Below are 144179 nucleotides of genomic sequence, written 5' to 3'. Positions count from 1 at the left end.
TTCAACTTCGTGAGAAGGGTATATATAAATTTGTCATTCCGTTTGTAATTTCTACATTTTTCATTTCCAACCCTATAAAGTATATACATATATTCTGGATCCTTATAGATAGCGGAGTCGATTAAGCCATGTCCGTCTGTCTGTCTGTTGAAATCAATTTTCTGAAGACCCCAGATATCTTCGGGATCCAAATCTTCAATAATTCTATCAGACATGCTTTCGAGAAGTTTGCTATTTAAAATCAGCAAAATCCGTCCATAAATAACGGAGATATGAGCAAAAAACCGGGACAACCTCGATTTTTTACCTATTTTTTATCTATATCTGGATTACTAAGTCATTAATATAGACAATATGGATATCTAATGATAGATATTTCAAAGTCCATTGCAACGATGTAGATAAGGATATAGTAAGTTGGACCTACAATGGGTCAAATGTTGCGTGTCGCCTGGGTACTAAACAATTCTAAGGCATTCACTGTTGGCTCTGAAATAACCATCGTTTGCCTTGTTTACTTTTTGTTGTTTCTGTTGTATTATTTTTGGTAGCTTTTCTTTCTGTGATGTCTTGTAATTTGTTTTTGTAGTCGGCGTTTCCAATTGTTGTATGAGTGGTTCTCCGTTGTATGTATCTATTGCCTGTAAGGTAAAATGATTAAATAATGTTTAATTCTAAATAAATGAAATACTTACCAGAATTAATAACAATTTTTATTCATTGTAGTTTTTGTGTTTGTCTATTGTTTGTATTTTCTAGTGCTGTGTGGATTGTATAGTTGTCAAAGTAGTAAGTGTCAAATTGTATACAAAAAAATACTACAACATAGCAAGGTTGCCAGAGAAACAATTTTTATGAATGAAAAGCAGAGTTGCATTTTTAGAATTAATTCATTCATAAAACGAGCAAAATAATAGCACCGTAACATATCTGTTATTATCAAGTTTTCTTATACTTTAAGAAGAAAAAAAGATTTGACAAATGGAATTTAATGTTTTCTAGCAGTTTTTTTTTTGGATTATTGGAATCGAAAACAAGTTATTTTAGGTATAGAGACAAAATTAGAGGCCATTATACAAGAATAAGTGAATTCGTCAGCATCAAATTTAAATAAGAAAAGTGATCATCTTTGGAGAAGAATATATATATAAAATAACTCACCAAATTTTGTCTTGGAAAATTAAAAAAATAGTTCGCAGAAAATAAGACAAGTAAGCTTTTATCTTAAGATCACAAAAAAAAATATTAATATAACGAAATATAATTGCCAGGATAGTGTGATAATAAGCTGTGTAGTTAAAATCCCCCACACAGTAACAGTTCCGCTGAGGGTATATGTGGAGCCGTTATTTTTCATATACATGAAGCTGTTTTTTTTATTATATACGCACTTGTTTGGTGAAATTAACGGATAATCAGCCATTTGCTTTATTTTACCGGTACAAATATTTGAAGTAAATAAGCTTGTTGTTCACCTAATATATTTAGAAGCTGTTGTCCGAGCATAAAATTACAAACATAAGAGAGTAAGGAAATTTTAAACCTGACATTAAATTATAAATTGTTTTTCTTTTGTGGTTTTATGTGTTATATGTTGACCAAAAATCTATGTTTTTTTTTTGTTTATTTTTTTCACTATAATCATTTTTTTTTGATAAGCTTATTATTAAGAATTAGAATAATATTATTTATAGAATTGAATTAATAGATTTGTTAGTGCCTAGATACGAAGAAAGAAACCTCTGTTTTTGTTTAAATTATTTATATTAGATTGTCCCCCAAACGGAATTAGGAAGAAATTTGTTAGAATAGATACTTATCAAGACCATTGTGCATGTTTAGCAAAAATAAAAACCACCTAAGTGAGCTCCTTTAGGTAGGCTATACAAAGAACCCAAAACCAGTGATGGGTAATCCTCAGTATCTATATACTTAACAGGTTTGTTTTTAGTTTTGCGGAAATTGGGATTTTTTGTGTGGACTCTATTCTTTTTATTTCCTTTTGTTTATTTTATAAACAAGAAGAGAAGTACCCCTTTTTTCATTATTTATGGCACATATATAAAATTACCAAATCTTGTAAAAAAATCATAAGAACAATAGTAATAGTTTATTTTTTTTATTAATTATAATTGTTAGGACTTAAAACTAAAATATAGATCTAGCTATTAATTGTGTTATAAGTCCTAAATTTTCATATACAATAGGATTTTAAAAATCCATTCGTTTTTATAAAAAAGGTTTTGAAAACTATTTGACCCGTTTAGCTCAAAAGTGAGCGATATTATCACATTTTAAGGAAACAAAAGAAGAGATATAGTACTTAATTTTTATTTTAGATTTTTTTTATTTAATACAAAAAAAAGGATAATAGTAATTATATAATTTTAATAATTTATAATTAGTTTTAAATTTAGTTCGTAAATTTTGTTTTTAATAAATATGTAAATTATGTCTTAAGTGTAAATCAAATAATGTTTGAGTGCTAATTTTGTTTCCAAGGGTTAGGTGAGATGTAAGTATTGTGAAATGAGTGTGTGCTGACAGTGGGGATACCAAAAGGCAATCGTTTGGAGATTGGTGTCCTAGGTTGGGTGGGCAAGTGAGGGACATTAACAGCTGTTCCTTCGTCTCTAATGTTTCCTGTTGTTTTCTTTTTGTAAGTTTGTTCTTTTTGTGATATCATATATTATTTTTTTGTGCTTGTCTCTGGGCTATGGTTGTGGGTTGGAACCTGCCCTCTGTACTCGCTTGAGCTAGCTGGCGACACAACTATAGCGCCTTGTAGGGACACGTAACAATATGGCGCCCAACAGAATGTAATTAATTTGGTATATCTGTCACCTATATATATACAGTACAATAGAATTCTAAATGTAAACAATAGCCCTACACCAAAATTTGGTTCAGAAGCTCATAGGATTCATTTAACCTATATCGTGGGATTTGGTTTGCAAACTTCTCATTTAGCTAGGTTTTGGGATCCAAAGTTTTATTTTCATTATTGTAGTTTCAGAGTATGTCATGTCTGAGACTAAGTACATAATAGCCGCTTTGAAAATTAGTCAAGGGTCTGTAGTATTATGGTATTTTAACTCAATTGTATTGGAATCCTTAACGAGTCTTATGATATCCGCTCAAAACATAAGGTTAGAGGTCTGTTGTATCAGGGACGAGTTAGATGATCCAGTGCTTGTATTCAAGACTTAGGTTGTTGGTGTAGTAGCCGCTCTAGTTATCAATGCAGAGGTCCGATGTACTGCTAACAGTTTTTAAGTTTTGGTTACAAGTACACATTCGCCGTAGAGTAGTAATTACGATTGAAGGAACACCAAAAGAGATTTTTATAACGAAATATTTTGTTTGTCACGCACATACCACTCAGTATTTCACATCTATCAAACCTAACCCATATTTATAATAAATATTTGTGTTGTTGTGATTTTGTCATTATTTTTATTAGTAAATCGTTTAAATAATTTTATGTTTGTTTTAAGGATAAGTGTTATTATTATTAGTCTTTTATGTTATAAGGAAGTTGATTATTGGTGTGTTTGTTTAATTACATCTGAAAAGAAAGTAGATATTATATCAAATTTAGATTTTTATTTATTTTAATTATTATTTTTATTGATTTAGTATAACTATATGTTTTATGTTTTTTTTTTGTTGTTTAAGTCTATATGTTGTCACTGTGTTAGAATAAGTTGATTTGAGTTAGTAATATTTTAAATACAAGTCGATAGGTCAATAATTGAATATTTTTGGTTTAAAACCTGAATCGTCAGTAATTTTTTTTTATGGCTGAACTAACTATTACTGCAGAAAAGGAAATTAGTAGAAAATCAGATAAATTAAAAAGGCATAGGGAAAGGAATTTATCATTTGATCTGAATCGCTCATCGCCTCAAATAAAGGAAAAATATAGAAAAGTTAATCGATCTACCAGAATGGCTACCAGACCACCTCAGATAGATGATATATCTGGGACTATTAATGTCCAGACAGGTAATCAGGGTGCAATACCAAAAGATAGAAATAGGCACAATAATAACCGAAATGTCAACCCTGAGTTCGAAGATATATCTCCGGCTGTAAGAACTATGGTCACTCAGAGTGTTGAGGGAATGAAAGCGAGTTTGGATCGGTCGATTAACAAAATAATCAACGATAAAATGAAAAGTGAACTACTTAAAGTCCATGAAAGTATAGCCCAGCTAACAGATGCTATTAGGAACTTGTCTGTCAATAATAATCGCCCCAATGTGTCATCTATGTTTAGAAATAGGCAGGAAAATGTCAATATTCCAATTAGACTGGATTTTCCCCAACCAGGCTCTAATATGAATACCCCAAGGCCTGGGATCCCAAATATGGATCAATGGAAAATTAGGGTAGATAAATTTGGTATAGAATTTAATGGCAACAAAGACGGAAAAGACCAGTTATCTGTAGAGGAATTTGTTTTTAGATTAGAGCATATGCAGCAACAATATCAAATACCATGGGAAGAAATATTACGGGATTTTCATTTGCTTGTGTCGGGGACTGTTAAGCAGTGGTATTGGGCTCTCTTACAGACCACAAGAATTACAGATTGGAGTACCTTGCGATTAGCGTTGTTAAATCGATATAGGACCATAAGATCAAACTGGGAATTAATGCATGAATTAGTGGAAAGAAAGCAAGTACCAGGAGAGTCGATTGATGAGTATTTTCATAGCCTAAATTTATTAAGAGCCAAATTAGAAGTACCAGTAGCCGAAGGGGAAATGATTAGAATCGCCAAAAGGAATCTCAAGGAGAATCTAGCCCGAATTGTATATCCTATGGCAATTAATTCGGTGGAGCAATTGCGAATGGAATGCCTCGAAGTGGAGAGAACATTTCCACGAAAAGATGCTCGTAATATGCAACCGCCGCCAATCAGAACACAAAGGTATGTAAATGAGGCAATAGTGAATGTTGTAGAGGACGATCAGGCAGAGATTGTAAGCGAAATTATTAATATAAACAATCAACCTGTGTGTTGGAATTGTCAACAGAAAGGACACACGTTTAAAGAATGCTTGTCACAACAAAGAACTCTCTTTTGCTACAAATGCGGAAGGCCTAATATTATTACACCCAACTGTCCGAAGTGTTTACAAGCTCGGGAAAACTTCAAAAGGAGCGTGGCAGCAACGGGGGAGCCACGATCCAAAGAAACGGCCCCGAATTAACTCCAAACAAACCAACTATATTACCAACCAACTATTTATATCATGATATTTCTAAATTAAGACACTATCTTCCAATAGAAGTGAGACAACAAAATTATGAGAAAGTAAGGGAGAGAATTTTTCGTAATAAATCCCCCAAATCAGATTTTGTGTCAAGAAAAGGACAACTAAACTATAAAAATAAAGAACGAGCTTATGATAGTAGAAACAATACAAGTCAGCCATCATCCAGCGAAAGGAATTACATGTACAACTTAAAACTTAGAAAAGATTTCATAGCCAGAAAAAATCAGCGTAAATTAATAGCGGAAACCATAAATAGGTGCAATTCTAGGACTGACCCCAGACCTTATGCAGATATTTTACTTGAGGGTAAACCATTTAAAGGGCTCTTGGACTCAGGGGCTACAGTTTGTCTTTTAGGTAAAAATTGTCGAGAAAATATTGAGAAATTAAACGCGCAAATTATAGGGATATTTAGCAATGTTCGTACGGCTACAGGTCAATCCCATATGGTATTAGGTAAAAGTGAATTAAAAGTAGAATATAATGGATACGAACATAGGGTGACTTTTTATCTATGTCCCGAACTAGAGCAGCAAATTTATCTGGGGGTAGACTTTTGGAGGCTTTTTAAAGTAGCCCCAGAAGTTATTTCATCAGCGGAAATGAATTTAGAAATGGTACGCGAAATACATGAAACGTGCAGTTCTCACAAAAAGAAGATGCACGAACTGTCTCCAGATCAACAACGATTATTAGACAATGTAACTAGAAAATTTCCTTCCTTTGAAGAGAGAGGCCTAGGCCGTACAAAGCTGGAGAAACATGAAATAAAGCTGATAGAAGGCACCAACCCCATAAAAGATAAACATTACCCCATTTCTCCGGCAGTGCAGGAAATTGTATATGCCGAGTTAGACAACATGCTAAAACTCAATGTTATCGAAGAAAGCGACAGTCCCTGGTCAAACAGAACCACCATCGTCAGAAAACCTGGCAAAAACAGATTTTGTCTAGACGCCAGGAAACTTAACGCGGTCACCATCAAAGACGCCTATCCGCTTCAAAATATTGACGGGATTTTGAGTCGTATAGATCAAACGCATTACATAAGCAGCGTCGACCTGAAGTATGCGTTCTGGCAAATTGAATTGGATGAAGCAGCCAAGCCATACACTGCTTTCACGGTACCAGGTCGACCGCTGTACCAGTTTCGAGTAATGCCGTTTGGTCTATGCAACGCGGCCCAACGTCTTTGTCGCCTGATGGATAAGGTGATCCCCGCAAGGTTAAGAACCAATGTTTTTATATATTTAGATGACCTCCTCATAATTTCCGATAATTTTTTGTCACATTTGAATATTTTAGAGCAGGTAGCGAAGTGCTTAGAAGAGGCCAATTTGACCATAGGGCTTAAAAAGTCTATGTTCTGTTTTAAAGAACTCAGGTATTTAGGTTTCATAATAGGGGGAGGTATGCTAAAAACGGACCCGGAAAAAGTAGTAGCAATTCAACAGATATCAGTGCCAAAATCACCTAGAGAAGTGCGCAGCTTTTTAGGGACTGCCGGATGGTACAGGCGCTTCATAAAAGATTTCGCTTCCATTTCAGCAGCCCTTTCTGATACTTTAAAAAAAGGAAAAAAGTTTTCAATGACACCTGAAGCTATTAAATCTCTTGAAGACTTAAAGTCTTCATTAACTACCGCACCAGTACTACGACATCCAGATTTTTCCAGGCCATTCTATATACAGTGTGACGCTTCAGAGTTTGGAATAGGTGCTGTATTGTTTCAGAGAAACGAGCAAGAAGAGGAAAATCCCATCGCCTTTTATTCCCAAAAACTCACAGCGTGCCAGAAGAATTACTCAGTGACTGAGAAGGAATGTCTGGCAGCTGTGATGGCAGTAAAACGTTTTAGACCATACGTGGAAATGATGGAATTTACAGTTATCACCGACCACGCTAGCCTTAAATGGTTGATGTCTCTTAAAGACCTCAGCGGACGATTGGCTAGATGGTCTCTACAATTACAGTCATATAATTTCAAGATAGAACATCGAAAAGGTTCTGAAAATGTAGTGGCAGATATGCTTTCACGAATGCCGATTGAAGTGTCTGAGGTTGACGAGGAAGAATTTTTAGATTTTCAAACAACCGCGTTCGAATCCGAAGAATACGTACATTTAGTTAAGAATGTTCAAGAAAACCAAGATAAATTGCCAGATTTAAAGACAGAAAATGGAAAAATTTATAAAAAGACTATACATGACAGGATTGAAAACTTAGGTGAATCGATTTGGAAGTTATGGATTCCCCGAGACATAACCCACATATTAATAGAAAAGGCCCACAACGATGTCACTTCTGCCCACGGAGGAATGCGAAAAACTTTAGACAGGCTTAAACGTTTATATTATTGGCCTAAAATGGCTATTCAGGTCCAACAATTCATTAGAAATTGCCAAACATGTAAGGAGACAAAGTCGTATAATCAACGTACAATGCCAACTATAGGGGATGAAGTGTGTACTGAAAGGCCATTTCAGAAAATATATATTGATTTTTTAGGCAAATACCCAAGATCAAAAAACGGCAACGCTTACCTTTTTATTGTTGTAGATCATTTTTCGAAGTTTGTTTTCTTAAAAGCGATGAGGGATGCCACAGCTAAAAATGTTATACAGTTTTTAATTCAGGAGGTCTTTCAGAAATTCGGGGTTCCCGAAGTGTTACATAGTGACAATGGCCAGCAATTCGTGTCAAACATATTTAAAGAAATGATAGAAACATATAATATCACCCATATGAAAACTGCGTTTTATTCACCTCAATCGAACGCAGCGGAAAGGGTAAATCAGTCAGTATTGGCGGCGATAAGGGCATATTTAGATAATGACCACCGGGACTGGGACCTATATCTACCTGAGATAGAATACGCACTTAGAACATCCGTACATGCAGCCACTGGATTTACACCATTCTTTGCCCTATTTGGTTATCACGTTTACACCAATGGATCAGACTATAGATTAGCCAGAAAATTACAATCTATGACTGATCATGAAATAACAAATTTAGAAAAGAAGGATCGAATAGATTTAATTAGGGAGAAGATAAAAACTAATCTAACTAATGCTTATGAAAATAGTGCTAGAAGATATAATGAGAGGTCACGTACTATAAAATATACACCAGGGCAGGAAGTATACAGAAAAAATTTTGTATTATCAGATTTTAAAAATAATATTAATGCAAAATTTTGTCGCAAATACTTGAAATGTCGAATTGTCAAACCAATTGGCAACAATATGTATGAATTGGAATCGCTTCAAGGAAAATCCATTGGCATTTTTCATACGAAAGACATAAAAATCTGATGAGTGCAATATAGATTCTGTGATATCTGGGAAGTCATGCAATATAGGGTTAGGATTTTTATATAGAGTGCAATATAGATGTAATTATTATATTTGTTATTGTCCTCTATATGTTAAATTATATTTGAAATTATAAAAATTAAAAGAAAAAAAGATAAAAATCCGAAATAACCATATATTAATAACTTCAAATGGTATTAGTTTTCAGTAATTCTATTATGTCCACTATAAATCAATTAAAGTAAAGGTTGAAGTGACTAATGTGAAGGATACTTACTTTTATTGCCCGGCCTGAGACTTATCAGGGTGTGGGAGTTCCCCACGTGTGGTAAAATCAAATATCGGGCAGAAACAAGCACAACGACAAAGTCCACCCGCACACCGGTCCTACTGTGGAGTACTGTGTAGCTCCGGAGTTTTGTTGCGTGTCGCCTGGGTACTAAACAATTCTAAGGCATTCACTGTTGGCTCTGAAATAACCATCGTTTGCCTTGTTTACTTTTTGTTGTTTCTGTTGTATTATTTTTGGTAGCTTTTCTTTCTGTGATGTCTTGTAATTTGTTTTTGTAGTCGGCGTTTCCAATTGTTGTATGAGTGGTTCTCCGTTGTATGTATCTATTGCCTGTAAGGTAAAATGATTAAATAATGTTTAATTCTAAATAAATGAAATACTTACCAGAATTAATAACAATTTTTATTCATTGTAGTTTTTGTGTTTGTCTATTGTTTGTATTTTCTAGTGCTGTGTGGATTGTATAGTTGTCAAAGTAGTAAGTGTCAAATTGTATACAAAAAAATACTACAACATAGCAAGGTTGCCAGAGAAACAATTTTTATGAATGAAAAGCAGAGTTGCATTTTTAGAATTAATTCATTCATAAAACGAGCAAAATAATAGCACCGTAACATATCTGTTATTATCAAGTTTTCTTATACTTTAAGAAGAAAAAAAGATTTGACAAATGGAATTTAATGTTTTCTAGCAGTTTTTTTTTTGGATTATTGGAATCGAAAACAAGTTATTTTAGGTATAGAGACAAAATTAGAGGCCATTATACAAGAATAAGTGAATTCGTCAGCATCAAATTTAAATAAGAAAAGTGATCATCTTTGGAGAAGAATATATATATAAAATAACTCACCAAATTTTGTCTTGGAAAATTAAAAAAATAGTTCGCAGAAAATAAGACAAGTAAGCTTTTATCTTAAGATCACAAAAAAAAATATTAATATAACGAAATATAATTGCCAGGATAGTGTGATAATAAGCTGTGTAGTTAAAATCCCCCACACAGTAACAGTTCCGCTGAGGGTATATGTGGAGCCGTTATTTTTCATATACATGAAGCTGTTTTTTTTATTATATACGCACTTGTTTGGTGAAATTAACGGATAATCAGCCATTTGCTTTATTTTACCGGTACAAATATTTGAAGTAAATAAGCTTGTTGTTCACCTAATATATTTAGAAGCTGTTGTCCGAGCATAAAATTACAAACATAAGAGAGTAAGGAAATTTTAAACCTGACATTAAATTATAAATTGTTTTTCTTTTGTGGTTTTATGTGTTATATGTTGACCAAAAATCTATGTTTTTTTTTTGTTTATTTTTTTCACTATAATCATTTTTTTTTGATAAGCTTATTATTAAGAATTAGAATAATATTATTTATAGAATTGAATTAATAGATTTGTTAGTGCCTAGATACGAAGAAAGAAACCTCTGTTTTTGTTTAAATTATTTATATTAGATTGTCCCCCAAACGGAATTAGGAAGAAATTTGTTAGAATAGATACTTATCAAGACCATTGTGCATGTTTAGCAAAAATAAAAACCACCTAAGTGAGCTCCTTTAGGTAGGCTATACAAAGAACCCAAAACCAGTGATGGGTAATCCTCAGTATCTATATACTTAACAGGTTTGTTTTTAGTTTTGCGGAAATTGGGATTTTTTGTGTGGACTCTATTCTTTTTATTTCCTTTTGTTTATTTTATAAACAAGAAGAGAAGTACCCCTTTTTTCATTATTTATGGCACATATATAAAATTACCAAATCTTGTAAAAAAATCATAAGAACAATAGTAATAGTTTATTTTTTTTATTAATTATAATTGTTAGGACTTAAAACTAAAATATAGATCTAGCTATTAATTGTGTTATAAGTCCTAAATTTTCATATACAATAGGATTTTAAAAATCCATTCGTTTTTATAAAAAAGGTTTTGAAAACTATTTGACCCGTTTAGCTCAAAAGTGAGCGATATTATCACATTTTAAGGAAACAAAAGAAGAGATATAGTACTTAATTTTTATTTTAGATTTTTTTTATTTAATACAAAAAAAAGGATAATAGTAATTATATAATTTTAATAATTTATAATTAGTTTTAAATTTAGTTCGTAAATTTTGTTTTTAATAAATATGTAAATTATGTCTTAAGTGTAAATCAAATAATGTTTGAGTGCTAATTTTGTTTCCAAGGGTTAGGTGAGATGTAAGTATTGTGAAATGAGTGTGTGCTGACAGTGGGGATACCAAAAGGCAATCGTTTGGAGATTGGTGTCCTAGGTTGGGTGGGCAAGTGAGGGACATTAACAGCTGTTCCTTCGTCTCTAATGTTTCCTGTTGTTTTCTTTTTGTAAGTTTGTTCTTTTTGTGATATCATATATTATTTTTTTGTGCTTGTCTCTGGGCTATGGTTGTGGGTTGGAACCTGCCCTCTGTACTCGCTTGAGCTAGCTGGCGACACAACTATAGCGCCTTGTAGGGACACGTAACAATATGGCGCCCAACAGAATGTAATTAATTTGGTATATCTGTCACCTATATATATACAGTACAATAGAATTCTAAATGTAAACAATAGCCCTACACCAAAATTTGGTTCAGAAGCTCATAGGATTCATTTAACCTATATCGTGGGATTTGGTTTGCAAACTTCTCATTTAGCTAGGTTTTGGGATCCAAAGTTTTATTTTCATTATTGTAGTTTCAGAGTATGTCATGTCTGAGACTAAGTACATAATAGCCGCTTTGAAAATTAGTCAAGGGTCTGTAGTATTATGGTATTTTAACTCAATTGTATTGGAATCCTTAACGAGTCTTATGATATCCGCTCAAAACATAAGGTTAGAGGTCTGTTGTATCAGGGACGAGTTAGATGATCCAGTGCTTGTATTCAAGACTTAGGTTGTTGGTGTAGTAGCCGCTCTAGTTATCAATGCAGAGGTCCGATGTACTGCTAACAGTTTTTAAGTTTTGGTTACAAGTACACATTCGCCGTAGAGTAGTAATTACGATTGAAGGAACACCAAAAGAGATTTTTATAACGAAATATTTTGTTTGTCACGCACATACCACTCAGTATTTCACATCTATCAAACCTAACCCATATTTATAATAAATATTTGTGTTGTTGTGATTTTGTCATTATTTTTATTAGTAAATCGTTTAAATAATTTTATGTTTGTTTTAAGGATAAGTGTTATTATTATTAGTCTTTTATGTTATAAGGAAGTTGATTATTGGTGTGTTTGTTTAATTACATCTGAAAAGAAAGTAGATATTATATCAAATTTAGATTTTTATTTATTTTAATTATTATTTTTATTGATTTAGTATAACTATATGTTTTATGTTTTTTTTTTGTTGTTTAAGTCTATATGTTGTCACTGTGTTAGAATAAGTTGATTTGAGTTAGTAATATTTTAAATACAAGTCGATAGGTCAATAATTGAATATTTTTGGTTTAAAACCTGAATCGTCAGTAATTTTTTTTTATGGCTGAACTAACTATTACTGCAGAAAAGGAAATTAGTAGAAAATCAGATAAATTAAAAAGGCATAGGGAAAGGAATTTATCATTTGATCTGAATCGCTCATCGCCTCAAATAAAGGAAAAATATAGAAAAGTTAATCGATCTACCAGAATGGCTACCAGACCACCTCAGATAGATGATATATCTGGGACTATTAATGTCCAGACAGGTAATCAGGGTGCAATACCAAAAGATAGAAATAGGCACAATAATAACCGAAATGTCAACCCTGAGTTCGAAGATATATCTCCGGCTGTAAGAACTATGGTCACTCAGAGTGTTGAGGGAATGAAAGCGAGTTTGGATCGGTCGATTAACAAAATAATCAACGATAAAATGAAAAGTGAACTACTTAAAGTCCATGAAAGTATAGCCCAGCTAACAGATGCTATTAGGAACTTGTCTGTCAATAATAATCGCCCCAATGTGTCATCTATGTTTAGAAATAGGCAGGAAAATGTCAATATTCCAATTAGACTGGATTTTCCCCAACCAGGCTCTAATATGAATACCCCAAGGCCTGGGATCCCAAATATGGATCAATGGAAAATTAGGGTAGATAAATTTGGTATAGAATTTAATGGCAACAAAGACGGAAAAGACCAGTTATCTGTAGAGGAATTTGTTTTTAGATTAGAGCATATGCAGCAACAATATCAAATACCATGGGAAGAAATATTACGGGATTTTCATTTGCTTGTGTCGGGGACTGTTAAGCAGTGGTATTGGGCTCTCTTACAGACCACAAGAATTACAGATTGGAGTACCTTGCGATTAGCGTTGTTAAATCGATATAGGACCATAAGATCAAACTGGGAATTAATGCATGAATTAGTGGAAAGAAAGCAAGTACCAGGAGAGTCGATTGATGAGTATTTTCATAGCCTAAATTTATTAAGAGCCAAATTAGAAGTACCAGTAGCCGAAGGGGAAATGATTAGAATCGCCAAAAGGAATCTCAAGGAGAATCTAGCCCGAATTGTATATCCTATGGCAATTAATTCGGTGGAGCAATTGCGAATGGAATGCCTCGAAGTGGAGAGAACATTTCCACGAAAAGATGCTCGTAATATGCAACCGCCGCCAATCAGAACACAAAGGTATGTAAATGAGGCAATAGTGAATGTTGTAGAGGACGATCAGGCAGAGATTGTAAGCGAAATTATTAATATAAACAATCAACCTGTGTGTTGGAATTGTCAACAGAAAGGACACACGTTTAAAGAATGCTTGTCACAACAAAGAACTCTCTTTTGCTACAAATGCGGAAGGCCTAATATTATTACACCCAACTGTCCGAAGTGTTTACAAGCTCGGGAAAACTTCAAAAGGAGCGTGGCAGCAACGGGGGAGCCACGATCCAAAGAAACGGCCCCGAATTAACTCCAAACAAACCAACTATATTACCAACCAACTATTTATATCATGATATTTCTAAATTAAGACACTATCTTCCAATAGAAGTGAGACAACAAAATTATGAGAAAGTAAGGGAGAGAATTTTTCGTAATAAATCCCCCAAATCAGATTTTGTGTCAAGAAAAGGACAACTAAACTATAAAAATAAAGAACGAGCTTATGATAGTAGAAACAATACAAGTCAGCCATCATCCAGCGAAAGGAATTACATGTACAACTTAAAACTTAGAAAAGATTTCATAGCCAGAAAAAATCAGCGTAAATTAATAGCGGAAACCATAAATAGGTGCAATTCTAGGACTGACCCCAGACCTTATGCAGATATTTTACTTGAGGGTAAACCATTTAAAGGGCTCTTGGACTCAGGGGCTACAGTTTGTCTTTTAGGTAAAAATTGTCGAGAAAATATTGAGAAATTAAACGCGCAAATTATAGGGATATTTAGCAATGTTCGTACGGCTACAGGTCAATCCCATATGGTATTAGGTAAAAGTGAATTAAAAGTAGAATATAATGGATACGAACATAGGGTGACTTTTTATCTATGTCCCGAACTAGAGCAGCAAATTTATCTGGGGGTAGACTTTTGGAGGCTTTTTAAAGTAGCCCCAGAAGTTATTTCATCAGCGGAAATGAATTTAGAAATGGTACGCGAAATACATGAAACGTGCAGTTCTCACAAAAAGAAGATGCACGAACTGTCTCCAGATCAACAACGATTATTAGACAATGTAACTAGAAAATTTCCTTCCTTTGAAGAGAGAGGCCTAGGCCGTACAAAGCTGGAGAAACATGAAATAAAGCTGATAGAAGGCACCAACCCCATAAAAGAAAAACATTACCCCATTTCTCCGGCAGTGCAGGAAATTGTATATGCCGAGTTAGACAACATGCTAAAACTCAATGTTATCGAAGAAAGCGACAGTCCCTGGTCAAACAGAACCACCATCGTCAGAAAACCTGGCAAAAACAGATTTTGTCTAGACGCCAGGAAACTTAACGCGGTCACCATCAAAGACGCCTATCCGCTTCAAAATATTGACGGGATTTTGAGTCGTATAGATCAAACGCATTACATAAGCAGCGTCGACCTGAAGTATGCGTTCTGGCAAATTGAATTGGATGAAGCAGCCAAGCCATACACTGCTTTCACGGTACCAGGTCGACCGCTGTACCAGTTTCGAGTAATGCCGTTTGGTCTATGCAACGCGGCCCAACGTCTTTGTCGCCTGATGGATAAGGTGATCCCCGCAAGGTTAAGAACCAATGTTTTTATATATTTAGATGACCTCCTCATAATTTCCGATAATTTTTTGTCACATTTGAATATTTTAGAGCAGGTAGCGAAGTGCTTAGAAGAGGCCAATTTGACCATAGGGCTTAAAAAGTCTATGTTCTGTTTTAAAGAACTCAGGTATTTAGGTTTCATAATAGGGGGAGGTATGCTAAAAACGGACCCGGAAAAAGTAGTAGCAATTCAACAGATATCAGTGCCAAAATCACCTAGAGAAGTGCGCAGCTTTTTAGGGACTGCCGGATGGTACAGGCGCTTCATAAAAGATTTCGCTTCCATTTCAGCAGCCCTTTCTGATACTTTAAAAAAAGGAAAAAAGTTTTCAATGACACCTGAAGCTATTAAATCTCTTGAAGACTTAAAGTCTTCATTAACTACCGCACCAGTACTACGACATCCAGATTTTTCCAGGCCATTCTATATACAGTGTGACGCTTCAGAGTTTGGAATAGGTGCTGTATTGTTTCAGAGAAACGAGCAAGAAGAGGAAAATCCCATCGCCTTTTATTCCCAAAAACTCACAGCGTGCCAGAAGAATTACTCAGTGACTGAGAAGGAATGTCTGGCAGCTGTGATGGCAGTAAAACGTTTTAGACCATACGTGGAAATGATGGAATTTACAGTTATCACCGACCACGCTAGCCTTAAATGGTTGATGTCTCTTAAAGACCTCAGCGGACGATTGGCTAGATGGTCTCTACAATTACAGTCATATAATTTCAAGATAGAACATCGAAAAGGTTCTGAAAATGTAGTGGCAGATATGCTTTCACGAATGCCGATTGAAGTGTCTGAGGTTGACGAGGAAGAATTTTTAGATTTTCAAACAACCGCGTTCGAATCCGAAGAATACGTACATTTAGTTAAGAATGTTCAAGAAAACCAAGATAAATTGCCAGATTTAAAGACAGAAAATGGAAAAATTTATAAAAAGACTATACATGACAGGATTGAAAACTTAGGTGAATCGATTTGGAAGTTATGGATTCCCCGAGACATAACCCACATATTAATAGAAAAGGCCCACAACGATGTCACTTCTGCCCACGGAGGAATGCGAAAAACTTTAGACAGGCTTAAACGTTTATATTATTGGCCTAAAATGGCTATTCAGGTCCAACAATTCATTAGAAATTGCCAAACATGTAAGGAGACAAAGTCGTATAATCAACGTACAATGCCAACTATAGGGGATGAAGTGTGTACTGAAAGGCCATTTCAGAAAATATATATTGATTTTTTAGGCAAATACCCAAGATCAAAAAACGGCAACGCTTACCTTTTTATTGTTGTAGATCATTTTTCGAAGTTTGTTTTCTTAAAAGCGATGAGGGATGCCACAGCTAAAAATGTTATACAGTTTTTAATTCAGGAGGTCTTTCAGAAATTCGGGGTTCCCGAAGTGTTACATAGTGACAATGGCCAGCAATTCGTGTCAAACATATTTAAAGAAATGATAGAAACATATAATATCACCCATATGAAAACTGCGTTTTATTCACCTCAATCGAACGCAGCGGAAAGGGTAAATCAGTCAGTATTGGCGGCGATAAGGGCATATTTAGATAATGACCACCGGGACTGGGACCTATATCTACCTGAGATAGAATACGCACTTAGAACATCCGTACATGCAGCCACTGGATTTACACCATTCTTTGCCCTATTTGGTTATCACGTTTACACCAATGGATCAGACTATAGATTAGCCAGAAAATTACAATCTATGACTGATCATGAAATAACAAATTTAGAAAAGAAGGATCGAATAGATTTAATTAGGGAGAAGATAAAAACTAATCTAACTAATGCTTATGAAAATAGTGCTAGAAGATATAATGAGAGGTCACGTACTATAAAATATACACCAGGGCAGGAAGTATACAGAAAAAATTTTGTATTATCAGATTTTAAAAATAATATTAATGCAAAATTTTGTCGCAAATACTTGAAATGTCGAATTGTCAAACCAATTGGCAACAATATGTATGAATTGGAATCGCTTCAAGGAAAATCCATTGGCATTTTTCATACGAAAGACATAAAAATCTGATGAGTGCAATATAGATTCTGTGATATCTGGGAAGTCATGCAATATAGGGTTAGGATTTTTATATAGAGTGCAATATAGATGTAATTATTATATTTGTTATTGTCCTCTATATGTTAAATTATATTTGAAATTATAAAAATTAAAAGAAAAAAAGATAAAAATCCGAAATAACCATATATTAATAACTTCAAATGGTATTAGTTTTCAGTAATTCTATTATGTCCACTATAAATCAATTAAAGTAAAGGTTGAAGTGACTAATGTGAAGGATACTTACTTTTATTGCCCGGCCTGAGACTTATCAGGGTGTGGGAGTTCCCCACGTGTGGTAAAATCAAATATCGGGCAGAAACAAGCACAACGACAAAGTCCACCCGCACACCGGTCCTACTGTGGAGTACTGTGTAGCTCCGGAGTTTTGTTGCGTGTCGCCTGGGTACTAAACAATTCTAAGGCATTCACTGTTGGCTCTGAAATAACCATCGTTTGCCTTGTTTACTTTTTGTTGTTTCTGTTGTATTATTTTTGGTAGCTTTTCTTTCTGTGATGTCTTGTAATTTGTTTTTGTAGTCGGCGTTTCCAATTGTTGTATGAGTGGTTCTCCGTTGTATGTATCTATTGCCTGTAAGGTAAAATGATTAAATAATGTTTAATTCTAAATAAATGAAATACTTACCAGAATTAATAACAATTTTTATTCATTGTAGTTTTTGTGTTTGTCTATTGTTTGTATTTTCTAGTGCTGTGTGGATTGTATAGTTGTCAAAGTAGTAAGTGTCAAATTGTATACAAAAAAATACTACAACATAGCAAGGTTGCCAGAGAAACAATTTTTATGAATGAAAAGCAGAGTTGCATTTTTAGAATTAATTCATTCATAAAACGAGCAAAATAATAGCACCGTAACATATCTGTTATTATCAAGTTTTCTTATACTTTAAGAAGAAAAAAAGATTTGACAAATGGAATTTAATGTTTTCTAGCAGTTTTTTTTTTGGATTATTGGAATCGAAAACAAGTTATTTTAGGTATAGAGACAAAATTAGAGGCCATTATACAAGAATAAGTGAATTCGTCAGCATCAAATTTAAATAAGAAAAGTGATCATCTTTGGAGAAGAATATATATATAAAATAACTCACCAAATTTTGTCTTGGAAAATTAAAAAAATAGTTCGCAGAAAATAAGACAAGTAAGCTTTTATCTTAAGATCACAAAAAAAAATATTAATATAACGAAATATAATTGCCAGGATAGTGTGATAATAAGCTGTGTAGTTAAAATCCCCCACACAGTAACAGTTCCGCTGAGGGTATATGTGGAGCCGTTATTTTTCATATACATGAAGCTGTTTTTTTTATTATATACGCACTTGTTTGGTGAAATTAACGGATAATCAGCCATTTGCTTTATTTTACCGGTACAAATATTTGAAGTAAATAAGCTTGTTGTTCACCTAATATATTTAGAAGCTGTTGTCCGAGCATAAAATTACAAACATAAGAGAGTAAGGAAATTTTAAACCTGACATTAAATTATAAATTGTTTTTCTTTTGTGGTTTTATGTGTTATATGTTGACCAAAAATCTATGTTTTTTTTTTGTTTATTTTTTTCACTATAATCATTTTTTTTTGATAAGCTTATTATTAAGAATTAGAATAATATTATTTATAGAATTGAATTAATAGATTTGTTAGTGCCTAGATACGAAGAAAGAAACCTCTGTTTTTGTTTAAATTATTTATATTAGATTGTCCCCCAAACGGAATTAGGAAGAAATTTGTTAGAATAGATACTTATCAAGACCATTGTGCATGTTTAGCAAAAATAAAAACCACCTAAGTGAGCTCCTTTAGGTAGGCTATACAAAGAACCCAAAACCAGTGATGGGTAATCCTCAGTATCTATATACTTAACAGGTTTGTTTTTAGTTTTGCGGAAATTGGGATTTTTTGTGTGGACTCTATTCTTTTTATTTCCTTTTGTTTATTTTATAAACAAGAAGAGAAGTACCCCTTTTTTCATTATTTATGGCACATATATAAAATTACCAAATCTTGTAAAAAAATCATAAGAACAATAGTAATAGTTTATTTTTTTTATTAATTATAATTGTTAGGACTTAAAACTAAAATATAGATCTAGCTATTAATTGTGTTATAAGTCCTAAATTTTCATATACAATAGGATTTTAAAAATCCATTCGTTTTTATAAAAAAGGTTTTGAAAACTATTTGACCCGTTTAGCTCAAAAGTGAGCGATATTATCACATTTTAAGGAAACAAAAGAAGAGATATAGTACTTAATTTTTATTTTAGATTTTTTTTATTTAATACAAAAAAAAGGATAATAGTAATTATATAATTTTAATAATTTATAATTAGTTTTAAATTTAGTTCGTAAATTTTGTTTTTAATAAATATGTAAATTATGTCTTAAGTGTAAATCAAATAATGTTTGAGTGCTAATTTTGTTTCCAAGGGTTAGGTGAGATGTAAGTATTGTGAAATGAGTGTGTGCTGACAGTGGGGATACCAAAAGGCAATCGTTTGGAGATTGGTGTCCTAGGTTGGGTGGGCAAGTGAGGGACATTAACAGCTGTTCCTTCGTCTCTAATGTTTCCTGTTGTTTTCTTTTTGTAAGTTTGTTCTTTTTGTGATATCATATATTATTTTTTTGTGCTTGTCTCTGGGCTATGGTTGTGGGTTGGAACCTGCCCTCTGTACTCGCTTGAGCTAGCTGGCGACACAACTATAGCGCCTTGTAGGGACACGTAACACAAAATCGGGAAAGATATTTTTTAACCCGATTTTTTTTTTTCATCAAACAATTTTTTTTGTCATAAATTTTTTTTAAAAACTAGAAAAAAAATTAAAAAAAAAGAAAAAGTACCAAAAATCAGGCACTTGTTGATTCCCACTCACTCCGGTCCATATAAGCTTTACTTCATGTTTCTAGGTTCATTGGTGAAGAAATTACAAAAAGTACCATTCAAAAAGTACCAAAAAGTCTCCCCCTAGAATTCTCACTGACTTAGGACCGTGTATGATTAATTTCATGTTTCTAAGTCCATTGTAATAGAAAATTCAAAAAGTACCATTAGAAGAATGAAAAAGTACCTATAGTTCAGTTCTCACATTTTGGTACCTAAATATAATCCCTTATTTCTAACACTAACTTCACTCAGATACATATCAGCTAACTTTAATGTCGATAAGTGAAATAATTTAAAATATTAAAAAGGTACCATTAGCAGAAAAGTACCAATTTCCCTTTTCGTCCTTGAACACCCCTCAAGTCTGAAATTTTAAATTATTTCATTTTGCAAAAGTTGTTTATGCTACAGACATGTCTCAATCGATTAAAATCTGTGTTAATGTGCCCAATAATAAATATGTTTTAAAAAAAGTACCAAGCTGTTTACCCGGATTTGGCCTAAAATACACCATGGCACTCGAGTTCCAAATAACAACCTGTTAGTTAATTTTTGTATGAATCCAGGAACCAATGTTAAAAAAATTATCAAAATCGGCTTAATAATTTGCAATAAAATGTATTTTCCCGATTTTATCCCCTTTTTGGTACCTTTTTTATCCCCATTGCTTTGGTAAAATTTAATTCAAATAAATTTCTGTATCGTGGTGGGAGATCTAATGAAATATTCGTATGTCTATGTCAAATTATAGAAAAACATATTTTATGAAAAGGTACCAAAAATAAACACAATTTTTATCCCTTAAGGGTTTGAATTTCCAAAAAGTACCAAACCTATATTTTTTATTTTTTGATAAGTAAAGAATACGATTTAAATTTTGTTTCTATGTTTATTGGTTTAAAAGATACATAGGGTGCCAAAAAAGTACCAAAATACAGTTTTTACTCGTTTTCTCCCCTAAAAGGTTCGAATTTCGAAAAAGTACGAAACACCTGTCAGCTTATTTTTTAAATGGAGTAACATGCAATTTTAAGTTTTTTTGTATCTTTATTAGTTTTGAAGATATAAGGTTACCGAATTTACCCTTTTTTACCCCCTAAACGTTCGAATTTCCAAAAATCCCTTCTTATCGGATCGTTTTGAATAGGGAGGAACCCACAGTTAAAATTTCGTGATTCTAGCTTCAGCCGTTTGGGCTGTGCGATGATGAATCAGTCAGTCAGTCAGTAACGTTACTCTTTTATATACATATATAGATATTGTAGCACGAGTTGAGCTTAACAACTTTGCTGAACATCACTTTGCGATAAATGAATGAAAAAGTCACACAAAAATGACAATTTCCCCTATTTATTTATGAAAAACGGGATTTGGAAAATCCCGAAAACTTCGGGATTTAGAAAATCCGAAAACCCCGGGATTTTCGGGAACGGGATTCCCCGTTTAGCATCTCTAAGTGCGATGCATTTACTTTTAACGATCCCTCAGTCGCAACAGTAATCAACAGAAGTTGTTGTATGACAAATCGAATATACCCACAATTTTTTGATGGTATGTACACTGAATCAATTAAGTCTCCGTACAGACATACTCATAATATAAACTAGATATTTATGGTCACTTTTCAATACATATTTAAACCTTTTTTTAATTCATTTTATAAAAAATCTTATAAACTAGAAATCAACATAAAAAAACTACAAACATTTTCATTAAAAACATAAAAATTTACATAAATTCAATAATTGTACGAAAAGTATCACCAAAAAAGTCTCCGTACAGTTAACCGTTTTAAGGCAAGGAATCCCAATATTAATTTTAATTGAATTTAATATGTGGTAGGTCCTCCTTTCTGAGCAATTGCAGCATTTTAATGGCTGTGCATGGAATGGACCAGCTTTGTTGTTGTCAGGGAATCTATTTTATACCACTCTTCCATTATAACGGCTTTTAGCTGATCTTTTCTTGTTATATTGTGCTGCCGAACCTTTCTTTCCAAGTGATCCCATATATGCTCAATCGGGTTGAGATCAGGTGCTGAGCTGTGCGATTTAAGTGCTTAAGAACATTATAAATAAGACATTCCTTTACTAATCTAGATGTGTGATTAGGATCGTTGTCTTGTTGGAAGCAATACAAACGTCCCAAGCCTAATTTTCCAGAACTTTGTTTTAAGTTTTCTTTTAATATATTAAGGTATGCATATTATACCATAGTGTTTTCAACAAAAATAAGTTATCCCACCCCAGATGAAGCCATGTAACCCCAAACAATAACGTTACCTCCCCCATGCTTTACGGTTAGCGTCAAATGCTTCGGATTCATTTCAGTATTTGGCTTTCTCCATAACATTTCTCTTCCATCAGAACCAAAAACATTCAATTTACTTTCATCGCTAAAAATAACTCGATCCCAAAATAAAAAAATCTTTATCAATATGCTCGATAGCGTAATCCAATCTCTTTTTCATGTTCACTTTTCGAACAAGGGGCTTCTTACGGCTTACTCGACCATTGTATCCATTTAGTTTAAGAGCGTTTCTTACAGTTTGGGGGTTTACCGTTAATTCATCACTAGTTTTCAAGTTTCCCGCAATTAAACATGCGTTAATTTTTGGATTACCTTCTACAAATCGTACAATTCTTCTCTCTAAGTGGTGATCTATTTTTCTTGGATGGTCAGTTCTTTGTTTATTTGCCATTGTTCCGGTTTTTTTGAACTGTTGAATAACGTACTGAATGGAAGAGCGTGGTCTTTTTACAATATCCTTGATTTCGGTTAGATTTTTTCCTTCATTTTGCAAGTTAATAATAATTTTCTTTCTATCCATTAAAATTTGCTTATTTTTGGATTCCCTGACAACAACAAAGCTGGTCCATTCCATGCACAGCCATTAAAATTAAGCAATTGCTTAGAAAGGAGGACCTACCACATATTAAATGCAATTAAGTTTAATATTGGGATTCCTAGCCTTAAAACGGTTAACTGTACGGAGACTTTTTTGGTGATACTTTTCGTACAATTATTGAATTTATGTAAATTTTTATGTTTTTAAGGAAAACGTTTGTATTTTTTTTATGTTGATTTCTAGTTTATAAGATTTTTTATAAAATGAATTAAAAAAAGTTTTAAATATGTATTGAAAAGTGACCATAAATTGCTAGTTTATATTATGAGTATGTCTGTACGGAGACTTAATTGATTCAGTGTATATGTATAAATGACTAATTGCGAATGCTATAAATGTATTTAAAATTTACAATTCTGTTATCAATTACTGAGAATTCTAATGGATAATTTAATATACATAGAGCGGTATGTATCTCCTGTCAAAGACCTAACTCAGTTGTCAAAAACCTAAGTGGTGAGAATGTATTAGCAAAAAACAAACTATGTGAAAACAAAAACAACACTCGTATGTGTAACTGTTTTGAGTAATTTTTTTGTTTGAGTTTTTTTTCTAGTAAGTATATTTTCTCTATATTTAAAACATTCTGGAAACTAACACAAATTTATTCCCAAAGCATTAGTAAGTCAACAGCCACGATAACAATATCGCTTTTTTAAGTCAGTTATTAGATTTATTTTGTAAAATAATAACAAATAATTATTATATTTTATAATAAAAAATCTGTATAAAACAAGTTGAAGAAAAATACTTAAGTAAACAAAATATAAATTCTTGGTGAAAAAAATATTTATTTGGTGAAGAATTGAACAACAACTGTTGCATCTGTAAGTTGGTAAATATTATTTAAATCAATAATAGTGAAAAATGGTTTATTGTTAAATTTTGATTTCTGTAGTGCGATTAGAGATGCTAATCGGGACTGATTTTTACCAAATGCCGAACCCCGGTTCGGGATTTTGTAAAGAATCCCGAAATCGGGAAATCTAAAATCCCGAAAATTATAAGAAAGAAACGTACATAATTATGTCTTTACAATTGAAAGTAAATTTTTTATTTAGCAATTCATTTTTATTAGACACTAAAAAGCATAAAATACTTGCATGAGTCATTATATAAGAAGAAATAACAATAAAGTATGTACATTAGGCCGGGTCGATTTGTATGGACGATCAAAATGTAAAAAATCGTATAGCAGAAACGCAAGCTACGCAAAATTCTATGAAATTATCCCCAAGAAACCATAGGTCTAAAATCAAATCCTATCTTGCGCATTTCGTCTTTTATCCAATAAAAAAACTATTAAAAAAAATATATATACTGAAATATCGGCCGACTTCATAAACGCAGTAATGCAAAGCAATTACTAGGCAAAGCAATTCTTTGTGACATTCATGAACGCATAAATGTTTTGTAAAGAATCATAAATAAAAGCAGTTCATGCAATAATGAACTTGCGACATTGCCAAAACAAAATCTATTGCGTTTATGAACACTATAGCGGTATTCACTGTTAAGTGCGAATGGTCTAGCATCATTGCAAATGCAAAATTTTACCGTAATCCAATAACAAAATACACACAAAAACATTTACAATTTTGCATTTGCAATGATGCAATGATGCAATACCATTCGCACTTAATACTGAACTCCGCTTATGTATTGCAGTGTTGCTTTGCAAAATGCGTTTATGAAGTCAGCCATCATTGGATAAAAGACGAATGCGATTTTAGACCTCTGGTTTCTTCTTAGAATTTTCCGTAGAATGCGTTTCTGCTATACGATTTTTCGTGAAAAAAATCGACATACTGGTGAAAAACCGTACTTTAGTATAAAAAGTGTTTATTTTAAATAGCTTCTTAAGAATACTATTGCATCTATGGTTTCATCTGCCATTCTGGAACGAATTTTGTTTTCGACATATGCTGCTGCCGAAAAACATCTTTCACATTGGCAAACCCGTTTGCAAATACTTATAACAAATCTGCAAGTATTTTCCTCTTGTTCCTTCAGAAATAAAATGATGTATTTCTTTTGCAAGTTGAAAATCTACATTATAATTTGGTTTCGTTATTGTTATTTGGGGTTTTTACATTTATTAATAATATCTTTTAGCCTTTTAGCAATCGAAATATTTTCATTTTGTTCGAGCTCCTCATCTGAGATAAAATCAATTTCATTTGAAGAGGATTTAAATTGAGTTTTGATAGATAACTTACAAAAAATGTTGAATAATTGATTTTCTAGAGCCCCACTCAAGGAAAACCAAAAATACCGTTTTCCTTTATTAACTACATATATTGTAGCAGGAGTTGAGCTTAACAACTTTGCTGAACATCACTTTGAGATATTCGGCCATGTAGAATGTCAAAATGAATGAAAAAGTCACACAAAAATTACAATTTTCCCTATTTATTTATGAAAAACGGGATTTGGAAAATCCCGAAAATCACGGGATTCCCCGTTTAGCATCTCTAAGTGCGATGCATTTACTTTTAACGATCCCTCAGTCGCAACAGTAATCAACAATTTCTGTTGATTATGTATGACAAATCGAATATACCCGAATGCTATAAATGTATTTAAAATTTACGATTCTGTTATCAATTACTGAGAATTCTAATGGATAATTTCAAAAACCTAAGTGGTGAGAATGTATTAGCAAAAAAAAAAAAACTACGTGAAAACAAAAACATCATTCGTATGTGTAACTGTTTTGAGTAATTTTTTTGTTTGAGTTTTTTTTCTAGTAAGTATATTTTCTCTATATTTAAAACATTCTGGAAACTAACACAAATTTATTGCCAAAGCATTAGTAAGCCAACAGCCACGATAACAATATCGCTTTTCCTGTGTTATTATCAAGTGGCATTTCCGTCAAAACAGCGAAAATCACAAAGAGGAATATAAACAAAAACATCAGAGATGGAAAAGTTGATACGATCGTACTTACTTAGTACTTGCATAGTACTCTTGCGTTTCATTTGATACTTTCAAACCATTTTTTTGTATTGTATTTTATTAAAAAAGATAAATTTACACATTTTTTTTAAACGCTTTATTTATTTATTGAATCTGCCTTTTATAGACCCGACAATAAGTATTTAAATCGTATAACTAAAAATTAAAACAATTTGCTCTTCAACAAGAGAGCCTTAATGGTTAACTGGCACTCATCTTAGCGGGGTGGTAGATCTGCTCTACGGAGCCTGGATCGGGTTTGGATCTGCACAAGTTGTCTTGCAAGCGTATTGGGATGGTTTTGCAGCTTTACAATATATTTATCACGGACTTTCTTGAACTCTTCCTTTACCAATGTCACTTCTAAAGGTAGAATCACACGATTGCCGCAATGCACCAATTATTGGTATATTTTATATGTCAATCGTGTGATTTCACAACTTATTGGTTCATATGTCAAACCACAACAATATTGTGCTTATTGGGCCCAATCAAATGCAAAAGTTAAAAATACACCAATATTTATTGTGTTCTAGTGCGGAAATCAAAGAAGACAATTAGCGCCAATATTCATTTTTGTAAATTAAATATTCTATTTCTGAGCCACATATGTACATCTTTTAACATTTCTTTATTAATTTTTTTATGCGATAATTAAGGCCGACGCTATTTTCTTTTTCTAGTTAACAAATAATTTTTTCACAAATAGATTTTTGTAAACAAAACAAAATTTAACATCTAGCACAACAGCTGTTTCTCTGAGTTGCCGTAAACTAGAACAATCGTGTGACTGGAATGCGACAATTATTGCCACTAAATCGCTTTGCGCCAATTTACGACAATCAAATTTATATAAAATGAGGCTGACTGCAGAGAATTTGATTGGGACAATTTCTTTATTGGTCCCCAATTCAGCACAAAACAAATTGTATTAAATGCATTGCGGCAATCGTGTGATCCTACCTTAAGTCCCTGTGGATATTTTCATTTCTTATATACCATGGTGCTTCCGTCATGGTCCTAAGAATTTTAGATTGGGCCCTCTGTACAAGAGAAATACTGGTGTATACTAGCCATTCCCCATAATTGAATTCCATATGTCGAAATTAGTTTTAAAACGGTCTTATACAGGATGAATTTATATTCAATTAACGTTGTTGAGTGTATTTACACATTTCTTTTGCTTTTCGTTATAATCCAATCATGGCGTTTATATTACATAGAAGAGACTCATTCAAACCAAATATTCTTTGCATATTTGAGTACTTCACAGACACAATATTGTTATACCAACCAATCCAACCAAGAAAATCTAAACAAAATTTTGTGTATAACAGTTACATATTTTCTATAGAAAATTTTATGTTTTAAATTTGAGGCTGGTGGGCAGCCCCCAAAGTTGCTCGCCTCGGACTTACAAAATATCAACAAAAATTCAGTTCTTATCCGAATGTCAAGAATAATTTAGAAATTTTTGGTTTAAGAGATATTTGTTAAATTTTCGCCAACTTTTTTGATGTGATAAACCTACTTGGGTTCGGTAATTTTTAAAAATATATACGTCCCTTCAACTTCGTGAGAAGGGTATATATAAATTTGTCATTCCGTTTGTAATTTCTACATTTTTCATTTCCAACCCTATAAAGTATATACATATATTCTGGATCCTTATAGATAGCGGAGTCGATTAAGCCATGTCCGTCTGTCTGTCTGTTGAAATCAATTTTCTGAAGACCCCAGATATCTTCGGGATCCAAATCTTCAATAATTCTATCAGACATGCTTTCGAGAAGTTTGCTATTTAAAATCAGCAAAATCCGTCCATAAATAACGGAGATATGAGCAAAAAACCGGGACAACCTCGATTTTTTACCTATTTTTTATCTATATCTGGATTACTAAGTCATTAATATAGACAATATGGATATCTAATGATAGATATTTCAAAGTCCATTGCAACGATGTAGATAAGGATATAGTAAGTTGGACCTACAATGGGTCAAAATCGGGAAAGATATTTTTTAACCCGATTTTTTTTTTTCATCAAACAATTTTTTTTGTCATAAATTTTTTTTAAAAACTAGAAAAAAAATTAAAAAAAAAGAAAAAGTACCAAAAATCAGGCACTTGTTGATTCCCACTCACTCCGGTCCATATAAGCTTTACTTCATGTTTCTAGGTTCATTGGTGAAGAAATTACAAAAAGTACCATTCAAAAAGTACCAAAAAGTCTCCCCCTAGAATTCTCACTGACTTAGGACCGTGTATGATTAATTTCATGTTTCTAAGTCCATTGTAATAGAAAATTCAAAAAGTACCATTAGAAGAATGAAAAAGTACCTATAGTTCAGTTCTCACATTTTGGTACCTAAATATAATCCCTTATTTCTAACACTAACTTCACTCAGATACATATCAGCTAACTTTAATGTCGATAAGTGAAATAATTTAAAATATTAAAAAGGTACCATTAGCAGAAAAGTACCAATTTCCCTTTTCGTCCTTGAACACCCCTCAAGTCTGAAATTTTAAATTATTTCATTTTGCAAAAGTTGTTTATGCTACAGACATGTCTCAATCGATTAAAATCTGTGTTAATGTGCCCAATAATAAATATGTTTTAAAAAAAGTACCAAGCTGTTTACCCGGATTTGGCCTAAAATACACCATGGCACTCGAGTTCCAAATAACAACCTGTTAGTTAATTTTTGTATGAATCCAGGAACCAATGTTAAAAAAATTATCAAAATCGGCTTAATAATTTGCAATAAAATGTATTTTCCCGATTTTATCCCCTTTTTGGTACCTTTTTTATCCCCATTGCTTTGGTAAAATTTAATTCAAATAAATTTCTGTATCGTGGTGGGAGATCTAATGAAATATTCGTATGTCTATGTCAAATTATAGAAAAACATATTTTATGAAAAGGTACCAAAAATAAACACAATTTTTATCCCTTAAGGGTTTGAATTTCCAAAAAGTACCAAACCTATATTTTTTATTTTTTGATAAGTAAAGAATACGATTTAAATTTTGTTTCTATGTTTATTGGTTTAAAAGATACATAGGGTGCCAAAAAAGTACCAAAATACAGTTTTTACTCGTTTTCTCCCCTAAAAGGTTCGAATTTCGAAAAAGTACGAAACACCTGTCAGCTTATTTTTTAAATGGAGTAACATGCAATTTTAAGTTTTTTTGTATCTTTATTAGTTTTGAAGATATAAGGTTACCGAATTTACCCTTTTTTACCCCCTAAACGTTCGAATTTCCAAAAATCCCTTCTTATCGGATCGTTTTGAATAGGGAGGAACCCACAGTTAAAATTTCGTGATTCTAGCTTCAGCCGTTTGGGCTGTGCGATGATGAATCAGTCAGTCAGTCAGTAACGTTACTCTTTTATATACATATATAGATATTGTAGCACGAGTTGAGCTTAACAACTTTGCTGAACATCACTTTGCGATAAATGAATGAAAAAGTCACACAAAAACGGGATTTGGAAAATCCCGAAAACCCCGGGATTTAAAATTAAAAAATCCCGGGCTTCGGGATTTAGAAAATCCGAAAACCCCGGGATTTTCGGGAACGGGATTCCCCGTTTAGCATCTCTAAGTGCGATGCATTTACTTTTAACGATCCCTCAGTCGCAACAGTAATCAACAGAAGTTGTTGTATGACAAATCGAATATACCCACAATTTTTTGATGGTATGTATGTATATGTATAAATGACTAATTGCGAATGCTATAAATGTATTTAAAATTTACAATTCTGTTATCAATTACTGAGAATTCTAATGGATAATTTAATATACATAGAGCGGAAACTCTCCTGTCAAAGACCTAACTCAGTTGTCAAAAACCTAAGTGGTGAGGATGTATTAGCAAAAAACAAACTATGTGAAAACAAAAACAACACTCGTATGTGTAACTGTTTTGAGTAATTTTTTTGTTTGAGTTTTTTTTCTAGTAAGTATATTTTCTCTATATTTAAAACATTCTGGAAACTAACACAAATTTATTGCCAAAGCATTAGTAAGCCAACAGCCACGATAACAATATCGCTTTTCCTGTGTTATTATCAAGTGGCATTTCCGTCAAAACAGCGAAAATCACAAAGAGGAATATAAACAAAAACATCAGAGATGGAAAAGTTGATACGATCGTACTTACTTAGTACTTGCATAGTACTCTTGCGTTTCATTTGATACTTTCAAACCATTTTTTTGTATTGTATTTTATTAAAAAAGATAAATTTACACATTTTTTTTAAACGCTTTATTTATTTATTGAATCTGCCTTTTATAGACCCGACAATAAGTATTTAAATCGTATAACTAAAAATTAAAACAATTTGCTCTTCAACAAGAGAGCCTTAATGGTTAACTGGCACTCATCTTAGCGGGGTGGTAGATCTGCTCTACGGAGCCTGGATCGGGTTTGGATCTGCACAAGTTGTCTTGCAAGCGTATTGGGATGGTTTTGCAGCTTTACAATATATTTATCACGGACTTTCTTGAACTCTTCCTTTACCAATGTCACTTCTAAAGGTAGAATCACACGATTGCCGCAATGCACCAATTATTGGTCTATTTTATATGTCAATCGTGTGATTTCACAACTTATTGGTTCAATATTGTGCTTATTGGGCCCAATCAAATGCAAAAGTTAAAAATACACCAATATTTATTGTGTTCTAGTGCGGAAATCAAAGAAGACAATTAGCGCCAATATTCATTTTTGTAAATTAAATATTCTATTTCTGAGCCACATATGTACATCTTTTAACATTTCTTTATTCATTTTTTTATGCGATAATTAAGGCCGACGCTATTTTCTTTTTCTAGTTAACAAATAATTTTTTCACAAATAGATTTTTGTAAACAAAACAAAATTTAACATCTAGCACAACAGCTGTTTCTCTGAGTTGCCGTAAACTAGAACAATCGTGTGACTGGAATGCGACAATTATTGCCACTAAATCGCTTTGCGCCAATTTACGACAATCAAATTTATATAAAAAGAGAATTTGATTGGGACAATTTCTTTATTGGTCCCCAATTCAGCACAAAACAAATTGTATTAAATGCATTGCGGCAATCGTGTGATCCTACCTTAAGTCCCTGTGGATATTTTCATTTCTTATATACCATGGTGCTTCCGTCATGGTCCTAAGAATTTTAGATTGGGCCCTCTGTACAAGAGAAATACTGGTGTATACTAGCCATTCCCCATAATTGAATTCCATATGTCGAAATTAGTTTTAAAACGGTCTTATACAGGATGAATTTATATTCAATTAACGTTGTTGAGTGTATTTACACATTTCTTTTGCTTTTCGTTATAATCCAATCATGGCGTTTATATTACATAGAAGAGACTCATTCAAACCAAATATTCTTTGCATATTTGAGTACTTCACAGACACAATATTGTTATACCAACCAATCCAACCAAGAAAATCTAAACAAAATTTTGTGTATAACAGTTACATATTTTCTATAGAAAATTTTATGTTTTAAATTTGAGGCTGGTGGGCAGCCCCCAAAGTTGCTCGCCTCGGACTTACAAAATATCAACAAAAATTCAGTTCTTATCCGAATGTCAAGAATAATTTAGAAATTTTTGGTTTAAGAGATATTTGTTAAATTTTCGCCAACTTTTCTGATGTGATAAACCTACTTGGGTTCGGTAATTTTTAAAAATATATACGTCCCTTCAACTTCGTGAGAAGGGTATATATAAATTTGTCATTCCGTTTGTAATTTCTACATTTTTCATTTCCAACCCTATAAAGTATATACATATATTCTGGATCCTTATAGATAGCGGAGTCGATTAAGCCATGTCCGTCTGTCTGTCTGTTGAAATCAATTTTCTGAAGACCCCAGATATCTTCGGGATCCAAATCTTCAATAATTCTATCAGACATGCTTTCGAGAAGTTTGCTATTTAAAATCAGCAAAATCCGTCCATAAATAACGGAGATATGAGCAAAAAACCGGGACAACCTCGATTTTTTACCTATTTTTTATCTATATCTGGATTACTAAGTCATTAATATAGACAATATGGATATCTAATGATAGATATTTCAAAGTCCATTGCAACGATGTAGATAAGGATATAGTAAGTTGGACCTACAATGGGTCAAAATCGGGAAAGATATTTTTTAACCCGATTTTTTTTTTTCATCAAACAATTTTTTTTGTCATAAATTTTTTTTAAAAACTAGAAAAAAAATTAAAAAAAAAGAAAAAGTACCAAAAATCAGGCACTTGTTGATTCCCACTCACTCCGGTCCATATAAGCTTTACTTCATGTTTCTAGGTTCATTGGTGAAGAAATTACAAAAAGTACCATTCAAAAAGTACCAAAAAGTCTCCCCCTAGAATTCTCACTGACTTAGGACCGTGTATGATTAATTTCATGTTTCTAAGTCCATTGTAATAGAAAATTCAAAAAGTACCATTAGAAGAATGAAAAAGTACCTATAGTTCAGTTCTCACATTTTGGTACCTAAATATAATCCCTTATTTCTAACACTAACTTCACTCAGATACATATCAGCTAACTTTAATGTCGATAAGTGAAATAATTTAAAATATTAAAAAGGTACCATTAGCAGAAAAGTACCAATTTCCCTTTTCGTCCTTGAACACCCCTCAAGTCTGAAATTTTAAATTATTTCATTTTGCAAAAGTTGTTTATGCTACAGACATGTCTCAATCGATTAAAATCTGTGTTAATGTGCCCAATAATAAATATGTTTTAAAAAAAGTACCAAGCTGTTTACCCGGATTTGGCCTAAAATACACCATGGCACTCGAGTTCCAAATAACAACCTGTTAGTTAATTTTTGTATGAATCCAGGAACCAATGTTAAAAAAATTATCAAAATCGGCTTAATAATTTGCAATAAAATGTATTTTCCCGATTTTATCCCCTTTTTGGTACCTTTTTTATCCCCATTGCTTTGGTAAAATTTAATTCAAATAAATTTCTGTATCGTGGTGGGAGATCTAATGAAATATTCGTATGTCTATGTCAAATTATAGAAAAACATATTTTATGAAAAGGTACCAAAAATAAACACAATTTTTATCCCTTAAGGGTTTGAATTTCCAAAAAGTACCAAACCTATATTTTTTATTTTTTGATAAGTAAAGAATACGATTTAAATTTTGTTTCTATGTTTATTGGTTTAAAAGATACATAGGGTGCCAAAAAAGTACCAAAATACAGTTTTTACTCGTTTTCTCCCCTAAAAGGTTCGAATTTCGAAAAAGTACGAAACACCTGTCAGCTTATTTTTTAAATGGAGTAACATGCAATTTTAAGTTTTTTTGTATCTTTATTAGTTTTGAAGATATAAGGTTACCGAATTTACCCTTTTTTACCCCCTAAACGTTCGAATTTCCAAAAATCCCTTCTTATCGGATCGTTTTGAATAGGGAGGAACCCACAGTTAAAATTTCGTGATTCTAGCTTCAGCCGTTTGGGCTGTGCGATGATGAATCAGTCAGTCAGTCAGTAACGTTACTCTTTTATATACATATATAGATATTGTAGCACGAGTTGAGCTTAACAACTTTGCTGAACATCACTTTGCGATAAATGAATGAAAAAGTCACACAAAAACGGGATTTGGAAAATCCCGAAAACCCCGGGATTTAAAATTAAAAAATCCCGGGCTTCGGGATTTAGAAAATCCGAAAACCCCGGGATTTTCGGGAACGGGATTCCCCGTTTAGCATCTCTAAGTGCGATGCATTTACTTTTAACGATCCCTCAGTCGCAACAGTAATCAACAGAAGTTGTTGTATGACAAATCGAATATACCCACAATTTTTTGATGGTATGTATGTATATGTATAAATGACTAATTGCGAATGCTATAAATGTATTTAAAATTTACAATTCTGTTATCAATTACTGAGAATTCTAATGGATAATTTAATATACATAGAGCGGAAACTCTCCTGTCAAAGACCTAACTCAGTTGTCAAAAACCTAAGTGGTGAGGATGTATTAGCAAAAAACAAACTATGTGAAAACAAAAACAACACTCGTATGTGTAACTGTTTTGAGTAATTTTTTTGTTTGAGTTTTTTTTCTAGTAAGTATATTTTCTCTATATTTAAAACATTCTGGAAACTAACACAAATTTATTGCCAAAGCATTAGTAAGCCAACAGCCACGATAACAATATCGCTTTTCCTGTGTTATTATCAAGTGGCATTTCCGTCAAAACAGCGAAAATCACAAAGAGGAATATAAACAAAAACATCAGAGATGGAAAAGTTGATACGATCGTACTTACTTAGTACTTGCATAGTACTCTTGCGTTTCATTTGATACTTTCAAACCATTTTTTTGTATTGTATTTTATTAAAAAAGATAAATTTACACATTTTTTTTAAACGCTTTATTTATTTATTGAATCTGCCTTTTATAGACCCGACAATAAGTATTTAAATCGTATAACTAAAAATTAAAACAATTTGCTCTTCAACAAGAGAGCCTTAATGGTTAACTGGCACTCATCTTAGCGGGGTGGTAGATCTGCTCTACGGAGCCTGGATCGGGTTTGGATCTGCACAAGTTGTCTTGCAAGCGTATTGGGATGGTTTTGCAGCTTTACAATATATTTATCACGGACTTTCTTGAACTCTTCCTTTACCAATGTCACTTCTAAAGGTAGAATCACACGATTGCCGCAATGCACCAATTATTGGTCTATTTTATATGTCAATCGTGTGATTTCACAACTTATTGGTTCAATATTGTGCTTATTGGGCCCAATCAAATGCAAAAGTTAAAAATACACCAATATTTATTGTGTTCTAGTGCGGAAATCAAAGAAGACAATTAGCGCCAATATTCATTTTTGTAAATTAAATATTCTATTTCTGAGCCACATATGTACATCTTTTAACATTTCTTTATTCATTTTTTTATGCGATAATTAAGGCCGACGCTATTTTCTTTTTCTAGTTAACAAATAATTTTTTCACAAATAGATTTTTGTAAACAAAACAAAATTTAACATCTAGCACAACAGCTGTTTCTCTGAGTTGCCGTAAACTAGAACAATCGTGTGACTGGAATGCGACAATTATTGCCACTAAATCGCTTTGCGCCAATTTACGACAATCAAATTTATATAAAAAGAGAATTTGATTGGGACAATTTCTTTATTGGTCCCCAATTCAGCACAAAACAAATTGTATTAAATGCATTGCGGCAATCGTGTGATCCTACCTTAAGTCCCTGTGGATATTTTCATTTCTTATATACCATGGTGCTTCCGTCATGGTCCTAAGAATTTTAGATTGGGCCCTCTGTACAAGAGAAATACTGGTGTATACTAGCCATTCCCCATAATTGAATTCCATATGTCGAAATTAGTTTTAAAACGGTCTTATACAGGATGAATTTATATTCAATTAACGTTGTTGAGTGTATTTACACATTTCTTTTGCTTTTCGTTATAATCCAATCATGGCGTTTATATTACATAGAAGAGACTCATTCAAACCAAATATTCTTTGCATATTTGAGTACTTCACAGACACAATATTGTTATACCAACCAATCCAACCAAGAAAATCTAAACAAAATTTTGTGTATAACAGTTACATATTTTCTATAGAAAATTTTATGTTTTAAATTTGAGGCTGGTGGGCAGCCCCCAAAGTTGCTCGCCTCGGACTTACAAAATATCAACAAAAATTCAGTTCTTATCCGAATGTCAAGAATAATTTAGAAATTTTTGGTTTAAGAGATATTTGTTAAATTTTCGCCAACTTTTCTGATGTGATAAACCTACTTGGGTTCGGTAATTTTTAAAAATATATACGTCCCTTCAACTTCGTGAGAAGGGTATATATAAATTTGTCATTCCGTTTGTAATTTCTACATTTTTCATTTCCAACCCTATAAAGTATATACATATATTCTGGATCCTTATAGATAGCGGAGTCGATTAAGCCATGTCCGTCTGTCTGTCTGTTGAAATCAATTTTCTGAAGACCCCAGATATCTTCGGGATCCAAATCTTCAATAATTCTATCAGACATGCTTTCGAGAAGTTTGCTATTTAAAATCAGCAAAATCCGTCCATAAATAACGGAGATATGAGCAAAAAACCGGGACAACCTCGATTTTTTACCTATTTTTTATCTATATCTGGATTACTAAGTCATTAATATAGACAATATGGATATCTAATGATAGATATTTCAAAGTCCATTGCAACGATGTAGATAAGGATATAGTAAGTTGGACCTACAATGGGTCAAAATCGGGAAAGATATTTTTTAACCCGATTTTTTTTTTTCATCAAACAATTTTTTTTGTCATAAATTTTTTTTAAAAACTACAAAAAAATTTAAAAAAACAAAAAAAAATTTTTTTTTAAATTTGTAAAAAAAAAATTTTTTAAAAAATTAAAAAAACAATTTCAAAAAAAAATTTAAAAAAAAATTTTAAAACAATTAAAAAAAAAAAATTTAATTTTGTTTAAATAAAAAAATTTATTTTAAAGTATAATTTGGTGAAGGGTATATAAGATTCGGCACAGCCGAATAAAGCTCTCTTACTTGTTTTTTCATAAAAGAGACCGCTCTGCGTTATATACCTCGTGATATCTGGTGAATTTAAATAATATTTCTTTTGTAATCTGCGTTTTGTAAAATTTTTTCGATAAATCTGAAATTTTTAATAAAAATTTCACGATTTTTGATTGGGCCGGTACCTTTAAATGAGTCAATTTTTATTTTACACTTATGTATGTTAAAACTTCTTTCAGAAACATATACAAAATATATACGAGCAGGGAAATTACAGTATTGTAATTCAAAATGGTTTCGAGGAGTAATATATTAATGCTCCCTCCCATCTCACGTACAAGACTGGATGATAATATTTCAATATTAAAATACTTATCAAATCTATATGTATTTATATGTAATACTTCTTTGTTTCTTTTAGTTTCACACAATGGCCGAAAATGAAGAATGTAAAATTTGTCTCGCCTCGAAAGCGGATAATACTCCAATGCTTAACATCATAACAATCGATGAATATGAAAATTTAACTGGAATCACACTGGGACCACGGAAAGTTAAAAAAATATATGTATGCAAAAAATGTGCACGCGATATTAAAGAAGCAAGGGAAATTCATAATAAAATTATAACAAGTTTAGAGGAAAGAAAGGTAACGAATGAAAATTAATAATTTACTACAAGCAATATAATTTTCCACATATGTATCCATCTTTTTAGACTCGTGCCCAGGCTGAATGTGGTAATATTTGTGCCCTTAACAGTGAGCCTATAACTGACATTTCTCGACACGAACAGTCAGAGCTAATTGCCAATTTGCTAAGACGTGAATTGGAATCTGACGAGCAGGGCAAAGAATTTGTTTGCCAAAATTGTTTTGTTAAAATTGATAATGCCAACAAAACTTGTAAGAAAATAATTGAAAGTTTAAAGGACTTTCAATGCACTCCACAAAAATCAGCTACTAAATCTGAAGCTGCTGGAAATACTCCCTCCCCAAAAACACAGAAGCAGAAAGAACTTACAAATGAAACGAAAAACAATGATTTACCATCAACAACTGGTACTACACCAAAAACTTCCAAGCCAAAAAAAGCCACAAATGTATCGGTCAATAATAAATCATCTCCAACAACTGCTACACGGAAAATATCAACTAATGACGATGATAGTTTGGAAGAAATAGTTCAAAAAGTAAAGAAATTGAATATTAAAAAATAAGTTTCAATATTCATAATAACTTTTTAAATTTGTTTTATAAACCTTTGATAAATTAAAAAATCGATTATGAATAAGGCCTATAATAAGTATGTATGTATATAAAATAAAATTAAAAAAAAAAAAACTACTTACCAACATTAACACGACGTCTGGTTATGCCTTAACTAATAGTTATAGATACTGTCGTTTAAAATTATTTTTGTATGAAAACTGTCAGTATAACTATTAGTTGAAACATAACCAGACTTCGTGTTACTGGGGGTTAGTTGCATTTTGTTTTTGGTTTGAAATATATTGTTATTCAAATTTAGTTCCATATACATTTTGTTATGAGGCCTAATAGGGGGGGTTGGTCAGATGGCATGTATTCCATACATATGGAATTCCATGTGTATGTAAAAATTCACGTTATACATACGATTCATAATTTTCACGTTCAAACGTACATATGTAATTGCATGTGACATAACCTCCATTAGTTTATATGTTTGTTTTTTAAATTTTATAATTTTTTTTTTTAAATTTTATAAATTTTTTTTTTTTTTTGGTGAAAAAATTCGGATTGAAAAATATTTTGTCCGATTTTGACCCATTGTAGATCCAACTTACTATGGTCTTATATACGTCGCTTGAAATATCTATCATTAGATATCCATATTGTTTATATTAATGACTTAGTAATCCAGATATAGTCCTGGTTTTTTCCTCATATCTCAGCCATTTGTGGACCGATTTTGCTGATTTTAAATAGCAAAATTCTCGAAAGCATGTCTGACAGAATTATTGAATATTTGGATCCCGAAGATATCTGGGGTCTTCAGAAAATTGATTTCAACAGACAGACAGACGGCCATGGCTTAATCGACTCCGCTATCTATAAGGATCCAGAATATATATACTTCATAGGGTCGGAAATGAAAAATGTAGAAATTACAAACGGAATGACAAACTTATATATACCCTTCTCACGAAGGTGAAGGGTATAAAAACTTTGGTGAAAAAAAAAATTCGGGTTAAAATATATTTTTCCGATTTGCACAGGTCTTTGAAATATCTATCATTATATATCCATATTGTCTATATTAATGATTTAGTAATCCAGATATGGGTCGAAAATAGGTCAAAAATCGAGGTTGTCCCGGTTTTTTCCTTATATCTCAGCCATTTGTGCACCGATTTTCTCGATTTTAACCGAGCCGGAAGAATTTCGGAGATATTGATGTATCATTCGTGTATGTAAGTTATTTGGGGGCTTCAGAAAGTTGATTTCAACACACAGACGGACATGGCTATATCGACTCCTCTATCTATAACGATTCAGAATATATATACTTTGTGGGGTCGCAAATGAAAAATGTAGAAATTACAAACGGAATGACAAACTTACAGTCAGCGTCTAAAGAAAGTGTACAACTTGTTTTTACATTTAAAACGTTTTATTTACATATTAAAAAACTATTTGTTCTCCAGTTCTAGTATATTTAACAAAACATTTAATTGTTCTCTTGCAATATATAAACAAAAAACTAAACTATTTCAACTGCAACAAAAACAGTAACAACAAAACCAAAAATACTCCATTTTTAACGCGTCAAAAGAAAGTGTACAGTTTAGGGAAATTAGAAGAAAAAACGTGTTTAGTATTTTATTTGACATCTTTTGGGTTTTAAAACAGTTTCAAGCCTCCTTGGCATTGTTTCTACCAATTTTGATGTCACCGATGTTGGGATGTTGAACCACTCTCCTGCAGGATTTCGTGTAGAGAGTCATTGCTGGTAATATTTCATTTTCTGATCTGACTGTCCAAATGCTACCACAGATGTTCAATGGAATTAATGTTCGGTGACTGTGGGGGTTGTTCCAGTTGTTTCGGTGTATGATACAACAACCATTCTTTAACAAGTTAAGAAGTATGCTTCGGATAGTTGTCCTGTTGGAAGATCCAGGTTCGGTCTAGATTTAATTTTCTAATGATGGGTTCCATATTTTCTATAAGAATGTTTAGGTAATCGGTTTTGCTCATCAAACTATCAATAAATATGAGTTTTCCCATGCCACTTGCCGCCATGCACCCCCACACCATCACCTAACCACCACCATGCTTTACGGTGGATAGTACATTTTTTGGTCGAACTCTTGATTTTTGCTTCTCCAAGTTTTACTCCTTTTTTTACTTCCGAAAATCTCAAACTTGCTTTCGTCCGTAAACAGCACATTATTCCAAAACAATTTTCTTGGTTTTTATACCTGTTTGCGAATTCTCGAAGTCGCTCTTTATTTCGTTTGGAAATGTGGGGTTATTCTCTCGGAACTCCACCATATAGAGGATTTGGGTGTAGCGCTCGGCGAACCGTACTGTTACTAACTCTCAATCCAGACGAATCTGTTAATTCTTCGCATAATTTTACTGCACTTACTGTGAATACTTTCTTCACTGCTCTCACAATCGATCGTATTTCAAGGTTGTTAAGGCGTTTTGGTGTTCCGGCACGTTGCTGATCTTCTAAAATTCTAAATTTTTTTGTTTGTCTATAATTTTTTTTACAGTATTATGGCTTCTTCCTATTATAGAGGAGATTTCACGTGACGATTTGCCTTCATTTTTAAATTTTATGACTTACTTTCTTGTTTCAATTGCAGTTTGTTTTCCCATTTTGGTTTTAAAGTTCTCGCGATCAAACAAGAAAAGCTACTATCTTAAAATCCAAGATCCACAAAAAATTATAATCTAGGCAAAAATAAAGAATAACAATATATTTTTTTATGTAGCTAGAAAAATCTTATTGCAATTCTAAATGTGTACACTTTTTTTGGTTTTGTTGTTACTGTTTTTGTTGCAGTTGAAATAGTTTAGTTTTTTGTTTATATATTGCAAGAGAACAATTAAGTGTTTTGTTAAATATACTAGAACTGGAGAAAAAATTGCTTTTTAATATGTAAATAAAATGTTTTAAATGTAAAAACAATTTGTACACTTTCTTTTGACGCTGACTGTATATCAAGGGTATATATACAGTCAGCTCACTCACTCATGGTGAAGGGTATAAAAATATTTGTTTACCTAAAAAAAATTTGGATTTTGAATTATAATTTGGTGTAGGGTATATAAGATTCGGCACAGACGAATATAGCTGTCTTACTTAATAGTATTATTGCATCGTTATGACAAAGTTGTTAGTGCTTTTGCTCAGGCAACTTCATTAATTGTTATGATAATAAGTTGTCAAGTATAGACAGGGGGTAAACACACACTGATACTTATTGTAGTACAAAATATTTGCTAACTCTTTATAAGAGAGCTGCCGTAACATCTGATTTTGGTATTTTTGAAACGTCAAATTTGACACATCTGTTATACTCTGTGATTCATAGCACGATTGTGATACATATTTTGAAGGAGTCTTTCAAAATATGTTTTTATAATTTTTCTTGGTTAATTTGAAATTAATTTCATTGTTTTATAGATTTTATAGAATCCAAAAGAATTAGTACTACTCGATCATTTCAGAGTGGTATTTTTCAGTATAATAAGAAAAAAAACCTTATAGTGCATTTACACCGATGCGAAATCTAGTGGATTTTAATTGAAATCTTGTTCAAAATCTATACCGTTTACACCGCTGTTTTCTGACATTTAGCAAGATTTCATTTAATAACAAAAACAGCTGACTAACAAAACCCGCAGTAAATAAGTAAATTTTTAGTATTATAATTTATAAATTTAACTTTTATTCATATTTGCATCCATTGAAAATATTTATCAAACGCTAAAATTTTTCCGCACTTTTTATATTATTTTTTTATTTGTATCAGTCAAATTTTACTTGTACAGTGCTGTATTTTTTAGTCAGTTATGAAGAAATTCACGGTTGCATCACTTGGTACTGAGTAGATTTGAGGAGATTTCCCCAAAATCTAGTCACGAAGTAGATTTCATTTTGTATGGGAAATCTCGTCAAAATAACTAGATTTGGCTCGAAATCTCATATGTACTAGATTTCGCTTCGGTGTAAATGCACTATAAGGCCCTAATTTTATAAAACGCAACGCCTCCATTTTCTTTGCGTTGCATTAAATTACAGTTTGCAAATCACTGCGTTCAACCAAGTGACTGCTCGCGTTGTAACATCTGATTCTTACGTTATTGTGATTGCAGTTGTTTGAAATTGTCACTTTGATTGTCAAATTTAACGCTTCAATTTTCTTGGCGTTAGTTTAAAAAGTGGTCAAATATTCTTAAAAAAAAATAACAAATATTTAAACATTTTTAAATATAATTGTTTCTGAAATAAACATACTTATGTAACTACTTTAGGTTTGGACTAGCATCAAATGTCTGCCCAGTACCGCAATTCTGTAAGTTTTTTTATGGAGGCAAGCAGCGGTGGCTGCAGGGTCCGAAATGCGCAATATAGCTAATCTGATGATGATGCCTAAGCCTCTTCGGTATCCAATGACCGTCCATGCGCGGTGTAGAACCGCACCCTACACGAGGTGTCTCTGTTGTTATAGCTGAACATGGCGGATCTAGAGCGGACGCTCGATAAAAACCCGTAATTCCGGATGTTATCCGCACCGTGTCCATGGAATGAATGGCACTACGTTAGTGTGTCTTCAAACGGTGGCCTCTGGACAAGGGCATTGTCCGGTTGTATTTTATGCCCATCTGCGACAAGGGGCTCTGTTGCATGATGTTCTTTGTTCTCCCCATTAATAATATATATCTTTAATTACAGATGGACAAACAATTAAACATGTATGAAAAAGAAACCAAATCAGAACAGGTCGCTATGGACCTTACTGAATCTGTTGAAGGCTCTACCGTGCCTAACTCGAAGATCGAAGAATTGGATGATACCTTAGTGTTGGGGGACTTATGTCCCGAATCTACTGTGGTAACCATCCCAACGGATGAAGAAGATGCGTTATTGGAGTTAACGCCTAACACGCAACCCTCTACATCATCCAAGACAGTTGCCACGGTGCAACAGACAAAAGGCGTCAACGATAGACCAAAACTATGTGGGGCTGCACGCAAACGTCTAAAGCTTTATGTGGAGCAAGGCATGAACATCGAGGAGGCTAGAATATTGTGCCTAAAGCCGATGAAAGAGGTTCGTAGCGAGCTGCGTGACCTTAAAATCCCCAGGAAAAGAGGCAGGTCAGACGGGTCCACTCCTGAGAAACCTAACCCCCCTAAAAGAGTAGCTAGTGCTACTGCAGATGGTATACCTGCTACCAATAGCATAGACACGCCCAATTCTACTCTACCTTCGTACAAGGATGTAGCTCAAATTGTACGGTTAGGGGTGATTCCATCAGATTTTCCGATAACAATTTGGTCTGATGACAAGCTAAAGCTCATACAAGCAGCAGTCCTGGACAAAATTGTGGAGCTGAAAAAAGGCTCGATAAAACCACAATTTGCAGGCTGCACGTTTAAACCAGGCTGGCTTGTGTTTAACTGCAAGGGAAACGATTCAGCACAGTGGATCAAGAATCATGTTCCCACACTGAAACCTTGGAAGGAAGCGGTACTAAAGGTTGTATCAGAGGATGATGTTCCACGGACGGAGAAATTTGTTGGATATTTTCCCGAAGCTCCTGATATACCCACCAACCGAATTCTATCACTTATCGAAGGCCAGAATGATGACCTAACGGTAGAATATTGGAAGGTCTTGAATCGGGTCAGCAAGGGTAGTATTGCTGAAATCACATTTGCAATTGACCCTAAATCAGCCTCCAAACTAAAGGCTAAGGAATACAACATTGGCTATGGGTATGGTACAGTGCACTTGAGGCCTACTAATCGCCAGCACGTGGCGAAAGATTTACCCATGAAGGCAAAAGTGAGTGACAGAACAAGTCAGCTAGCGTCTAGCGTAAAGGACACTAAGTGCCCAAAAATGCAATTAGACCAACCTTCTTGTTCTGGTACAATCACCAAGCCTGCTACGCTGAAGAAGGATGTACCCTACTCAACGGGAGTGGTTCATCATGACCTAAAGGACAATATTGCCCACAAAAGGTCCTCTGATGAACCAACCAGTTCGAGGAAAGGTATAACTTCTTCTGTGACTAAGCCAAAATTCAACTCAGCGAAGAGTAGCTCTGGAAACAGACCACGAAGGGGCGCCAGTGCCTCTGCAGAGGAAGCAGCTCTTAACAGCACAAACCGCGGCAGAAAGATGGCAGCGCGGTCCAGGAAACACTAATGTTTCCGACCGCTAGCAAACAAAAAGCCAAGAGGCACTTGAAGTGCCTACAGGTGAACTTACACCACGCCAAGGCAGCGTCTAATTTGCTATGCCGTAAGTTCATCAATGAACTTCTGGATATAAGCTTTATCCAGGAACCATGGATCAACTCAGGGGTAATTAAGGGACTCCATTGTGATCATGGTAAGCTCATTTATGATTCAAATGCGACAAGGCCCAGAGCGGCAATGCTTGTCAGGAAGGATCTAACATTTTTAACTATTTCAGAATTCCTACATGGGGATCTGGTGGCGATACGGGCAAACATTCCATCGATAGCAGGCGAACACGAAGTGGTCATTGCCTCTGCCTACTTGCCAGGTGATGATACAATAGCGCCTTCATCAGAGGTCTCTAAACTGGTAGAGTATTGCCAAAATAGAAATCTGGGATGGATTATTTGCTGCGATGCCAATGCTCATCATACGGTTTGGGGAAGCAGTGATATCAACAAACGGGGTGAGTCATTATTAGAATTCATTTGCAATTACAATATATATATAGCAAACAAGGGCGATGAACCCACCTTTAGGAATAGTATTAGACAGGAGGTTTTGGATCTCACATTATCTAGTAATAACCTATCATATGCCATAAGGAACTGGCACGTTTCTGATGATGTTTCTATGTCCGATCATCAATATATAATGTTCGATATTGAAAGATCTTTGACGTACGAAGCGAAATGTCGTAATCCCAAAAATACGAACTGGGAACTATTTCGCTTTCACTTAGGTAACACTGAGAATTCTAATAGGAACTCAATGTTTAGTAAGACGGATATTGATTTTGAGGCTAGTGAATTAAGTTCGAACATTCGTATTGCTTTCGAATCTAGTTCTCAGTTAAAGTCAAGGAGGCCGAAAAGGGATGTACCCTGGTGGCACAATGGTCTTGATAAACTAAAGGCTAAGGCAAGACGTCTATTCAACAGAGCCAAACGCACAGGTGACTGGATCACCTACAAAACGGCTCAGTGAATACAATACGGAAATCAGGAGATCAAAAAGATCAACGTGGCGTAGCTACTGCGAGAAAATTGATAATCTCCCGGAAACCACTCGGCTACAAAAGACCTTATCTCGGGATCATACCAATGGTCTTTGTATGCTGAAACGTCCAGATGGTACGTACACTGAGTCTCCGGAGGAGACCTGTAAACTTCTCCTGGATACTCACTTTCCAGGATCATTGCCTTTCAGTGCAACTGCGACTTACACATGGGATCCCTCAATATCCAATAGCAATCGCAGGTTGGCAGGCAGGATCTTTAGTAAAGAGCGGGTAAAATGGGCGTTATCTAAATTTAGTCCATATAAATCCCCAGGAACAGATGGAATCTTTCCATGCTTTCTACAACAAGGAGGTGACATTATTGTTCCTCAACTATCGAGAATCTTCAAATCAAGTCTAATGGCTTGTCATGTGCCAACGACTTGGCGCGAGGTTAAAGTGGTATTTATACCTAAGGCTGGGGGAAAATCTGAACAACTGCCAAAGTCGTATAGACCAATTAGTCTCAGCTCGTTTTTCCTAAAAACGATGGAGAAACTACTCGATAGTTATATAAGAGATAGCTATCTCTTGATGAATCCAATACACCGTTTCCAGTTTGCCTATCAACCTGGTAAATCTACGGTGACTGCCATTCATCAAGTAACGACGCTAATCGAGAAGGCCATAGATGCCAATTACATATCGCTCTGTGCGTTTATTGACATTCAGGGAGCCTTCGACAATACGTCATATGGTGCTATTGATTTAGCACTGTATAGAAAAGGGGTTCCGCAAATTATAAGGAAATGGATTTTGGAGATGCTATCATCAAGGGTTATTAAGTTGGACTTAGGAGGGTCATCGAAAACCATACGGGCAACCAGGGGATGTCCACAAGGTGGTGTACTATCGCCTCTATTATGGACTCTGGTTATAGATGAACTACTGGAGGAACTTAACAACTTAGGTTTCCGTACATATGGCTACGCCGACGACTTAGTAATTTCAGTTACTGGGTGGGATGACGTAACGATATCGGATAGGATGCAGACTGCTCTAAATATTACCACCAAGTGGTGCTTGGATAGGGGGTTAACCATCAACCCATCTAAGACAATTCTTGTACCATTTACAAGACGAAGAGTTATCAGACTCATAGAGCCTACACTGAATGGCTCATCTATAGGGTTTTCTAAGGAGGTGAAATATCTTGGGGTCACACTTGATAGTTCTCTCAATTGGAATTCTCACTTATCCAACACTATCAAAAGAGCCACTAGGGCAATATATGCCTGCCAGCGACTTTTTGGTAAAACGTGGGGGTTAAGACCGAAGATGATATATTGGTCTTTTATTACAGTTATTAGACCAATAATAACATATGCTGCTTTGGCATGGTGGAAAAAAGTGGAACAGGTAACAGCAAGATCGCTACTTGATAAGGTCTATCGGCTTATCTGTATTTCTATTACTGGGTCCATGAGGACCTGTCCCACTCATGCTCTGGGTGCAATCCTACACATCCCACCCTTACATTTATCAGTAATGGAGGAGGCCTATAGGAGTGCATCCAGATTACCGGAGATATCGCGCTTAATGCCGGGTGACCTGGTAGGGCACATGAGCATACTGGGTATCTTTGGGAATGATCCCAGTATTGCAGTATCGGACTATATGCCAACGACTCTGGTGTTAAATGGGAATTTTAGGGTCCTTATACCTGAAAGGGATGAGTGGTTAAACCAAACATGGTGGCAGAATAATGCCGATCAAGTGTGGTTTACCGATGGTTCCAAACAGGCAAATGGTGACACTGGGGCTGGTATATATGGGCCAAATTTTCAAAGAGGTATCCCAATGGGTACATTCCCATCTATATTTCAGGCGGAAATTTACGCCATCCTTATATGCTCTAACGAATGCTTGAGACGGAGAGTTAGGAATAATAAGATATTTGTTATGTCCGATAGCCAAGCTGCTCTCAGAGCCTTATCTTCATATGAGGTAAGATCGGGTGTTGTTATGGACTGCTGGACATCATTGAATGAACTCGGCACACACAATGAACTTACCTTGTGCTGGGTACCGAGTCATGAAGGCCATGCTGGCAATGAACGTGCTGATTGTTTGGCCAATAGAGGTGCCCGGCGCCCATTTATAGGCCCTGAACCGTTCTTTGGCATCCCACGTGGATACACTATGGAACGAATTCGTTCTTGGGTTGAATCGGAATTTTCCCGATTTTGGAACAACCTACCAGGACTTAGACAGTCTAAAAGGTTTATTACTTTATCCAAACGTAGATCTAAATTGTTGCTATCGCTCGGAAAGGGTGAATTGAGACTACTTACTGGATTATTCACAGGACACTGTGGCTTTAGGTATCACCAATTTACCTTAGGTAATGCTGCGAATGAACAGTGTAGGTTTTGTGAACTTCAAGCTGAAACTTCTGAACACATTCTATGCGACTGCCCAATGCTGGCAATACGCAGAACAAGATGGTTCGGAAGGGCCTTTATGGCCCCAGTGGATGTAATTGATCTCTCATCTAATAGGATAATCATCTAATAGGAAAAGATCCTACGGGTCGAAGTGCTTGAGGCCTCGTTAATAATAATAATTTTTTATATATTCCTACCGATGTCGTTAAGTAACGAAAAATATCGGTTGCTCTAACGAATTTAATATTCAGTATTTGAAGTTAACTATTTCTCTCGGTAATACATATTAACGACGAATATAGTTAAAAATATAAAGTTCATTATTTTTAAAATTAAAAAAAAAATTTTTATTTATTAAAATGTACACTGTATTTTCGTAGATAAAATTGTAGTCGTGTATATAAATAATCGCATTTATATTTAAAAATCAAACACCAGCTCCCCCAAATACATATATTCGCGAAACCTACTGAAAACAGAAGAACAAGAGTTTTTTTTTCTAAATATCAAAGTAACCCAGTGTAATCCATATGTCTATGCCACCACAAGTGATCATTGATTCAGAATTTAGATATTTGTTGTTATAAGGACCGTCGAAAAATTCAGATGAAACGGTCTTAAAATCGATTTTTTAGCTTTTATATAAGTTTATACTCGTATCATATCGCTAAATAAATTGCTCAATAGGAAATTTGAATATAGGCATAAACATTATACACTCCAGAAATGTGTTAAATAAGGATATTATGCCCCATATAAAAGTTGCTCTTAAAATTCGAATACTATTTTTTAAAAGCAAATGATAATTAAGGCAAGTTAATTTGTATATTTAAAACTCAAATCAGTCTGTATCTAACGAACACAAAAAGGTTGACCAATCGTACTTTCAAAGAACGGCTTATTTCAAATATTTATGTTACAAAAATAACTTCTTAACAATTATCGTTATGGCTTAATTAGAACCTGACAAATGTCGTTATTTACCGACTATTTTTAACGAAAATAATCCGTATAATTCAATTCGGAGTATCTCTTAACGATAAGTATTGTTAAAATTAGGTTTTATATTTTTCAGTGAAAAAGTGCAACTGTGTTTATGAAATTAGAATTTTTTCGAGAACCCAAAAAAATTTATTGAGTATAATAAAGAGTAGTCAAAACAAAAAAAAAATACTCAAACTAATCACACGTACGGCTGTCATTTTATTCATCTTTTTTACAAAGTTTTTTTTTATGCTAATATAGTCTTTAACAGGAAATACATATTTGTATTTCTACAAAGAGAAGATAGTAGAGATGTGTGTATCTTGGGATTCCCCATCTTTAGTGTACATGACTAATAAATGTGTATGAATAAGCATGCTTGAGAATTAGATGATTAAATTCTATTTTTAATTTCGGAGCACTAGAAAAATTGAGTACCGTTTGTTTATTACTAATATTTTGTTATTTCTTTTTCGCTGTTGATGCTTATTAATATTATCATTGTCAAATGCATTTAAATATGGAAAAGAGAAACAAAAAAATGTTTAGTACTGATAGTCGTACACTACACCCTCTACCTTTTCAACTCCTCGCCAATAAACTTCGTCTGTCTGTCTTTCAATTTCTGCATTGTAAAACGGGTACTATCCAGTATATCACATAGTTCGGACAAATCGATCGTTCTGAATTAAATAATAAAATATAGTTGTTATAATTTAAACAATTCATATAAATAAAGTTATTTACAAACATAAACACAGCTTGGCATATTAATATATTTAAATCAGTGGTGCAAGTTCATATTGTTCCGTTAGTAAACAATAGAGAGTAAAAATACAAATATAGTATCATTCAGTTGCTTGACAGCATTTCAACGAAGCAGGTGTGTTGCGGATATTTTACAAATTCTATTTGCCAAGGAAAATTTAAAAATGCATGAACAAAATCATACATCTACTTCAAGGGCCAATGACGTAGTACAAGCACCATTTAGAGATGTCAAAATGGTGAAAAGCGCGTTTAAAAAAAGAGTGATGACACTTTCATATGAAAATATGAATGAAGAATGTCTCATACCTGAGATATTTTTAAAAGAAGCTTACACACCGTTCATGCAGAAAGTTAAAGTCTTTTTAAAAGAACACTATGCATTAAAGTACAATATTGAACTCCATGCTTTATATGCCAAACCCAATTTGGATGATTTGGAAAACACGCCATTAGAGGTGAAAACTTTTCAAACCAAGATGGAAGAAATTTTGAATATAAGTGATTTTGAATCTACATTTTCAAACAAAATTATGAACATCAGAAAAAAATCAGAAGAATTCCAGGAAAAAGATAGTGGTTGGACTTTAGTTCAATTAATAAAAGTTTATCTAAATTTAAATAAATATCAACCTCTAAAGGGTTCATCATATATAGAACTGCCAAAGAAATTACATTTAAAATATGCATGCATAAACGTTAAAAATGCTGATGAATTCTGTTTTAAATGGGCTATAATCTCAGCAATTGCTGATTTTAAAAAAGATGCTGGTCGTCCATCTAAGTATAATGTAAATATCGAAGCCGAAAATATCACTGTGAAAGGTAACAGCTTGAATTTCAAAGGGTTATGCTTCCCATTAAAAGTAAAAGATATATCAATCTTTGAAATAAATAATCCAAATATTAGCATTAATGTATTTGGATATGATGAGAGCATTAAATTGATTGTGGGACCTTATTATAAAAGCAAAGTTAAAAGGTCGAAACACATCAATCTATTGTTTCTTCAGAAAAATATTGCACATAATACCATATGTCATTATATATGGATCAAAAATATTTCAAGGTAAGTGAAATATCGAAAAAATCAAACTTTGTTTATTTCTACATACATACATTTTATTTATTATTCATATAATCGCAATGTGTTTTACAGATTGATTAGATCTCAGCAAACGAAACATGAATCAAAAATATTTGTATGTGATGATTGTCTCCAACATTTTCATCATCAAGACAAGTTGGATTTACACCAGAAGATTTGCAGTCAGCTGGTTTTCCGTGTACCCACACCAGATAAGTCCATTTTAGAATTTAAAAATTACAAAAATAAATTCGATGTACCTTTTGTTATATATGCCGACTCAGAATGCATATTTGAAAATATTCAAACTTGTATTCCAAATGGAAACAAATCGTCCACAACATTAGTTGATAGACATATTCCCTATGCATTTTCCTATTTTATAAAATCTAATATCAACAATAATGACCTAAGTCATAAGCTACGTCATTTTAAAGGCATAGATGCTGCTAAATTGTTTGTAGAAACATTAGTTGCAGATGTCAAATCTTTAAATGATCATTATTTAAAGGAAATTATACCGATGACACCCTTAACCGAACAGGAAAATTTAGATTATGCTTTGAATGATATATGTCATATTTGCTTTAAACCGATTGCAAATGAAATTAAAGTAAGAGACCACTGTCATTTAAGCGGTAAATATAGAGGACCAGCTCATAATTCTTGTAATCTTAATGCCAAAACACCTAAATTGTTTCCAGTCATTTTTCACAATTTTTCTTCATATGATTGCCATTTATTTGTGAAAGAGCTCAATAATATTGACGATGGCCCCATTAACATTATTCCCCTAAATAAGGAATTATATATATCTCTATCAAAAACTATAAAGAGTGATAAAGGGAACAATATTGAAATTAGATTTCTAGATTCATATAGGTTTATGCCATCAAGTTTGGATAGTTTAATACAAAATTTAACAAAAGATGAATTAAAAATTGTTAAAGAGTTTTATTCAGACGATGAAAATCAATTCAATTTATTAATAAGAAAGGGCGTCTTTCCCTACAATTATTTAAATTCTTTAGAAAAACTCAAAGAAACTTGTCTGCCAAGCATAGATGACTTCTATAACAAACTAACTGATTCCAAATGCTCTATAGAAGATTATACACATGCCCAAGAAGTTTGGAGTAAATTTGAATGTAAGACATTAGAAGATTATTTAATGGTATACTTAAAAAGTGATGTTTTATTATTAGCAGACGTATTTGAAAATTTCAGGTCAGTTTGTAAAAGCATTTATAAATTGGATCCATGCCACTATTATACAGCACCAGGCCTATCTTGGGATGCTATGCTAAAAATAACTGAAATTAAATTGGATTTGCTTACTGACATTGAAATGATTCGGTTTCTACAAAAAGGTATTAGAGGTGGAATAGTTCAATGTTCTCAAAGGTATTCTTCAGCCAACAACAAATATCTTTCTGATTATGATGAGAAACTTCCTTCTAAATACTTGACATATTTAGATGCAAATAACTTGTATGGTTGGGCAATGTAAGAAGCTTTGCCAGAAGGCAAGTTTGAATGGTTAACAGATATTGATAATTTTTCATTGGAAACGATTCCAACTGATTCGGATATTGGATATATATTGGAAGTTGATTTAATATATCCAAAAGAAATCCATGATTACCACAATGATTTACCATTCTGTTGTGAAAACAAAACTCCACCCAATTCGAATGAAAAAAAATTACTCATTGATTTAAATGATAAATGCGAGTATGTAATTTACTATAAAAATTTACAACAATGTTTAAAACATGGTTTAAAATTAAGTAAAATACATAGAATTTTAAAATTTAAACAATCCAATTGGCTACAGAAGTATATTTCATTGAATAATTTGCATAGGACAAATGCAAAAAACACGTTTGAAAAAAATTTCTTTAAATTATTAAATAATGCGGTTTACGGTAAAACAATGGAAAACGTGGATAAACGTAAAAACATTAAAATAGTGAATGCATGGGAAAGTGATGGTAAAAGACATGGAGCTCGGGCTATGATTGCCAAGCCAGAATTTCATTCATATAGCATATTTGATGAGAATATGATTGCAATCCAACTAAATAGAACTTTTTCATATTATAATAAACCAATTTATTTAGGATTTACAATTCTAGAGCTTTCAAAATGGAAGATGTATGATTTCCATTATGATTATATTTTGCCTAAATATAAATCCAAAGTACAACTTAATTATATGGACACAGATTCATTTATTTATACAATACAAACGGATGATTTCTATAATGATATATTAAATGATATCGATACAAGATTCGATACATCTGAATATGAAATTAATAATCAATTTGGTATCCCACAAAAGAATAAAAAGGTATTAGGGATGATGAAGGATGAAAACAATGGCATACTTATGAAGGAATTTGTGGGTTTAAGAGCAAAGATGTATTCATTTAAAACGGAAGATTTAAAAGAAACCAAAAAAGCTAAGGGTGTCAAAAGAAATGTTAGCAATAAATTGAGTCTGTCCGACTATAAAGATTGTTTATTAAATCATAAAATTTATTATGCAAATATGCATGTTTTTAAGTCAATATTACATGATTTGTACACAGAATATAAAACAAAAGTTAGTTTAAGTTTTTTAGATAATAAACGTTTCATATGCAATGATAAAGTTAATACCCTAGCTTGGGGTCATTACATGCAAACTGTTTTGGAAAATAATGATGACGAAAATTGCAAGAAAATAGATACAATGGAAATAGAATATTAATTTTTTTTTTTGAATTTTTTTTATACACATATGTAATTAAATTATTGTTATTTATTTGTTTTTTAATAAAAATAATAAATGTAAAAAAATAAAAAATATTCATAAATTTAGTAAATAAATTATAAATTTTAAGTAAATTATAAAGATTACATTTCTATGTAAATAATAAAACAATATTATATATTTTTTTTATCATTAAATGTGTTTTATCTATCTATATATATAAAAATGAAATGGTCCATGTATGTAATGTCATCACGTTTATTTTATTTTTTTTTTATTCGATTCGAAATTTTCAGGATATAGTTTGTAAAGAACAAAAATTCCGGGTAAAACTCGGAAATTTTTTTTTGTGAGTCCAGTTAACTGTTATAAAAAAGCTCCCTAAAGTATGCAGTACAAATTTAGATATTTTATTTGCAAATAAATGAGACAGGCAGGTGTATGTGGGTTGGAGAAACTTGAAGAACTAACATTAGTAAATGCCACCGGGTCAACTAGTATCGAATAAAATAAAGTAACTTAACTACATATTTATAATTTCATGAATAACAAACACTGACTATTGATATTCTAGACCATTGGTAGGCAAAAAGAGGCATTTAATTTGTGTGCTCTTTTGGGTAAAAAATAAAATATCCACAACAACATCAAGAAACTGAATGAATTGTGTGTATTTTTACGCTCTATTACGCTCTTTTGTTCACATTCGGGTTGTTTGACGAAAATCATCGTAACCTGAACAATATGAACGCCTACCATGGTTCTAGACTTTCCACCAATGCACAGTTTCGAAACGTCAATTTGAAGGGTCCATTTCTAAAAAAAAAAAATTTGATTTTGCAAAAATAGTCAAAAATGGTATGTCTTGAGTTACAAAACATTTATTTTGGTAAATATCCCAGTCGAATCCCACTTTAAGGTCCATTTCGAAAAAAAAAATTTAGATTTTGCAAAAAAAAAAGTGAAAAATTTTATGTCTTGAGTTACAAAATATTTATTTTGATAGATATCCCATTCGAATCCCACTAAGCCAACAAAAATATTTTAAATCAAAAGACCTAAGCTTTCTTTTAACCAAAAAAAATATTAAAAAGGGTTCAATTTTGAAAAAAAAAGTCAACAAAGTTTTTGATTTAGCAAAAAAAAAATCTTTTTTTTCGAAAGATTGAATAAATAGCTATCTAAACTATTTGGTACAAATTTGGCTAAGAACAATAGGTAGCAAGTTACTTTTGTTATCATTTTTTGTTTCAGTGATTTTTCAAAAGCATTACCAGTAGAGTTTTTTCTTTTCCCGGGAAATCGGGATTAATTTAGAAATTTCCCGGGATCCCAGTAATTCCCACATAGAACAAATTATTAAATTTTAAGAAGGTAGAATTCGTTAAAAAGCTAATCATTTTTTTTCTTTCGTTTTAAAATGTAATTGAATACGAATATAATCTACCTTCCTTAGATTCCAATTAATTATGTTAATTCGCAAATATATAAAAAAAATATATAGTTTTTATTAATTTTGAATTGGCTGGCAATGTTTTGCTTATTAAATCAAAAATTATTTAAAGATGTTAATTAAAACTTGAAGAAATCCTATTCCAAAAATTATAATTTTACTTTTTGTGAAAATGCTATATACTAAAATAATTCCACTTTCGATTGGAATAGCATTCTGTTACAGCCCTCAACATTCACGAGTTTTTGGAAAACTCTTGATCCTTGAAATCAGTTTTCTGAAGACCCCAGATCATAGGGTACAACTAGAGCCGCAACTGAGAGTAACAATAATTATTCTCTTCACATGTACTTGTGATGTGTGAATTCAACATCTTGTGAGAGAATTAAACACATCAAAATACTTGAAATTTTAAATTTGATTTTCCGACTAAATATAGACCGAACCACTTTATTACACTTCTACACAATATTTGGCAATTTTTTTGAATACTTTGCAGGACACTTTTATTTCCAAAACACATTAATTTTGCTCAAATGAAAAAAAATATTGTTACGAAATTGTACTTGAATTCAAATATAACGATTTTAACGGCTGATTTAAAAGTAGCATAATGCTTTCAAGTAACAGTGCTGTAAAACTGTAACATATCTGTGGGCATTGTTAAATAAAAGCTTTCAGTTGATTTGATTGTAAGTTGGCAACGCTGTATTCGAGTTCGAATAATCAGTTAAAGAACATTGTAGAAAGTACACCACAGATGGCGTATGATCTAGAATATTCGAACTTTGACAGTTAAAGAGCTTTCTAGATGGTAATGCAGTGTTATAAATAGTGGCAGAGGTTGCAGTCGTTAGTGAGTTTATCAGAGACGCTTTTCGAATAAACATCATCTAAGTGCCTTAAAGTGTGTTGTGTTTTTCAAGTAAATTCGTGTACATTATAAATTGTGTCTTTAATTCTGAGAATTTATAAACGTGTATAAAAAACATTGAGTGGCTATTTAATTCTGTTGTTGTTGTACATTTCAAAGAAATAAAGAGTTGTTACAATTTTCAAACTACTAAACGGCTTTTATTTGCAATCAAAAGTATCCGGTTTATTTAAAGGAAATAAACCAAACGTTTTGAAAAGGTTAAAACGTAACAATATTTTTTATTAATTTTTGACACTTAATTTTATTTGTGGTAGAATTTAATTTATAGAACAGAGTTTCAATTTTTGGTATTGAAAATAGAACAAAATTTAAATAAATTAAAATTTATACATTTTTATAGAACTCTGTGTGTCTGGTGAAAATTAAAAAAAGCACCAAGACAACCTCAAAACTATCTACTAATACATTCTCACGACTTAGGTTTTTGACAACAGACTTAGGTTTTTTCCCTCTCAGTAACGCTTCTATGGATATATTATTCTATGCCCCAGATATCCTCGGTATCCAAATCTTCAATAATTCTATCAGACATGCTTTCGAGAAGTTCAGCAAAATCGGTCCACAAATGGCTGAGATATGAGGAAAAAACCAGGATAACTTCTATTTTTGACCTATTTTTTACATATGTATATCTGGATTACTAAGCCATTAATATAGACAATATGGATATCTAATGATAGATATTTCAAAGACCATTGCAACGACGTATATAAGAACATAGTAAGTTGGACCTACAATCGGTCAAAATAGGAACAAATATTTTTTAACCCAATTTTTTTTCAACCTAAAAAATTTTTTAAAATTAAAAAAAAAATAAATTTATAAAAAAATAACAATTAAAAAAAAATTTCCAAAAAATGAAAAAAAAAATTTTGTTTACCTAAAAATATTTAAAATTTGTATTTTGAAGTATAATTAATGAAGGGTAGATATAGTATAAGATTCGGCACAGCCGAAATTTATATATATTTTTTTTAAATTTCAAAATTTTTTTTTGTTTTTTTTTTAATATTTAGCGGAAAAAAACTTTTTAATGTCGTTTAAAAATTTAAAATCGGTTAAATAATGACAGAGTTAAGAATGTTTAAATTTGCGGTTCCATAAAAATATACTTTTGCCTATATCTTGGAAATTTGAGGGTGTATTGGAACTTTTAAAACCGGTTTTATAATACACGGAAACTGGAGTTATCAGTCTACCATCAGGCGCGTTCCAGGTGGCGAATAGGGGGAGCCATCATCTAGACCAGTGACACATTTTATACAAATGAGTACTGGTATTGATGACGGCTCCAGCGATATCAAGACTTTGTGATTCATTTTATAACAAATGGTCTAGAATTCTTGGTATAACTAGGATGGAGACATAGACTTCCTATGTGGGATTCCGTTATCCAAATGCAGGCTTCATATTAGTAACTTTTACTATGATCCCACATATACAGATATGATCCCGACTGAATTGTGGTCGCACAACATATCTTCTTTGTTTGACTCGCTCACAATTGAGTGATGCAGTGGTGGACACCGTACTGTTGGCAATCATGCGAGGAGACTTCGATTGCCCTACAACGACTTCTGTAGAAGTTGTCAAAATGAGGAGGAGGATAAGAACATTTTTCATCTGCTTTGTCAATGTCCGGCATTAGGAGATCTACGCTTAAGGTTTCTGGAACATCGTTCCCTAAATAGTCTTTCTGGGCTCTCGCACATGAGGCTAGAGAGCATAAGGAGTAGTAATTGGCTAATCCGCCAATCCCCTGGTGCGTAGTTAATAATGTCATCTCCTCTCTTTTTGCGGACTTTCTTCCTTAAAATAATGTTTTGTTTATACATTTTCCTTTGCTTAGACAAGTCCTAGAAATCTTTAAACTAGGTGTACCATCATTAGATGTCCCTAAACATTGGAGCTCCACATTTTTAATGATACAGAAACTCTTAAGATACAAGGAACAACTATACTTGATTGTATTAAAGTGTGGGAGATCCAAATTTGCTTAATGCAGACGTTGTAAATGCAGCAATATTTTTGGATCCACGCTTTCGACGCTTTCTTCCACAAAATAAAAGGGAAGAAGCCAAAAACTCACCTAAGAATGCTGGCAAAGAAATTGTACTACTTACATCAGATTTGGATATGTCAAGGCTTATATTTACTTTATTATAAACATCGGCTATTTTGTTCTATTTCAGTCCGAAAGATATCCCCACCCCTTTAGATAGTAATTCTTCATTGGTTCGCCAGAAATTACGAAGCTTAGAAGTTGTCTCGTCGGCAGAGGATGAAACACCATACATGGAGCTTTTAAATACTTTGGCCGAAATTGAAACCTAGCGAGAAGAAAAAGTTAACGTCGATGCCAACCTTTTGGAATATTGGGAGGAAAAAATACATGCTGCTCCAACAACTGAAATTAGTGTCGAGCGCGCATTATCAGCATTAAGATTATTATCATGTGGTCTTAGATGCAAACTTGTATTAAATGCATTGCGGCAATCGTGTGATCCTACCTTAAGTCCCTGTGGATATTTTCATTTCTTATATACCATGGTGCTTCCGTCATGGTCCTAAGAATTTTAGATTGGGCCCTCTGTACAAGAGAAATACTGGTGTATACTAGCCATTCCCCATAATTGAATTCCATATGTCGAAATTAGTTTTAAAACGGTCTTATACAGGATGAATTTATATTCAATTAACGTTGTTGAGTGTATTTACACATTTCTTTTGCTTTTCGTTATAATCCAATCATGGCGTTTATATTACATAGAAGAGACTCATTCAAACCAAATATTCTTTGCATATTTGAGTACTTCACAGACACAATATTGTTATACCAACCAATCCAACCAAGAAAATCTAAACAAAATTTTGTGTATAACAGTTACATATTTTCTATAGAAAATTTTATGTTTTAAATTTGAGGCTGGTGGGCAGCCCCCAAAGTTGCTCGCCTCGGACTTACAAAATATCAACAAAAATTCAGTTCTTATCCGAATGTCAAGAATAATTTAGAAATTTTTGGTTTAAGAGATATTTGTTAAATTTTCGCCAACTTTTTTGATGTGATAAACCTACTTGGGTTCGGTAATTTTTAAAAATATATACGTCCCTTCAACTTCGTGAGAAGGGTATATATAAATTTGTCATTCCGTTTGTAATTTCTACATTTTTCATTTCCAACCCTATAAAGTATATACATATATTCTGGATCCTTATAGATAGCGGAGTCGATTAAGCCATGTCCGTCTGTCTGTCTGTTGAAATCAATTTTCTGAAGACCCCAGATATCTTCGGGATCCAAATCTTCAATAATTCTATCAGACATGCTTTCGAGAAGTTTGCTATTTAAAATCAGCAAAATCCGTCCATAAATAACGGAGATATGAGCAAAAAACCGGGACAACCTCGATTTTTTACCTATTTTTTATCTATATCTGGATTACTAAGTCATTAATATAGACAATATGGATATCTAATGATAGATATTTCAAAGTCCATTGCAACGATGTAGATAAGGATATAGTAAGTTGGACCTACAATGGGTCAAAATCGGGAAAGATATTTTTTAACCCGATTTTTTTTTTTCATCAAACAATTTTTTTGTCATAAATTTTTTTTAAAAACTAGAAAAAAAATTAAAAAAAAACAAAAAAAAAAGAAAAAGTACCAAAAATCAGGCACTTGTTGATTCCCACTCACTCCGGTCCATATAAGCTTTACTTCATGTTTCTAGGTTCATTGGTGAAGAAATTACAAAAAGTACCATTCAAAAAGTACCAAAAAGTCTCCCCCTAGAATTCTCACTGACTTAGGACCGTGTATGATTAATTTCATGTTTCTAAGTCCATTGTAATAGAAAATTCAAAAAGTACCATTAGAAGAATGAAAAAGTACCTATAGTTCAGTTCTCACATTTTGGTACCTAAATATAATCCCTTATTTCTAACACTAACTTCACTCAGATACATATCAGCTAACTTTAATGTCGATAAGTGAAATAATTTAAAATATTAAAAAGGTACCATTAGCAGAAAAGTACCAATTTCCCTTTTCGTCCTTGAACACCCCTCAAGTCTGAAATTTTAAATTATTTCATTTTGCAAAAGTTGTTTATGCGACAGACATGTCTCAATCGATTAAAATCTGTGTTAATGTGCCCAATAATAAATATGTTTTAAAAAAAGTACCAAGCTGTTTACCCGGATTTGGCCTAAAATACACCATGGCACTCGAGTTCCAAATAACAACCTGTTAGTTAATTTTTGTATGAATCCAGGAACCAATGTTAAAAAAATTATCAAAATCGGCTTAATAATTTGCAATAAAATGTATTTTCCCGATTTTATCCCCTTTTTGGTACCTTTTTTATCCCCATTGCTTTGGTAAAATTTAATTCAAATAAATTTCTGTATCGTGGTGGGAGATCATAATGAAATATTCGTATGTCTATGTCAAATTATAGAAAAACATATTTTATGAAAAGGTACCAAAAATAAACACAATTTTTATCCCTTAAGGGTTTGAATTTCCAAAAAGTACCAAACCTATATTTTTTATTTTTTGATAAGTAAAGAATACGATTTAAATTTTGTTTCTATGTTTATTGGTTTAAAAGATACATAGGGTGCCAAAAAAGTACCAAAATACAGTTTTTACTCGTTTTCTCCCCTAAAAGGTTCGAATTTCGAAAAAGTACGAAACACCTGTCAGCTTATTTTTTAAATGGAGTAACATGCAATTTTAAGTTTTTTTGTATCTTTATTAGTTTTGAAGATATAAGGTTACCGAATTTACCCTTTTTTACCCCCTAAACGTTCGAATTTCCAAAAATCCCTTCTTATCGGATCGTTTTGAATAGGGAGGAACCCACAGTTAAAATTTCGTGATTCTAGCTTCAGCCGTTTGGGCTGTGCGATGATGAATCAGTCAGTCAGTCAGTAACGTTACTCTTTTATATACATATATAGATATTGTAGCACGAGTTGAGCTTAACAACTTTGCTGAACATCACTTTGCGATAAATGAATGAAAAAGTCACACAAAAATGACAATTTCCCCTATTTATTTATGAAAAACGGGATTTGGAAAATCCCGAAAACCCCGGGATTTAAAATTAAAAAATCCCGGGCTTCGGGATTTAGAAAATCCGAAAACCCCGGGATTTTCGGGAACGGGATTCCCCGTTTAGCATCTCTAAGTGCGATGCATTTACTTTTAACGATCCCTCAGTCGCAACAGTAATCAACAGAAGTTGTTGTATGACAAATCGAATATACCCACAATTTTTTGATGGTATGTACACTGAATCAATTAAGTCTCCGTACAGACATACTCATAATATAAACTAGATATTTATGGTCACTTTTCAATACATATTTAAACCTTTTTTTAATTCATTTTATAAAAAATCTTATAAACTAGAAATCAACATAAAAAAACTACAAACATTTTCATTAAAAACATAAAAATTTACATAAATTCAATAATTGTACGAAAAGTATCACCAAAAAAGTCTCCGTACAGTTAACCGTTTTAAGGCAAGGAATCCCAATATTAATTTTAATTGAATTTAATATGTGGTAGGTCCTCCTTTCTGAGCAATTGCAGCATTTTAATGGCTGTGCATGGAATGGACCAGCTTTGTTGTTGTCAGGGAATCTATTTTATACCACTCTTCCATTATAACGGCTTTTAGCTGATCTTTTCTTGTTATATTGTGCTGCCGAACCTTTCTTTCCAAGTGATCCCATATATGCTCAATCGGGTTGAGATCAGGTGCTGAGCTGTGCGATTTAAGTGCTTAAGAACATTATAAATAAGACATTCCTTTACTAATCTAGATGTGTGATTAGGATCGTTGTCTTGTTGGAAGCAATACAAACGTCCCAAGCCTAATTTTCCAGAACTTTGTTTTAAGTTTTCTTTTAATATATTAAGGTATGCATATTATACCATAGTGTTTTCAACAAAAATAAGTTATCCCACCCCAGATGAAGCCATGTAACCCCAAACAATAACGTTACCTCCCCCATGCTTTACGGTTAGCGTCAAATGCTTCGGATTCATTTCAGTATTTGGCTTTCTCCATAACATTTCTCTTCCATCAGAACCAAAAACATTCAATTTACTTTCATCGCTAAAAATAACTCGATCCCAAAATAAAAAAATCTTTATCAATATGCTCGATAGCGTAATCCAATCTCTTTTTCATGTTCACTTTTCGAACAAGGGGCTTCTTACGGCTTACTCGACCATTGTATCCATTTAGTTTAAGAGCGTTTCTTACAGTTTGGGGGTTTACCGTTAATTCATCACTAGTTTTCAAGTTTCCCGCAATTAAACATGCGTTAATTTTTGGATTACCTTCTACAAATCGTACAATTCTTCTCTCTAAGTGGTGATCTATTTTTCTTGGATGGTCAGTTCTTTGTTTATTTGCCATTGTTCCGGTTTTTTTGAACTGTTGAATAACGTACTGAATGGAAGAGCGTGGTCTTTTTACAATATCCTTGATTTCGGTTAGATTTTTTCCTTCATTTTGCAAGTTAATAATAATTTTCTTTCTATCCATTAAAATTTGCTTATTTTTGGATTCCCTGACAACAACAAAGCTGGTCCATTCCATGCACAGCCATTAAAATTAAGCAATTGCTTAGAAAGGAGGACCTACCACATATTAAATGCAATTAAGTTTAATATTGGGATTCCTAGCCTTAAAACGGTTAACTGTACGGAGACTTTTTTGGTGATACTTTTCGTACAATTATTGAATTTATGTAAATTTTTATGTTTTTAAGGAAAACGTTTGTATTTTTTTTATGTTGATTTCTAGTTTATAAGATTTTTTATAAAATGAATTAAAAAAAGTTTTAAATATGTATTGAAAAGTGACCATAAATTGCTAGTTTATATTATGAGTATGTCTGTACGGAGACTTAATTGATTCAGTGTATATGTATAAATGACTAATTGCGAATGCTATAAATGTATTTAAAATTTACAATTCTGTTATCAATTACTGAGAATTCTAATGGATAATTTAATATACATAGAGCGGAAACTCTCCTGTCAAAGACCTAACTCAGTTGTCAAAAACCTAAGTGGTGAGAATGTATTAGCAAAAAACAAACTATGTGAAAACAAAAACAACACTCGTATGTGTAACTGTTTTGAGTAATTTTTTTGTTTGAGTTTTTTTTCTAGTAAGTATATTTTCTCTATATTTAAAACATTCTGGAAACTAACACAAATTTATTCCCAAAGCATTAGTAAGTCAACAGCCACGATAACAATATCGCTTTTTTAAGTCAGTTATTAGATTTATTTTGTAAAATAATAACAAATAATTATTATATTTTATAATAAAAAATCTGTATAAAACAAGTTGAAGAAAAATACTTAAGTAAACAAAATATAAATTCTTGGTGAAAAAAATATTTATTTGGTGAAGAATTGAACAACAACTGTTGCATCTGTAAGTTGGTAAATATTATTTAAATCAATAATAGTGAAAAATGGTTTATTGTTAAATTTTGATTTCTGTAGTGCGATTAGAGATGCTAATCGGGACTGATTTTTACCAAATGCCGAACCCCGGTTCGGGATTTTGTAAAGAATCCCGAAATCGGGAAATCTAAAATCCCGAAAATTATAAGAAAGAAACGTACATAATTATGTCTTTACAATTGAAAGTAAATTTTTTATTTAGCAATTCATTTTTATTAGACACTAAAAAGCATAAAATACTTGCATGAGTCATTATATAAGAAGAAATAACAATAAAGTATGTACATTAGGCCGGGTCGATTTGTATGGACGATCAAAATGTAAAAAATCGTATAGCAGAAACGCAAGCTACGCAAAATTCTATGAAATTATCCCCAAGAAACCATAGGTCTAAAATCAAATCCTATCTTGCGCATTTCGTCTTTTATCCAATAAAAAAACTATTAAAAAAAATATATATACTGAAATATCGGCCGACTTCATAAACGCAGTAATGCAAAGCAATTACTAGGCAAAGCAATTCTTTGTGACATTCATGAACGCATAAATGTTTTGTAAAGAATCATAAATAAAAGCAGTTCATGCAATAATGAACTTGCGACATTGCCAAAACAAAATCTATTGCGTTTATGAACACTATAGCGGTATTCACTGTTAAGTGCGAATGGTCTAGCATCATTGCAAATGCAAAATTTTACCGTAATCCAATAACAAAATACACACAAAAACATTTACAATTTTGCATTTGCAATGATGCAATGATGCAATACCATTCGCACTTAATACTGAACTCCGCTTATGTATTGCAGTGTTGCTTTGCAAAATGCGTTTATGAAGTCAGCCATCATTGGATAAAAGACGAATGCGATTTTAGACCTCTGGTTTCTTCTTAGAATTTTCCGTAGAATGCGTTTCTGCTATACGATTTTTCGTTAAAAAAATCGACATACTGGTGAAAAACCGTACTTTAGTATAAAAAGTGTTTATTTTAAATAGCTTCTTAAGAATACTATTGCATCTATGGTTTCATCTGCCATTCTGGAACGAATTTTGTTTTCGACATATACTTAATTGATTAAAACAAAAGTGTGATTTTCGAAATTATATGATATTTATTATTTAAAAATTGATGTTTACAATTCAAACGACACTTAAATTCTAAACTCTTGTTACAATATTTGGTTCTTTTATATAGTTTAAAAATAACGGTAAGACTGGTTTAAAATAATGAAAAATAACGATAATATAATTTAAAAGAAAATAGTTGATAATTTTGGATGATAGAAACTATTAACAATTAGAATTAAAGCAAAATAAGAATTATAGTAAGTAATAATAAATTAAGTAATAAGAAGAATTAAAGTTAAATTAAAGAATGTAAATATAAAGAGATAAAGAAAGTATTAGGGTAGTTCATAAACATGTAACTCCCCCACACTTTGAGTACACATTACTCCTGGAATGTGGAAATTTAGATTTACTTCTCAAGTATTTTAAATATTAACAATGGTTTTTAATTAAAAATATGCATATAAATTCTTATAAACTAATTGTACATATTGTATATTACAGTATATTATATTGTGTCTGATTAATTAAATTCATTACTTGTTATTTTTCTTTAGATTTTTTCTTTTCTTTAGATTTTTTATTTAGTTTTCGAATAATTTCTGCCAGTGATTTTTCTGTCAAACTTTATATCTGGTATTTCATTTTGGTATTTAAAAATTCTTTTAACAATTTGTCTATCTCTTTTACAATTATTTTCATCAATAAAATGCGTGTTCTTTTTTTCTTTAACTTGTTTTATTATATATTTTGGTTTTTGCTTCAAATTCTGAAACCCAAGATTCTTTACTAATTCTCTCTCTGTATATTCATGACAATCTTCTCTATTTTCATTAATTTTCCTAATTCTATCAATCTTTTGTTCATGAATTTTCTTATGCAACGTATCCCATACTGATTTATCCACTTTGTTGTGAAGTAAGTCATTTGGTTTATATCCCGTTGTGCTATGTATGGAATCATTATATATTTGTACAGATTTATATACAAGAGCTTTATCATCTAAGTCATTATCCTTTCGATCCAATTTAAACAATCTTATATGTTCATTCAATGTTAAATGGAACCGTTCTATATCCGAGTTCCCAGTATGTGTATTCGGAGATGTGAAGTGAATTTCGACATCTTCTGAATTCAAAAAATTTCTGATAAATGCTGTGTTGAATTCATTGTCAGCAATTATCTTACCTGGTTTTCCTAAAACAGAGAATCTTTCCCTTAGTTTTTCAACAATAGTTAAGGAATTTTTGTCGCTTATATAATGTACTGAAACATGTTTCGAAAGTTTATCAATACAAGTTAAAAAAGTTGTCTGCTTGTTCAAAAACCATATATCGACATGAATTATTTCATTTGATTGAATAGGTGTTTCCGTAACACAAAGCTTTGTCTTTATAGGCCTTCTATCAAATTTGCACATATTACATATAGTACAATTATTAATAAATTTATGAATTTCCCTTTTCAGATTAGGATAGTAAATTTTATCCTTCAACTCTAGATATGTTTCCTCTATCCCTCTATGATTCTTATCATTGTGATATCTATATCTTTAATAAATTTGGAGCAACGTAAAAATTTAATTTCCGATAAATTTGAAAAATAATGAACTATTGTCCGTTGGAGATTCTTGTAAAGTTCAAAATTTTCACAAAAAATTGCCACTGTTCCTTTTATAGGAAAAATTTGTCTCAAAAAATCTAGTACTTTTTCCTCAAAATACTCCTTTAATGTTATTATATGTCTAGTTTTGCTATCGTATAAAGTAAGTTCCTCATAATTATACTTTTTTCCTAACATCACTACAATCTGATTTTTAAATATATTAATTGGAGATTCCGAAATAAGAATATGGTCGTTCAAGTTTTCCTTTCCACTGTGTATTGTAGCTCTGTCAGTATTTACATTTTCCTCATTTTCCATTAAGACATTAACATCTACACGACTAAGAAAGTCTGCAACCTGATTTGTTTTTCCCTTAATGTACTCAATTTCAAAGTCATATTCATTTAATAGAATTTTCCATCTTTGTAATTTCATATTAGGCTCCTTTAAAGAACTAAGCCACATAAGTGGTCGATGATCAGTTTGTACTTTAAATTTTCGTCCAAATAAATAAGGTCTGAAATATTTAATTGACCACACAATCGCTAACAATTCTTTTTCTATTGTGCTATAATTAAGCTCATGTTGGTTTAATGTCCTTGACGAAAAAGCGATTGGGTGTCCATCCTGCGATAATACCGCACCTAAGGCCTCATTACTGGCATCTGTTGTCAAAACAAACATTTTGTCAAAGTTTGGAAAAGACAAGACTGGAGTAGTACATAAAATTTTCTTTAATTTGTTAAAGGAATCAATGTAATTCTGATTATTCACATCTATATGTGAGCCTTTCTTTAAATATGAAATCATTGGTAATGCAATTTGGCTGTAATCTTTTATAAATTTCCTGTATAAACCAGTTAAGCCTAGGAAGGATCTTATTTCCTTAATTGTTCTTGGAAGTGATATTTTCTTTATTACGGAAATCTTATCAGGATTTGGTTTAATCCCGTCAGGCGTTATAATATGGCCAAGATATTCTGACTCGTGTTTAAAGAAATTGCATTTGTCTACCTGTACTTTTAGGTTATAATCAGAGATTCTCTGAAAAATTTTCATCAATGACAACATATGCTCTTGAAGAGAAGTCGAGAATACTAAAATATCGTCTAAATAGACTACACATATATTATTAATGTAATCGTGCAAAACTTCGTTCATCATTCTCTGAAATGATGCTGGGGCATTTTTCAAGCCAAAAGGCATTCTTGTAAATTCATAGTGGCCAGTTGCAGTAGAAAATGCAGTCTTATGTCTGTCCTCTGGTAATATAGGGATCTGATGAAATCCTTTGGCCAAATCTATAGTGCTAAAATATTGAGAGTTTCCTAATTTTGAAAATAAGTCCTCCATATTAGGAATGGGAAATTTGTCCTCTATAGTTACGTCATTTAATTTTCTATAGTCTACTACTACTCTCCATTTTTCCTTTCCTGAATTATCAATTTTCTTGGGTACAACCCAAATTGGAGCATTGTATGGGCTACAAGATTTGGTTATTATACCCGATTTTAACATTTCATCTACCTGTTTTTCAACCTCATCCTTGTGTATGTGTGGGAAACGATATGTTTTCGAATACACAGGAATATCATTAATTGTCGGTATCCTATGTCCGTATTTAATTACGGCAGATAAATTATCACCTTCCATATAAAAAACATTTTTAAAATTCCTAATTAATTTTGTTAATTCCTCAATCCCTTCATTATTCAAATTGTCTGTTTTTAATTTTTCCGTTAAATATTCCATTTTAGGTTCATTAAAATTAACATCTTTTACTGTGGTCTCTAAATACGATTTATCATCTTCATTGTATTCTATAGAAGAGTTTTCATATACTAGTGGAATTTTAGCATTTGAAGTTATCAATAAATTCTCCTTTAAATCAATTTTCGCTCCTAATGGTTTTAAAATATTACATCCCAAAATACCATCGAAATCACTAAATATTTCCGTTTCTAACATTTCAATTTTTGCACTAGGAGAATTAAATTCTTTAAAAAGAGGAATTGTTATCTTTGAAGATGTCGCAGTTTTAGAGCAAATAGTGTTGAGTATAATAGGGATTTCAAGTTCTGTTCTAAAAGAACTATGAAATAAGCCTCTTCTTATCAGTGTAGTACCAGATCCTGTATCTAATAATAATTTAATTGGAATGGTTCTTGTTTGCACTATTATACAGGGTAAAGCTCTTCGGCCTGTAATTGAAAATTTGAAGCCTGAATATTGGTAACGTCCATTCTATTTGAACTATTAACACTAGATTGTTGAGACCTAACTGTGTCAAAGTTCACAGGGTTATTGCCACTATTGATATTATTATTATTATCATTAAAATTATGCGATATTCCATGATTTTGAAAATTTCCTGCGTTATTTTGTGCTTGTCGTGAACTTTGAAAATTATCATTGCAGTTAAATGTCCGATATTGATTTGAAAAATTAATTGGGTTATTGTTGCCTTGGCGAAAATTATTATCATTATTAGGAATGAATCCATTATTGTTCTGCACAAATTGATTGGAATTAGGATTATAAGATTGTGAATATGATTGAGAATTAGTAAATTTTCTATTACGATTATAATAAAAATTTCTATTTTTGTTATTGTCCGAATTATTTACATTTTGAAAATTAGATTTTTTTGTATAAAAATACTCAGTTTCTATTAGTATTTCCTTAGCTTTTAATAATGAATGTGGATTTCTGGAATTCAACACTAATTTTGGTTCATTAGACAATTTTGATATAAAAATTTTTAATACCATATTCTCATTATTTTTACAACTATACCATTGCTCGTTTTCTCTATCTATACTTGTTTTCAAATTTAATTTTGTTAATAATTTTAACATGTATTCGTAAAAATCACTGACATTATTTCTAAACTCTGCAACTTTTATTTTATTAATAATACTCTCTATACTTTCTGAAATGTTAAAATTAATTCTTAATAATACCTTAATCTCGTCCCATTTAGTTGGGTTATTGTTATTAATAAGAGCAATATTTGCCCTTGATACTATTTTGTTTCTTACTCTTAAATCAAATAAAACAAGTAGAGATGCATCAACAAATTTACGAATCTCCTCAACATGTTTCGTAAACATTTCCAAATCCTCTGTTCTCCCATCGAATTCGGGTACACCTTCCAAGAGATCAAACGCATTGAAAGCCATGATTGCAATATTGTGTTGTTGTAGTGATGAATTGTTATTGCTCTAGCTAGTTGTTGTTGTTTTTATCAATGAGATGATTGTTGTTAATTCTGGAGCAAGTGTTACTTATTCCTGCTTTCTTTTTTTCTTCGTTTTTAATGTTTTGTTGTAATTTCTTTTTAGTTTTTCTTTATGTTTATTAATTTTTTTGTTTAACCTTGAATGTTGTAAACTCGTTTGTTGCTGATTATCATTGATTTGTTGTTCTTATATTTGATTTGATGTATATAAAAAAAAATTGTTTTACTTGTTTTGACTTTTATTTTGTATTTGTCATTGTTTTACAAAAAGTTCACCAATTTATCAATTTTTTATTTAAGTCAAAATTTTTTTTTAATCTTGTGTTTTCATAATTTTATTAGTTTTTAATGTTTGATAGAATATTCTTTTAGTTTTAAGTTCACAAAACTATATAGTTCATATATTTATTGTTTTAATTTTTGTGTTTGTTAATAATTTGTTTTTAAACTTTACAAATTTAGTTCCGATTTATTTTTCTTAAATTTTCGTTTGATGAAAATATATATTTAAATTTCACAAAATCTTTCCACACTTTTATTGTTTTAAACATTTATTTTTGATGACAATTTGTTTTTTAAAATTGTCAATAGTTTTTATAAAGATCACTATATGAAGTTCTCTTTTTTAATAATATTCTTTTTTTATTTAGACAAATGGTTTAAAATTTGCCAAAGAATATTCTATAAAATAGTTTATAGTTTAATTTATTTGCAGAAAAACTTTTAATAAACTTCACTTATGGAATTTTTGATTTTCTTAATAATTAAACTTGGTTCGTATACCGACTGCGCCACTTAATTGATTAAAACAAAAGTGTGATTTTCGAAATTATATGATATTTATTATTTAAAAATTGATGTTTACAATTCAAACGACACTTAAATTCTAAACTCTTGTTACAATATTTGGTTCTTTTATATAGTTTAAAAATAACGGTAAGACTGGTTTAAAATAATGAAAAATAACGATAATATAATTTAAAAGAAAATAGTTGATAATTTTGGATGATAGAAACTATTAACAATTAGAATTAAAGCAAAATAAGAATTATAGTAAGTAATAATAAATTAAGTAATAAGAAGAATTAAAGTTAAATTAAAGAATGTAAATATAAAGAGATAAAGAAAGTATTAGGGTAGTTCATAAACATGTAACTATATGCTGCTGCCGAAAAACATCTTTCACATTGGCAAACCCGTTTGCAAATACTTATAACAAATCTGCAAGTATTTTCCTCTTGTTCCTTCAGAAATAAAATGATGTATTTCTTTTGCAAGTTGAAAATCTACATTATAATTTGGTTTCGATATTGTTATTTGGGGTTTTTACATTTATTAATAATATCTTTTAGCCTTTTAGCAATCGAAATATTTTCATTTTGTTCGAGCTCCTCATCTGAGATAAAATCAATTTCATTTGAAGAGGATTTAAATTGAGTTTTGATAGATAACTTACAAAAAATGTTGAAGAATTGATTTTCTAGAGCCCCACTCAAGGAAAACCAAAAATACCGTTTTCCTTTATTAACTACATATATTGTAGCAGGAGTTGAGCTTAACAACTTTGCTGAACATCACTTTGAGATATTCGGCCATGTAGAATGTCAAAATGAATGAAAAAGTCACACAAAAATTACAATTTTCCCTATTTATTTATGAAAAACGGGATTTGGAAAATCCCGAAAATCACGGGATTCCCCGTTTAGCATCTCTAAGTGCGATGCATTTACTTTTAACGATCCCTCAGTCGCAACAGTAATCAACAATTTCTGTTGATTATGTAACAAATATGACAAATCGAATATACTCGAATGCTATAAATGTATTTAAAATTTACGATTCTGTTATCAATTACTGAGAATTCTAATGGATAATTTCAAAAACCTAAGTGGTGAGAATGTATTAGCAAAAAAAAAAAAACTACGTGAAAACAAAAACATCATTCGTATGTGTAACTTTTTTGAGTAATTTTTTTGTTTGAGTTTTTTTCTAGTAAGTATATTTTCTCTATATTTAAAACATTCTGGAAACTAACACAAATTTATTGCCAAAGCATTAGTAAGCCAACAGCCACGATAACAATATCGCTTTTCCTGTGTTATTATCAAGTGGCATTTCCGTCAAAACAGCGAAAATCACAAAGAGGAATATAAACAAAAACATCAGAGATGGAAAAGTTGATACGATCGTACTTACTTAGTACTTGCATAGTACTCTTGCGTTTCATTTGATACTTTCAAACCATTTTTTTGTATTGTATTTTATTAAAAAAGATAAATTTACACATTTTTTTTAAACGCTTTATTTATTTATTGAATCTGCCTTTTATAGACCCGACAATAAGTATTTAAATCGTATAACTAAAAATTAAAACAATTTGCTCTTCAACAAGAGAGCCTTAATGGTTAACTGGCACTCATCTTAGCGGGGTGGTAGATCTGCTCTACGGAGCCTGGATCGGGTTTGGATCTGCACAAGTTGTCTTGCAAGCGTATTGGGATGGTTTTGCAGCTTTACAATATATTTATCACGGACTTTCTTGAACTCTTCCTTTACCAATGTCACTTCTAAAGGTAGAATCACACGATTGCCGCAATGCACCAATTATTGGTCTATTTTATATGTCAATCGTGTGATTTCACAACTTATTGGTTCATATGTCAAACCACAACAATATTGTGCTTATTGGGCCCAATCAAATGCAAAAGTTAAAAATACACCAATATTTATTGTGTTCTAGTGCGGAAATCAAAGAAGACAATTAGCGCCAATATTCATTTTTGTAAATTAAATATTCTATTTCTGAGCCACATATGTATGTACATCTTTTAACATTTCTTTATTAATTTTTTTATGCGATAATTAAGGCCGACGCTATTTTCTTTTTCTAGTTAACAAATAATTTTTTCACAAATAGATTTTTGTAAACAAAACAAAATTTAACATCTAGCACAACAGCTGTTTCTCTGAGTTGCCGTAAACTAGAACAATCGTGTGACTGGAATGCGACAATTATTGCCACTAAATCGCTTTGCGCCAATTTACGACAATCAAATTTATATAAAATGAGGCTGACTGCAGAGAATTTGATTGGGACAATTTCTTTATTGGTCCCCAATTCAGCACAAAACAAATTGTATTAAATGCATTGCGGCAATCGTGTGATCCTACCTTAAGTCCCTGTGGATATTTTCATTTCTTATATACCATGGTGCTTCCGTCATGGTCCTAAGAATTTTAGATTGGGCCCTCTGTACAAGAGAAATACTGGTGTATACTAGCCATTCCCCATAATTGAATTCCATATGTCGAAATTAGTTTTAAAACGGTCTTATACAGGATGAATTTATATTCAATTAACGTTGTTGAGTGTATTTACACATTTCTTTTGCTTTTCGTTATAATCCAATCATGGCGTTTATATTACATAGAAGAGACTCATTCAAACCAAATATTCTTTGCATATTTGAGTACTTCACAGACACAATATTGTTATACCAACCAATCCAACCAAGAAAATCTAAACAAAATTTTGTGTATAACAGTTACATATTTTCTATAGAAAATTTTATGTTTTAAATTTGAGGCTGGTGGGCAGCCCCCAAAGTTGCTCGCCTCGGACTTACAAAATATCAACAAAAATTCAGTTCTTATCCGAATGTCAAGAATAATTTAGAAATTTTTGGTTTAAGAGATATTTGTTAAATTTTCGCCAACTTTTTTGATGTGATAAACCTACTTGGGTTCGGTAATTTTTAAAAATATATACGTCCCTTCAACTTCGTGAGAAGGGTATATATAAATTTGTCATTCGGTTTGTAATTTCTACATTTTTCATTTCCAACCCTATAAAGTATATACATATATTCTGGATCCTTATAGATAGCGGAGTCGATTAAGCCATGTCCGTCTGTCTGTCTGTTGAAATCAATTTTCTGAAGACCCCAGATATCTTCGGGATCCAAATCTTCAATAATTCTATCAGACATGCTTTCGAGAAGTTTGCTATTTAAAATCAGCAAAATCCGTCCATAAATAACGGAGATATGAGCAAAAAACCGGGACAACCTCGATTTTTTACCTATTTTTTATCTATATCTGGATTACTAAGTCATTAATATAGACAATATGGATATCTAATGATAGATATTTCAAAGTCCATTGCAACGATGTAGATAAGGATATAGTAAGTTGGACCTACAATGGGTCAAAATCGGGAAAGATATTTTTTAACCCGATTTTTTTTTTTCATCAAACAATTTTTTTTGTCATAAATTTTTTTTAAAAACTAGAAAAAAAATTAAAAAATAACAAAAAAAAAAGAAAAAGTACCAAAAATCAGGCACTTGTTGATTCCCACTCACTCCGGTCCATATAAGCTTTACTTCATGTTTCTAGGTTCATTGGTGAAGAAATTACAAAAAGTACCATTCAAAAAGTACCAAAAAGTCTCCCCCTAGAATTCTCACTGACTTAGGACCGTGTATGATTAATTTCATGTTTCTAAGTCCATTGTAATAGAAAATTCAAAAAGTACCATTAGAAGAATGAAAAAGTACCTATAGTTCAGTTCTCACATTTTGGTACCTAAATATAATCCCTTATTTCTAACACTAACTTCACTCAGATACATATCAGCTAACTTTAATGTCGATAAGTGAAATAATTTAAAATATTAAAAAGGTACCATTAGCAGAAAAGTACCAATTTCCCTTTTCGTCCTTGAACACCCCTCAAGTCTGAAATTTTAAATTATTTCATTTTGCAAAAGTTGTTTATGCTACAGACATGTCTCAATCGATTAAAATCTGTGTTAATGTGCCCAATAATAAATATGTTTTAAAAAAAGTACCAAGCTGTTTACCCGGATTTGGCCTAAAATACACCATGGCACTCGAGTTCCAAATAACAACCTGTTAGTTAATTTTTGTATGAATCCAGGAACCAATGTTAAAAAAATTATCAAAATCGGCTTAATAATTTGCAATAAAATGTATTTTCCCGATTTTATCCCCTTTTTGGTACCTTTTTTATCCCCATTGCTTTGGTAAAATTTAATTCAAATAAATTTCTGTATCGTGGTGGGAGATCATAATGAAATATTCGTATGTCTATGTCAAATTATAGAAAAACATATTTTATGAAAAGGTACCAAAAATAAACACAATTTTTATCCCTTAAGGGTTTGAATTTCCAAAAAGTACCAAACCTATATTTTTTATTTTTTGATAAGTAAAGAATACGATTTAAATTTTGTTTCTATGTTTATTGGTTTAAAAGATACATAGGGTGCCAAAAAAGTACCAAAATACAGTTTTTACTCGTTTTCTCCCCTAAAAGGTTCGAATTTCGAAAAAGTACGAAACACCTGTCAGCTTATTTTTTAAATGGAGTAACATGCAATTTTAAGTTTTTTTGTATCTTTATTAGTTTTGAAGATATAAGGTTACCGAATTTACCCTTTTTTACCCCCTAAACGTTCGAATTTCCAAAAATCCCTTCTTATCGGATCGTTTTGAATAGGGAGGAACCCACAGTTAAAATTTCGTGATTCTAGCTTCAGCCGTTTGGGCTGTGCGATGATGAATCAGTCAGTCAGTCAGTAACGTTACTCTTTTATATACATATATAGATATTGTAGCACGAGTTGAGCTTAACAACTTTGCTGAACATCACTTTGCGATAAATGAATGAAAAAGTCACACAAAAATGACAATTTCCCCTATTTATTTATGAAAAACGGGATTTGGAAAATCCCGAAAACCCCGGGATTTAAAATTAAAAAATCCCGGGCTTCGGGATTTAGAAAATCCGAAAACCCCGGGATTTTCGGGAACGGGATTCCCCGTTTAGCATCTCTAAGTGCGATGCATTTACTTTTAACGATCCCTCAGTCGCAACAGTAATCAACAGAAGTTGTTGTATGACAAATCGAATATACCCACAATTTTTTGATGGTATGTACACTGAATCAATTAAGTCTCCGTACAGACATACTCATAATATAAACTAGATATTTATGGTCACTTTTCAATACATATTTAAACCTTTTTTTAATTCATTTTATAAAAAATCTTATAAACTAGAAATCAACATAAAAAAACTACAAACATTTTCATTAAAAACATAAAAATTTACATAAATTCAATAATTGTACGAAAAGTATCACCAAAAAAGTCTCCGTACAGTTAACCGTTTTAAGGCAAGGAATCCCAATATTAATTTTAATTGAATTTAATATGTAGTAGGTCCTCCTTTCTGAGCAATTGCAGCATTTTAATGGCTGTGCATGGAATGGACCAGCTTTGTTGTTGTCAGGGAATCTATTTTATACCACTCTTCCATTATAACGGCTTTTAGCTGATCTTTTCTTGTTATATTGTGCTGCCGAACCTTTCTTTCCAAGTGATCCCATATATGCTCAATCGGGTTGAGATCAGGTGCTGAGCTGTGCGATTTAAGTGCTTAAGAACATTATAAATAAGACATTCCTTTACTAATCTAGATGTGTGATTAGGATCGTTGTCTTGTTGGAAGCAATACAAACGTCCCAAGCCTAATTTTCCAGAACTTTGTTTTAAGTTTTCTTTTAATATATTAAGGTATGCATATTATACCATAGTGTTTTCAACAAAAATAAGTTATCCCACCCCAGATGAAGCCATGTAACCCCAAACAATAACGTTACCTCCTCCATGCTTTACGGTTAGCGTCAAATGCTTCGGATTCATTTCAGTATTTGGCTTTCTCCATAACATTTCTCTTCCATCAGAACCAAAAACATTCAATTTACTTTCATCGCTAAAAATAACTCGATTCCAAAATAAAAAAATCTTTATCAATATGCTCGATAGCGTAATCCAATCTCTTTTTCATGTTCACTTTTCGAACAAGGGGCTTCTTACGGCTTACTCGACCATTGTATCCATTTAGTTTAAGAGCGTTTCTTACAGTTTGGGGGTTTACCGTTAATTCATCACTAGTTTTCAAGTTTCCCGCAATTAAACATGCGTTAATTTTTGGATTACCTTCTACAAATCGTACAATTCTTCTCTCTAAGTGGTGATCTATTTTTCTTGGATGGTCAGTTCTTTGTTTATTTGCCATTGTTCCGGTTTTTTTGAACTGTTGAATAACGTACTGAATGGAAGAGCGTGGTCTTTTTACAATATCCTTGATTTCGGTTAGATTTTTTCCTTCATTTTGCAAGTTAATAATAATTTTCTTTCTATCCATTAAAATTTGCTTATTTTTGGATTCCCTGACAACAACAAAGCTGGTCCATTCCATGCACAGCCATTAAAATTAAGCAATTGCTTAGAAAGGAGGACCTACCACATATTAAATGCAATTAAGTTTAATATTGGGATTCCTAGCCTTAAAACGGTTAACTGTACGGAGACTTTTTTGGTGATACTTTTCGTACAATTATTGAATTTATGTAAATTTTTATGTTTTTAAGGAAAACGTTTGTATTTTTTTTATGTTGATTTCTAGTTTATAAGATTTTTTATAAAATGAATTAAAAAAAGTTTTAAATATGTATTGAAAAGTGACCATAAATTGCTAGTTTATATTATGAGTATGTCTGTACGGAGACTTAATTGATTCAGTGTATATGTATAAATGACTAATTGCGAATGCTATAAATGTATTTAAAATTTACAATTCTGTTATCAATTACTGAGAATTCTAATGGATAATTTAATATACATAGAGCGGAAACTCTCCTGTCAAAGACCTAACTCAGTTGTCAAAAACCTAAGTGGTGAGAATGTATTAGCAAAAAACAAACTATGTGAAAACAAAAACAACACTCGTATGTGTAACTGTTTTGAGTAATTTTTTTGTTTGAGTTTTTTTTCTAGTAAGTATATTTTCTCTATATTTAAAACATTCTGGAAACTAACACAAATTTATTCCCAAAGCATTAGTAAGTCAACAGCCACGATAACAATATCGCTTTTTTAAGTCAGTTATTAGATTTATTTTGTAAAATAATAACAAATAATTATTATATTTTATAATAAAAAATCTGTATAAAACAAGTTGAAGAAAAATACTTAAGTAAACAAAATATAAATTCTTGGTGAAAAAAATATTTATTTGGTGAAGAATTGAACAACAACTGTTGCATCTGTAAGTTGGTAAATATTATTTAAATCAATAATAGTGAAAAATGGTTTATTGTTAAATTTTGATTTCTGTAGTGCGATTAGAGATGCTAATCGGGACTGATTTTTACCAAATGCCGAACCCCGGTTCGGGATTTTGTAAAGAATCCCGAAATCGGGAAATCTAAAATCCCGAAAATTATAAGAAAGAAACGTACATAATTATGTCTTTACAATTGAAAGTAAATTTTTTATTTAGCAATTCATTTTTATTAGACACTAAAAAGCATAAAATACTTGCATGAGTCATTATATAAGAAGAAATAACAATAAAGTATGTACATTAGGCCGGGTCGATTTGTATGGACGATCAAAATGTAAAAAATCGTATAGCAGAAACGCAAGCTACGCAAAATTCTATGAAATTATCCCCAAGAAACCATAGGTCTAAAATCAAATCCTATCTTGCGCATTTCGTCTTTTATCCAATAAAAAAACTATTAAAAAAAATATATATACTGAAATATCGGCCGACTTCATAAACGCAGTAATGCAAAGCAATTACTAGGCAAAGCAATTCTTTGTGACATTCATGAACGCATAAATGTTTTGTAAAGAATCATAAATAAAAGCAGTTCATGCAATAATGAACTTGCGACATTGCCAAAACAAAATCTATTGCGTTTATGAACACTATAGCGGTATTCACTGTTAAGTGCGAATGGTCTAGCATCATTGCAAATGCAAAATTTTACCGTAATCCAATAACAAAATACACACAAAAACATTTACAATTTTGCATTTGCAATGATGCAATGATGCAATACCATTCGCACTTAATACTGAACTCCGCTTATGTATTGCAGTGTTGCTTTGCAAAATGCGTTTATGAAGTCAGCCATCATTGGATAAAAGACGAATGCGATTTTAGACCTCTGGTTTCTTCTTAGAATTTTCCGTAGAATGCGTTTCTGCTATACGATTTTTCGTTAAAAAAATCGACATACTGGTGAAAAACCGTACTTTAGTATAAAAAGTGTTTATTTTAAATAGCTTCTTAAGAATACTATTGCATCTATGGTTTCATCTGCCATTCTGGAACGAATTTTGTTTTCGACATATACTTAATTGATTAAAACAAAAGTGTGATTTTCGAAATTATATGATATTTATTATTTAAAAATTGATGTTTACAATTCAAACGACACTTAAATTCTAAACTCTTGTTACAATATTTGGTTCTTTTATATAGTTTAAAAATAACGGTAAGACTGGTTTAAAATAATGAAAAATAACGATAATATAATTTAAAAGAAAATAGTTGATAATTTTGGATGATAGAAACTATTAACAATTAGAATTAAAGCAAAATAAGAATTATAGTAAGTAATAATAAATTAAGTAATAAGAAGAATTAAAGTTAAATTAAAGAATGTAAATATAAAGAGATAAAGAAAGTATTAGGGTAGTTCATAAACATGTAACTCCCCCACACTTTGAGTACACATTACTCCTGGAATGTGGAAATTTAGATTTACTTCTCAAGTATTTTAAATATTAACAATGGTTTTTAATTAAAAATATGCATATAAATTCTTATAAACTAATTGTACATATTGTATATTACAGTATATTATATTGTGTCTGATTAATTAAATTCATTACTTGTTATTTTTCTTTAGATTTTTTCTTTTCTTTAGATTTTTTATTTAGTTTTCGAATAATTTCTGCCAGTGATTTTTCTGTCAAACTTTATATCTGGTATTTCATTTTGGTATTTAAAAATTCTTTTAACAATTTGTCTATCTCTTTTACAATTATTTTCATCAATAAAATGCGTGTTCTTTTTTTCTTTAACTTGTTTTATTATATATTTTGGTTTTTGCTTCAAATTCTGAAACCCAAGATTCTTTACTAATTCTCTCTCTGTATATTCATGACAATCTTCTCTATTTTCATTAATTTTCCTAATTCTATCAATCTTTTGTTCATGAATTTTCTTATGCAACGTATCCCATACTGATTTATCCACTTTGTTGTGAAGTAAGTCATTTGGTTTATATCCCGTTGTGCTATGTATGGAATCATTATATATTTGTACAGATTTATATACAAGAGCTTTATCATCTAAGTCATTATCCTTTCGATCCAATTTAAACAATCTTATATGTTCATTCAATGTTAAATGGAACCGTTCTATATCCGAGTTCCCAGTATGTGTATTCGGAGATGTGAAGTGAATTTCGACATCTTCTGAATTCAAAAAATTTCTGATAAATGCTGTGTTGAATTCATTGTCAGCAATTATCTTACCTGGTTTTCCTAAAACAGAGAATCTTTCCCTTAGTTTTTCAACAATAGTTAAGGAATTTTTGTCGCTTATATAATGTACTGAAACATGTTTCGAAAGTTTATCAATACAAGTTAAAAAAGTTGTCTGCTTGTTCAAAAACCATATATCGACATGAATTATTTCATTTGATTGAATAGGTGTTTCCGTAACACAAAGCTTTGTCTTTATAGGCCTTCTATCAAATTTGCACATATTACATATAGTACAATTATTAATAAATTTATGAATTTCCCTTTTCAGATTAGGATAGTAAATTTTATCCTTCAACTCTAGATATGTTTCCTCTATCCCTCTATGATTCTTATCATTGTGATATCTATATCTTTAATAAATTTGGAGCAACGTAAAAATTTAATTTCCGATAAATTTGAAAAATAATGAACTATTGTCCGTTGGAGATTCTTGTAAAGTTCAAAATTTTCACAAAAAATTGCCACTGTTCCTTTTATAGGAAAAATTTGTCTCAAAAAATCTAGTACTTTTTCCTCAAAATACTCCTTTAATGTTATTATATGTCTAGTTTTGCTATCGTATAAAGTAAGTTCCTCATAATTATACTTTTTTCCTAACATCACTACAATCTGATTTTTAAATATATTAATTGGAGATTCCGAAATAAGAATATGGTCGTTCAAGTTTTCCTTTCCACTGTGTATTGTAGCTCTGTCAGTATTTACATTTTCCTCATTTTCCATTAAGACATTAACATCTACACGACTAAGAAAGTCTGCAACCTGATTTGTTTTTCCCTTAATGTACTCAATTTCAAAGTCATATTCATTTAATAGAATTTTCCATCTTTGTAATTTCATATTAGGCTCCTTTAAAGAACTAAGCCACATAAGTGGTCGATGATCAGTTTGTACTTTAAATTTTCGTCCAAATAAATAGGGTCTGAAATATTTAATTGACCACACAATCGCTAACAATTCTTTTTCTATTGTGCTATAATTAAGCTCATGTTGGTTTAATGTCCTTGACGAAAAAGCGATTGGGTGTCCATCCTGCGATAATACCGCACCTAAGGCCTCATTACTGGCATCTGTTGTCAAAACAAACATTTTGTCAAAGTTTGGAAAAGACAAGACTGGAGTAGTACATAAAATTTTCTTTAATTTGTTAAAGGAATCAATGTAATTCTGATTATTCACATCTATATGTGAGCCTTTCTTTAAATATGAAATCATTGGTAATGCAATTTGGCTGTAATCTTTTATAAATTTCCTGTATAAACCAGTTAAGCCTAGGAAGGATCTTATTTCCTTAATTGTTCTTGGAAGTGATATTTTCTTTATTACGGAAATCTTATCAGGATTTGGTTTAATCCCGTCAGGCGTTATAATATGGCCAAGATATTCTGACTCGTGTTTAAAGAAATTGCATTTGTCTACCTGTACTTTTAGGTTATAATCAGAGATTCTCTGAAAAATTTTCATCAATGACAACATATGCTCTTGAAGAGAAGTCGAGAATACTAAAATATCGTCTAAATAGACTACACATATATTATTAATGTAATCGTGCAAAACTTCGTTCATCATTCTCTGAAATGATGCTGGGGCATTTTTCAAGCCAAAAGGCATTCTTGTAAATTCATAGTGGCCAGTTGCAGTAGAAAATGCAGTCTTATGTCTGTCCTCTGGTAATATAGGGATCTGATGAAATCCTTTGGCCAAATCTATAGTGCTAAAATATTGAGAGTTTCCTAATTTTGAAAATAAGTCCTCCATATTAGGAATGGGAAATTTGTCCTCTATAGTTACGTCATTTAATTTTCTATAGTCTACTACTACTCTCCATTTTTCCTTTCCTGAATTATCAATTTTCTTGGGTACAACCCAAATTGGAGCATTGTATGGGCTACAAGATTTGGTTATTATACCCGATTTTAACATTTCATCTACCTGTTTTTCAACCTCATCCTTGTGTATGTGTGGGAAACGATATGTTTTCGAATACACAGGAATATCATTAATTGTCGGTATCCTATGTCCGTATTTAATTACGGCAGATAAATTATCACCTTCCATATAAAAAACATTTTTAAAATTCCTAATTAATTTTGTTAATTCCTCAATCCCTTCATTATTCAAATTGTCTGTTTTTAATTTTTCCGTTAAATATTCCATTTTAGGTTCATTAAAATTAACATCTTTTACTGTGGTCTCTAAATACGATTTATCATCTTCATTGTATTCTATAGAAGAGTTTTCATATACTAGTGGAATTTTAGCATTTGAAGTTATCAATAAATTCTCCTTTAAATCAATTTTCGCTCCTAATGGTTTTAAAATATTACATCCCAAAATACCATCGAAATCACTAAATATTTCCGTTTCTAACATTTCAATTTTTGCACTAGGAGAATTAAATTCTTTAAAAAGAGGAATTGTTATCTTTGAAGATGTCGCAGTTTTAGAGCAAATAGTGTTGAGTATAATAGGGATTTCAAGTTCTGTTCTAAAAGAACTATGAAATAAGCCTCTTCTTATCAGTGTAGTACCAGATCCTGTATCTAATAATAATTTAATTGGAATGGTTCTTGTTTGCACTATTATACAGGGTAAAGCTCTTCGGCCTGTAATTGAAAATTTGAAGCCTGAATATTGGTAACGTCCATTCTATTTGAACTATTAACACTAGATTGTTGAGACCTAACTGTGTCAAAGTTCACAGGGTTATTGCCACTATTGATATTATTATTATTATCATTAAAATTATGCGATATTCCATGATTTTGAAAATTTCCTGCGTTATTTTGTGCTTGTCGTGAACTTTGAAAATTATCATTGCAGTTAAATGTCCGATATTGATTTGAAAAATTAATTGGGTTATTGTTGCCTTGGCGAAAATTATTATCATTATTAGGAATGAATCCATTATTGTTCTGCACAAATTGATTGGAATTAGGATTATAAGATTGTGAATATGATTGAGAATTAGTAAATTTTCTATTACGATTATAATAAAAATTTCTATTTTTGTTATTGTCCGAATTATTTACATTTTGAAAATTAGATTTTTTTGTATAAAAATACTCAGTTTCTATTAGTATTTCCTTAGCTTTTAATAATGAATGTGGATTTCTGGAATTCAACACTAATTTTGGTTCATTAGACAATTTTGATATAAAAATTTTTAATACCATATTCTCATTATTTTTACAACTATACCATTGCTCGTTTTCTCTATCTATACTTGTTTTCAAATTTAATTTTGTTAATAATTTTAACATGTATTCGTAAAAATCACTGACATTATTTCTAAACTCTGCAACTTTTATTTTATTAATAATACTCTCTATACTTTCTGAAATGTTAAAATTAATTCTTAATAATACCTTAATCTCGTCCCATTTAGTTGGGTTATTGTTATTAATAAGAGCAATATTTGCCCTTGATACTATTTTGTTTCTTACTCTTAAATCAAATAAAACAAGTAGAGATGCATCAACAAATTTACGAATCTCCTCAACATGTTTCGTAAACATTTCCAAATCCTCTGTTCTCCCATCGAATTCGGGTACACCTTCCAAGAGATCAAACGCATTGAAAGCCATGATTGCAATATTGTGTTGTTGTAGTGATGAATTGTTATTGCTCTAGCTAGTTGTTGTTGTTTTTATCAATGAGATGATTGTTGTTAATTCTGGAGCAAGTGTTACTTATTCCTGCTTTCTTTTTTTCTTCGTTTTTAATGTTTTGTTGTAATTTCTTTTTAGTTTTTCTTTATGTTTATTAATTTTTTTGTTTAACCTTGAATGTTGTAAACTCGTTTGTTGCTGATTATCATTGATTTGTTGTTCTTATATTTGATTTGATGTATATAAAAAAAAATTGTTTTACTTGTTTTGACTTTTATTTTGTATTTGTCATTGTTTTACAAAAAGTTCACCAATTTATCAATTTTTTATTTAAGTCAAAATTTTTTTTTAATCTTGTGTTTTCATAATTTTATTAGTTTTTAATGTTTGATAGAATATTCTTTTAGTTTTAAGTTCACAAAACTATATAGTTCATATATTTATTGTTTTAATTTTTGTGTTTGTTAATAATTTGTTTTTAAACTTTACAAATTTAGTTCCGATTTATTTTTCTTAAATTTTCGTTTGATGAAAATATATATTTAAATTTCACAAAATCTTTCCACACTTTTATTGTTTTAAACATTTATTTTTGATGACAATTTGTTTTTTAAAATTGTCAATAGTTTTTATAAAGATCACTATATGAAGTTCTCTTTTTTAATAATATTCTTTTTTTATTTAGACAAATGGTTTAAAATTTGCCAAAGAATATTCTATAAAATAGTTTATAGTTTAATTTATTTGCAGAAAAACTTTTAATAAACTTCACTTATGGAATTTTTGATTTTCTTAATAATTAAACTTGGTTCGTATACCGACTGCGCCACTTAATTGATTAAAACAAAAGTGTGATTTTCGAAATTATATGATATTTATTATTTAAAAATTGATGTTTACAATTCAAACGACACTTAAATTCTAAACTCTTGTTACAATATTTGGTTCTTTTATATAGTTTAAAAATAACGGTAAGACTGGTTTAAAATAATGAAAAATAACGATAATATAATTTAAAAGAAAATAGTTGATAATTTTGGATGATAGAAACTATTAACAATTAGAATTAAAGCAAAATAAGAATTATAGTAAGTAATAATAAATTAAGTAATAAGAAGAATTAAAGTTAAATTAAAGAATGTAAATATAAAGAGATAAAGAAAGTATTAGGGTAGTTCATAAACATGTAACTATATGCTGCTGCCGAAAAACATCTTTCACATTGGCAAACCCGTTTGCAAATACTTATAACAAATCTGCAAGTATTTTCCTCTTGTTCCTTCAGAAATAAAATGATGTATTTCTTTTGCAAGTTGAAAATCTACATTATAATTTGGTTTCGATATTGTTATTTGGGGTTTTTACATTTATTAATAATATCTTTTAGCCTTTTAGCAATCGAAATATTTTCATTTTGTTCGAGCTCCTCATCTGAGATAAAATCAATTTCATTTGAAGAGGATTTAAATTGAGTTTTGATAGATAACTTACAAAAAATGTTGAAGAATTGATTTTCTAGAGCCCCACTCAAGGAAAACCAAAAATACCGTTTTCCTTTATTAACTACATATATTGTAGCAGGAGTTGAGCTTAACAACTTTGCTGAACATCACTTTGAGATATTCGGCCATGTAGAATGTCAAAATGAATGAAAAAGTCACACAAAAATTACAATTTTCCCTATTTATTTATGAAAAACGGGATTTGGAAAATCCCGAAAATCACGGGATTCCCCGTTTAGCATCTCTAAGTGCGATGCATTTACTTTTAACGATCCCTCAGTCGCAACAGTAATCAACAATTTCTGTTGATTATGTAACAAATATGACAAATCGAATATACTCGAATGCTATAAATGTATTTAAAATTTACGATTCTGTTATCAATTACTGAGAATTCTAATGGATAATTTCAAAAACCTAAGTGGTGAGAATGTATTAGCAAAAAAAAAAAAACTACGTGAAAACAAAAACATCATTCGTATGTGTAACTTTTTTGAGTAATTTTTTTGTTTGAGTTTTTTTCTAGTAAGTATATTTTCTCTATATTTAAAACATTCTGGAAACTAACACAAATTTATTGCCAAAGCATTAGTAAGCCAACAGCCACGATAACAATATCGCTTTTCCTGTGTTATTATCAAGTGGCATTTCCGTCAAAACAGCGAAAATCACAAAGAGGAATATAAACAAAAACATCAGAGATGGAAAAGTTGATACGATCGTACTTACTTAGTACTTGCATAGTACTCTTGCGTTTCATTTGATACTTTCAAACCATTTTTTTGTATTGTATTTTATTAAAAAAGATAAATTTACACATTTTTTTTAAACGCTTTATTTATTTATTGAATCTGCCTTTTATAGACCCGACAATAAGTATTTAAATCGTATAACTAAAAATTAAAACAATTTGCTCTTCAACAAGAGAGCCTTAATGGTTAACTGGCACTCATCTTAGCGGGGTGGTAGATCTGCTCTACGGAGCCTGGATCGGGTTTGGATCTGCACAAGTTGTCTTGCAAGCGTATTGGGATGGTTTTGCAGCTTTACAATATATTTATCACGGACTTTCTTGAACTCTTCCTTTACCAATGTCACTTCTAAAGGTAGAATCACACGATTGCCGCAATGCACCAATTATTGGTCTATTTTATATGTCAATCGTGTGATTTCACAACTTATTGGTTCATATGTCAAACCACAACAATATTGTGCTTATTGGGCCCAATCAAATGCAAAAGTTAAAAATACACCAATATTTATTGTGTTCTAGTGCGGAAATCAAAGAAGACAATTAGCGCCAATATTCATTTTTGTAAATTAAATATTCTATTTCTGAGCCACATATGTATGTACATCTTTTAACATTTCTTTATTAATTTTTTTATGCGATAATTAAGGCCGACGCTATTTTCTTTTTCTAGTTAACAAATAATTTTTTCACAAATAGATTTTTGTAAACAAAACAAAATTTAACATCTAGCACAACAGCTGTTTCTCTGAGTTGCCGTAAACTAGAACAATCGTGTGACTGGAATGCGACAATTATTGCCACTAAATCGCTTTGCGCCAATTTACGACAATCAAATTTATATAAAATGAGGCTGACTGCAGAGAATTTGATTGGGACAATTTCTTTATTGGTCCCCAATTCAGCACAAAACAAATTGTATTAAATGCATTGCGGCAATCGTGTGATCCTACCTTAAGTCCCTGTGGATATTTTCATTTCTTATATACCATGGTGCTTCCGTCATGGTCCTAAGAATTTTAGATTGGGCCCTCTGTACAAGAGAAATACTGGTGTATACTAGCCATTCCCCATAATTGAATTCCATATGTCGAAATTAGTTTTAAAACGGTCTTATACAGGATGAATTTATATTCAATTAACGTTGTTGAGTGTATTTACACATTTCTTTTGCTTTTCGTTATAATCCAATCATGGCGTTTATATTACATAGAAGAGACTCATTCAAACCAAATATTCTTTGCATATTTGAGTACTTCACAGACACAATATTGTTATACCAACCAATCCAACCAAGAAAATCTAAACAAAATTTTGTGTATAACAGTTACATATTTTCTATAGAAAATTTTATGTTTTAAATTTGAGGCTGGTGGGCAGCCCCCAAAGTTGCTCGCCTCGGACTTACAAAATATCAACAAAAATTCAGTTCTTATCCGAATGTCAAGAATAATTTAGAAATTTTTGGTTTAAGAGATATTTGTTAAATTTTCGCCAACTTTTTTGATGTGATAAACCTACTTGGGTTCGGTAATTTTTAAAAATATATACGTCCCTTCAACTTCGTGAGAAGGGTATATATAAATTTGTCATTCCGTTTGTAATTTCTACATTTTTCATTTCCAACCCTATAAAGTATATACATATATTCTGGATCCTTATAGATAGCGGAGTCGATTAAGCCATGTCCGTCTGTCTGTCTGTTGAAATCAATTTTCTGAAGACCCCAGATATCTTCGGGATCCAAATCTTCAATAATTCTATCAGACATGCTTTCGAGAAGTTTGCTATTTAAAATCAGCAAAATCCGTCCATAAATAACGGAGATATGAGCAAAAAACCGGGACAACCTCGATTTTTTACCTATTTTTTATCTATATCTGGATTACTAAGTCATTAATATAGACAATATGGATATCTAATGATAGATATTTCAAAGTCCATTGCAACGATGTAGATAAGGATATAGTAAGTTGGACCTACAATGGGTCAAAATCGGGAAAGATATTTTTTAACCCGATTTTTTTTTTTCATCAAACAATTTTTTTTGTCATAAATTTTTTTTAAAAACTAGAAAAAAAATTAAAAAAAAAGAAAAAGTACCAAAAATCAAGCACTTGTTGATTCCCACTCACTCCGGTCCATATAAGCTTTACTTCATGTTTCTAGGTTCATTGGTGAAAAAATTACAAAAAGTACCATTCAAAAAGTACCAAAAAGTCTCCCCCTAGAATTCTCACTGACTTAGGACCGTGTATGATTAATTTCATGTTTCTAAGTCCTTTGTTATACAAAATTAAAAAAAAGTACCATTATAATAAAGAAAAAGTACCATGAATTATCCGCTTGAATTTTCACTCAAATAGGACCATATACGCTTAATTACATATTTCTAGGTCCATTATTATAGAAAATTCAAAAAGTACCATTATAATATAGAAAAAGTACCAAAAAGCAGTCACTTGTAGATGCCCACCCACTCTGGCCCATGTAAGCTTTATTTCATGTTTCTAGCTTCATTGGTGAAGAAATTACAAAAAGTACCATTCGAATAAAGAAAAAGTACCAAAAAGTCTTCCCATAGAATTCTCACTCACTTAGGACCATATATGCTTAATTTCATGTTTCTAAGTCCATTGTAATAGAAAATTCAAAAAGTACCATTAGAAGAATGAAAAAGTACCTATAGTTCAGTTCTCACATTTTGGTACCTAAATATAATCCCTTATTTCTAACACTAACTTCACTCAGATACATATCAGCTAACTTTAATGTCGATAAGTGAAATAATTTAAAATATTAAAAAGGTACCATTAGCAGAAAAGTACCAATTTCCCTTTTCGTCCTTGAACACCCCTCAAGTCTGAAATTTTAAATTATTTCATTTTGCAAAAGTTGTTTATGCTACAGACATGTCTCAATCGATTAAAATCTGTGTTAATGTGCCCAATAATAAATATGTTTTAAAAAAAGTACCAAGCTGTTTACCCGGATTTGGCCTAAAATACACCATGGCACTCGAGTTCCAAATAACAACCTGTTAGTTAATTTTTGTATGAATCCAGGAACCAATGTTAAAAAAATTATCAAAATCGGCTTAATAATTTGCAATAAAATGTATTTTCCCGATTTTATCCCCTTTTTGGTACCTTTTTTATCCCCATTGCTTTGGTAAAATTTAATTCAAATAAATTTCTGTATCGTGGTGGGAGATCATAATGAAATATTCGTATGTCTATGTCAAATTATAGAAAAACATATTTTATGAAAAGGTACCAAAAATAAACACAATTTTTATCCCTTAAGGGTTTGAATTTCCAAAAAGTACCAAACCTATATTTTTTATTTTTTGATAAGTAAAGAATACGATTTAAATTTTGTTTCTATGTTTATTGGTTTAAAAGATACATAGGGTGCCAAAAAAGTACCAAAATACAGTTTTTACTCGTTTTCTCCCCTAAAAGGTTCGAATTTCGAAAAAGTACGAAACACCTGTCAGCTTATTTTTTAAATGGAGTAACATGCAATTTTAAGTTTTTTTGTATCTTTATTAGTTTTGAAGATATAAGGTTACCGAATTTACCCTTTTTTACCCCCTAAACGTTCGAATTTCCAAAAATCCCTTCTTATCGGATCGTTTTGAATAGGGAGGAACCCACAGTTAAAATTTCGTGATTCTAGCTTCAGCCGTTTGGGCTGTGCGATGATGAATCAGTCAGTCAGTCAGTAACGTTACTCTTTTATATACATATATAGATATTGTAGCACGAGTTGAGCTTAACAACTTTGCTGAACATCACTTTGCGATAAATGAATGAAAAAGTCACACAAAAATGACAATTTCCCCTATTTATTTATGAAAAACGGGATTTGGAAAATCCCGAAAACCCCGGGATTTAAAATTAAAAAATCCCGGGCTTCGGGATTTAGAAAATCCGAAAACCCCGGGATTTTCGGGAACGGGATTCCCCGTTTAGCATCTCTAAGTGCGATGCATTTACTTTTAACGATCCCTCAGTCGCAACAGTAATCAACAGAAGTTGTTGTATGACAAATCGAATATACCCACAATTTTTTGATGGTATGTACACTGAATCAATTAAGTCTCCGTACAGACATACTCATAATATAAACTAGATATTTATGGTCACTTTTCAATACATATTTAAACCTTTTTTTAATTCATTTTATAAAAAATCTTATAAACTAGAAATCAACATAAAAAAACTACAAACATTTTCATTAAAAACATAAAAATTTACATAAATTCAATAATTGTACGAAAAGTATCACCAAAAAAGTCTCCGTACAGTTAACCGTTTTAAGGCAAGGAATCCCAATATTAATTTTAATTGAATTTAATATGTGGTAGGTCCTCCTTTCTGAGCAATTGCAGCATTTTAATGGCTGTGCATGGAATGGACCAGCTTTGTTGTTGTCAGGGAATCTATTTTATACCACTCTTCCATTATAACGGCTTTTAGCTGATCTTTTCTTGTTATATTGTGCTGCCGAACCTTTCTTTCCAAGTGATCCCATATATGCTCAATCGGGTTGAGATCAGGTGCTGAGCTGTGCGATTTAAGTGCTTAAGAACATTATAAATAAGACATTCCTTTACTAATCTAGATGTGTGATTAGGATCGTTGTCTTGTTGGAAGCAATACAAACGTCCCAAGCCTAATTTTCCAGAACTTTGTTTTAAGTTTTCTTTTAATATATTAAGGTATGCATATTATACCATAGTGTTTTCAACAAAAATAAGTTATCCCACCCCAGATGAAGCCATGTAACCCCAAACAATAACGTTACCTCCTCCATGCTTTACGGTTAGCGTCAAATGCTTCGGATTCATTTCAGTATTTGGCTTTCTCCATAACATTTCTCTTCCATCAGAACCAAAAACATTCAATTTACTTTCATCGCTAAAAATAACTCGATCCCAAAATAAAAAAATCTTTATCAATATGCTCGATAGCGTAATCCAATCTCTTTTTCATGTTCACTTTTCGAACAAGGGGCTTCTTACGGCTTACTCGACCATTGTATCCATTTAGTTTAAGAGCGTTTCTTACAGTTTGGGGGTTTACCGTTAATTCATCACTAGTTTTCAAGTTTCCCGCAATTAAACATGCGTTAATTTTTGGATTACCTTCTACAAATCGTACAATTCTTCTCTCTAAGTGGTGATCTATTTTTCTTGGATGGTCAGTTCTTTGTTTATTTGCCATTGTTCCGGTTTTTTTGAACTGTTGAATAACGTACTGAATGGAAGAGCGTGGTCTTTTTACAATATCCTTGATTTCGGTTAGATTTTTTCCTTCATTTTGCAAGTTAATAATAATTTTCTTTCTATCCATTAAAATTTGCTTATTTTTGGATTCCCTGACAACAACAAAGCTGGTCCATTCCATGCACAGCCATTAAAATTAAGCAATTGCTTAGAAAGGAGGACCTACCACATATTAAATGCAATTAAGTTTAATATTGGGATTCCTAGCCTTAAAACGGTTAACTGTACGGAGACTTTTTTGGTGATACTTTTCGTACAATTATTGAATTTATGTAAATTTTTATGTTTTTAAGGAAAACGTTTGTATTTTTTTTATGTTGATTTCTAGTTTATAAGATTTTTTATAAAATGAATTAAAAAAAGTTTTAAATATGTATTGAAAAGTGACCATAAATTGCTAGTTTATATTATGAGTATGTCTGTACGGAGACTTAATTGATTCAGTGTATATGTATAAATGACTAATTGCGAATGCTATAAATGTATTTAAAATTTACAATTCTGTTATCAATTACTGAGAATTCTAATGGATAATTTAATATACATAGAGCGGAAACTCTCCTGTCAAAGACCTAACTCAGTTGTCAAAAACCTAAGTGGTGAGAATGTATTAGCAAAAAACAAACTATGTGAAAACAAAAACAACACTCGTATGTGTAACTGTTTTGAGTAATTTTTTTGTTTGAGTTTTTTTTCTAGTAAGTATATTTTCTCTATATTTAAAACATTCTGGAAACTAACACAAATTTATTCCCAAAGCATTAGTAAGTCAACAGCCACGATAACAATATCGCTTTTTTAAGTCAGTTATTAGATTTATTTTGTAAAATAATAACCAATAATTATTATATTTTATAATAAAAAATCTGTATAAAACAAGTTGAAGAAAAATACTTAAGTAAACAAAATATAAATTCTTGGTGAAAAAAATATTTATTTGGTGAAGAATTGAACAACAACTGTTGCATCTGTAAGTTGGTAAATATTATTTAAATCAATAATAGTGAAAAATGGTTTATTGTTAAATTTTGATTTCTGTAGTGCGATTAGAGATGCTAATCGGGACTGATTTTTACCAAATGCCGAACCCCGGTTCGGGATTTTGTAAAGAATCCCGAAATCGGGAAATCTAAAATCCCGAAAATTATAAGAAAGAAACGTACATAATTATGTCTTTACAATTGAAAGTAAATTTTTTATTTAGCAATTCATTTTTATTAGACACTAAAAAGCATAAAATACTTGCATGAGTCATTATATAAGAAGAAATAACAATAAAGTATGTACATTAGGCCGGGTCGATTTGTATGGACGATCAAAATGTAAAAAATCGTATAGCAGAAACGCAAGCTACGCAAAATTCTATGAAATTATCCCCAAGAAACCATAGGTCTAAAATCAAATCCTATCTTGCGCATTTCGTCTTTTATCCAATAAAAAAACTATTAAAAAAAATATATATACTGAAATATCGGCCGACTTCATAAACGCAGTAATGCAAAGCAATTACTAGGCAAAGCAATTCTTTGTGACATTCATGAACGCATAAATGTTTTGTAAAGAATCATAAATAAAAGCAGTTCATGCAATAATGAACTTGCGACATTGCCAAAACAAAATCTATTGCGTTTATGAACACTATAGCGGTATTCACTGTTAAGTGCGAATGGTCTAGCATCATTGCAAATGCAAAATTTTACCGTAATCCAATAACAAAATACACACAAAAACATTTACAATTTTGCATTTGCAATGATGCAATGATGCAATACCATTCGCACTTAATACTGAACTCCGCTTATGTATTGCAGTGTTGCTTTGCAAAATGCGTTTATGAAGTCAGCCATCATTGGATAAAAGACGAATGCGATTTTAGACCTCTGGTTTCTTCTTAGAATTTTCCGTAGAATGCGTTTCTGCTATACGATTTTTCGTGAAAAAAATCGACATACTGGTGAAAAACCGTACTTTAGTATAAAAAGTGTTTATTTTAAATAGCTTCTTAAGAATACTATTGCATCTATGGTTTCATCTGCCATTCTGGAACGAATTTTGTTTTCGACATATGCTGCTGCCGAAAAACATCTTTCACATTGGCAAACCCGTTTGCAAATACTTATAACAAATCTGCAAGTATTTTCCTCTTGTTCCTTCAGAAATAAAATGATGTATTTCTTTTGCAAGTTGAAAATCTACATTATAATTTGGTTTCGTTATTGTTATTTGGGGTTTTTACATTTATTAATAATATCTTTTAGCCTTTTAGCAATCGAAATATTTTCATTTTGTTCGAGCTCCTCATCTGAGATAAAATCAATTTCATTTGAAGAGGATTTAAATTGAGTTTTGATAGATAACTTACAAAAAATGTTGAATAATTGATTTTCTAGAGCCCCACTCAAGGAAAACCAAAAATACCGTTTTCCTTTATTAACTACATATATTGTAGCAGGAGTTGAGCTTAACAACTTTGCTGAACATCACTTTGAGATATTCGGCCATGTAGAATGTCAAAATGAATGAAAAAGTCACACAAAAATTACAATTTTCCCTATTTATTTATGAAAAACGGGATTTGGAAAATCCCGAAAATCACGGGATTCCCCGTTTAGCATCTCTAAGTGCGATGCATTTACTTTTAACGATCCCTCAGTCGCAACAGTAATCAACAATTTCTGTTGATTATGTATGACAAATCGAATATACCCGAATGCTATAAATGTATTTAAAATTTACGATTCTGTTATCAATTACTGAGAATTCTAATGGATAATTTCAAAAACCTAAGTGGTGAGAATGTATTAGCAAAAAAAAAAAAACTACGTGAAAACAAAAACATCATTCGTATGTGTAACTTTTTTGAGTAATTTTTTTGTTTGAGTTTTTTTCTAGTAAGTATATTTTCTCTATATTTAAAACATTCTGGAAACTAACACAAATTTATTGCCAAAGCATTAGTAAGCCAACAGCCACGATAACAATATCGCTTTTCCTGTGTTATTATCAAGTGGCATTTCCGTCAAAACAGCGAAAATCACAAAGAGGAATATAAACAAAAACATCAGAGATGGAAAAGTTGATACGATCGTACTTACTTAGTACTTGCATAGTACTCTTGCGTTTCATTTGATACTTTCAAACCATTTTTTTGTATTGTATTTTATTAAAAAAGATAAATTTACACATTTTTTTTAAACGCTTTATTTATTTATTGAATCTGCCTTTTATAGACCCGACAATAAGTATTTAAATCGTATAACTAAAATTAAAACAATTTGCTCTTCAACAAGAGAGCCTTAATGGTTAACTGGCACTCATCTTAGCGGGGTGGTAGATCTGCTCTACGGAGCCTGGATCGGGTTTGGATCTGCACAAGTTGTCTTGCAAGCGTATTGGGATGGTTTTGCAGCTTTACAATATATTTATCACGGACTTTCTTGAACTCTTCCTTTACCAATGTCACTTCTAAAGGTAGAATCACACGATTGCCGCAATGCACCAATTATTGGTCTATTTTATATGTCAATCGTGTGATTTCACAACTTATTGGTTCATATGTCAAACCACAACAATATTGTGCTTATTGGGCCCAATCAAATGCAAAAGTTAAAAATACACCAATATTTATTGTGTTCTAGTGCGGAAATCAAAGAAGACAATTAGCGCCAATATTCATTTTTGTAAATTAAATATTCTATTTCTGAGCCACATATGTACATCTTTTAACATTTCTTTATTAATTTTTTTATGCGATAATTAAGGCCGACGCTATTTTCTTTTTCTAGTTAACAAATAATTTTTTCACAAATAGATTTTTGTAAACAAAACAAAATTTAACATCTAGCACAACAGCTGTTTCTCTGAGTTGCCGTAAACTAGAACAATCGTGTGACTGGAATGCGACAATTATTGCCACTAAATCGCTTTGCGCCAATTTACGACAATCAAATTTATATAAAATGAGGCTGACTGCAGAGAATTTGATTGGGACAATTTCTTTATTGGTCCCCAATTCAGCACAAAACAAATTGTATTAAATGCATTGCGGCAATCGTGTGATCCTACCTTAAGTCCCTGTGGATATTTTCATTTCTTATATACCATGGTGCTTCCGTCATGGTCCTAAGAATTTTAGATTGGGCCCTCTGTACAAGAGAAATACTGGTGTATACTAGCCATTCCCCATAATTGAATTCCATATGTCGAAATTAGTTTTAAAACGGTCTTATACAGGATGAATTTATATTCAATTAACGTTGTTGAGTGTATTTACACATTTCTTTTGCTTTTCGTTATAATCCAATCATGGCGTTTATATTACATAGAAGAGACTCATTCAAACCAAATATTCTTTGCATATTTGAGTACTTCACAGACACAATATTGTTATACCAACCAATCCAACCAAGAAAATCTAAACAAAATTTTGTGTATAACAGTTACATATTTTCTATAGAAAATTTTATGTTTTAAATTTGAGGCTGGTGGGCAGCCCCCAAAGTTGCTCGCCTCGGACTTACAAAATATCAACAAAAATTCAGTTCTTATCCGAATGTCAAGAATAATTTAGAAATTTTTGGTTTAAGAGATATTTGTTAAATTTTCGCCAACTTTTTTGATGTGATAAACCTACTTGGGTTCGGTAATTTTTAAAAATATATACGTCCCTTCAACTTCGTGAGAAGGGTATATATAAATTTGTCATTCCGTTTGTAATTTCTACATTTTTCATTTCCAACCCTATAAAGTATATACATATATTCTGGATCCTTATAGATAGCGGAGTCGATTAAGCCATGTCCGTCTGTCTGTCTGTTGAAATCAATTTTCTGAAGACCCCAGATATCTTCGGGATCCAAATCTTCAATAATTCTATCAGACATGCTTTCGAGAAGTTTGCTATTTAAAATCAGCAAAATCCGTCCATAAATAACGGAGATATGAGCAAAAAACCGGGACAACCTCGATTTTTTACCTATTTTTTATCTATATCTGGATTACTAAGTCATTAATATAGACAATATGGATATCTAATGATAGATATTTCAAAGTCCATTGCAACGATGTAGATAAGGATATAGTAAGTTGGACCTACAATGGGTCAAAATCGGGAAAGATATTTTTTAACCCGATTTTTTTTTTTCATCAAACAATTTTTTTTGTCATAAATTTTTTTTAAAAACTACAAAAAAATTTAAAAAAACAAAAAAAAAAATTTTTTTAAATTTGTAAAAAAAAATTTTTTTAAAAAATTAGAAAAACAATTTCAAAAAAAAAATTTAAAAAAAATTTTTAAAACAATTAAAAAAAAAAAATTTAATTTTGTTTAAATAAAAAAATTTATTTTAAAGTATAATTTGGTGAAGGGTATATAAGATTCGGCACAGCCGAATAAAGCTCTCTTACTTGTTTTTTCATAAAAGAGACCGCTCTGCGTTATATACCTCGTGATATCTGGTGAATTTAAATAATATTTCTTTTGTAATCTGCGTTTTGTAAAATTTTTTCGATAAATCTGAAATTTTTAATAAAAATTTCACGATTTTTGATTGGGCCGGTACCTTTAAATGAGTCAATTTTTATTTTACACTTATGTATGTTAAAACTTCTTTCAGAAACATATACAAAATATATACGAGCAGGGAAATTACAGTATTGTAATTCAAAATGGTTTCGAGGAGTAATATATTAATGCTCCCTCCCATCTCACGTACAAGACTGGATGATAATATTTCAATATTAAAATACTTATCAAATCTATATGTATTTATATGTAATACTTCTTTGTTTCTTTTAGTTTCACACAATGGCCGAAAATGAAGAATGTAAAATTTGTCTCGCCTTGAAAGCGGATAATACTCCAATGCTTAACATCATAACAATCGATGAATATGAAAATTTAACTGGAATCACACTGGGACCACGGAAAGTTAAAAAAATATATGTATGCAACAAATGTGCACGCGATATTATAGAAGCAAGGGAAATTCGTAATAACATTATAACAAGTTTAGAGGAAAGAAAGGTAACGAAAGAAAACTAATAATTTACTACAAGCAATGTAATTTTCCACATATGTATCTATCTGTTTAGACTCGTGCCCAGGCTGAATGTGGTAATTTTTGTGCCCTTAACAATGGGGATATAACTGACATTTCTCGACACAAACCGACAGAGCTAATTGCCAATTTGATAAGACGTGAATTGGAATCTGACGAGCAGGGCAAAGAATTTTTTTTCATCAAACAATTTTTTTTGTCATAAATTTTTTTTAAAAACTAGAAAAAAAATTAAAAAAAAAGAAAAAGTACCAAAAATCAGGCACTTGTTGATTCCCACTCACTCCGGTCCATATAAGCTTTACTTCATGTTTCTAGGTTCATTGGTGAAGAAATTACAAAAAGTACCATTCAAAAAGTACCAAAAAGTCTCCCCCTAGAATTCTCACTGACTTAGGACCGTGTATGATTAATTTCATGTTTCTAAGTCCATTGTAATAGAAAATTCAAAAAGTACCATTAGAAGAATGAAAAAGTACCTATAGTTCAGTTCTCACATTTTGGTACCTAAATATAATCCCTTATTTCTAACACTAACTTCACTCAGATACATATCAGCTAACTTTAATGTCGATAAGTGAAATAATTTAAAATATTAAAAAGGTACCATTAGCAGAAAAGTACCAATTTCCCTTTTCGTCCTTGAACACCCCTCAAGTCTGAAATTTTAAATTATTTCATTTTGCAAAAGTTGTTTATGCTACAGACATGTCTCAATCGATTAAAATCTGTGTTAATGTGCCCAATAATAAATATGTTTTAAAAAAAGTACCAAGCTGTTTACCCGGATTTGGCCTAAAATACACCATGGCACTCGAGTTCCAAATAACAACCTGTTAGTTAATTTTTGTATGAATCCAGGAACCAATGTTAAAAAAATTATCAAAATCGGCTTAATAATTTGCAATAAAATGTATTTTCCCGATTTTATCCCCTTTTTGGTACCTTTTTTATCCCCATTGCTTTGGTAAAATTTAATTCAAATAAATTTCTGTATCGTGGTGGGAGATCATAATGAAATATTCGTATGTCTATGTCAAATTATAGAAAAACATATTTTATGAAAAGGTACCAAAAATAAACACAATTTTTATCCCTTAAGGGTTTGAATTTCCAAAAAGTACCAAACCTATATTTTTTATTTTTTGATAAGTAACGAATACGATTTAAATTTTGTTTCTATGTTTATTGGTTTAAAAGATACATAGGGTGCCAAAAAAGTACCAAAATACAGTTTTTACTCGTTTTCTCCCCTAAAAGGTTCGAATTTCGAAAAAGTACGAAACACCTGTCAGCTTATTTTTTAAATGGAGTAACATGCAATTTTAAGTTTTTTTGTATCTTTATTAGTTTTGAAGATATAAGGTTACCGAATTTACCCTTTTTTACCCCCTAAACGTTCGAATTTCCAAAAATCCCTTCTTATCGGATCGTTTTGAATAGGGAGGAACCCACAGTTAAAATTTCGTGATTCTAGCTTCAGCCGTTTGGGCTGTGCGATGATGAATCAGTCAGTCAGTCAGTAACGTTACTCTTTTATATACATATATAGATATTGTAGCACGAGTTGAGCTTAACAACTTTGCTGAACATCACTTTGCGATAAATGAATGAAAAAGTCACACAAAAATGACAATTTCCCCTATTTATTTATGAAAAACGGGATTTGGAAAATCCCGAAAACTTCGGGATTTAGAAAATCCGAAAACCCCGGGATTTTCGGGAACGGGATTCCCCGTTTAGCATCTCTAAGTGCGATGCATTTACTTTTAACGATCCCTCAGTCGCAACAGTAATCAACAGAAGTTGTTGTATGACAAATCGAATATACCCACAATTTTTTGATGGTATGTACACTGAATCAATTAAGTCTCCGTACAGACATACTCATAATATAAACTAGATATTTATGGTCACTTTTCAATACATATTTAAACCTTTTTTTAATTCATTTTATAAAAAATCTTATAAACTAGAAATCAACATAAAAAAACTACAAACATTTTCATTAAAAACATAAAAATTTACATAAATTCAATAATTGTACGAAAAGTATCACCAAAAAAGTCTCCGTACAGTTAACCGTTTTAAGGCAAGGAATCCCAATATTAATTTTAATTGAATTTAATATGTGGTAGGTCCTCCTTTCTGAGCAATTGCAGCATTTTAATGGCTGTGCATGGAATGGACCAGCTTTGTTGTTGTCAGGGAATCTATTTTATACCACTCTTCCATTATAACGGCTTTTAGCTGATCTTTTCTTGTTATATTGTGCTGCCGAACCTTTCTTTCCAAGTGATCCCATATATGCTCAATCGGGTTGAGATCAGGTGCTGAGCTGTGCGATTTAAGTGCTTAAGAACATTATAAATAAGACATTCCTTTACTAATCTAGATGTGTGATTAGGATCGTTGTCTTGTTGGAAGCAATACAAACGTCCCAAGCCTAATTTTCCAGAACTTTGTTTTAAGTTTTCTTTTAATATATTAAGGTATGCATATTATACCATAGTGTTTTCAACAAAAATAAGTTATCCCACCCCAGATGAAGCCATGTAACCCCAAACAATAACGTTACCTCCTCCATGCTTTACGGTTAGCGTCAAATGCTTCGGATTCATTTCAGTATTTGGCTTTCTCCATAACATTTCTCTTCCATCAGAACCAAAAACATTCAATTTACTTTCATCGCTAAAAATAACTCGATTCCAAAATAAAAAAATCTTTATCAATATGCTCGATAGCGTAATCCAATCTCTTTTTCATGTTCACTTTTCGAACAAGGGGCTTCTTACGGCTTACTCGACCATTGTATCCATTTAGTTTAAGAGCGTTTCTTACAGTTTGGGGGTTTACCGTTAATTCATCACTAGTTTTCAAGTTTCCCGCAATTAAACATGCGTTAATTTTTGGATTACCTTCTACAAATCGTACAATTCTTCTCTCTAAGTGGTGATCTATTTTTCTTGGATGGTCAGTTCTTTGTTTATTTGCCATTGTTCCGGTTTTTTTGAACTGTTGAATAACGTACTGAATGGAAGAGCGTGGTCTTTTTACAATATCCTTGATTTCGGTTAGATTTTTTCCTTCATTTTGCAAGTTAATAATAATTTTCTTTCTATCCATTAAAATTTGCTTATTTTTGGATTCCCTGACAACAACAAAGCTGGTCCATTCCATGCACAGCCATTAAAATTAAGCAATTGCTTAGAAAGGAGGACCTACCACATATTAAATGCAATTAAGTTTAATATTGGGATTCCTAGCCTTAAAACGGTTAACTGTACGGAGACTTTTTTGGTGATACTTTTCGTACAATTATTGAATTTATGTAAATTTTTATGTTTTTAAGGAAAACGTTTGTATTTTTTTTATGTTGATTTCTAGTTTATAAGATTTTTTATAAAATGAATTAAAAAAAGTTTTAAATATGTATTGAAAAGTGACCATAAATTGCTAGTTTATATTATGAGTATGTCTGTACGGAGACTTAATTGATTCAGTGTATATGTATAAATGACTAATTGCGAATGCTATAAATGTATTTAAAATTTACAATTCAGTTATCAATTACTGAGAATTCTAATGGATAATTTAATATACATAGAGCGGAAACTCTCCTGTCAAAGACCTAACTCAGTTGTCAAAAACCTAAGTGGTGAGAATGTATTAGCAAAAAACAAACTATGTGAAAACAAAAACAACACTCGTATGTGTAACTGTTTTGAGTAATTTTTTTGTTTGAGTTTTTTTTCTAGTAAGTATATTTTCTCTATATTTAAAACATTCTGGAAACTAACACAAATTTATTCCCAAAGCATTAGTAAGTCAACAGCCACGATAACAATATCGCTTTTTTAAGTCAGTTATTAGATTTATTTTGTAAAATAATAACCAATAATTATTATATTTTATAATAAAAAATCTGTATAAAACAAGTTGAAGAAAAATACTTAAGTAAACAAAATATAAATTCTTGGTGAAAAAAATATTTATTTGGTGAAGAATTGAACAACAACTGTTGCATCTGTAAGTTGGTAAATATTATTTAAATCAATAATAGTGAAAAATGGTTTATTGTTAAATTTTGATTTCTGTAGTGCGATTAGAGATGCTAATCGGGACTGATTTTTACCAAATCCCGAACCCCGGTTCGGGATTTGGTAAAGAATCCCGAAATCCCGACCCGGGGTTTCGGTATTTCGGGAAATCTAAAATCCCGAAAATTATAAGAAAGAAACGTACATAATTATGTCTTTACAATTGAAAGTAAATTTTTTATTTAGCAATTCATTTTTATTAGACACTAAAAAGCATAAAATACTTGCATGAGTCATTATATAAGAAGAAATAACAATAAAGTATGTACATTAGGCCGGGTCGATTTGTATGGACGATCAAAATGTAAAAAATCGTATAGCAGAAACGCAAGCTACGCAAAATTCTATGAAATTATCCCCAAGAAACCATAGGTCTAAAATCAAATCCTATCTTGCGCATTTCGTCTTTTATCCAATAAAAAAACTATTAAAAAAAATATATATACTGAAATATCGGCCGACTTCATAAACGCAGTAATGCAAAGCAATTACTAGGCAAAGCAATTCTTTGTGACATTCATGAACGCATAAATGTTTTGTAAAGAATCATAAATAAAAGCAGTTCATGCAATAATGAACTTGCGACATTGCCAAAACAAAATCTATTGCGTTTATGAACACTATAGCGGTATTCACTGTTAAGTGCGAATGGTCTAGCATCATTGCAAATGCAAAATTTTACCGTAATCCAATAACAAAATACACACAAAAACATTTACAATTTTGCATTTGCAATGATGCAATGATGCAATACCATTCGCACTTAATACTGAACTCCGCTTATGTATTGCAGTGTTGCTTTGCAAAATGCGTTTATGAAGTCAGCCATCATTGGATAAAAGACGAATGCGATTTTAGACCTCTGGTTTCTTCTTAGAATTTTCCGTAGAATGCGTTTCTGCTATACGATTTTTCGTGAAAAAAATCGACATACTGGTGAAAAACCGTACTTTAGTATAAAAAGTGTTTATTTTAAATAGCTTCTTAAGAATACTATTGCATCTATGGTTTCATCTGCCATTCTGGAACGAATTTTGTTTTCGACATATGCTGCTGCCGAAAAACATCTTTCACATTGGCAAACCCGTTTGCAAATACTTATAACAAATCTGCAAGTATTTTCCTCTTGTTCCTTCAGAAATAAAATGATGTATTTCTTTTGCAAGTTGAAAATCTACATTATAATTTGGTTTCGTTATTGTTATTTGGGGTTTTTACATTTATTAATAATATCTTTTAGCCTTTTAGCAATCGAAATATTTTCATTTTGTTCGAGCTCCTCATCTGAGATAAAATCAATTTCATTTGAAGAGGATTTAAATTGAGTTTTGATAGATAACTTACAAAAAATGTTGAATAATTGATTTTCTAGAGCCCCACTCAAGGAAAACCAAAAATACCGTTTTCCTTTATTAACTACATATATTGTAGCAGGAGTTGAGCTTAACAACTTTGCTGAACATCACTTTGAGATATTCGGCCATGTAGAATGTCAAAATGAATGAAAAAGTCACACAAAAATTACAATTTTCCCTATTTATTTATGAAAAACGGGATTTGGAAAATCCCGAAAATCACGGGATTCCCCGTTTAGCATCTCTAAGTGCGATGCATTTACTTTTAACGATCCCTCAGTCGCAACAGTAATCAACAATTTCTGTTGATTATGTATGACAAATCGAATATACCCGAATGCTATAAATGTATTTAAAATTTACGATTCTGTTATCAATTACTGAGAATTCTAATGGATAATTTCAAAAACCTAAGTGGTGAGAATGTATTAGCAAAAAAAAAAAAACTACGTGAAAACAAAAACATCATTCGTATGTGGAACTTTTTTGAGTAATTTTTTTGTTTGAGTTTTTTTCTAGTAAGTATATTTTCTCTATATTTAAAACATTCTGGAAACTAACACAAATTTATTGCCAAAGCATTAGTAAGCCAACAGCCACGATAACAATATCGCTTTTCCTGTGTTATTATCAAGTGGCATTTCCGTCAAAACAGCGAAAATCACAAAGAGGAATATAAACAAAAACATCAGAGATGGAAAAGTTGATACGATCGTACTTACTTAGTACTTGCATAGTACTCTTGCGTTTCATTTGATACTTTCAAACCATTTTTTTGTATTGTATTTTATTAAAAAAGATAAATTTACACATTTTTTTTAAACGCTTTATTTATTTATTGAATCTGCCTTTTATAGACCCGACAATAAGTATTTAAATCGTATAACTAAAATTAAAACAATTTGCTCTTCAACAAGAGAGCCTTAATGGTTAACTGGCACTCATCTTAGCGGGGTGGTAGATCTGCTCTACGGAGCCTGGATCGGGTTTGGATCTGCACAAGTTGTCTTGCAAGCGTATTGGGATGGTTTTGCAGCTTTACAATATATTTATCACGGACTTTCTTGAACTCTTCCTTTACCAATGTCACTTCTAAAGGTAGAATCACACGATTGCCGCAATGCACCAATTATTGGTCTATTTTATATGTCAATCGTGTGATTTCACAACTTATTGGTTCATATGTCAAACCACAACAATATTGTGCTTATTGGGCCCAATCAAATGCAAAAGTTAAAAATACACCAATATTTATTGTGTTCTAGTGCGGAAATCAAAGAAGACAATTAGCGCCAATATTCATTTTTGTAAATTAAATATTCTATTTCTGAGCCACATATGTACATCTTTTAACATTTCTTTATTAATTTTTTTATGCGATAATTAAGGCCGACGCTATTTTCTTTTTCTAGTTAACAAATAATTTTTTCACAAATAGATTTTTGTAAACAAAACAAAATTTAACATCTAGCACAACAGCTGTTTCTCTGAGTTGCCGTAAACTAGAACAATCGTGTGACTGGAATGCGACAATTATTGCCACTAAATCGCTTTGCGCCAATTTACGACAATCAAATTTATATAAAATGAGGCTGACTGCAGAGAATTTGATTGGGACAATTTCTTTATTGGTCCCCAATTCAGCACAAAACAAATTGTATTAAATGCATTGCGGCAATCGTGTGATCCTACCTTAAGTCCCTGTGGATATTTTCATTTCTTATATACCATGGTGCTTCCGTCATGGTCCTAAGAATTTTAGATTGGGCCCTCTGTACAAGAGAAATACTGGTGTATACTAGCCATTCCCCATAATTGAATTCCATATGTCGAAATTAGTTTTAAAACGGTCTTATACAGGATGAATTTATATTCAATTAACGTTGTTGAGTGTATTTACACATTTCTTTTGCTTTTCGTTATAATCCAATCATGGCGTTTATATTACATAGAAGAGACTCATTCAAACCAAATATTCTTTGCATATTTGAGTACTTCACAGACACAATATTGTTATACCAACCAATCCAACCAAGAAAATCTAAACAAAATTTTGTGTATAACAGTTACATATTTTCTATAGAAAATTTTATGTTTTAAATTTGAGGCTGGTGGGCAGCCCCCAAAGTTGCTCGCCTCGGACTTACAAAATATCAACAAAAATTCAGTTCTTATCCGAATGTCAAGAATAATTTAGAAATTTTTGGTTTAAGAGATATTTGTTAAATTTTCGCCAACTTTTTTGATGTGATAAACCTACTTGGGTTCGGTAATTTTTAAAAATATATACGTCCCTTCAACTTCGTGAGAAGGGTATATATAAATTTGTCATTCCGTTTGTAATTTCTACATTTTTCATTTCCAACCCTATAAAGTATATACATATATTCTGGATCCTTATAGATAGCGGAGTCGATTAAGCCATGTCCGTCTGTCTGTCTGTTGAAATCAATTTTCTGAAGACCCCAGATATCTTCGGGATCCAAATCTTCAATAATTCTATCAGACATGCTTTCGAGAAGTTTGCTATTTAAAATCAGCAAAATCCGTCCATAAATAACGGAGATATGAGCAAAAAACCGGGACAACCTCGATTTTTTACCTATTTTTTATCTATATCTGGATTACTAAGTCATTAATATAGACAATATGGATATCTAATGATAGATATTTCAAAGTCCATTGCAACGATGTAGATAAGGATATAGTAAGTTGGACCTACAATGGGTCAAAATCGGGAAAGATATTTTTTAACCCGATTTTTTTTTTTCATCAAACAATTTTTTTTGTCATAAATTTTTTTTAAAAACTACAAAAAAATTTAAAAAAACAAAAAAAAAAATTTTTTTAAATTTGTAAAAAAAAATTTTTTTAAAAAATTAGAAAAACAATTTCAAAAAAAAAATTTAAAAAAAATTTTTAAAACAATTAAAAAAAAAAAATTTAATTTTGTTTAAATAAAAAAATTTATTTTAAAGTATAATTTGGTGAAGGGTATATAAGATTCGGCACAGCCGAATAAAGCTCTCTTACTTGTTTTTTCATAAAAGAGACCGCTCTGCGTTATATACCTCGTGATATCTGGTGAATTTAAATAATATTTCTTTTGTAATCTGCGTTTTGTAAAATTTTTTCGATAAATCTGAAATTTTTAATAAAAATTTCACGATTTTTGATTGGGCCGGTACCTTTAAATGAGTCAATTTTTATTTTACACTTATGTATGTTAAAACTTCTTTCAGAAACATATACAAAATATATACGAGCAGGGAAATTACAGTATTGTAATTCAAAATGGTTTCGAGGAGTAATATATTAATGCTCCCTCCCATCTCACGTACAAGACTGGATGATAATATTTCAATATTAAAATACTTATCAAATCTATATGTATTTATATGTAATACTTCTTTGTTTCTTTTAGTTTCACACAATGGCCGAAAATGAAGAATGTAAAATTTGTCTCGCCTTGAAAGCGGATAATACTCCAATGCTTAACATCATAACAATCGATGAATATGAAAATTTAACTGGAATCACACTGGGACCACGGAAAGTTAAAAAAATATATGTATGCAACAAATGTGCACGCGATATTATAGAAGCAAGGGAAATTCGTAATAACATTATAACAAGTTTAGAGGAAAGAAAGGTAACGAAAGAAAACTAATAATTTACTACAAGCAATGTAATTTTCCACATATGTATCTATCTGTTTAGACTCGTGCCCAGGCTGAATGTGGTAATTTTTGTGCCCTTAACAATGGGGATATAACTGACATTTCTCGACACAAACCGACAGAGCTAATTGCCAATTTGATAAGACGTGAATTGGAATCTGACGAGCAGGGCAAAGAATTTGTTTGCCAAAATTGTTTTGTTAAAATTGATAATGCCAACAAAACTTGTAAGAAACTAATTGAAAGTTTAAAGGACTTTCAATACACTCCAAAAATCAGCTACTAAATCTGAAGCTGCTGGAAATACTCCCTCCCCTAAAACACCGAAGCAGAAAGAACTTACAAATGAAACGAAAAACAATGATTTACCACCAACAACTGGTACTACACCAAAAACTTCCAAGCCAAAAAAAGCCACAAATGTATCGGTCAATAATAAATCATCTCCAACAACTGCTACACGGAAAATATCAACTAATGACGATGATAGTTTGGAAGAAATAGTTCAAAAAGTAAAGAAATTGAATATTAAAAAATAAGTTTCAATATTCATAATAACTTTTTAAATTTGTTTTATAAACCTTTGATAAATTAAAAAATCGATTATGAATAAGGCCTATAATAAGTATGTATGTATATAAAATAAAATTAAAAAAAAAAAAACTACTTACCAACATTAACACGACGTCTGGTTATGCCTTAACTAATAGTTATAGATACTGTCGTTTAAAATTATTTTTGTATGAAAACTGTCAGTATAACTATTAGTTGAAACATAACCAGACTTCGTGTTACTGGGGGTTAGTTGCATTTTGTTTTTGGTTTGAAATATATTGTTATTCAAATTTAGTTCCATATACATTTTGTTATGAGGCCTAATAGGGGGGGTTGGTCAGATGGCATGTATTCCATACATATGGAATTCCATGTGTATGTAAAAATTCACGTTATACATACGATTCATAATTTTCACGTTCAAACGTACATATGTAATTGCATGTGACATAACCTCCATTAGTTTATATGTTTGTTTTTTAAATTTTATAATTTTTTTTTTTAAATTTTATAAATTTTTTTTTTTTTTGGTGAAAAAATTCGGATTAAAAAATATTTTGTCCGATTTTGACCCATTGTAGATCCAACTTACTATGGTCTTATATACGTCGCTTGAAATATCTATCATTAGATATCCATATTGTTTATATTAATGACTTAGTAATCCAGATATAGTCCTGGTTTTTTCCTCATATCTCAGCCATTTGTGGACCGATTTTGCTGATTTTAAATAGCAAAATTCTCGAAAGCATGTCTGACAGAATTATTGAATATTTGGATCCCGAAGATATCTGGGATCTTCAGAAAATTGATTTCAACAGACAGACAGACGGCCATGGCTTAATCGACTCCGCTATCTATAAGGATCCAGAATATATATACTTCATAGGGTCGGAAATGAAAAATGTAGAAATTACAAACGGAATGACAAACTTATATATACCCTTCTCACGAAGGTGAAGGGTATAAAAACTTTGGTGAAAAAAAAAATTCGGGTTAAAATATATTTTTCCGATTTGCACAGGTCTTTGAAATATCTATCATTATATATCCATATTGTCTATATTAATGATTTAGTAATCCAGATATGGGTCGAAAATAGGTAAAAAATCGAGGTTGTCCCGGTTTTTTCCTTATATCTCAGCCATTTGTGCACCGATTTTCTCGATTTTAACCGAGCCGGAAGAATTTCGGAGATATTGATGTATCATTCGTGTATGTAAGTTATTTGGGGGCTTCAGAAAGTTGATTTCAACACACAGACGGACATGGCTATATCGACTCCTCTATCTATAACGATTCAGAATATATACAGTGAATCCAAAAAGTTTAGGCACACTATAATTTTCAAGAATGATCTGCCAATAACTTTTTTTCTTCTTCATTTTAAGAAATAATTTTGATGTCGAATAATATCTGGATTATTTTACTGACCATTCAGTACAACAACACTTTAAAATTTTATTATTTCTAAGATACAATGCATTAAAAACTAAAAGAACAACGTTAACCCACATACAAAAAGTTTAAGCACATACGTTTTATTTTACTAATTTAACGCTAATTTTTTCCACCTTGTTTTGGATTTCTAAAAATGTGAATTGCATATTAGCCAAGTTTCAAATGTCAACATTTATTTATCGATATTAAATTCTGCCGAAAACAGCAAAATGAGCAACCGTTCTGAAATTTCCTTAGACGTGCGTAAAATTATTATTCATCTTCACGCGGAAGGAAAATCCTATCGCCAAATTGGTGCCATTGTACAGAGGCCTTATACCAGCGTAAGAAATATTATAAAGCACTATCAAAAAACTAAACATTTAGAGCGCGAAAGCAGATGTGGTCGCCCAAAAAAATTTACATCACGTCAGGAACGGCTTATTGTGGCAGAAGTGGCTAAAAACCCAAAGATTTCGGCTGTGAAATTGTGCGAACAGATGAAACAAAGTTTTAAGGAAAACTTCAGTCCACAAACAGTTCGAAATACGTTGTACAAAGCTGGTTATCACGGTAGAGTTCCTCGTCGTAAGCCATTTCTTTCTGACAAAAACAAAAAAAAGAGGCTAGAATTCGCAAAACTCCATATCCAAAAGTCGGAAGAATTCTGGAATAGTGTGATATTTAGCGATGAATCAAAGTTTAATATATTTGGATCGGATGGCGCACAAAAAATTTGGCGAAAAGCAAATAAAGAGCTTCAGGAGAATAATGTTGTAAAAACAGTAAAACATGGGGCCGGAAATGTTATGGTGTGGGGGTGTATGGCGGCATCTGGGGTGGGGAGTCTCGTTTTTATAGACGAAAAAATGGACAAGCATTCATATTTAAATATTTTGAAACAAAACTTAGCTCCAAGTGTTGCAAAACTAGGGCTAGAAGGAAAGTTCTTGTTCCAACAAGATAATGACCCTAAACATTCTTCATATCTTGTGCAGGAGTGGCTTATCTACCATTGCAAACAACTAAAAACCCCACCCCAATCGCCAGACACTAATCCTATAGAGCACGCAAACATCATATCACATCCAAAGAATCTCTTAAAACTGCTCTTCGTATAGAATGGGAAAACATTACACCGGGTGAGACATCTAGCCTAGTAAGAAGTATGCCTCGCCGCTTAGAAGCAATAATCCAGGCCAATGGAGGCCCAACCAAATATTAAATGTACAAAAATCCAAACTTATCTCCTTTGTGCCTAAACTTTTTTTACATGGATTTATGATATTTTTTAGTTTTTTTTTAGCGTATTTTGTTACAAATAATAAAATATAAAATATGTTTGTGTTGAATGATCAATAAAGCGACCAACTCATGAAACTTCATCATAATTATTTTATTAAATTGAAAAGAAACAGAGTTATTCACAGATTTATCTTGAACATCATGGTGTGCCAAAACTTTTTGGATTCACTGTATACTTTGTGGGGTCGCAAATGAAAAATGTAGAAATTACAAACGGAATGACAAACTTACAGTCAGCGTCTAAAGAAAGTGTACAACTTGTTTTTACATTTAAAACATTTTATTTACATATTAAAAAACTATTTGTTCTCCAGTTCTAGTATATTTAACAAAACATTTAATTGTTCTCTTGCAATATATAAACAAAAAACTAAACTAGTTCAACTGCAACAAAAACAGTAACAACAAAACCAAAAATACTCCATTTTTAACGCGTCAAAAGAAAGTGTACAGTTTAGGGAAATTAGAAGAAAAAACGTGTTTAGTATTTTATTTGACATCTTTTGGGTTTTAAAACAGTTTCAAGCCTCCTTGGCATTGTTTCTACCAATTTTGATGTCACCGATGTTGGGATGTTGAACCACTCTCCTGCAGGATTTCGTGTAGAGAGTCATTGCTGGTAATATTTCATTTTCTGATCTGTCTGTCCAAATGCTACCACAGATGTTCAATGGAATTAATGTTCGGTGACTGTGGGGGTTGTTCCAGTTGTTTCGGTGTATGATACAACAACCATTCTTTAACAAGTTAAGAAGTATGCTTCGGATAGTTGTCCTGTTGGAAGATCCAGGTTCGGTCTAGATTTAATTTTCTAATGATGGGTTCCATATTTTCTATAAGAATGTTTAGGTAATCGGTTTTGCTCATCAAACTATCAATAAATATGAGTTTTCCCATGCCACTTGCCGCCATGCACCCCCACACCATCACCTAACCACCACCATGCTTTACGGTGGATAGTACATTTTTTGGTCGAACTCTTGATTTTTGCTTCTCCAAGTTTTACTCATTTTTTTACTTCCGAAAATCTCAAACTTGCTTTCGTCCGTAAACAGCACATTATTCCAAAACAATTTTCTTGGTTTTTATACCTGTTTGCGAATTCTCGAAGTCGCTCTTTATTTCGTTTGGAAATGTGGGGTTATTCTCTCGGAACTCCACCATATAGAGGATTTGGGTGTAGCGCTCGGCGAACCGTACTGTTACTAACTCTCAATCCAGACGAATCTGTTAATTCTTCGCATAATTTTACTGCACTTACTGTGAATACTTTCTTCACTGCTCTCACAATCGATCGTATTTCAAGGTTGTTAAGGCGTTTTGGTGTTCCGGCACGTTGCTGATCTTCTAAAATTCTAAATTTTTTTGTTTGTCTATAATTTTTTTTACAGTATTATGGCTTCTTCCTATTATAGAGGAGATTTCACGTGACGATTTGCCTTCATTTTTAAATTTTATGACTTACTTTCTTGTTTCAATTGCAGTTTGTTTTCCCATTTTGGTTTTAAAGTTCTCGCGATCAAACAAGAAAAGCTACTATCTTAAAATCCAAGATCCACAAAAAATTATAATCTAGGCAAAAATAAAGAATAACAATATATTTTTTTATGTAGCTAGAAAAATCTTATTGCAATTCTAAATGTGTACACTTTTTTTGGTTTTGTTGTTACTGTTTTTGTTGCAGTTGAAATAGTTTAGTTTTTTGTTTATATATAGCAAGAGAACAATTAAGTGTTTTGTTAAATATACTAGAACTGGAGAAAAAATTGTTTTTTAATATGTAAATAAAATGTTTTAAATGTAAAAACAATTTGTACACTTTCTTTTGACGCTGACTGTATATCAAGGGTATATATACAGTCAGCTCACTCACTCATGGTGAAGGGTATAAAAATATTTGTTTACCTAAAAAAAATTTGGATTTTGAATTATAATTTGGTGTAGGGTATATAAGATTCGGCACAGACGAATATAGCTGTCTTACTTAATAGTATTATTGCATCGTTATGACAAAGTTGTTAGTGCTTTTGCTCAGGCAACTTCATTAATTGTTATGATAATAAGTTGTCAAGTATAGACAGGGGGTAAACACACACTGATACTTATTGTAGTACAAAATATTTGCTAACTCTTTATAAGAGAGCTGCCGTAACATCTGATTTTGGTATTTTTGAAACGTCAAATTTGACACATCTGTTATACTCTGTGATTCATAGCACGATTGTGATACATATTTTGAAGGAGTCTTTCAAAATATGTTTTTATAATTTTTCTTGGTTAATTTGAAATTAATTTCATTGTTTTATAGATTTTATAGAATCCAAAAGAATTAGTACTACTCGATCATTTCAGAGTGGTATTTTTCAGTATAATAAGAAAAAAAACCTTATAGTGCATTTACACCGATGCGAAATCTAGTGGATTTTAATTGAAATCTTGTTCAAAATCTATACCGTTTACACCGCTGTTTTCTGACATTTAGCAAGATTTCATTTAATAACAAAAACAGCTGACTAACAAAACCCGCAGTAAATAAGTAAATTTTTAGTATTATAATTTATAAATTTAACTTTTATTCATATTTGCATCCATTGAAAATATTTATCAAACGCTAAAATTTTTCCGCACTTTTTATATTATTTTTTTATTTGTATCAGTCAAATTTTACTTGTACAGTGCTGTATTTTTTAGTCAGTTATGAAGAAATTCACGGTTGCATCACTTGGTACTGAGTAGATTTGAGGAGATTTCCCCAAAATCTAGTCACGAAGTAGATTTCATTTTGTATGGGAAATCTCGTCAAAATAACTAGATTTGGCTCGAAATCTCATATGTACTAGATTTCGCTTCGGTGTAAATGCACTATAAGGCCCTAATTTTATAAAACGCAACGCCTCCATTTTCTTTGCGTTGCATTAAATTACAGTTTGCAAATCACTGCGTTCAACCAAGTGACTGCTCGCATTGTAACATCTGATTCTTACGTTATTGTGATTGCAGTTGTTTGAAATTGTCACTTTGATTGTCAAATTTAACGCTTCAATTTTCTTGGCGTTAGTTTAAAAAGTGGTCAAATATTCTTAAAAAAAATAACAAATATTTAAACATTTTTAAATATAATTGTTTCTGAAATAAACATACTTATGTAACTACTTTAGGTTTGGACTAGCATCAAATGTCTGCCCAGTACCGCAATTCTGTAAGTTTTTTTATGGAGGCAAGCAGCGGTGGCTGCAGGGTCCGAAATGCGCAATATAGCTAATCTGATGATGATGCCTAAGCCTCTTCGGTATCCAATGACCGTCCATGCGCGGTGTAGAACCGCACCCTACACGAGGTGTCTCTGTTGTTATAGCTGAACATGGCGGATCTAGAGCGGACGCTCGATAAAAACCCGTAATTCCGGATGTTATCCGCACCGTGTCCATGGAATGAATGGCACTACGTTAGTGTGTCTTCAAACGGTGGCCTCTGGACAAGGGCATTGTCCGGTTGTATTTTATGCCCATCTGCGACAAGGGGCTCTGTTGCATGATGTTCTTTGTTCTCCCCATTAATAATATATATCTTTAATTACAGATGGACAAACAATTAAACATGTATGAAAAAGAAACCAAATCAGAACAGGTCGCTATGGACCTTACTGAATCTGTTGAAGGCTCTACCGTGCCTAACTCGAAGATCGAAGAATTGGATGATACCTTAGTGTTGGGGGACTTATGTCCCGAATCTACTGTGGTAACCATCCCAACGGATGAAGAAGATGCGTTATTGGAGTTAACGCCTAACACGCAACCCTCTACATCATCCAAGACAGTTGCCACGGTGCAACAGACAAAAGGCGTCAACGATAGACCAAAACTATGTGGGGCTGCACGCAAACGTCTAAAGCTTTATGTGGAGCAAGGCATGAACATCGAGGAGGCTAGAATATTGTGCCTAAAGCCGATGAAAGAGGTTCGTAGCGAGCTGCGTGACCTTAAAATCCCCAGGAAAAGAGGCAGGTCAGACGGGTCCACTCCTGAGAAACCTAACCCCCCTAAAAGAGTAGCTAGTGCTACTGTAGATGGTATACCTGCTACCAATAGCATAGACACGCCCAATTCTACTCTACCTTCGTACAAGGATGTAGCTCAAATTGTACGGTTAGGGGTGATTCCATCAGATTTTCCGATAACAATTTGGTCTGATGACAAGCTAAAGCTCATACAAGCAGCAGTCCTGGACAAAATTGTGGAGCTGAAAAAAGGCTCGATAAAACCACAATTTGCAGGCTGCACGTTTAAACCAGGCTGGCTTGTGTTTAACTGCAAGGGAAACGATTCAGCACAGTGGATCAAGAATCATGTTCCCACACTGAAACCTTGGAAGGAAGCGGTACTAAAGGTTGTATCAGAGGATGATGTTCCACGGACGGAGAAATTTGTTGGATATTTTCCCGAAGCTCCTGATATACCCACCAACCGAATTCTATCACTTATCGAAGGCCAGAATGATGACCTAACGGTAGAATATTGGAAGGTCTTGAATCGGGTCAGCAAGGGCAGTATTGCTGAAATCACATTTGCAATTGACCCTAAATCAGCCTCCAAACTAAAGGCTAAGGAATACAACATTGGCTATGGGTATGGTACAGTGCACTTGAGGCCTACTAATCGCCAGCACGTGGCGAAAGATTTACCCATGAAGGCAAAAGTGAGTGACAGAACAAGTCAGCTAGCGTCTAGCGTAAAGGACACTAAGTGCCCAAAAATGCAATTAGACCAACCTTCTTGTTCTGGTACAATCACCAAGCCTGCTACGCTGAAGAAGGATGTACCCTACTCAACGGGAGTGGTTCATCATGACCTAAAGGACAATATTGCCCACAAAAGGTCCTCTGATGAACCAACCAGTTCGAGGAAAGGTATAACTTCTTCTGTGACTAAGCCAAAATTCAACTCAGCGAAGAGTAGCTCTGGAAACAGACCACGAAAGGGCGCCAGTGCCTCTGCAGAGGAAGCAGCTCTTAACAGCACAAACCGCGGCAGAAAGATGGCAGCGCGGTCCAGGAAACACTAATGTTTCCGACCGCTAGCAAACAAAAAGCCAAGAGGCACTTGAAGTGCCTACAGGTGAACTTACACCACGCCAAGGCAGCGTCTAATTTGCTATGCCGTAAGTTCATCAATGAACTTCTGGATATAAGCTTTATCCAGGAACCATGGATCAACTCAGGGGTAATTAAGGGACTCCATTGTGATCATGGTAAGCTCATTTATGATTCAAATGCGACAAGGCCCAGAGCGGCAATGCTTGTCAGGAAGGATCTAACATTTTTAACTATTTCAGAATTCCTACATGGGGATCTGGTGGCGATACGGGCAAACATTCCATCGATAGCAGGCGAACACGAAGTGGTCATTGCCTCTGCCTACTTGCCAGGTGATGATACAATAGCGCCTTCATCAGAGGTCTCTAAACTGGTAGAGTATTGCCAAAATAGAAATCTGGGATGGATTATTTGCTGCGATGCCAATGCTCATACGGTTTGGGGAAGCAGTGATATCAACAAACGGGGTGAGTCATTATTAGAATTCATTTGCAATTACAATATATATATAGCAAACAAGGGCGATGAACCCACCTTTAGGAATAGTATTAGACAGGAGGTTTTGGATCTCACATTATCTAGTAATAACCTATCATATGCCATAAGGAACTGGCACGTCTCTGATGATGTTTCTATGTCCGATCATCAATATATAATGTTCGATATTGAAAGATCTTTGACGTACGAAGCGAAATGTCGTAATCCCAAAAATACGAACTGGGAACTATTTCGCTTTCACTTAGGTAACACTGAGAATTCTAATAGGAACTCAATGTTTAGTAAGACGGATATTGATTTTGAGGCTAGTGAATTAAGTTCGAACATTCGTATTGCTTTCGAATCTAGTTCTCAGTTAAAGTCAAGGAGGCCGAAAAGGGATGTACCCTGGTGGCACAATGGTCTTGATAAACTAAAGGCTAAGGCAAGACGTCTATTCAACAGAGCCAAACGCACAGGTGACTGGATCACCTACAAAACGGCTCAGTGAATACAATACGGAAATCAGGAGATCAAAAAGATCAACGTGGCGTAGCTACTGCGAGAAAATTGATAATCTCCCGGAAACCACTCGGCTACAAAAGACCTTATCTCGGGATCATACCAATGGTCTTTGTATGCTGAAACGTCCAGATGGTACGTACACTGAGTCTCCGGAGGAGACCTGTAAACTTCTCCTGGATACTCACTTTCCAGGATCATTGCCTTTCAGTGCAACTGCGACTTACACATGGGATCCCTCAATATCCAATAGCAATCGCAGGTTGGCAGGCAGGATCTTTAGTAAAGAGCGGGTAAAATGGGCGTTATCTAAATTTAGTCCATATAAATCCCCAGGAACAGATGGAATCTTTCCATGCTTTCTACAACAAGGAGGTGACATTATTGTTCCTCAACTATCGAGAATCTTCAAATCAAGTCTAATGGCTTGTCATGTGCCAACGACTTGGCGCGAGGTTAAAGTGGTATTTATACCTAAGGCTGGGGGAAAATCTGAACAACTGCCAAAGTCGTATAGACCAATTAGTCTCAGCTCGTTTTTCCTAAAAACGATGGAGAAACTACTCGATAGTTATATAAGAGATAGCTATCTCTTGATGAAGCCAATACACCGTTTCCAGTTTGCCTATCAACCTGGTAAATCTACGGTGACTGCCATTCATCAAGTAACGACGCTAATCGAGAAGGCCATAGATGCCAATTACATATCGCTCTGTGCGTTTATTGACATTCAGGGAGCCTTCGACAATACGTCATATGGTGCTATTGATTTAGCACTGTATAGAAAAGGGGTTCCGCAAATTATAAGGAAATGGATTTTGGAGATGCTGTCATCAAGGGTTATTAAGTTGGACTTAGGAGGGTCATCGAAAACCATACGGGCAACCAGGGGATGTCCACAAGGTGGTGTACTATCGCCTCTATTATGGACTCTGGTTATAGATGAACTACTGGAGGAACTTAACAACTTAGGTTTCCGTACATATGGCTACGCCGACGACTTAGTAATTTCAGTTACTGGGTGGGATGACGTAACGATATCGGATAGGATGCAGACTGCTCTAAATATTACCACCAAGTGGTGCTTGGATAGGGGGTTAACCATCAACCCATCTAAGACAATTCTTGTACCATTTACAAGACGAAGAGTTATCAGACTCATAGAGCCTACACTGAATGGCTCATCTATAGGGTTTTCTAAGGAGGTGAAATATCTTGGGGTCACACTTGATAGTTCTCTCAATTGGAATTCTCACTTATCCAACACTATCAAAAGAGCCACTAGGGCAATATATGCCTGCCAGCGACTTTTTGGTAAAACGTGGGGGTTAAGACCGAAGATGATATATTGGTCTTTTATTACAGTTATTAGACCAATAATAACATATGCTGCTTTGGCATGGTGGAAAAAAGTGGAACAGGTAACAGCAAGATCGCTACTTGATAAGGTCTATCGGCCTATCTGTATTTCTATTACTGGGTCCATGAGGACCTGTCCCACTCATGCTCTGGGTGCAATCCTACACATCCCACCCTTACATTTATCAGTAATGGAGGAGGCCTATAGGAGTGCATCCAGATTACCGGAGATATCGCGCTTAATGCCGGGTGACCTGGTAGGGCACATGAGCATACTGGGTATCTTTGGGAATGATCCCAGTATTGCAGTATCGGACTATATGCCAACGACTCTGGTGTTAAATGGGAATTTTAGGGTCCTTATACCTGAAAGGGATGAGTGGTTAAACCAAACATGGTGGCAGAATAATGCCGATCAAGTGTGGTTTACCGATGGTTCCAAACAGGCAAATGGTGACACTGGGGCTGGTATATATGGGCCAAATTTTCAAAGAGGTATCCCAATGGGTACATTCCCATCTATATTTCAGGCGGAAATTTACGCCATCCTTATATGCTCTAACGAATGCTTGAGACGGAGAGTTAGGAATAATAAGATATTTGTTATGTCCGATAGCCAAGCTGCTCTCAGAGCCTTATCTTCATATGAGGTAAGATCGGGTGTTGTTATGGACTGCTGGACATCATTGAATGAACTCGGCACACACAATGAACTTACCTTGTGCTGGGTACCGGGTCATGAAGGCCATGCTGGCAATGAACGTGCTGATTGTTTGGCCAATAGAGGTGCCCGGCGCCCATTTATAGGCCCTGAACCGTTCTTTGGCATCCCACGTGGATACACTATGGAACGAATTCGTTCTTGGGTTGAATCGGAATTTTCCCGATTTTGGAACAACCTACCAGGACTTAGACAGTCTAAAAGGTTTATTACTTTATCCAAACGTAGATCTAAATTGTTGCTATCGCTCGGAAAGGGTGAATTGAGACTACTTACTGGATTATTCACAGGACACTGTGGCTTTAGGTATCACCAATTTACCTTAGGTAATGCTGCGAATGAACAGTGTAGGTTTTGTGAACTTCAAGCTGAAACTTCTGAACACATTCTATGCGACTGCCCAATGCTGGCAATACGCAGAACAAGATGGTTCGGAAGGGCCTTTATGGCCCCAGTGGATGTAATTGATCTCTCATCTAATAGGATAATCATCTAATAGGAAAAGATCCTACGGGTCGAAGTGCTTGAGGCCTCGTTAATAATAATAATAAGTTTTTATATATTCCTACCGATGTCGTTAAGTAACGAAAAATATCGGTTGCTCTAACGAATTTAATATTCAGTATTTGAAGTTAACTATTTCTCTCGGTAATACATATTAACGACGAATATAGTTAAAAATATAAAGTTCATTATTTTTAAAATTAAAAAAATAATTTTTATTTATTAAAATGTACACTGTATTTTCGTAGATAAAATTGTAGTCGTGTATATAAATAATCGCATTTATATTTAAAAATCAAACACCAGCTCCCCCAAATACATATATTCGCGAAACCTACTGAAAACAGAAGAACAAGAGTTTTTTTTTCTAAATATCAAAGTAACCCAGTGTAATCCATATGTCTATGCCACCACAAGTGATCATTGATTCAGAATTTAGATATTTGTTGTTATAAGGACCGTCGAAAAATTCAGATGAAACGGTCTTAAAATCGATTTTTTAGCTTTTATATAAGTTTATACTCGTATCATATCGCTAAATAAATTGCTCAATAGGAAATTTGAATATAGGAATAAACATTATACACTCCAGAAATGTGTTAAATAAGGATATTATGCCCCATATAAAAGTTGCTCTTAAAATTCGAATACTATTTTTTAAAAGCAAATGATAATTAAGGCAAGTTAATTTGTATATTTAAAACTCAAATCAGTCTGTATCTAACGAACACAAAAAGGTTGACCAATCGTACTTTCAAAGAACGGCTTATTTCAAATATTTATGTTACAAAAATAACTTCTTAACAATTATCGTTATGGCTTAATTAGAACCTGACAAATGTCGTTATTTACCGACTATTTTTAACGAAAATAATCCGTATAATTCAATTCGGAGTATCTCTTAACGATAAGTATTGTTAAAATTAGGTTTTATATTTTTCAGTGAAAAAGTGCAACTGTGTTTATGAAATTAGAATTTTTTCGAGAACCCAAAAAAATTTATTGAGTATAATAAAGAGTAGTCAAAACAAAAAAAAAATACTCAAACTAATCACACGTACGGCTGTCATTTTATTCATCTTTTTTACAAAGTTTTTTTTTATGCTAATATAGTCTTTAACAGGAAATACATATTTGTATTTCTACAAAGAGAAGATAGTAGAGATGTGTGTATCTTGGGATTCCCCATCTTTAGTGTACATGACTAATAAATGTGTATGAATAAGCATGCTTGAGAATTAGATGATTAAATTCTATTTTTAATTTCGGAGCACTAGAAAAATTGAGTACCGTTTGTTTATTACTAATATTTTGTTATTTCTTTTTCGCTGTTGATGCTTATTAATATTATCATTGTCAAATGCATTTAAATATGGAAAAGAGAAACAAAAAAATGTTTAGTACTGATAGTCGTACACTACACCCTCTACCTTTTCAACTCCTCGCCAATAAACTTCGTCTGTCTGTCTTTCAATTTCTGCATTGTAAAACGGGTACTATCCAGTATATCACATAGTTCGGACAAATCGATCGTTCTGAATTAAATAATAAAATATAGTTGTTATAATTTAAACAATTCATATAAATAAAGTTATTTACAAACATAAACACAGCTTGGCATATTAATATATTTAAATCAGTGGTGCAAGTTCATATTGTTCCGTTAGTAAACAATAGAGAGTAAAAATACAAATATAGTATCATTCAGTTGCTTGACAGCATTTCAACGAAGCAGGTGTGTTGCGGATATTTTACAAATTCTATTTGCCAAGGAAAATTTAAAAATGCATGAACAAAATCATGCATCTACTTCAAGGGTCAATGACGTAGTACAAGCACCATTTAGAGATGTCAAAATGGTGAAAAGCGCGTTTAAAAAAAGAGTGATGACACTTTCATATGAAAATATGAATGAAGAATGTCTCATACCTGAGATATTTTTAAAAGAAGCTTACACACCGTTCATGCAGAAAGTTAAAGTCTTTTTAAAAGAACACTATGCATTAAAGTACAATATTGAACTCCATGCTTTATATGCCAAACCCAATTTGGATGATTTGGAAAACACGCCATTAGAGGTGAAAACTTTTCAAACCAAGATGGAAGAAATTTTGAATATAAGTGATTTTGAATCTACATTTTCAAACAAAATTATGAACATCAGAAAAAAATCAGAAGAATTCCAGGAAAAAGATAGTGGTTGGACTTTAGTTCAATTAATAAAAGTTTATCTAAATTTAAATAAATATCAACCTCTAAAGGGTTCATCATATATAGAACTGCCAAAGAAATTACATTTAAAATATGCATGCATAAACGTTAAAAATGCTGATGAATTCTGTTTTAAATGGGCTATAATCTCAGCAATTGCTGATTTTAAAAAAGATGCTGGTCGTCCATCTAAGTATAATGTAAATATCGAAGCCGAAAATATCACTGTGAAAGGTAACAGCTTGAATTTCAAAGGGTTATGCTTCCCATTAAAAGTAAAAGATATATCAATCTTTGAAATAAATAATCCAAATATTAGCATTAATGTATTTGGATATGATGAGAGCATTAAATTGATTGTGGGACCTTATTATAAAAGCAAAGTTAAAAGGTCGAAACACATCAATCTATTGTTTCTTCAGAAAAATATTGCACATAATACCATATGTCATTATATATGGATCAAAAATATTTCAAGGTAAGTGAAATATCGAAAAAATCAAACTTTGTTTATTTCTACATACATACATTTTATTTATTATTCATATAATCGCAATGTGTTTTACAGATTGATTAGATCTCAGCAAACGAAACATGAATCAAAAATATTTGTATGTGATGATTGTCTCCAACATTTTCATCATCAAGACAAGTTGGATTTACACCAGAAGATTTGCAGTCAGCTGGTTTTCCGTGTACCCACACCAGATAAGTCCATTTTAGAATTTAAAAATTACAAAAATAAATTCGATGTACCTTTTGTTATATATGCCGACTCAGAATGCATATTTGAAAATATTCAAACTTGTATTCCAAATGGAAACAAATCGTCCACAACATTAGTTGATAGACATATTCCCTATGCATTTTCCTATTTTATAAAATCTAATATCAACAATAATGACCTAAGTCATAAGCTACGTCATTTTAAAGGCATAGATGCTGCTAAATTGTTTGTAGAAACATTAGTTGCAGATGTCAAATCTTTAAATGATCATTATTTAAAGGAAATTATACCGATGACACCCTTAACCGAACAGGAAAATTTAGATTATGCTTTGAATGATATATGTCATATTTGCTTTAAACCGATTGCAAATGAAATTAAAGTAAGAGACCACTGTCATTTAAGCGGTAAATATAGAGGACCAGCTCATAATTCTTGTAATCTTAATGCCAAAACACCTAAATTGTTTCCAGTCATTTTTCACAATTTTTCTTCATATGATTGCCATTTATTTGTGAAAGAGCTCAATAATATTGACGATGGCCCCATTAACATTATTCCCCTAAATAAGGAATTATATATATCTCTATCAAAAACTATAAAGAGTGATAAAGGGAACAATATTGAAATTAGATTTCTAGATTCATATAGGTTTATGCCATCAAGTTTGGATAGTTTAATACAAAATTTAACAAAAGATGAATTAAAAATTGTTAAAGAGTTTTATTCAGACGATGAAAATCAATTCAATTTATTAATAAGAAAGGGCGTCTTTCCCTACAATTATTTAAATTCTTTAGAAAAACTCAAAGAAACTTGTCTGCCAAGCATAGATGACTTCTATAACAAACTAACTGATTCCAAATGCTCTATAGAAGATTATACACATGCCCAAGAAGTTTGGAGTAAATTTGAATGTAAGACATTAGAAGATTATTTAATGGTATACTTAAAAAGTGATGTTTTATTATTAGCAGACGTATTTGAAAATTTCAGGTCAGTTTGTAAAAGCATTTATAAATTGGATCCATGCCACTATTATACAGCACCAGGCCTATCTTGGGATGCTATGCTAAAAATAACTGAAATTAAATTGGATTTGCTTACAGACATTGAAATGATTCGGTTCCTACAAAAAGGTATTAGAGGTGGTATAGTTCAATGTTCTCAAAGGTATTCTTTAGCCAACAACAAATATCTTTCTGATTATGATGAGAAAGTTCCTTCTAAATACTTGACATATTTAGATGCAAATAACTTGTATGGTTGGGCAATGTCAGAAGCTTTGCCAGAAGGCAAGTTTGAATGGTTAACAGATATTGATAATTTTTCATTGGAAACGATTCCAACTGATTCGGATATTGGATATATATTGGAAGTTGATTTAATATATCCAAAAGAAATCCATGATTACCACAATGATTTACCATTCTGTTGTGAAAACAAAACTCCACCCAATTCGAATGAAAAAAAATTACTCATTGATTTAAATGATAAATGCGAGTATGTAATTTACTATAAAAATTTACAACAATGTTTAAAACATGGTTTAAAATTAAGTAAAATACATCGAATTTTAAAATTTAAACAATCCAATTGGCTACAGAAGTATATTTCATTGAATAATTTGCATAGGACAAATGCAAAAAATACGTTTGAAAAAAATTTCTTTAAATTATTAAATAATGCGGTTTACGGTAAAACAATGGAAAACGTGGATAAACGTAAAAACATTAAAATAGTGAATGCATGGGAAAGTGATGGTAAAAGACCTGGAGCTCGAGCTATGATTGCCAAGCCAGAATTTCATTCATATAGCATATTTGATGAGAATATGATTGCAATCCAACTAAATAGAACTTTTTCATATTATAATAAACCAATTTATTTAGGATTTACAATTCTAGAGCTTTCAAAATGGAAGATGTATGATTTCCATTATGATTATATTTTGCCTAAATATAAATCCAAAGTACAACTTAATTATATGGACACAGATTCATTCATTTATACAATACAAACGGATGATTTCTATAATGATATATTAAATGATATCGATACAAGATTCGATACATCTGAATATGAAATTAATAATCAATTTGGTATCCCACAAAAGAATAAAAAGGTATTAGGGATGATGAAGGATGAAAACAATGGCATACTTATGAAGGAATTTGTGGGTTTAAGAGCAAAGATGTATTCATTTAAAACGGAAGATTTAAAAGAAACCAAAAAAGCTAAGGGTGTCAAAAGAAATGTTAGCAATAAATTGAGTCTGTCCGACTATAAAGATTGTTTATTAAATCATAAAATTTATTATGCAAATATGCATGTTTTTAAGTCAATATTACATGATTTGTACACAGAATATAAAACAAAAGTTAGTTTAAGTTTTTTAGATAATAAACGTTTCATATGCAATGATAAAGTTAATACCCTAGCTTGGGGTCATTACATGCAAACTGTTTTGGAAAATAATGATGACGAAAATTGCAAGAAAATAGATACAATGGAAATAGAATATTAATTTTTTTTTTTGAATTTTTTTTATACACATATGTAATTAAATTATTGTTATTTATTTGTTTTTTAATAAAAATAATAAATGTAAAAAAATAAAAAATATTCATAAATTTAGTAAATAAATTATAAATTTTAAGTAAATTATAAAGATTACATTTCTATGTAAATAATAAAACAATATTATATATTTTTTTTATCATTAAATGTGTTTTATCTATCTATATATATAAAAATGAAATGGTCCATGTATGTAATGTCATCACGTTTATTTTATTTTTTTTTTATTCGATTCGAAATTTTCAGGATATAGTTTGTAAAGAACAAAAATTCCGGGTAAAACTCGGAAATTCTTTTTTTTTGTTAGTCCAGTCAACTGTAATAAAAAAGCTCCATAAAGTATGCTGCACAAATTTAGATATTTTATTTGCAAATAAATAAGAACAGGCTGGTGTGAGTGGGTTGGAGAAACTTGAAGAACTAACATTAGTAAATGCCACCGGGTCAACTAGTATCGAATAAAATAAAGTAACTTAACTACATATTTATAATTTCATGAATAACAAACACTGACTATGGATATTCTAGACCATTGGTAGGCAAAAAGAGGCATTTAATTTGTGTGCTCTTTTGGGTAAAAAATAAAATATCCACAACAACATCAAGAAACTGAATGAATTGTGTGTATTTTTACGCTCTATTACGCTCTTTTGTTCACATTCGGGTTGTTTGACGAAAATCATCGTAACCTGAACAATATGAACGCCTACCATGGTTCTAGACTTTCCACCAATGCACAGTTTCGAAACGTCAATTTGAAGTGAAAAATTTTATGTCTTGAGTTACAAAATATTTATTTTGATAGATATCCCATTCGAATCCCACTAAGCCAACAAAAATATTTTAAATCAAAAGACCTAAGCTTTCTTTTAACCAAAAAAAATATTAAAAAGGGTTCAATTTTGAAAAAAAAGTCAACAAAGTTTTTGATTTAGCAAAAAAAAATCTTTTTTTTCGAAAGATTGAATAAATAGCTATCTAAACTATTTGGTACAAATTTGGCTAAGAACAATAGGTAGCAAGTTACTTTTGTTATCATTTTTTGTTTCAGTGATTTTTCAAAAGCATTACCAGTAGAGTTTTTTCTTTTCCCGGGAAATCGGGATTAATTTAGAAATTTCCCGGGATCCCAGTAATTCCCACATAGAACAAATTATTAAATTTTAAGAAGGTAGAATTCGTTAAAAAGCTAATCATTTTTTTTCTTTCGTTTTAAAATGTAATTGAATACGAATATAATCTACCTTCCTTAGATTCCAATTAATTATGTTAATTCGCAAATATATAAAAAAAATATATAGTTTTTATTAATTTTGAATTGGCTGGCAATGTTTTGCTTATTAAATCAAAAATTATTTAAAGATGTTAATTAAAACTTGAAGAAATCCTATTCCAAAAATTATAATTTTACTTTTTGTGAAAATGCTATATACTAAAATAATTCCACTTTCGATTGGAATAGCATTCTGTTACAGCCCTCAACATTCACGAGTTTTTGGAAAACTCTTGATCCTTGAAATCAGTTTTCTGAAGACCCCAGATCATAGGGTACAACTAGAGCCGCAACTGAGAGTAACAATAATTATTCTCTTCACATGTACTTGTGATGTGTGAATTCAACATCTTGTGAGAGAATTAAACACATCAAAATACTTGAAATTTTAAATTTGATTTTCCGACTAAATATAGACCGAACCACTTTATTACACTTCTACACAATATTTGGCAATTTTTTTGAATACTTTGCAGGACACTTTTATTTCCAAAACACATTAATTTTGCTCAAATGAAAAAAAATATTGTTACGAAATTGTACTTGAATTCAAATATAACGATTTTAACGGCTGATTTAAAAGTAGCATAATGCTTTCAAGTAACAGTGCTGTAAAACTGTAACATATCTGTGGGCATTGTTAAATAAAAGCTTTCAGTTGATTTGATTGTAAGTTGGCAACGCTGTATTCGAGTTCGAATAATCAGTTAAAGAACATTGTAGAAAGTACACCACAGATGGCGTATGATCTAGAATATTCGAACTTTGACAGTTAAAGAGCTTTCTAGATGGTAATGCAGTGTTATAAATAGTGGCAGAGGTTGCAGTCGTTAGTGAGTTTATCAGAGACGCTTTTCGAATAAACATCATCTAAGTGCCTTAAAGTGTGTTGTGTTTTTCATGTAAATTCGTGTACATTATAAATTGTGTCTGTAATTCTGAGAATTTATAAACGTGTATAAAAAACATTGAGTGGCTATTTAATTCTGTTGTTGTTGTACATTTCAAAGAAATAAAGAGTTGTTACAATTTTCAAACTACTAAACGGCTTTTATTTGCAATCAAAAGTATCCGGTTTATTTAAAGGAAATAAACCAAACGTTTTGAAAAGGTTAAAACGTAACAATATTTTTTATTAATTTTTGACACTTAATTTTATTTGTGGTAGAATTTAATTTATAGAACAGAGTTTCAATTTTTGGTATTGAAAATAGAACAAAATTTAAATAAATTAAAATTTATACATTTTTATAGAACTCTGTGTGTCTGGTGAAAATTAAAAAAAGCACCAAGACAACCTCAAAACTATCTACTAATACATTCTCACGACTTAGGTTTTTGACAACAGACTTAGGTTTTTTCCCTCTCAGTAACGCTTCTATGGATATATTATTCTATGCCCCAGATATCCTCGGTATCCAAATCTTCAATAATTCTATCAGACATGCTTTCGAGAAGTTCAGCAAAATCGGTCCACAAATGGCTGAGATATGAGGAAAAAACCAGGATAACTTCTATTTTTGACCTATTTTTTACATATGTATATCTGGATTACTAAGCCATTAATATAGACAATATGGATATCTAATGATAGATATTTCAAAGACCATTGCAACGACGTATATAAGAACATAGTAAGTTGGACCTACAATCGGTCAAAATAGGAACAAATATTTTTTAACCCAATTTTTTTTCAACCTAAAAAATTTTTTAAAATTAAAAAAAAATTAAATTTATAAAAAAATAACAATTAAAAAAAAATTTCCAAAAAATGAAAAAAAAAATTTTGTTTACCTAAAAATATTTAAAATTTGTATTTTGAAGTATAATTAATGAAGGGTAGATATAGTATAAGATTCGGCACAGCCGAAATTTATATATATTTTTTTTAAATTTCAAAATTTTTTTTTGTTTTTTTTTTAATATTTAGCGGAAAAAAACTTTTTAATGTCGTTTAAAAATTTAAAATCGGTTAAATAATGACAGAGTTAAGAATGTTTAAATTTGCGGTTCCATAAAAATATACTTTTGCCTATATCTTGGAAATTTGAGGGTGTATTGGAACTTTTAAAACCGGTTTTATAATACACGGAAACTGGAGTTATCAGTCTACCATCAGGCGCGTTCCAGGTGGCGAATAGGGGGAGCCATCATCTAGACCAGTGACACATTTTATACAAATGAGTACTGGTATTGATGACGGCTCCAGCGATATCAAGACTTTGTGATTCATTTTATAACAAATGGTCTAGAATTCTTGGTATAACTAGGATGGAGACATAGACTTCCTATGTGGGATTCCGTTATCCAAATGCAGGCTTCATATTAGTAACTTTTACTATGATCCCACATATACAGATATGATCCCGACTGAATTGTGGTCGCACAACATATCTTCTTTGTTTGACTCGCTCACAATTGAGTGATGCAGTGGTGGACACCGTACTGTTGGCAATCATGCGAGGAGACTTCGATTGCCCTACAACGACTTCTGTAGAAGTTGTCAAAATGAGGAGGAGGATAAGAACATTTTTCATCTGCTTTGTCAATGTCCGGCATTAGGAGATCTACGCTTAAGGTTTCTGGAACATCGTTCCCTAAATAGTCTTTCTGGGCTCTCGCACATGAGGCTAGAGAGCATAAGGAGTAGTAATTGGCTAATCCGCCAATCCCCTGGTGCGTAGTTAATAATGTCATCTCCTCTCTTTTTGCGGACTTTCTTCCTTAAAATAATGTTTTGTTTATACATTTTCCTTTGCTTAGACAAGTCCTAGAAATCGTTAAACTAGGTGTACCATCATTAGATGTCCCTAAACATTGGAGCTCCACATTTTTAATGATACAGAAACTCTTAAGATACAAGGAACAACTATACTTGATTGTATTAAAGTGTGGGAGATCCAAATTTGCTTAATGCAGACGTTGTAAATGCAGCAATATTTTTGGATCCACGCTTTCGACGCTTTCTTCCACAAAATAAAAGGGAAGAAGCCAAAAACTCACCTAAGAATGCTGGCAAAGAAATTGTACTACTTACATCAGATTTGGATATGTCAAGGCTTATATTTACTTTATTATAAACATCGGCTATTTTGTTCTATTTCAGTCCGAAAGATATCCCCACCCCTTTAGATAGTAATTCTTCATTGGTTCGCCAGAAATTACGAAGCTTAGAAGTTGTCTCGTCGGCAGAGGATGAAACGCCATGCATGGAGCTTTTAAATACTTTGGCCGAAATTGAAACCTAGCGAGAAGAAAAAGTTAACGTCGATGCCAACCTTTTGGAATATTGGGAGGAAAAAATACATGCTGCTCCAACAACTGAAGTTAGTGTCGAGCGCGCATTATCAGCATTAAGATTATTATCATGTGGTCTTAGATGCAAACTTGTATTAAATGCATTGCGGCAATCGTGTGATCCTACCTTAAGTCCCTGTGGATATTTTCATTTCTTATATACCATGGTGCTTCCGTCATGGTCCTAAGAATTTTAGATTGGGCCCTCTGTACAAGAGAAATACTGGTGTATACTAGCCATTCCCCATAATTGAATTCCATATGTCGAAATTAGTTTTAAAACGGTCTTATACAGGATGAATTTATATTCAATTAACGTTGTTGAGTGTATTTACACATTTCTTTTGCTTTTCGTTATAATCCAATCATGGCGTTTATATTACATAGAAGAGACTCATTCAAACCAAATATTCTTTGCATATTTGAGTACTTCACAGACACAATATTGTTATACCAACCAATCCAACCAAGAAAATCTAAACAAAATTTTGTGTATAACAGTTACATATTTTCTATAGAAAATTTTATGTTTTAAATTTGAGGCTGGTGGGCAGCCCCCAAAGTTGCTCGCCTCGGACTTACAAAATATCAACAAAAATTCAGTTCTTATCCGAATGTCAAGAATAATTTAGAAATTTTTGGTTTAAGAGATATTTGTTAAATTTTCGCCAACTTTTTTGATGTGATAAACCTACTTGGGTTCGGTAATTTTTAAAAATATATACGTCCCTTCAACTTCGTGAGAAGGGTATATATAAATTTGTCATTCCGTTTGTAATTTCTACATTTTTCATTTCCAACCCTATAAAGTATATACATATATTCTGGATCCTTATAGATAGCGGAGTCGATTAAGCCATGTCCGTCTGTCTGTCTGTTGAAATCAATTTTCTGAAGACCCCAGATATCTTCGGGATCCAAATCTTCAATAATTCTATCAGACATGCTTTCGAGAAGTTTGCTATTTAAAATCAGCAAAATCCGTCCATAAATAACGGAGATATGAGCAAAAAACCGGGACAACCTCGATTTTTTACCTATTTTTTATCTATATCTGGATTACTAAGTCATTAATATAGACAATATGGATATCTAATGATAGATATTTCAAAGTCCATTGCAACGATGTAGATAAGGATATAGTAAGTTGGACCTACAATGGGTCAAAATCGGGAAAGATATTTTTTAACCCGATTTTTTTTTTTCATCAAACAATTTTTTTGTCATAAATTTTTTTTAAAAACTAGAAAAAAAATTAAAAAAAAACAAAAAAAAAGAAAAAGTACCAAAAATCAGGCACTTGTTGATTCCCACTCACTCCGGTCCATATAAGCTTTACTTCATGTTTCTAGGTTCATTGGTGAAGAAATTACAAAAAGTACCATTCAAAAAGTACCAAAAAGTCTCCCCCTAGAATTCTCACTGACTTAGGACCGTGTATGATTAATTTCATGTTTCTAAGTCCATTGTAATAGAAAATTCAAAAAGTACCATTAGAAGAATGAAAAAGTACCTATAGTTCAGTTCTCACATTTTGGTACCTAAATATAATCCCTTATTTCTAACACTAACTTCACTCAGATACATATCAGCTAACTTTAATGTCGATAAGTGAAATAATTTAAAATATTAAAAAGGTACCATTAGCAGAAAAGTACCAATTTCCCTTTTCGTCCTTGAACACCCCTCAAGTCTGAAATTTTAAATTATTTCATTTTGCAAAAGTTGTTTATGCTACAGACATGTCTCAATCGATTAAAATCTGTGTTAATGTGCCCAATAATAAATATGTTTTAAAAAAAGTACCAAGCTGTTTACCCGGATTTGGCCTAAAATACACCATGGCACTCGAGTTCCAAATAACAACCTGTTAGTTAATTTTTGTATGAATCCAGGAACCAATGTTAAAAAAATTATCAAAATCGGCTTAATAATTTGCAATAAAATGTATTTTCCCGATTTTATCCCCTTTTTGGTACCTTTTTTATCCCCATTGCTTTGGTAAAATTTAATTCAAATAAATTTCTGTATCGTGGTGGGAGATCATAATGAAATATTCGTATGTCTATGTCAAATTATAGAAAAACATATTTTATGAAAAGGTACCAAAAATAAACACAATTTTTATCCCTTAAGGGTTTGAATTTCCAAAAAGTACCAAACCTATATTTTTTATTTTTTGATAAGTAAAGAATACGATTTAAATTTTGTTTCTATGTTTATTGGTTTAAAAGATACATAGGGTGCCAAAAAAGTACCAAAATACAGTTTTTACTCGTTTTCTCCCCTAAAAGGTTCGAATTTCGAAAAAGTACGAAACACCTGTCAGCTTATTTTTTAAATGGAGTAACATGCAATTTTAAGTTTTTTTGTATCTTTATTAGTTTTGAAGATATAAGGTTACCGAATTTACCCTTTTTTACCCCCTAAACGTTCGAATTTCCAAAAATCCCTTCTTATCGGATCGTTTTGAATAGGGAGGAACCCACAGTTAAAATTTCGTGATTCTAGCTTCAGCCGTTTGGGCTGTGCGATGATGAATCAGTCAGTCAGTCAGTAACGTTACTCTTTTATATACATATATAGATATTGTAGCACGAGTTGAGCTTAACAACTTTGCTGAACATCACTTTGCGATAAATGAATGAAAAAGTCACACAAAAATGACAATTTCCCCTATTTATTTATGAAAAACGGGATTTGGAAAATCCCGAAAACCCCGGGATTTAAAATTAAAAAATCCCGGGCTTCGGGATTTAGAAAATCCGAAAACCCCGGGATTTTCGGGAACGGGATTCCCCGTTTAGCATCTCTAAGTGCGATGCATTTACTTTTAACGATCCCTCAGTCGCAACAGTAATCAACAGAAGTTGTTGTATGACAAATCGAATATACCCACAATTTTTTGATGGTATGTACACTGAATCAATTAAGTCTCCGTACAGACATACTCATAATATAAACTAGATATTTATGGTCACTTTTCAATACATATTTAAACCTTTTTTTAATTCATTTTATAAAAAATCTTATAAACTAGAAATCAACATAAAAAAACTACAAACATTTTCATTAAAAACATAAAAATTTACATAAATTCAATAATTGTACGAAAAGTATCACCAAAAAAGTCTCCGTACAGTTAACCGTTTTAAGGCAAGGAATCCCAATATTAATTTTAATTGAATTTAATATGTGGTAGGTCCTCCTTTCTGAGCAATTGCAGCATTTTAATGGCTGTGCATGGAATGGACCAGCTTTGTTGTTGTCAGGGAATCTATTTTATACCACTCTTCCATTATAACGGCTTTTAGCTGATCTTTTCTTGTTATATTGTGCTGCCGAACCTTTCTTTCCAAGTGATCCCATATATGCTCAATCGGGTTGAGATCAGGTGCTGAGCTGTGCGATTTAAGTGCTTAAGAACATTATAAATAAGACATTCCTTTACTAATCTAGATGTGTGATTAGGATCGTTGTCTTGTTGGAAGCAATACAAACGTCCCAAGCCTAATTTTCCAGAACTTTGTTTTAAGTTTTCTTTTAATATATTAAGGTATGCATATTATACCATAGTGTTTTCAACAAAAATAAGTTATCCCACCCCAGATGAAGCCATGTAACCCCAAACAATAACGTTACCTCCTCCATGCTTTACGGTTAGCGTCAAATGCTTCGGATTCATTTCAGTATTTGGCTTTCTCCATAACATTTCTCTTCCATCAGAACCAAAAACATTCAATTTACTTTCATCGCTAAAAATAACTCGATCCCAAAATAAAAAAATCTTTATCAATATGCTCGATAGCGTAATCCAATCTCTTTTTCATGTTCACTTTTCGAACAAGGGGCTTCTTACGGCTTACTCGACCATTGTATCCATTTAGTTTAAGAGCGTTTCTTACAGTTTGGGGGTTTACCGTTAATTCATCACTAGTTTTCAAGTTTCCCGCAATTAAACATGCGTTAATTTTTGGATTACCTTCTACAAATCGTACAATTCTTCTCTCTAAGTGGTGATCTATTTTTCTTGGATGGTCAGTTCTTTGTTTATTTGCCATTGTTCCGGTTTTTTTGAACTGTTGAATAACGTACTGAATGGAAGAGCGTGGTCTTTTTACAATATCCTTGATTTCGGTTAGATTTTTTCCTTCATTTTGCAAGTTAATAATAATTTTCTTTCTATCCATTAAAATTTGCTTATTTTTGGATTCCCTGACAACAACAAAGCTGGTCCATTCCATGCACAGCCATTAAAATTAAGCAATTGCTTAGAAAGGAGGACCTACCACATATTAAATGCAATTAAGTTTAATATTGGGATTCCTAGCCTTAAAACGGTTAACTGTACGGAGACTTTTTTGGTGATACTTTTCGTACAATTATTGAATTTATGTAAATTTTTATGTTTTTAAGGAAAACGTTTGTATTTTTTTTATGTTGATTTCTAGTTTATAAGATTTTTTATAAAATGAATTAAAAAAAGTTTTAAATATGTATTGAAAAGTGACCATAAATTGCTAGTTTATATTATGAGTATGTCTGTACGGAGACTTAATTGATTCAGTGTATATGTATAAATGACTAATTGCGAATGCTATAAATGTATTTAAAATTTACAATTCTGTTATCAATTACTGAGAATTCTAATGGATAATTTAATATACATAGAGCGGTATGTATCTCCTGTCAAAGACCTAACTCAGTTGTCAAAAACCTAAGTGGTGAGAATGTATTAGCAAAAAACAAACTATGTGAAAACAAAAACAACACTCGTATGTGTAACTGTTTTGAGTAATTTTTTTGTTTGAGTTTTTTTTCTAGTAAGTATATTTTCTCTATATTTAAAACATTCTGGAAACTAACACAAATTTATTCCCAAAGCATTAGTAAGTCAACAGCCACGATAACAATATCGCTTTTTTAAGTCAGTTATTAGATTTATTTTGTAAAATAATAACAAATAATTATTATATTTTATAATAAAAAATCTGTATAAAACAAGTTGAAGAAAAATACTTAAGTAAACAAAATATAAATTCTTGGTGAAAAAAATATTTATTTGGTGAAGAATTGAACAACAACTGTTGCATCTGTAAGTTGGTAAATATTATTTAAATCAATAATAGTGAAAAATGGTTTATTGTTAAATTTTGATTTCTGTAGTGCGATTAGAGATGCTAATCGGGACTGATTTTTACCAAATCCCGAACCCCGGTTCGGGATTTGGTAAAGAATCCCGAAATCCCGACCCGGGGTTTCGGTATTTCGGGAAATCTAAAATCCCGAAAATTATAAGAAAGAAACGTACATAATTATGTCTTTACAATTGAAAGTAAATTTTTTATTTAGCAATTCATTTTTATTAGACACTAAAAAGCATAAAATACTTGCATGAGTCATTATATAAGAAGAAATAACAATAAAGTATGTACATTAGGCCGGGTCGATTTGTATGGACGATCAAAATGTAAAAAATCGTATAGCAGAAACGCAAGCTACGCAAAATTCTATGAAATTATCCCCAAGAAACCATAGGTCTAAAATCAAATCCTATCTTGCGCATTTCGTCTTTTATCCAATAAAAAAACTATTAAAAAAAATATATATACTGAAATATCGGCCGACTTCATAAACGCAGTAATGCAAAGCAATTACTAGGCAAAGCAATTCTTTGTGACATTCATGAACGCATAAATGTTTTGTAAAGAATCATAAATAAAAGCAGTTCATGCAATAATGAACTTGCGACATTGCCAAAACAAAATCTATTGCGTTTATGAACACTATAGCGGTATTCACTGTTAAGTGCGAATGGTCTAGCATCATTGCAAATGCAAAATTTTACCGTAATCCAATAACAAAATACACACAAAAACATTTACAATTTTGCATTTGCAATGATGCAATGATGCAATACCATTCGCACTTAATACTGAACTCCGCTTATGAATTGCAGTGTTGCTTTGCAAAATGCGTTTATGAAGTCAGCCATCATTGGATAAAAGACGAATGCGATTTTAGACCTCTGGTTTCTTCTTAGAATTTTCCGTAGAATGCGTTTCTGCTATACGATTTTTCGTGAAAAAAATCGACATACTGGTGAAAAACCGTACTTTAGTATAAAAAGTGTTTATTTTAAATAGCTTCTTAAGAATACTATTGCATCTATGGTTTCATCTGCCATTCTGGAACGAATTTTGTTTTCGACATATGCTGCTGCCGAAAAACATCTTTCACATTGGCAAACCCGTTTGCAAATACTTATAACAAATCTGCAAGTATTTTCCTCTTGTTCCTTCAGAAATAAAATGATGTATTTCTTTTGCAAGTTGAAAATCTACATTATAATTTGGTTTCGATATTGTTATTTGGGGTTTTTACATTTATTAATAACTAGCTGACCCGGTGCGCTTCGCCACCCCAATTAGAAGAAATAAATAGTACTATCAAGTCTCACTTTGTGAATCTAATTGTAAATGTCTAATTTCATATTTCCATTATTATAGAAAATGCAAAATGTGTTCCTAATTTTAAATTTTTATGTTTATTATTATAAAATATTCAAAAAGTACCATTGCAATAAGGAAATAGTACCATTGATTATCACTTTTAAATTCGCATTCACTAAACCATAACCCGTCAAGCTTGAATTTTAGATTTGTATATCATTTCCTATATTATCAACTAATTTTGTTTCTATAATACTTAAGATTTAATAAATTATCACAAAACCGAAACCGATCGGTTTTTAATTTTTTAAAACCGAAACCGCGGTTTTGAAATTCTTCGATTTTTTGGAAAGTCTAGGTCCATTGTTATAGGAAATTCAAAAAAGTACCATTAGAATATATAAAAAGTACCAAAAATCCCCCACTTGTGGTTTCCCACTCACTCGGGTCCATATAAGCTTAAATTCATGGCTTTAGGTTCATTGGTGTAGAAATTACAAAAAGTACCATTCGAATAAAGAAAAAGTACCAAAAAGTCTCCCCTAGAATTCTAACTCACTTAGGACCATGTATGCTTAATTTCATGTTTTTAAGTCCATTGCTATAGAAAATTAAAAAAAAAGTACCATTAGAATAAACAAAAGGTACCATGAGGTATCCGCTTGAATTTTCAATCACTTAGGACCATATACGCTTAATTTCATATTTCTAGGTCCATTATGTTATAGAAAATTCAAAAAGTACCATTAAAATATAGAAAAAGTACCAAAAAGCACCCACTTGTAGTTGCTCACCCACTCGGGTCCGTATAACCTTTATTTAATGTTTCTAGGTTCATTGGTGAAGAAATTACAAAAAGTACCATTTTAATAAAGAATAAGTACCAAAAATTCTCCCCCTAGACTTCTCACTCACTTAGGACCATATATGTTTAATTTCGTGTTTCTAAGTCCATTGTTATAGAAAATTCAAAAAAGTACCATTATAATATAGAAAAAGTACTAAAAAGTATACACTTGTGGTTTTCCAGTCACTCGGGTTCATATAAGCTTTATTTCATGATTCTAGGTTCATTGGTGAAGAAATTACAAAAAGTACCATTCGAATAAAGAAAAAGTACCAAAAAGTCTCCCCTTAGAATTCTCACTCACTTAGGACCATATATGTTTAATTTCATGTTTCTAAGTCCATTGTTATAGAAAATTCAAAAAAGTACCATTAGAATATAGAAAAAGTACCAAAAAGCAGCCACTTGCGGATTCCCACTCACTCTGGTCCATATAACCTTTATTTTATATTTCAAGGTTCATTGGTGAAGAAATTACAAAAAGTACCATTCGAATAAAGAAAAAGTACCAAAAAGTTTCCCCTAGAATTCTAACTCACTTAGGACCATGTATGCTTAATTTCATGTTTTTAAGTCCATTGCTATAGAAAATTAAAAAAAAAGTACCATTAGAATAAACAAAAGGTACCATGAGGTATCCGCTTGAATTTTCAATCACTTAGGACCATATACGCTTAGTTTCATATTTAGGTCCATTATATTATAGAAAATTCAAAAAGTACCATTAGAATATAGAAAAAGTACCAAAAAGCACACACTTGTAGTTTCCCACTCACTCGGTTCCATATAAGCTTTATTTCATGTTTCTAGGTTCATTGGTGAAGAAATTACAAAAAGTACCAATCGAATAAAGAAAAAGTACCACAAAGTCTCCCCATAGAATTCTCACTTACTTAGGACCATATATGCTTAATTTCATGTTTCTAAGTTCATTGTTATAGAAAATTCAAAAAAGTACTATTAGAATAAACAAAAAGTACCAAAAAGTCTCCCCCTAGAATTCTCACTCACTTAGGACCATATATGCTTAAATTCATATTTCTATGTCCATTATTACAGAAAATTCAAAAAGTACCATTCGAATATAGAAAAAGTACCAAAAAGTAGATTCCCACTCACTCCGGTCTTTATTTCATGTTTTTAGGTTCATTGGTGAAGAAATTACAAAAAGTACCATTCGAATAAAGAAAAAGTACCAAAAAGTCTCCCCTAGAATTCTCACTCACTTAGGACCATATATGTTTAATTTCATGTTTCTAAGTCCATTATTATAGAAATTTCAAAAAAGTACCATTAGATGAACAAAAAAGTACCTATAGTACAGTTCACACATTATGGTACCTAAATATTATCCCCTATTCCTAACACTAACTTCACTCAAATAAATATCAGCTAACTTTAATGTCGATAACTGAAATAATTTAAAATTTTAAAAAAGTACCATTAGGAGAAAAGTACCAATTTCCCTTTTCTTATTTGAACACCCCTCAAGTTTGAAATTTAAAAATATTCCATTTTGCCAAAATTGTTTATGCTATAGGCATGTATCAAAATATTAAAATCTGTGTTAATGTGCCCAAGAATAAATATGTTTTAAAAAAAGTACCAAACTGTTTACCCGGATTTGGCCCAATATACACCTTGGTACTCGAGTTCCAAATAACACGCTGTTAGTTAATTTTTGTATGAATCCAGGAACCAACGTTAAAAAAAATTATCAAAATTGGCTTAATAATTTCAAATATAATGTATTTTCCCGATTTTATCCCCTTTTTGGTACCTTTTTTATCCCCATTGAGGTGGTACAATTTCATTCAAATAAATTTCTGTAACGTGGTGGGAGCTCATAATAAAATATTCGTATGTCTATGTCAAATTATAGAAAAACATATTTTATGAAAAAGTACCAAAAATTAACACAATTTTTATCCCTTAAAGGTTCGAATTTCCAAAAAGTACCAAACTTATATTTTTTATTTTTTGTTAATTAAAGAATACGATTTAAAATTTGTTTCTATGTTTATTGGTTTAAAAGATACATATGGTGCAAAAAAAGTACCAAAATACAGTTTTTACCCGTTTTCTCCCCTAAAAGTTTCGAATTTCCAAAAAGTACGAAACACCTGTCAGCTTATTTTTTAAATGGAGTAACATGCTATTTTAAGTTTTTTTGTATCTTTATTAGTTTTGAAGATATAAGGTTACCGAATTTACCCGTTTTTACCCTTTTTTACCCCCTAAACGTTCGAATTTCCAAAAATCCCTTCTTATCGGATCGTTTTGGGGAGGAAGGAACCCACAGTTAAAATTTCGTGATTCTAGCTTCAGCCGTTTGGTCTGTGCGATGATGAATCAGTCAGTCAGTCAGTCAGTCAGTCAGTCAGTAACGTTACTCTTTTATATATATAGATATCTTTTAGCCTTTTAGCAATCGAAATATTTTCATTTTGTTCGAGCTCCTCATCTGAGATAAAATCAATTTCATTTGAAGAGGATTTAAATTGAGTTTTGATAGATAACTTACAAAAAATGTTGAAGAATTGATTTTCTAGAGCCCCACTCAAGGAAAACCAAAAATACCGTTTTCCTTTATTAACTACATATATTGTAGCAGGAGTTGAGCTTAACAACTTTGCTGAACATCACTTTGAGATATTCGGCCATGTAGAATGTCAAAATGAATGAAAAAGTCACACAGAAATTACAATTTCCCCTATTTATTTATGAAAAACGGGATTTGGAAAATCCCGAAAATCACGGGATTCCCCGTTTAGCATCTCTAAGTGCGATGCATTTACTTTTAACGATCCCTCAGTCGCAACAGTAATCAACAATTTCTGTTGATTATGTAACAAATATGACAAATCGAATATACTCGAATGCTATAAATGTATTTAAAATTTACGATTCTGTTATCAATTACTGAGAATTCTAATGGATAATTTCAAAAACCTAAGTGGTGAGAATGTATTAGCAAAAAAAAAAAAACTACGTGAAAACAAAAACATCATTCGTATGTGTAACTTTTTTGAGTAATTTTTTTGTTTGAGTTTTTTTCTAGTAAGTATATTTTCTCTATATTTAAAACATTCTGGAAACTAACACAAATTTATTGCCAAAGCATTAGTAAGCCAACAGCCACGATAACAATATCGCTTTTTTAAGTCAGTTATTAGATTTAATTTGTAAAATAATAACAAATAATTATTATATTTTATAATAAAAAATCTGTATAAAACAAGTTGAAGAAAAATACTTAAGTAAACAAAATATAAATTCTTGGTGAAAAAAATATTTATTTGGTGAAGAATTGAACAACAACTGTTGCATTTGTAAGTTGGTATTGTTAAATATTATTTAAATCAATAATAGTGATAGTCAGTCGCAACATTAATCATTCATTTAAAATTTCACAGGGCGACAAAATTTCAAAAAAAAAACTTGAAACCCAGGGATAAAGGCGAAAAGAAAGATCGATTTTTTTTTTGCATTCATAACGAAAATGTTATGAATATAGCAAATTCTGAATTCATATTCGGATTCAACGCAGCTCAAAACTTTAGAAAAATGTACTCTGGTATCAAGAAATTTGTTGGCCTGTGTTATTATCAAGTGGCATTTCCGTCAAAACAGCGAAAATCACAAAGAGGAATATAAACAAAAACATCAGAGATGGAAAAGTTTATACGATCGTACTTACTTAGTACTTGCATAGTACTCTTGCGTTTCATTTGATACTTTCAAACCATTTTTTTGTATTGTATTTTATTAAAAAAGATAAATTTACATATTTTTTTTAAACGCTTTATTTATTTATTGAATCTGCCTTTTATAGACCCGACAATAAGTATTTAAATCGTATAACTAAAATTAAAACAATTTGCTCTTCAACAAGAGAGCCTTAATGGTTAAATTTTTTTTAAAAAATTAAAAAAACAATTTCAAAAAAAAAATTTAAAAAAAATTTTTAAAACAATTAAAAAAAAAAAATAAATTTTGTTTAATAAAAAAATTTATTTTAAAGTATAATTTGGTGAAGGGTTTATAAGATTCGGCACAGCCGAATAAAGCTCTCTTACTTGTTTTTTCATAAAAGAGACCGCTCTGCGTTATATACCTCGTGATATCTGGTGAATTTAAATAATATTTCTTTTGTAATCTGCGTTTTGTAAAATTTTTTCGATAAATCTGAAATTTTTAATAAAAATTTCACGATTTTTGATTGGGCCGGTACCTTTAAATGAGTCAATTTTTATTTTACACTTATGTATGTTAAAACTTCTTTCAGAAACATATACAAAATATATACGAGCAGGGAAATTACAGTATTGTAATTCAAAATGGTTTCGAGGAGTAATATATTAATGCTCCCTCCCATCTCACGTACAAGACTGGATGATAATATTTCAATATTAAAATACTTATCAAATCTATATGTATTTATATGTAATACTTCTTTGTTTCTTTTAGTTTCACACAATGGCCGAAAATGAAGAATGTAAAATTTGTATCGTCTCGAAAGCGGATAATACTCCAATGCTTAACATCATAACAATCGATGAATATGAAAATTTAACTGGAATCACACTGGGACCACAGAAAGTTAAAAAAATATATGTATGCAAAAAATGTGCACGCGATATTAAAGAAGCAAGGAAAATTCATAATAAAATTATAACAAGTTTAGAGGAAAGAAAGGTAACGAATGAAAATTAATAATTTACTACAAGCAATGTAATTTTCCACATATGTATCTATCTTTTTAGACTCGTGCCCAGGCTGAATGTGGTAATATTTGTGCCCTTAACAGTGAGCCTATAACTGACATTTCTCGACACAAACCGACAGAGCTAATTGCCAATTTGATAAGACGTGAATTGGAATCTGACGAGCAGGGCAAAGAATTTGTTTGCCAAAATTGTTTTGTTAAAATTGATAATGCCAACAAAACTTGTAAGAAAATAATTGAAAGTTTAAAGGACTTTCAATACACTCCACAAAAATCAGCTAATGAAACGAAAAACAATGATTTACCATCAACAACTGGTACTACACCAAAAACTTCCAAGCCAAAAAAAGCCACAAATGTATCGGTCAATAATAAATCATCTCCAACAACTGCTACACGGATGACGATGATAGTTTGTACTATCACTATCATGACGATAGTAGTTTGGAAATGGTTCAAAAAGTAAAGAAATTGAATATTAAAAAATAAGTTTCAATATTCATAATAACTTTTTAAATTTGTTTTATAAACCTTTGATAAATTAAAAAATCGATTATGAATAAGGCCTATAATAAGTATGTATGTATATAAAATAAAATTAAAAAAAAAAAAACTACTTACCAACATTAACACGACGTCTGGTTATGCCTTAACTAATAGTTATAGATACTGTCGTTTAAAATTATTTTTGTATGAAAACTGTCAGTATAACTATTAGTTGAAACATAACCAGACTTCGTGTTACTGGGGGTTAGTTGCATTTTGTTTTTGGTTTGAAATATATTGTTATTCAAATTTAGTTCCATATACATTTTGTTATGAGGCCTAATAGGGGGGGTTGGTCAGATGGCATGTATTCCATACATATGGAATTCCATGTGTATGTAAAAATTCACGTTATACATACGATTCATAATTTTCACGTTCAAACGTACATATGTAATTGCATGTGACATAACCTCCATTAGTTTATATGTTTGTTTTTTAAATTTTATAATTTTTTTTTTTAAATTTTATAAATTTTTTTTTTTTTTTGGTGAAAAAATTCGGATTAAAAAATATTTTGTCCGATTTTGACCCATTGTAGATCCAACTTACTATGGTCTTATATACGTCGCTTGAAATATCTATCATTAGATATCCATATTGTTTATATTAATGACTTAGTAATCCAGATATAGTCCTGGTTTTTTCCTCATATCTCAGCCATTTGTGGACCGATTTTGCTGATTTTAAATAGCAAAATTCTCGAAAGCATGTCTGACAGAATTATTGAATATTTGGATCCCGAAGATATCTGGGGTCTTCAGAAAATTGATTTCAACAGACAGACAGACGGCCATGGCTTAATCGACTCCGCTATCTATAAGGATCCAGAATATATATACTTCATAGGGTCGTAAATGAAAAATGTAGAAATTACAAACGGAATGACAAACTTATATATACCCTTCTCACGAAGGTGAAGGGTATAAAAACTTTGGTGAAAAAAAAAATTCGGGTTAAAATATATTTTTCCGATTTGCACAGGTCTTTGAAATATCTATCATTATATATCCATATTGTCTATATTAATGATTTAGTAATCCAGATATGGGTCGAAAATAGGTAAAAAATCGAGGTTGTCCCGGTTTTTTCCTTATATCTCAGCCATTTGTGCACCGATTTTCTCGATTTTAACCGAGCCGGAAGAATTTCGGAGATATTGATGTATCATTCGTGTATGTAAGTTATTTGGGGGCTTCAGAAAGTTGATTTCAACACACAGACGGACATGGCTATATCGACTCCTCTATCTATAACGATTCAGAATATATATGTATACTTTGTGGGGTCGCAAATGAAAAATGTAGAAATTACAAACGGAATGACAAACTTACAGTCAGCGTCTAAAGAAAGTGTACAACTTGTTTTTACATTTAAAACATTTTATTTACATATTAAAAAACTATTTGTTCTCCAGTTCTAGTATATTTAACAAAACATTTAATTGTTCTCTTGCAATATATAAACAAAAAACTAAACTAGTTCAACTGCAACAAAAACAGTAACAACAAAACCAAAAATACTCCATTTTTAACGCGTCAAAAGAAAGTGTACAGTTTAGGGAAATTAGAAGAAAAAACGTGTTTAGTAGTTCATTATTTTTAAAATTAAAAAAATAATTTTTATTTATTAAAATGTACACTGTATTTTCGTAGATAAAATTGTAGTCGTGTATATAAATAATCGCATTTATATTTAAAAATCAAACACCAGCTCCCCCAAATACATATATTCGCGAAACCTACTGAAAACAGAAGAACAAGAGTTTTTTTTTCTAAATATCAAAGTAACCCAGTGTAATCCATATGTCTATGCCACCACAAGTGATCATTGATTCAGAATTTAGATATTTGTTGTTATAAGGACCGTCGAAAAATTCAGATGAAACGGTCTTAAAATCGATTTTTTAGCTTTTATATAAGTTTATACTCGTATCATATCGCTAAATAAATTGCTCAATAGGAAATTTGAATATAGGAATAAACATTATACACTCCAGAAATGTGTTAAATAAGGATATTATGCCCCATATAAAAGTTGCTCTTAAAATTCGAATACTATTTTTTAAAAGCAAATGATAATTAAGGCAAGTTAATTTGTATATTTAAAACTCAAATCAGTCTGTATCTAACGAACACAAAAAGGTTGACCAATCGTACTTTCAAAGAACGGCTTATTTCAAATATTTATGTTACAAAAATAACTTCTTAACAATTATCGTTATGGCTTAATTAGAACCTGACAAATGTCGTTATTTACCGACTATTTTTAACGAAAATAATCCGTATAATTCAATTCGGAGTATCTCTTAACGATAAGTATTGTTAACTTATGAATTTTGATAACTTAACGACAAAATTTTGTTGTTAAAAAGTTACAGAATTCCAGTACTGAGCTTCCACAAGTATCGTTCTCTACCCCAGCAGAAAACTTCACTTTTATGTTTTTAATATTTATTTTGTTATATTTTTGTGTCTTCTTTGGACAAATATTTTATGGATTCAAAAGTAAATAATCGCCATACAGCTGTTTGGCTTACAGCATTGCCAACACGATATAAGTACATCTTTTTGTATGTTTTTATTTTAAATTTTAGTATCAATTTATACAATGGCAACCACGGCTACGTTGAGATTTGACAATAGAAGTGACATCGTAATATTTCGGCGTTGACTAAACGCAATGCCGTAGTGATTTATAAAATTTTATATTTTTTGTTACGCGTTCACAATTACAAAATTAGGGCCTTATATTTTTCAGTGAAAAAGTGCAACTGTGTTTATGAAATTAGAATTTTTTCGAGAACCCAAAAAAATTTATTGAGTATAATAAAGAGTAGTCAAAACAAAAAAAAAATACTCAAACTAATCACACGTACGGCTGTCATTTTATTCATCTTTTTTACAAAGTTTTTTTTTATGCTAATATAGTCTTTAACAGGAAATACATATTTGTATTTCTACAAAGAGAAGATAGTAGAGATGTGTGTATCTTGGGATTCCCCATCTTTAGTGTACATGACTAATAAATGTGTATGAATAAGCATGCTTGAGAATTAGATGATTAAATTCTATTTTTAATTTCGGAGCACTAGAAAAATTGAGTACCGTTTGTTTATTACTAATATTTTGTTATTTCTTTTTCGCTGTTGATGCTTATTAATATTATCATTGTCAAATGCATTTAAATATGGAAAAGAGAAACAAAAAAATGTTTAGTACTGATAGTCGTACACTACACCCTCTACCTTTTCAACTCCTCGCCAATAAACTTCGTCTGTCTGTCTTTCAATTTCTGCATTGTAAAACGGGTACTATCCAGTATATCACATAGTTCGGACAAATCGATCGTTCTGAATTAAATAATAAAATATAGTTGTTATAATTTAAACAATTCATATAAATAAAGTTATTTACAAACATAAACACAGCTTGGCATATTAATATATTTAAATCAGTGGTGCAAGTTCATATTGTTCCGTTAGTAAACAATAGAGAGTAAAAATACAAATATAGTATCATTCAGTTGCTTGACAGCATTTCAACGAAGCAGGTGTGTTGCGGATATTTTACAAATTCTATTTGCTAAGAAAAATTTAAAAATGCATGAACAAAATCATACATCTACTTCAAGGGCCAATGACTTAGTACAAGCACCATTTAGAGATGTCAAAATGGTGAAAAGCGCGTTTAAAAAAAGAGTGATGACACTTTCATATGAAAATATGAATGAAGAATGTCTCATACCTGAGATATTTTTAAAAGAAGCTTACACACCGTTCATGCAGAAAGTTAAAGTCTTTTTAAAAGAACACTATGCATTAAAGTACAATATTGAACTCCATGCTTTAT

At 31.7% G+C, this 144179-nt stretch overlaps 6 protein-coding genes and 2 long non-coding RNA genes across 14 annotated transcripts in view; 6 read left to right on the top strand and 2 right to left on the bottom strand.

Moving 5' to 3' along the window:
- Nucleotides 1-2423: 2423 nt before the first annotated feature.
- On the bottom strand, nucleotides 2424-9367 carry LOC135959198 (uncharacterized). Its single transcript, XR_010576513.1, has 3 exons — nucleotides 9282-9367; nucleotides 8883-9227; nucleotides 2424-3568 (listed from the first exon to the last, which is right to left on the bottom strand). It is a non-coding gene; the product is annotated as an uncharacterized LOC135959198 (long non-coding RNA).
- A 1642-nt stretch (nucleotides 9368-11009) lies between these two features.
- LOC135959196 (uncharacterized) lies at nucleotides 11010-17953 on the bottom strand. The gene is made up of 3 exons (XR_010576512.1): nucleotides 17868-17953; nucleotides 17469-17813; nucleotides 11010-12154 (listed from the first exon to the last, which is right to left on the bottom strand). It is a non-coding gene; the product is annotated as an uncharacterized LOC135959196 (long non-coding RNA).
- A 5694-nt stretch (nucleotides 17954-23647) lies between these two features.
- Nucleotides 23648-38078, top strand: LOC135958780 (uncharacterized). 2 transcript variants are annotated; one of them, XM_065509676.1, is made up of 3 exons: nucleotides 23648-23863; nucleotides 36992-37219; nucleotides 37288-38078. In XM_065509676.1, the coding sequence occupies exons 2-3, from the start codon at nucleotides 37001-37003 to the stop codon at nucleotides 37786-37788; spliced, it is 720 nt and encodes a 239-aa protein (XP_065365748.1). In that variant the 5' UTR covers nucleotides 23648-23863; nucleotides 36992-37000; the 3' UTR covers nucleotides 37789-38078. The 2 variants fall into 2 exon arrangements, with proteins under 2 accessions (XP_065365748.1, XP_065365749.1); XM_065509677.1 differs by having other exon boundaries at nucleotides 23648-23871.
- A 6283-nt stretch (nucleotides 38079-44361) lies between these two features.
- LOC135959030 (uncharacterized) lies at nucleotides 44362-106520 on the top strand. 3 transcript variants are annotated; one of them, XM_065510020.1, is made up of 4 exons: nucleotides 44362-44507; nucleotides 96295-96522; nucleotides 105436-105663; nucleotides 105732-106520. In XM_065510020.1, the coding sequence occupies exons 1-4, from the start codon at nucleotides 44457-44459 to the stop codon at nucleotides 105975-105977; spliced, it is 753 nt and encodes a 250-aa protein (XP_065366092.1). In that variant the 5' UTR covers nucleotides 44362-44456; the 3' UTR covers nucleotides 105978-106520. The 3 variants fall into 3 exon arrangements, with proteins under 3 accessions (XP_065366092.1, XP_065366094.1, XP_065366093.1); XM_065510022.1 differs by lacking the exon at nucleotides 44362-44507 and adding an exon at nucleotides 91278-91475; XM_065510021.1 differs by lacking the exon at nucleotides 44362-44507 and adding an exon at nucleotides 91280-91467.
- LOC135956640 (uncharacterized) lies at nucleotides 45462-53285 on the top strand. The gene is made up of 4 exons (XM_065507187.1): nucleotides 45462-46043; nucleotides 46929-47215; nucleotides 49437-50309; nucleotides 50400-53285. The coding sequence occupies exons 1-4, from the start codon at nucleotides 45462-45464 to the stop codon at nucleotides 51835-51837; spliced, it is 3180 nt and encodes a 1059-aa protein (XP_065363259.1). The 3' UTR covers nucleotides 51838-53285.
- Nucleotides 106521-114420: 7900 nt separating the features above from the next.
- On the top strand, nucleotides 114421-140561 carry LOC135958192 (uncharacterized). Of its 4 annotated transcripts, none has more exons than XM_065509071.1 (3): nucleotides 114421-114550; nucleotides 139524-139751; nucleotides 139820-140561. In XM_065509071.1, the coding sequence occupies exons 1-3, from the start codon at nucleotides 114503-114505 to the stop codon at nucleotides 140246-140248; spliced, it is 705 nt and encodes a 234-aa protein (XP_065365143.1). In that variant the 5' UTR covers nucleotides 114421-114502; the 3' UTR covers nucleotides 140249-140561. The 4 variants fall into 4 exon arrangements, with proteins under 4 accessions (XP_065365143.1, XP_065365144.1, XP_065365146.1 ...); XM_065509072.1 differs by lacking the exon at nucleotides 114421-114550 and adding an exon at nucleotides 132639-132849; XM_065509074.1 differs by lacking the exon at nucleotides 114421-114550 and adding an exon at nucleotides 132639-132857.
- LOC135957600 (uncharacterized) lies at nucleotides 119053-123331 on the top strand. The gene is made up of 2 exons (XM_065508378.1): nucleotides 119053-120355; nucleotides 120446-123331. Exons 1-2 carry the CDS (start codon nucleotides 119451-119453, stop codon nucleotides 123129-123131), a joined length of 3591 nt encoding a protein of 1196 aa, XP_065364450.1. The 5' UTR covers nucleotides 119053-119450; the 3' UTR covers nucleotides 123132-123331.
- Nucleotides 140562-144023: 3462 nt separating the features above from the next.
- The window catches only part of LOC135957648 (uncharacterized), a 3519-nt gene continuing 3363 nt past the window's right edge, over nucleotides 144024-144179 (top strand). Inside the window, exon 1 of the mRNA XM_065508434.1 lies at nucleotides 144024-144179. This exon is cut by the window's right edge and continues 655 nt beyond it. Within this exon, the coding sequence (XP_065364506.1) occupies nucleotides 144032-144179 (148 nt within the window). The 5' untranslated portion in view covers nucleotides 144024-144031.

This window comes from Calliphora vicina, chromosome 4 (assembly GCF_958450345.1).
Source record: "Calliphora vicina chromosome 4, idCalVici1.1, whole genome shotgun sequence".
NCBI classification, from domain to species: Eukaryota; Metazoa; Arthropoda; class Insecta; order Diptera; family Calliphoridae; genus Calliphora; species Calliphora vicina.
Note: the sequence above shows the minus strand (reverse complement) of the source record. Positions and strands in the feature narration are given on the sequence as shown.

Bases quoted from the DNA above. Each gene is read 5' to 3' on its own strand.
- LOC135958780 (XM_065509676.1), top strand. From the start codon at position 37,001: ATGGCCGAAAATGAAGAATGTAAAATTTGTCTCGCCTCGAAAGCGGAT. The intron at 37,220-37,287 runs GTAACGAATGAA...CCATCTTTTTAG, and splicing joins CAAGTTTAGAGGAAAGAAAG to ACTCGTGCCCAGGCTGAATG.
- LOC135959030 (XM_065510020.1), top strand. From the start codon at position 44,457: ATGCCAATGCTCATCATACGGTTTGGGGAAGCAGTGATATCAACAAAC. The intron at 44,508-96,294 runs GTGAGTCATTAT...TGTTTCTTTTAG, and splicing joins CAGTGATATCAACAAACGGG to TTTCACACAATGGCCGAAAA. The intron at 96,523-105,435 runs GTAACGAAAGAA...TGTTTCTTTTAG, and splicing joins CAAGTTTAGAGGAAAGAAAG to TTTCACACAATGGCCGAAAA.
- LOC135956640 (XM_065507187.1), top strand. From the start codon at position 45,462: ATGGCTTGTCATGTGCCAACGACTTGGCGCGAGGTTAAAGTGGTATTT. The intron at 46,044-46,928 runs GTAATTTCAGTT...TCTATATTTCAG, and splicing joins ATGGCTACGCCGACGACTTA to GCGGAAATTTACGCCATCCT. The intron at 50,310-50,399 runs GTAAGTGAAATA...TGTGTTTTACAG, and splicing joins TGGATCAAAAATATTTCAAG to ATTGATTAGATCTCAGCAAA.
- LOC135958192 (XM_065509071.1), top strand. From the start codon at position 114,503: ATGCCAATGCTCATACGGTTTGGGGAAGCAGTGATATCAACAAACGGG. The intron at 114,551-139,523 runs GTGAGTCATTAT...TGTTTCTTTTAG, and splicing joins CAGTGATATCAACAAACGGG to TTTCACACAATGGCCGAAAA. The intron at 139,752-139,819 runs GTAACGAATGAA...CTATCTTTTTAG, and splicing joins CAAGTTTAGAGGAAAGAAAG to ACTCGTGCCCAGGCTGAATG.
- LOC135957600 (XM_065508378.1), top strand. From the start codon at position 119,451: ATGCATGAACAAAATCATGCATCTACTTCAAGGGTCAATGACGTAGTA. The intron at 120,356-120,445 runs GTAAGTGAAATA...TGTGTTTTACAG, and splicing joins TGGATCAAAAATATTTCAAG to ATTGATTAGATCTCAGCAAA.